Consider the following 144,179-nt stretch of genomic DNA (forward strand, 5'->3'; position numbering starts at 1 on the left):
GGAACATACATGGGACCAAAACACAGTATTTACATATTCACAAATACAACATGATGATAGGAAACAAACAGAATATCCTAATGGAGAGAATTTTAGTACATGTCACTAACACTGAACAGGATTTCCCACAAAAGCATGCACCATCTTCACGGAATTCTGTCCTCGAGTTGAAAAAACTGTTGCCTACCAAAACATGCCATCTAAATTCACCAATCAAACTTCCTGTTCTGCTTTACTGTAGGCAAAGACGATCTGGCTGTGCACTCTATTTCCTGATTCACTTTACAGTTGACAAAGATGATCTCACTATGCCTCCATATGACAAGTTCAGTGCATGGCCTCCAAAAGGAACATTGCCAAAACTTCACAGAGCAACCACAAAGAAACAATCGTCCTAGCCCAGAAGAAAAAACGCAAAACCCCCACAGCTGCTACAGCAAATGAATCCTTCGGCTATGCTGCAGACCAAAATAGAATCAAAAGCGGAAGGAATGGCATATTGAGACAGCTCTGTGTACACCCAGAAGATGTGCACAAGTTAACCAGCTGAACCAGGTGATCATCTAATTTGTAATCACAGAATTGAGCAGGAACATCGGTTATTCTGGGAATCCGCTTGTGGCTTTTCTGCATCCAAAGCAACATATACATTGGTATTCCTGCAATTCTTCCCATTGATTGAGATTGTTTGAAAGAAAACAAAAGAAAAGTTGAGCAGATATTATAACACTGAAACATACTATTCTCACACCACAAATATGCTCCGCTTCTTTAAAGATGCCTAATCTATTCTGGAAACATCTTTAAACAGGTTAGTAGAAAGACGAACAATCAGATGAATAGAATACGAGTTTTCCAAACATCAGAAAATGTTCAGTTTCTAACACTGCTCTCCATGTAACACATACATACTCTCTCTCTCTCTCTCTCTCTCTCTCTCTCTCTCTCTCTATATATATATATATATATATATATATATATATATAGAGAGAGAGAGAGAGAGAGAGAAGGGGGACCGTCCAACCAAAAGAAGGTCCAAAATCTATAACTAACGATGATTGGATGACTCCCCTTCTCCAATGCTTGAGCATCCCATCGATCAAACCTCATGTATTTGTTCTTTATAATTTATTTAGTAAGAAATATGATTTACGCGAAGACTTTCCGATATATAGGCATGTTTCTTGAAATGTGAAAAAACTTTACAATACAAAGTATTGTGGGCTGTTGATTTTTAGCGCTTTCAAAAACATATCTAAACATCGAAAATTCATAATTCAAAACATGTCGCTCACTAAATGAATGATAAAAATCCAATATGTAAAGTCTGATCAATGAAAAACTCGATTGTTAGAGAAGGAATGCCATCGCCTGTAGATTTTGGATCTTCCTTTGGTTGGACAGCCCCCCTTATATATATGGCACTTTACCACAAAAAAAAACGGTCCTAATGCCCTTAGACTTATATATACGGCTCTTAAATTCCATTCTTATGGAGAAGTTCACAAAAAACAGCAATATGCCGTATCCTCCAACTAAATCTATGTCACCTGGTCTATCCTCACTAATTGGGCATCTAATTGTAAGGTTTATTTTGCTGAAAATGTTTTCTACAGATATATTACTTTAAACGTTGAAAAATGCAACAGTCCCTTGCCATACATAACCAACATAATGTCATGCATGGTATGATCATTGACTGAATATAGAAAACATGGAAGTTCAATAATTAATGGATTCTTGTCCATATTACCGTTGTTTCTATCCAGTACAGGAGGCCTCACGACAACATGCATAGTGATGACACCACCAGGAAGCTCTCCAACAGGTACCCTAGATTCAGCAAGAGTTTTGTTGTTTTCCAGTATTTTGCCTGCATTGATGAGCTTAATGTCATCGGTTGATTTTGGAGCATTGCCCTTATCTATAAAAAAACAGATGTTTTTGAATTATTAAATTCATCATTAACTAGAGAAATTTTTTACCAACAATTTTACAAGAAAAATAATGATTCTAACAACCAAAACCATATCATAAACAATGATTTTATTTGAAAACAAATTACAACAGGAAAAAACAGGATATATCAAATGAAAGGTTGATCCACCTAAGAAAAAAAAGTTACTTGGTAAATGAGTTCAATGGAATATGTAGAATATAAGAAAATACTACTGATTTTTTTTACTTGATCTACGATGAAACTGTTGGTCATTGAGCAAGCCATTTGCACATCAATATATAGCAATTGCCATAGCTCCAGAAATCAAGTCCAGCAATTGAAAATCTTCCAAGATGGTGCATGAATCAGAACACTACAATACAAACTGAAAGATTGAGCTTGTTGAACTACTCTGCACTCGTGAATATAATGATTCTAAAAGGCACTTTAAGAATAAGATTATGAAATAGTTGCAAAAGGATTAAGGGACTGAATACTTTGCTGCAAGTTTTAATTCATCTTTAAAAGAGGTGTGGCATTGGAAAAAAGTATGGGACATTAGTATGTCACATGGATACAGATGCGGGAACATGACGCAATGCGGATATGCTTGATACAATAGAATAATTTTCAAAATTTAGGATTGGGGACATGGCTGTACACATGCATAGATATGGGTCTAGGCAGTAAGGCGCAGGGCCACCACCTAGGCTTACGGGTCTAGGCAGTAGGGTCCTGTTTTCTCACCTAGGCAGCGCCTAGGAACATCAATGTTATTTTTTTTTCTCCTTTCCTTTCTTTTTTCTTCTTCCTCCCGTCTCAAATACTTTCTTTTTTCTTCTCACCTTTTTTTTTACATTCTTATTTTTTTTTCTTCATCTTGTCTTCGTCCTTTCACCCCTACATCTTGTTTTCCTTTTCTTTCTTTTTTCTCTTTTTCCATCCTTTTTTTCCCTGTTCTTTTTTTTTTGTTCTTCTCTTTTCTTATTTTTCCTTTTTCCTTTCTTTTTTCCCTTTTCTCTATTCATGGAAAGAACAAAACATAAGGCCTTCTTCCTCTTCTCGCTTCTCCACTCTCTTCTTTTTCTTCCTCCCCAGCCCCCCCCCCCCCCCCCCCCAACACACACACACACACACACCATTTTCTTTTTTAGTTCTTTATTATTTTTGTTCTTTACTTGTATGCCTGTGTTTTTCACACACACACACACATATAATGTTTTATGTTTAATGTTATGAAATTTTGCTATATTAGGGTTTGGGATCCCTCATCCTTGAAGTGTGTGCACTCATGGAAGGTAACACCCTCTCTTCCCTCCTAGAATTTCTCGTTTTTGGCCTTCTTGCATTTCGATCTTCAATAAGAAACATGTATAGATTAGGTATTTTTGGTCTTCTTGCATTTCCAAGATCTTTGAAGATGGCCTAGGCTGAACATACTGATTGTGGGTGATCCCCATCGCAAGCTAAAGATGGGGGATATGGTGGAGCTAACACTATCGATACCAGATAAATCTTTGACAGAATACAGAGAAGAAATATGTCGCATGTTTGATAGGGATCTAACTTTTACCAGGAGGGTATTGACAAGAAGTTGATGATCAACCTTGTTACTTGTTTCATTATAGATTTGTTTTATTTTGTGTATAGTTCTTCGAGTATACATATGTATATGTATATGTTCAGATCGGATGGACACGAACAGGCTGGTCATGGGCTAGTTGAGCATCTTTGGGTAGTGAAGTGTTACACTTTTGTAGTTTGAGATTTTCTTTTCATGTATTGTTGAGCAAATTTCTTATATGAAATTATTTGGCTACTCTTGCCTGTCTTGAACATCAAGGACATAGGCGAACTTGTTATTATGTGATATCCTATACTCTTAGGTCATATTTTTCTAATATTAAGAACCCAATTGGGTATGCAAGGTTACTTAATCAAACAGTCTCCATTCACCACCATAAGAATCGATGGAAGGCTCATGTCTAATCTTGTTTGGCCTGTTGTTTCTGGCTCCCAAGGGTGAATAAAAGGAGTACTTTGGAAGTTTAAGTAAATATTCCGTCTATACATATGGGATTCAGATGCTTTTTATTGTGAACAAGAAATATCTTTTTCACTTTTCTAGGATGATATATCTATGAGTCCCAGCAGAGTTTTGGGTAAATTTGTTAGTTGTCTTTAATGGCACTTTAAGGAGTCAGTTTTATGTAATTGATAAGAGTTGATAATGGTTGTTGCATGTTGGACTTAATTGCCATAACAATTCCTTTCACTTGTCATCTAAACTTACACTCCTATTTGGTCTTTATTATACTCTTTTTAACTCTTATTCTTTTTTCCTCCATAGTTCTAATGTGTTGTTTTATCTTTTGTCTGGCTAAAAAGTACAAGATAAATCTATTTTTGAACTTATAAAAAAAATGATAAATATACCTTATTGATCAAGTGCACATGCAAGCCAATGAAGTATATCTAAAGTGTAAACAATGTTTACATTGCCATACAAGAAACTATAATATCTTGGTACTTCAAACTAGAGATTCTGGGTGATCAAACATGAAAGTTTAAAAAGGAAAGCACAAAAGCAAGGAAAGGCATAAGACTTGTGGAAGAAGTGTGCTATCTAGTCAATGAAAGGAGTTAGCAAGCAAGAAGCTTCTCATGTGCAGAGAACTTACCACGATGCCAAGCTCAAAAAATGTGTTTCATACTTTATGCCCTCATGAAATTTATCGTCGGTTAAGTAACATAGCCGAAGATATTTGTCATCAGCGACTTGGAAATATATGATTTTTAATATAAATATGATGATAATTATCGTCATCTATTATCTCTTGCTGATGATAAATAAAGGTTTGTATTCTCCCTTTGTTAAGGTACCTCCTTTGCCCTTGTATAAGATTCTTCCCTTCTATTCTCTATACTCTTTATCTTTATCTCGCCATTGCTATTGGATGCAGCTATGGCTTCAACTTTCTCTATACGAACAATGATGTTAGCAACAGCCTCAAAGTATAAGTCATTATGTCAAACTTTTTTACCACTAAGTCCCCCTCTCCCTCCTTGGATGCTTTCGGGGTGAGAGACATGAATGTAGTCACAAACTTGTCAACCTTTTTTGCAGATTCTGGTTCAGATTTGGGTCACAATGAAATTGTTAGTTATTTTTTGGCCTACATTGAAGGTGTTAGCTGTTTCTTATTTAAGCGCAGATTTCTGAATTTTTTATTAGTGAGGCTATATTTTTTTTGATAAATGTCGAACACCTAGGTTTTTTGGCCATTGAGCAAGCTCCTTCTCTACCCATGTGTCAAGCCTAATATGTATTTCATAGTATGAAGTACCACTCAATGCGCAAATTTTCTTCTTTGGCTTTTTTTGCTGTGTTCCAACACTAGCCGATGATGTGAGCATGGACCCCTTTGAGACAGTCATCTCAATTACTGCCCTTAGAAACAGGTCAGACCAGCCCTTCAGTGGGATGGGGTTGTTCGGTTTCAACAAAACCATTGAAAAAAATATAAATATATTTTGATAATCAGGTGTGTGAGTGTAGTTGTTCATTTTTTGATGTCCCGCTTGCCAAATGTTCATATTTGGATAGTTTCTACTTGCAATATCACATTTGGTTGCAAAATATATGATTTTGCAAGGTTGGTAGTTGAGTTTCTATGTTGGTCTTATTGAATTTCATGCTTCGTGGTTTTGCATGTCTATTGATGAACCACCTGTCCATTATTCATATTTGGTTGGTTCTCTCCTGGAAATATTTATTTGGTTGCGGAATATGATATTTTTTTGGTAGTGGTAGTTTTGATTTATTTTGATAGTAGTGTTGATTTTTTTATGCTTCATTGTTTGGCATCCTTCGCTGATGCTGGTCGTTTTAGGAGTAGGCATTCTTCAAGTGTTGTTTATGTTGTTATGGTTATTAATTTCAAGAGTAGTTGTTCTTTATTTGGTGGTAGAATAAATAATGGTTAGTTCTGCATCATCATTGTCATTGTTATTTTGTTATTTTAAGATGTTACAAAGTCATGTGGCTCATAAAGGGCAGGGTATAATTCGTGTATTCCTCTATTCAAAATTTAGTATGTAGTTGCATGCTATAGTTATTGTTTATGATGGTTGTTTTTATTACTTATAATGGTATTAGAGTGTTGGGGATGTCTCTAGTCAGGTGTGAGGGAAGTGTGGTAAGTTCCATTAATGAAATAAAGAACAACCCAGGGGAAATAGTCTTGTTTTAGATGGGCTACTCCCCTAAAATAGAAGCAGACTGGGATCAATCTGATCCCAGCTTGCCGATCTGACCTAGGTGACCAGCAAGGTGCACCCTTGTTGGTGCACCTCGGCTAGACTGCAGCAGGTTAGCCCCAAGCTTGCAACAACCCAACTACAGTCCCAACAAAAAAATAATAATATCATACACTTATGAAATTACTTGATTGTTATGAAGACTATGTATGATTGAAAAAGAAAAATATATATATTACATGATTGGCTATGTATGTCTTATTTGTTAAGCCCTATGCAAATCAGGAACCAATCACTACCTAATAAAATGTTTGTATCTCTCTCATCTCACGGAGTTTTTATGAAGGGTTTATAACATATGAAAGCTAATAAAAACATGCATTTTATGTATAAAAATGAGCTTTGGTCTTAGCTTGTGTATAGTTTGGCGATTATTGTAATAGTAGGGGTAAATTTTGCCTAAACGGGTCTTGAACCGAATACGGGCCGATTAAGTTATGTGAAATATGAACTCCTGATGTTAATGACATGCAATTATGACCTGAAATATTGTGTAAATGCATGTTTTAAATTCTTAATAAACATGACATCGGATGAATTATTATTACATGTCAATGAATGAATGAACACTACTACTGAATTGCATGTGCATTGTAGTGTGACATGTGATTATGTATGGATGCATGTTATTAATCATATTCAATGCCTATGAATGAATGCATGAATGAAAAGTGAATGTGTTACAATTTTCATGTGTGACATAAAAGCATTATTGACATTGAATCATCTATCAAGGTGCCCAAACTGAAGTCACAAATCTTAGTGATAGATTTATTATGTATATGCATGGAAAAATAATAGAGTTAATATAATTAAAGAAATGTGATGTTAACATTAATTTTATTGAGTCTTACAATGAGAGGGTACGTGGTACTCTAGCCTCTGTGAAACCAAGTTTTTGAGCACAGAAGGTTGTTCATCTTCAACCATGAAGATAAGAGAAGCCTCCATATTAGTTGTGGGGTAGTAGGTTAAGGAACTCATGAGTGAAGTCCAATGCATTAGGATGAAGGTATTGGGAGCTTTCTCTCGACTAGGTTGTCCCTTACCTAGGACTGGTGAGAGGTGTTCGGCTATGGTTAAGCCACAACTTGTTTGAATATACCCTTGTTGAGTCTTAGCCCTGATTCAGGTTAAGCCTGTGTAATACCCACAATGCTAAGAAGTAAAACCCTAAATATTTGTACAATTATATAGCCATGACATGCATCACGTAAAAAAAACTTAAATAAAGGCAATTAAAGTCACTCATGGATGAATGTTTTTCCGTTTTGCAATGGTATGCATGTTTATCTACTCATGCATAAAACATATATTGGCTTCTGAAATACAATCTTGTTATGCAATTGTTATAATATATATAGCTGAATTAGATATTTATTTGTTTTAATGGTTGAATGCACTGTAGTATGTTTTATGTATATTGGTTTTAGTTTACTTGTATTGGTATTCCCTACCATGCTTTCACAAGTTTGACTTATTTTATGGGTTTTCAGGTAAAGTACGATGTATAGCTGCAAAGCGGATACAGGATGATGAGATGGCATCGAGAGCCAGTCTTTTTCTTTCTCGAGAATAGTTTAAAAAAATATTTATTATAATTTTAGACTGAAAATACTCTGATATGAATTTTAAATTATTGGGACTGAATTAAATTTTAATAGTGAAGGTTATTCACACTTTAATTCAATTATGATGATTGTTCGTACTGTAACCCGCCCAAAATGTTTAACCCAAAAAACATATTGTTTTCATTGATTTAAAAAAAAGCATAAATTTTTTGCATTAAAATTTTTGGGTTTTATAATTGGTAATAAACAAATTTAAAATTTTCTATAATAACAAAACAAAAAATATAGGTAAACAGGCAAGCAACAAAGACATGATATAGGCTTTGAAAAAACATTACAAAAAATAAATAGAATAGCCTATTTACAATGTAAAAACTTGAATCATCAAGAAAACAATAAAAATAAATAAATATTGTTCTCTAATCGTGTTTATAATACAAGATACATAATATATAAACAACCAAACTGAAGGATAGAGGCATGTGAATCGTTAAAGAAATAAATTATTTAAGATAACTAGCTAGACAAATGAACACTCACACACAAATGATTTAATAAAAAAAACATAATGGGTTATTGAACATGTAAAGATTACTTAAAAACTATGAATTTTTTTCACAAAATAACTAACTCATTGTTATCATTGCAAAATTTTACTTTTGCAAGTCAAACTGACCTTTGAAAAAGTTTTTGAAAATAACTTGCCCCCGTTTTAAAATGTGGGATAATTTCGAAGAATGAGACTCGTTTGTCGGTACGAGGTTCAACGGTTCCTGACACTTTTATCAGGGGTAATTGAACCAAGGATCAATTTGGTGTTTTGCTTTGCTCAACTTGTCTAAATCGTGTTTTATTTCTTAAATGCACAAAGAATCAGCCATGTGCTATAAATTTCAGAAAATGCAGATTTAAAAACATGATGTCTACTTTGGAATAATTGGAAAATATTGGAAGAAAGACACCTTTGAAAATCGTGAATTGCATTTGGAAAACTTTTTTGAAGAAAAGGGAAATTGATTTCTGAGGAATTTGATTTATGAGAAAACTCAAAATAACTTAGAGAAAATTGATTTCTTTGAATTTGAACTTTGGAATTGGGAATGTAACTCGGAAAATCAATTTTTGAGCTTTGAAAAGCATTTGGAAATCCTTTGAAAAACCAAGGGTTTTGAGAAAAATCAAGGGAAATTTAAGGAAAATCATTTTTTCTGAGATGAAATTGAGAAATAAATCAAAAGAAGGGGCATGTGGCCCTACGAAATACTTTCATGATGCAATCTAAACCTAGCTGAATGAATGCAATTTTGAAGAAAATATTTTATGAAGAACTTTTGAAAAAATTATTTGAAAAATGAAGTTTATGTGCCTTATAGAACTTTAATGAAGTAAATTTGCCTCATATCCCTGACTATGGACACAAATATAGATTGAATATATCTCATTTGATTCTAAAAGAAGAAAAATATTTTTAAAAGGTTGAAATATGCAATGTTTTTTTGAAGATAGCTTAAGAGTGTAGGCTTATTGTGGCTTAAAAGAATATGATAAATTTGGATTTTGTTCATGTTCTGACTATGGTCATAAATACGAACTCAATCGAGTTTACCAACTCCCTAGAAGCTAGTGCACATGTCATTAGTGTAGATCATGGTGAAATTGAAATATTCATGAATCTTCATCCATCACACATTAGCATTTATATAAAGAAATAAATTATATGCATATGCAAACCCTAATCTAAACAAGAATTTAAATTCTTATTCCAAATTTACAATTAATTTACATCACTAATTAAATTTAAATAAAGGAAAGTATAAAAAAATATAGTCTTGAGTGTCCTTGCAAAACTAGAAAACTTGTTAGTGGCAAAAATGTTGGCTTTTCTGGATTTATCTAATAATATCTGAAAATTACTGGATTTATCTGGATATAAATCCTTTTCCATATTTTTCGAAGATAAACATAATAAAATATGATATAAAATTAAAGAAATAATAAAGATAAATAAATTTAAAATTCAGATTTTGGAGAAAAATGATAAAAATACCCCTGAAAACAAGACTATGGCCTTGAAATCAAGGTTTTCAGAAAAGATTTTTGTAAAAATTTGGATTTAGGGCTCAAATGGATTCAAATCAAAGCCAAATCGGGTATGAAGTATTCTAACATGATTATAAATATGATTAAAATAAAACTCTATAAAAAAATTGAAATATCACAAAAATGGTTATTTTTGCCAGTGTTTTACTCAAACCTGGACTCTGCGGGTACCCTGTTTTCATGATTTAATCAAACATATATCAAATGAACAAAAAAATTAACAAAAATTGACATGGATAGTTCTGATAACCCTAAAATTAAAAATATATGTTTTTGGTATTATTTTAATATGAAAATTAAATAAAATATTAAAATATATAATTTTGCTTGTGGGCACGTACCTGTCACAGTGTCAGACCCGAATCAGGGATCAAATCACCATAGAAATTCATAAAATTGTATAAAGAGGTACTAGACAAAAAAACAGAGATTTTCTTTTTTACAGATCAAAAAAATCATCTTCGGTTAGGGAGATCATTCTGGCAATATACGATCAATTATAACGAATATATAACAAGTTGAAATACATGCATCTGGTTTCAGGTACAGTAAAATATAGCAAATCATATTAAAAATTATAAAATTTTAGAAGTGAACAACAGATACACATAGGAAGATTTTCCTTTTTACGGATCATCGATCGGATCTCCAGTTAGGGGGATACAATCGACACAAGTTGATCTAGAGTTTAAACGAGGTATATCAGGCTCTGAAAAACTTATTCTACTTTTTGACAGAGGGAAAATAGCAAACAGATGTAGAAAAATATAAAAAATTTACAGTAAATACTATACATTAATACAAAACCACTACAACTTATAGAACGCCAATCGGATCTCTGACGAGGGAGATATCGCTTCTGCAAGTTGTTCCCGAATCTTAATAGTGATTTCACGGTTTAAAAAAATTAGGTTCGGTTTTCTATTTTTTGACAGGGTTTCCGAACCCAAAATAACCTGGTTTTTTTACAGGGAGTCACTGAAAAATCCGTGAACCAACCCTAAAAATAATTAGATTTTTCCAAAAAAGATTTAACCATGAAACAATACGATTTTCGAGTGCCCGGGTGTGAAACACATGGATATTCGATAAAATATCAAAAACCCTAATTTAAACATGAAAAATAATGAAAAAATATGTAAATAACACAACGAATCATGATTTGACATTTGAAAACATGAAATAAGCATTAACATGATAAAAAAAAAAACAGGGAAGCATGGTAGAACATTTGATGTAGCCATTAAAAGATGGATTCGACCCATTAAACAGGTGAATCTCATTCTTTTATCGGCTTAAATATAAAAAACATTAATATAAATGATTTTAATGGTTTGAAATCATGAAAAATGTCCATACACAGTCTTAGATCATCTTCTTGAATCGATTCCATGGTTCTTGAACGAAATCCAAGCTTGAATCCAACACACGAGGGGCGACAATGGCTTGAACATCAAATAAACATTAAAAAATTAATGAAAAATAATAAAAATTAAAACAAAGTTTACCTTGGATTGTTGCAACTTCAATGGAAAAAGGAGAGGATGTTGGGAGGAGAGAGAGGCCACAAAAATTGAGAGAGAAAAGCCTCCTCTTTGACCCTTCCCCTAGAGTCCCTATTTATAGGTTTTCAAGTTTTAATTAGGGAGAGTACTAATTGCTTTAAAAATTCTCAAGTTAATCAAAAAGGGGGGGATGGTTTTGGTGAAGATTCCTAACCTAAACTAACTCTAGCTAACTATCTAAATTGACCTAATGAAGTTCTAGATGATTTAAGAGACCCCAAATGTGGCGCCACTTGGTTTTTAAAAAAACCCTAATTTTTAAAACTTTAAAATCAAAGTTAAAGACTAAAGTAAAAATATAACTTTTTAAAATGTTTTCTATAATAAAACATTATGTCACCCAATGGACTTGAACCTGTGACCTCCACCCTATGAGTCCATAGTCCTGACCACTGCGCCAACTCCTCTTTAGTTGCTCTTTCTCGCAATTAAAATCCTCTTATCTACTTATGACCATCCGTCTAAATCCCTAGCATAGACGTTTTTCTTAGGCTTTTTTTTTCTTTCCGTCTCGAACCTAAGACGTCTCTTCCTCTTTTGCTTCTTAACTCTTTCCCCATTTAAGTATGATTGTTTTTCATAGTCCTCTCGTTCGAGTATGACTTAGTTATCTGAAAAAGTTGAACTAACACACTACCAATATGAACCCAACAATCCTTTATCATTATTTATTTATTGCAAAAAGACTCAAAATTTTTAGGGTTTTACATGCTGGACAGTTCATAGATGGACAATGTAGCTTAGTCTACTTTTATTTTCGTTTCGTTTCATTTAGTTGCTATTGCACTCTGAGTTTTCCCTTTATGTAGTTGTCTCGAGACTTAGTACTCATTATTTCAATAAAGGTTTGGTTTGGTATGGATGATAATTGTAAGCTCTGTTGTGGTTGGTTGTTTTATCCAATTGGGAGTGGAACTGTAAAGGCCTCGGGTTTTTGGAGAGATTTTCGCTATGGTAAAAAAAAATCTGCATTTTCAAGGGTTATGAATTGGGGTCGTTACAACATATATATAGTACGAAGTTTGTATTGGATCGTAAAGATCTTATTTAAGTAATTGATCATCAAGGAGATCAGAAAATAAGTGGTGATCTATGCATATAGTACATTACGAAGTTTCATGAAATTCGTATGCTCACTGAATTATATATAAAGTCATTTTTGTTCATTTTATTTTTAGAAAGAATCTTAACTTTTTTCTTCTAGAACCCTCAACATTTTTTATTTTTCTTCCTTCTTTTCGATGATTTTCGTAAAATATTTTTTTTGCATTTCAACGAGGTTGTGGTATCCTTCACATCGACGTCTCAGATTAGGTCGAAAGGTGAGTTCCATAGCCTCTTGCGTATTTGTATTATTTCATGCTGGACTTTTTATTTTGTTTGTAGATATGAGTATTTAATAGACCCTTGTGTCTTTGTGTTTTATTGTTGTTGTGGATAGCTTTTGTATGTCTTTTTGTATTTTATTTAATATTTATCATAAAAAATTATTGTTTAGTGTTCACTACGTTTAAGGTTTTTTACAGAACGTTAGATGCTTTGTAAAATGTATATTTGTTAAGAGTGGTTTAATGAATTATTTTTTTATTTTTTATATTTATCTAATATTTTTTAATGAATTGTCTCAATGTTTTATGTCTTATATGTAGATCTTAGGTAGTTCACGATGAATACTTATAAACATAAAGAAAAATGTGATAGCAAAAAGAGATTCAAACCCTCATCCTCACTCCAAAGCGAGGACCCAGTTGCGGTATCTAAGGTATAATTAATGTCACGAGTCTTGTGTGTATACAACTAATGGTATAATTTTATGTATGTATTTATATTAATTTTTAATTGATTACAAGAATAGGTTATTGACACAGAAAGCAAAGAGCAGAAGCCACTAAAACCGAAAAAGCATGAATTTTATGAAGAAACTTTGTTAGCAAATGACATAAGTATTAAGTTTGCACATTCAGCTGCCAATTCTTGATGTTGTTTTCTTTCAACACTTTCCATTACATGCTCCCTCAGATCCAACGCCGTCTCCTCTTGGGCTTGAGCTCTATTGGACCTTTCTTAACACCAGACGATAACTTGCATGGCGCCTGATTTTTTTTAAGCAACACTTACATTGCACATAATTTTTTCAGGTGACAACTTAGATGTGGTTCAACCAAGGCATCTAATTTTTTAGGTGACAAAAAGGTATAAAAGGGTAAAACAATAAAAAAAAAAACCACATGGCCATGTTTTGATATTTTTTTAATAATTGGTCATATTTGACATATTTCTCTAGTCTCAGTCAAAACAAGGAATGGTGCCAAGTAAGCACCAACTATGTTATTGTCGTTTATGTAGCGTAATTGGACTAACTAAGAGCCAGTTCCTATAAAACTAAGCATGTTAATCACATCTACATAATCAGACATAAAAAAGAAAAACCTGAAAATCAACATCCAGACAAAAGTTCACACTAATTCTGTCGTGAATTATGAGTTCATGATGTAAACTAAAAAACAAAACAAAACATATATAAAACAAACCAACTGCTGTCGCTTACAAAACCATGGACTTTTTTCCCACACACAAAAAATTAAAAGATGTGAAAAAAAAAAACAGTTTTATGTTGTCACAAGGACACACATTATTTTGGTGATACCAGTGGACATGCTCGGACATGGACACGGACACCAACATGCACTGCAATATTTTTAATAATAGTGAAACATTGTTAATGTTTTAAAGTTTTATTTCAATAAAAAATATTTTTTAATATTAAAAAATCAAAAAATGGTTTTAAAATTATTAAAATTTATAAAATGGTGTCCTCGCGTCCTCTTTTTTCAAAAAAAAAAAATTGAACCTTTGATTCGGACCCACGTCATGCCTCTTGTCCATGTGTGAAAGATTCAGCATATTTATTATTCTGATCCATATAAAATAACAGAACAACACTACAGTGGGTGAACATTATCAAGACATGCTCTTGCCACAACCCATAATGGAACGTGGTAACTTGGCGACCTTTTCCACCCCTTCTTCAAAAACCACACCCATTCCCAAGAACAAATCTGGCTCAAGATGACAGTGAAAGATCCAGACGCCTGGGTTATTTGCCCTAAACCTTATTGCTGCCCATCCATAAGAAAACACGGGAAGTGTGTTCTTCATTACTGGGTCCACCAGGTTTAGCTTGGATGAGTCCTTTGCGGGATCAAAGGCCCCAAGTCCATAACCCAAGACCCAGAAATCATGTCCATGCAAGTGCCATGGGTGCACCTCACTGGTGTTAGGAAACAAAGTGTTGGCATTTTGCAAGATCACATCTACCACGGATCCGAACTTCAGCCGATAAATCGAATTGCCGTATTTAGTATTTCGATTCCGAGGTGGCCGGAAGATGTCGTAATTTTCAGGGAAGTAAGTATCGGCCGGCGACGAAGGATCGAATGCATGTTTGACATGGCTCTTCTTTAGTGCTATGAGGTAAGGAGTCTGTGGTAGGGCAAGAGAGATGTTGTTCACAGACCAGCGAACGAAGCCATTGATCGTATTTTGAGTGATGACCCGGTCTGGTCGCCGAGGTGGTGGGTTGATGTAGTCCTTGTGTGTCTTAATGGCAAGACTCTGGGCTAGGGCAGCTGCAGTGTCATTCCATGGGGGGCCAGCTGGTGGCAAGGTGTGTGGGTGCCGCTGGGGCGGGTTCCATTCGTAATTCAGTATGGCGACACCAGTGGGAGTGTCTGACTCACGAAGCGCAACGTTGGTGCTGATCCAGTAGTTCCTTCTCGGATCTTGGTTGGCTTTGAGCAGCACAGAGTAAGTCTCTCCAGGGTAAATGTAGAGGCTCTTGACAACAAAGGGCACTACATATATAGTTGCCATCTGCTTCCACAATAGTCATGTCGTGTCCCTGTGATGGAATATTTTTATAGAGTTATCAAACTTGTTAGCACAGGTTCCACCAAGTACATGCCTTCAATAAGAAAAGACCATGATAATATTTAGACTTTATCTGTGGGGTTAGGCAAACCCTCACCAGTTACACAACTCTACCATTAGGATTTGAACTTGCAACGTCCCAACACAAGTTGACGTGGTAGATCACATATATGGGGTCAGATTTAATTAAAACAACTTGCAATGATGAGATTCTAAGGGCGGTATAATGAAAGGCTATGGGTTTAGGAAATGAGTGGATCCCAATCGTTTAAAGCAGCTGAGAGGCGGGAACATGACCAAGGCTGCTGGAAATGTGAGTCTGTGGGGGTTGTAGCTCCCCCACCTATTTGGGCTTCCAAGAGCCTCCTCTCATGGTTTATTCACGGGTTTTGGATCAGGTGAAATTTAGAATCACTGTTGGTTGTTGGTGATTTTCAATTGTTTTTGACTGGACGCCAAATTCTCAAAAATTATTTTGAATGGGAGATTTGGTATCTGGCCCTTGATCCACAAGGATGTGTGGTTCAATATCACCTGATCCCATCTCTCATTGAAGATGCAATGTGTTCGCAGCAGTATAGTGAATCGATATGGGATCCAATGAGCTCATGTCTCCTAGCTTGTCATAGGCCCAATCAAGTGCTTCCATTTTGAGTAGGACCCATAATCAGTTGTGGAATCCACACATCTCCACGTGTTTGGCTACGAGGATTCCAGTTATGAGACATGAGATTACTGGATTTGGATTTGCCAATGCATATACAAGCTATGAGACGCAATGTATACAGCGTCAGTATAACGCATCTCTTTACTCTCGTGAGCATATTTTGCACCAGTAAACATGATTCATTAATGACGTTGGATAGGAGGCACGCCAGTAAAGAAGTAATTTCTTGTAGTAATACTTACCTCGATTTGGACACTAAGAGGGGATGTGGAAGCGACACTGGCCATTCGCAACCTGCATGTCTTTCCAGGGCTAACAGTAACGATGTGAGGAGCACACTGAGGGTTTGCCATGTTGCAGGTGCTACCCATGGAATCCATTGAAGAGCAGTTGTACTTACCCTGTCCTTCGATCAAAAGAGACTGCGCCATGAAAAGGTTTCTACTGCTATCAACAAATTAACCGATGACAGTCTGACTACTATACAATTGCATGCACGATCCAAATTATAATTTAACGTACAAGCATATACATGTACAACAAGTCTAGTATATCACGTTGGAAAAGTTTTAATGTGAAGAAAGAGAAAACCAGGAAGTAGTGATTCTTAAGAGGGCCATTAGTGTTCGGTGCAATGATAAGGTGCTCAGGTTATCAGCTCAGAGACACGGGTTTAGTCCGGAGGAGAGTCACTTCTTGAATAAAAAGTAGAAGGTTAGGATCATAGTTATACCTAAAGCTTTTTGCTACATGGGGAAACTCATTCCCCCTTAAGCTCAATTCAGAAACGGGAAACTCGTTGCTTCTCCGAAGGAGGAAAAGCTTTGGGAAACTCGCTACTAAAATATGAGAAACCCAATTCTTTTTAGTGAAAAACTTGCTTCCTCTTAGTTTCCCAAATTGATTCCCTTTCACATTCTTAAAGTTTCTCTCTTGCTTATAGTCACTTCCCACTCAGTTCCTACATTTTACATATTAGAAAATTATAATTTTTGTATAGCAAGCCTTAATGTTGGTTTTATATTGTTTTATATTTGTGTTCACATTAAATCTTATTAGTTTTCACCTGCTTCATATTACTTTCTCTGTGTTTCCTTTTCATTTTTTCAGGCATTTGCATAATCGATTCACAACCGTATTCTGCTTCCTACCTCATACTACTTTTTAACACTCGCTTCTGCTTCACCCATTGCTTCTCGTATCCATTTTGTTTCTTGGTAACTATGGGTAGTACCAACTTCAGTACCATTCCTCAATGAGATCAGATTCAATGGTCCGGCCCCCAACAACATAGTGCCATGTAGTGGCTGCCTCCTTCCATTAAGAGGGGGCACATAAGGTTGGGTGGTAGTTGTGTCATTAACCAGAGTTTTATTTCACAAGGAAGCGGTGTTGGTGTTCATAGAAACCATAACTAAAATGTAAAAAATAAGAATACATACCAGTAGATGTCATAGATGAAATAACCATTAGCACAGGTGCACATTGTTCTCCTCAACCTATCAATGCCTAAACCATCAAGTCGATGGTGAGCAAGACCCTAAACTCAAATAAAAAAAGAAGACACCTTGGTTGTACTTATCAAGCAACCATGACTCAATTTATAGTGGGAGAAGAGTGTGGGGTTACATACATGGTATTCATGTATGTAAACCCTTCACATGCCATATTGAATGTGAACCCTTCACATTCACGTAACCCCCTCCCCACTACTTCTCCACTAAAGCCTTCATTAGTGTCTTGTGTTAAACCGGCTCACACTTAGGGTTGGATTCGATCTGAAATGTTCAACATTCTTTCACTTGACCCGTTGACACAGAAATGCACAAAATTGAGGTTCATACTGTTATCTTGACTTAATTTTTCATGTGGATTCACATGTTATCCGGTATCACAAGAATGAATCATATGAGTCATGAAGACGAACATTTCTTTATAAAATGTCATATTTTCATACACTACAATATAATTCATTTTTAGTGCTTTAACATGTTAAGATTACATTTATGAATAGGTTGGTCTCTAATCCATTCTATTGATCCTTTAATATTGTTATTCTGTTATTCTCTTTACCCAAATAAGAAATCCTTTATGCATAATCAACAATACACAAAGTCATTAAGAATCAATTTTAGTTTCACAAATAATATCACATATAACCATAATGTATTGTCATATATCAGAAGGAATCAAACAGACCCATCCCCTTTATATGTTGAGAATATAATCTCAATGATAGTAAGGGGATATGAAGTTATTTTCTTCGTACTGATTGTATCAATATACTCCAGATGATTCTCAGTTCTTTTTTAACAATAAAGTACTTTAACTCTATGTATCGACATGAGGTTGAGCTCTTGTTGTTATTCAAGAACACAGTAGCTTCATTATCACAAAAGATTTTTAGTAGTCTCTCAATAGAGTCCACAATTTCAAGACCCATAATAAAGTTTCTTATCCAAATTGTCTGAGATGAAGTCTCGTACAGAGCAGTGAATTCCGCCTCCATAGTATGAGCAGTAGTTGTAAACTGCTTTCTGTTTCTCCATGAGACAGCACCACCTGCTAGTACAAATATGTATCCAATAGTGGACTTTCTATTATCGAGACATTCTATCAAGTCCTCATCAGAGTATCCAATGACCTCTAGGTGGTCAACCTTTCAGTAGGTTAACATATAGTCTTTCGTTCCTTATAAATAGTGCATGACCTTCTTTGTTGCCTTTCAGTATGCAATGCCTAGATTTGACTGATATCTACTAAGCATTTCTACAGCAAATGTGGTATCTGGTCGTGTGCAGGTTTGTGAATACTACAAACTCCTAACCACTGAAGCATATACAACCGTTGTTATCTGAGCTTTCTCATTATTATTCTGAGGACAATCCTTTATGCTCAGTTTATGCCCTTTCACTATAGGTGCTCATTCAGGAGAACAATTCTTCATCTCATATCTTTTAAGAACCTTAAGGATATAGGATTTCTGAGAGAGGACATGGACACCCTTAGTTCTATCATGATGGATCTCAATTCCAAGGATATATGCGACCTCACCCATGTCCTTCATATCCTTCATGTCGAAATGAGAGAAAAAAATAGTGTCTCATATAGTATGCTCAAATCGTTAGTTGCAAGAAGAATATCATCAACATATAAAATCAAAATTATGAACTTACTCTTACTAGCCTTATGGTATATGCACTGATCAGCAATATTTTCAGTGAATACAAAGTTTAAAATTACCTGATAGAACTGTTTATACTACTGACGGGAGGCTTGTTTAAGTCCATAAATTGACTTCTTCAATTTGCAAACTAAATGATTCGAGTAATCTATACTGAAATCAAGAGGTTGTTATATGTATACCTTATTTTCTCGATCCCTATTCAGAAAAACAGTTTTCATATCCATTTGATGTAGCTTTAAATTAAAATGAGCTATAAGAGCCATGATTATCCTTAACGATTCCTTGGTTGAGATAAGAGAAAAAATCTTATTATAATCAATGCCATCTATCTGTGTGAAATCCTTTACAATGAGCCTAGTATTGTATCTCTCTACTTGCCCTTTGGAGTTTTTCATAGTCTTAAAGACCCACTTACAACCAATAAGTCTTACTCTATCAAGTCGAGGTACATGATTCTACACTAAATTCTTTGTCATAGAGTCAAACTTCTCTTTTATAGCATTGATCCAATGTGTTGATCTTTTACTTTCAATAGCTTCTGCAGAGGTGAAGGGATCATTATCAATGTCTATGAAATCATTGAGCTTTTGTAAATACACCACATAGTCTGGATAGATAGCATATTTTATGGTCCTCGTAGACATCCATACAGGTGCTACAGGTGATTCAAAATGAACCACTGCATCATGTTGTTGTTGTATATCCTCATCAACAACTTGTTCTATTTGGGATTGATGTTCATTGATAGGATTTTCCAGGGCATTATCTAAAGGAACAATAATAGGAAAAACAAGATTTTTTTCCTTCGCAAGTAAACATAAATCATGCATTTCCTCAAATTTAAAACTTTGAGATGCATTTATCCCAATAAAACCTATTTTCAAGAATTTTGCTTTATCTATTTCCATTATCTGTGGTGTATAAGATGGACAATAAAACCTAAAGCCCTTTAATCTTTCTTGATAACCAATGAAAAATCTACTAATCATTCTAGGATCAAAGGCTTTTATATGTGGGTTATATAATTTATCTTCAGCTGGACATCCTCATATGCACATATATGATAAAGAAGGTCTTATACCAGTCCATAACTCGTAAGGAGTCTTTTAGATGACCTTCATAAAACCTTATTCAAAATATATGTTGTTGTCCTTAAAGCTTCACCAAATAAGGTCAAGGGAAGGTTTGAGTGATTCAACATGGATCTACGAATTTCTTCTTTCATAAGTTTTTGGACTCTCACTTTCGAGATGTATCCTAACCTTTGATGCCAAGGCAAATATGATTGATCTCCATTTAGGCTTCGTTTATTGCCAATCATTGTGTTCTCAACAGAGTGAGATTTCTGAATTTGGAATTTGATTTTCAAATGATATAAACTATCACACATATATACAAAACATACAGAAATAGAATTGTTAACAATAATAAGGTTAGAGTTTTCAAATTTAAAAACAAAACCAAACTTATCAAGTTTTAAAATCAAAAGAAGAATCTGACTATAGGATGAAACATAAAATGTATCAACAAAATCCAAAATGAATTCTAACTCCAAAACAACTTTGTAGGTCCCAACGTTCTTGACATGCGAATGTATTTTATTTTCTAAGAAGATACTTCTTTCATGCTATATTGGTTTCCTTTTGTTCATAAATGCTTACAAAGAGTTTGCAATTTTCATCGTGGCACCAGAATCAAGTCATCAACTATGCAATGAAACATAGATCATATTGCACTCATGAAAAACAAATGACTTATTACTATTGTTCTCGAGTCATTTTTTAAGCTTCAGGCAGTTCATTTTCTTATGTCCCTTCTTCTTGCAGAAAAAACGCTTTATAGAAGAATCTCTTACCTGGGATTTGGTTTTCTTCTAAGAGTTTAAACTCTCCTCAGAGGTTTTCTTCTTAAAGAAACTTTTCTTTGCCCTCGGCCTATGTTTTTCTTGATGAGAGGCCATATGTGCACTCGACACTCTCTCATCTTTCAGTCTGACATCTTCTTCAACACACTTGGTCAAGAGGTCATTAAAAGATCACTCATCATTATGTATGTTATAAAAGATCTTGAAGGATCCATATTCAGTAGGCAATGAAGTCACAATCAGATGAATTAAAAAGGAGTCTAAAATGGTGAACTTCATGTCATTTAGTTAAGATGCAATATTTCTTATCTCCCAGATGTGTTGTTAGATGCGACTCTCACCAGAATATTTTATAAACACCAACTTAGACATCAGTGTACTAGCCCTAGCCTTATTAGAACCGACGAACTGAACCTCAATGGCTCTCAGGAATTCCTTCACTGTCCTGTAGTGAGGAATGGTGCTTTGAAAGTTCTTAGTCACTCTGGATTGCAAAAGCAACAAGCTAAGTCTATTCGAGTGCTCCCACTTCTCAGAGGTAGTCTTTTATTTGGTTATACTCTGCTCTATAAGAATAGGAGGTTCGTCAATCTTAAGGGTCAAATTTAGGTCCATGTAACTGAGAGTGAATAATACTAATTTTTTTAATATGAGAAATTTGATATGTCTAACATAAGGATGCTACTAGAACTATCAATGATGAAAGAACCTAGTACAACAAGAAACGAAAGGAAAAAACCTTATAATTGCTCAGACGAGACTCATGTTGAAAAGGTAAAAACTGAAACCCATTATTATTTATCTTTTTTGAGATAAGCATAATTGAGTCATTATCATTTCACTTTGGTAAAAATGATAATACTCATAGTTGTTTTGTCTTCTCAATTCACAAGGAATTGACTTAAATTGATGAAACTAGTAGATCATGTAACCAAAGGTAATTCAGCACTGTACATTTGGGTACGAACATGTTTTATGGGGTGATATACATATCTACTATTACACCCTATATGATTTTAGAATACAATGACCTACCTTTGGGTAAAATCATTATTTCATAAAGTTACACACAATCATAATACAAAATCTTAATACGGTCCAAAGAATTGACTTCAATTGATGAAACTAGTAGATCATGTAACCAAAGGTAATTCAGCACCGTACCTTTGGGTACGAACATGTTTTATGGGATGATATACATATCTACTATTACACCCTATATGATTTTAGAATACAATGACCTACCTTTGGGTAAAATCATTATTTCATAAAGTTATACACAATCATAATACCAAATCTTAATACGGTCCAAAGAATCCTCAATCAACACAACTTAGATCATTTTGGTGATTTCATGAGTGAGTTAATTGAGATCTTTTACTGCAAACATATTCTTATTATGGAGCATGCTCATGCATAGATGATAATGCATGTATATTCATAACAAAATATGTATTATATCATCAAAAAATATAAATTCATGCTTCAACTTATATGCATAATTAAATTTTGATAAAAACACATAACAAATGTCATAAATTTAATCATAATTCATATGTAAATATCATGAATAACTTAAATAACATCAAATACATGAAAAAAAGTCATGATTCCATGATAATAAACAGTTATAAAACATGAAAAAATAACAAAAATATGCTTTTATGGTAAAACCCAAGGTCCTCAAGCTGAAACCGATTTAAAAATGCTTTGAATCGGTCTGAAACTGCCCCGAACCGGTCAACAAAGGGCCAAAACCAATTTTTAAACAGTTGAATCAGTCTGAAACATGTACAAAAGCTCATAAACCCCTAAAACCAAATGAGAAAATCCTTGTTCCTTCATAGATTCATGAAAATGGGGTTTAAAATTAAGAATCAGTGAAAACCGATAAGAACCGATCAAAAATGCCTCTAAACTAGTCCTGGAATGCTCTGTATCAGTCACATAACCTGTTCAATTTTAAATGGGTTTAAATAGTATATGAACCTTATTTCAAACCTGATCTGATTCAATTCGGATCCAGAATGGATCTTGGATTGGATCCATTGATCTAGATCCAGACCTGTGTATGACCGGGTCCAGAGTTGGATCCCATGATCCAAACCCACCTCAGATCCAGTTCTAGTCCAAATAGGATCTGGTTCAGATCTGGATCCATAATATGATCCATATCCAGACCTAATCCAAATAAGATACGGGTTGGATCCAAGAACCTGACCCCATCCAGACCCAATCCATAAAAGATCTGGGTCAGATCCAGATCTGAATCCTGGATCGAGTTAGACCCAGTCCCAATATCTCAAATAGATTCGGGTCTGGTCCCATCCAATAGATTGTATCCTGACCTGATCCACTCGGTTTCATAATGGATCAGGTTCATGGATTGGGCCTGACCCGTGATGTGACACAGACCCGATCCACCCAAAATGGGTTTGGATCGAGTCTACCACCGGATCGAGATACCCGATCCGACCCGGATCTCTGACACCGAATAAGACCCGAAAGCCAAAGACAACCAAACTTTAACCCCCCCCCCTGTTTCAAATGATGGCCACTGGCATAGGCGAGTCCACTGGCGATGGCAACCACCTCCCCCCGCACGGCGACAGGACCCTCCGTCGTCGATGGCGCCAATGAAGGTAAGTCATATTTTTTTTATGTGTATGTCACCCCCATTTAACCGGCCACCATCATTGGTAGCCACCTTAGGCAGGCGGCCCCAGTCATTGTCGGCTACGGCCAGCTTCTGGTGGTTTGCCACTGCCGGCCTGGGCCGTTCGCCGGCGGGTGCAGCGGTGGAAAAGAATTGGGTAGGGATTGGCTTCCCCCTCTGTACTTTCATGTCGACAACGGCCACCCTCTTTCGAGAATGGCGATGGCCGACTGTTGTCGTAGGTAGCCATCCACCAGCAACAACAACTAGCTAAATAGTTGGTTGCGCTGACTGTGGTTGTTCACAACCACAGTAGCCGGATCGCTCCTGCGGCCACCATTGGCAGCTGGCCTCATGCTATCGTCGATGATGCTCGGCCACCAGAGCATGTGGCAACTCGGATCGAGAGCTCCTTGCGAAGGAGTTTCGAAAAAAAAATGGTAGAGACCTAATGTCCGGTGACCCTGCGACCACTGCCATCCTTCATGGGGAAACAAAAGGTACTTCTGTCAACCCACATGCGGTGAGTCGCCGGTCAATGCCGCTTCCATCACCGTCCAACTTGACAATATTAAAAGAGAGTATGATGAGGGAAAACAATGCCGACAAAAGTTTTGGTGAGCATCGCATGAACGTCGACGCACCCACATGCACAGCGAATGTGATGTGTGGGCCCATAACCCAATGTTGGCATCCGTAGAAACCAGAACCGCAATGTAAAAAACAAGAATACATACAAGTAGATGCCATGGATGAAATGATTGTTGGCTCAGGTGCACGATGTTCTGCTCAACCTACGATGTACCTAGGTCATCAAGTCGATGGTGAGCGGGACCCTGAACCCAAATGAGAAAAGAGAACACCTTGGTTGCACTCATCAAGCAACCATAACTCAATTTATAGTGGGAGAAGAGTGAGGGGTTACATACATGGCATTAATGTACGTGAACCCTTCACATGCTATATTGAATGCAAACCCTTCACATTCACCTAACCTCCTCCCCACTAAAGGTCCACTAAAGCCTGCATTAGTGTTTTGTGTCAAACTGAGTTACACTTAGGGTTGAACTCGATCTGAAATGTCCAACAACGGGTCCCATCATATAAAGAAAAAAAAAAAAGAAAGACTTTCTAAAAGGTTCTACTATCACCTTCTAGTAAAAGTTCTAACCTATGAGAGTAGGTGTGAGGGACTTTTATTGTTAAAAGAACAAGATGGAAGAAAAAACTAGAGCCTGCTTCTGTCAGCATGGCAGTTTCCTACTATAATGTTTGGATTTTTGTGCAAGCTCAGCCAGCATTTCATTCATGAAAACTTTATGAAACGATGGGCCCTTAGTGGAACAAAAGTTCAAGTTCATGAACTTAGATCGCACGTAGCCACCTTCTCAACATTTAAACAAAGATTTAGTTTTATGTTTAAACCCAGATAAATAATCTAGTCCAAGTCCCGGTCATGGTCGATCGACAAGTTTCTATTTCGATCTAAGAGTTCGATCCCTGATTAAAGGTTAAATTTCAGGTCCAGGAATGGGTCAAAATTGGTCAAAGAGTAGGGGGCCAATTGAATTAGATCTGAGACTGCACATGCATGGGTCTGGATTTGATGAGCCCAAATCTGGTCCACATTTTGTAAAATGTGAATCTGTTTTTTGGTGTACAAATATGCTGTTAGCTGAACCAAAATGATAGTTCAAGTTTGCATCAAAATCTGGTCTCAATCCAAGTATGAATTTAGACTCCTGCATATGGACTGATCATATCTGATACAACTTTAGACCCGATTCAGCTTCCAAAGCTGGACCTTGTCTTAGTTATCATTCCGTAGCCAGATACTGGCACCAGCTTCCGTAAAATTTGGATCCATATATAGCCTTATCCATCTACTAATCCAGATCGACATCCAGTTCCAATTGCCAACTAAGTTCACATGTGGGTCCATATATGGGAAATTAAGTCCAAAGGGGGGTCCAAATTTACATTAAAAAGTCGGCCAAGTTCTGCACAAGATTATGGGCCCAATGTTGACTTAATCAGTCCAATTTTTAGTCTGAGTCTGGATCCAGACTTGGTTGTGGGTATGTAACAGTGATGACACAATCTTGGACTTGATTATGCCAACAAATCAGTATCTGGAACCGCAACTCATTTCAGTGCCACCGCTGCCAAACTTTATGTCCGAAATCCATTCCATATATGGAACCAATTTTTATGTCCAATTTAATTTGGAAGCCCAATCTTGGATCCAGAAAATCAGAATAATTGGTCATAGACCCTTGAACTTGACTATACTGGGATTCAAATCATATTCTAGGCCTACGTATCTGATCTGAACTACAAAGCATGGACTGGAATCCAGATAAATTTTTTTATTTCCTGCTTTGATCTGCACTTAAAGCTCAAATACGTTCCAGTTAGAGAGGCCCTTAACTTGTGTTTGAATTGGTGGGTTTGGGTGGAATAAAAACCCAATACCATCAAAATTCTTCCATGAACCAGTGGTAAAAAAAAATGATGGGATTCGCTTCCAATTAATCTCAAGTCCATGTAAACCCAAACACATCCTTTCTGGATTTACCCACCAATTCCTAAAAAAAAATAAGATAAAGCTGAGAAATTGCATAGTCGTTTATAATGCAGTTTTTCTACATGTATTTAGCCCACATCCAAACACCCCATTAGTGAAATATAGAGTGTGCAGTATAAAGATAACATTGACGGCCCATTTGTTTCACGGGCCCTCTCGTTTTTCCCATGGGAAAACGGTTCCCCAGGGGTTTTCCCTAGGGAAGGGTTTTCATACGGCAACCCAAATGCCCTGCAAGGGAAATGTGGGGCCACCTATGTTTATTTCACCGTCCCGTGGGAAAAACGGTCATTTAATACGAAAATAGCCCGTCTTTCCCGTGAATCAAACAGGTCCCGAGGTGTCTCACAGCTTTTCCCAACATATGAAAAATGTAAACTTTTGAGGAAGTTAATTACCTGAGGCTCCCCACCCATTGCAGCCATCCCTCTCATGCCACCCATCTCACCCATTCCATCCATGCCATCCATTTCAAATCGAACGGCCAGCAAGTCAGTTGACATCTCATAAGTGCTTTTGTGATACCAATCACTCAGAAGGATACTGTGCTCTGCGTCGTACGAGAAGGGCTCTGTCACACCATCTGCAACGGCTACTTGGATTGAGCCGTACAACCCTGCAGTCCTTTGCATACCATAGTGAGAATGGTACATGTATGTGCCCGCCTGCATTTTTCATCATCTTCCTGTTAGAGACTTACGGGTGCCAAAGGGTCGGATCAGGTTGGAACCTTGGTAGGGATGTAAATGGTTTGTATTCTGGTTGGATCTAGGCATTACCAAGTCCCACTTAATCAGGTTTGGCTTAATTGGGTTCAAAGTCGTATTCAAATTCGGATGAAACCAAACCCGGATCCGACCCTGTATTTACATTTAACCGGGTTGGGTTTTTAGTCGAATTCGGGTTCAAGTTTGAATGCAAAACTTAATACCAAACCCAAATCCCATTATTAATTAAATCCAGATTTAGCTACCAAACCCGTTTAATGGACTCAGATTCAAGTCGGGTATCGTATCGGGTTGCACCCAAACCATTTACTTCCTTGTAGCGTGACGAATATAGGTGATGTTTTTTAAAATATCATGGAAAAACACTACATTTTAGCGGCTATTTTAAACAGCCAAAATATCACCATATTATCATTTTGATGAAATCATGATATTTGCATTTACATCAGCATATAATATATCATTATGATATAGGCTATTATAGCTATAAATTTGTTTATTTTTGCCACGATTTTGCCAATAAAGACATGGTAGAAACCACCAAAAAATAAAACAAATAAAATAAAATAAAATGTCACGATATTTTCATGGCCGATGCCGTCAACTTACCTTATCTACCATGAACTTGTAGACAAATGTTTCTCCTGGCAGAATTGGACACTGGGTAACTCCTGCAGTACCATCACTCCAAGGGGTTCCAATCTGTAAGTATTGAAAGTTAAGAAAAAGAAGAGTGATTTATGCAACCTCTAATTCTAAGATGAAAGAAAACACCAATAATATGCACCACAAGAGAGAGAAAGTTGGGTTTCAGATATTAAATTATTATTGTAATGATAAAATAAAAGGTAGAGCATAGTGAGTTAGAATTTATCCTTCAAAAACTGTACAGAAAAAACAGACTTGTTGGAATTTCTGCTGATGTCCACCAAGAAGATGTCAAGAATCGAAAATGGCTTGAAGGCGCAAACTATGATGCTCTCTTAAAAGAGACAGTTGATCCTTTGGGTAAAAACCAAGTGTTGAAAGGTAAATTGTAGCTTCGGTTTTGGGATACAATTGAGCCTGCACCTCTTGTATTTTTCTCAATCAGCTTTCGCACTAAGGCAACCGACAACCACAATGAGAAAGAGAAAACAACTTTGATTTAAGAGTGAAACGAAGAAGGAAGTCTACACCAGCCAAGATAAACTAAAGTCACTACACTGGATTAAAGGACCTTCAAAGGTATATATAGACCTGGGTTGGACAGTTGGTCAATAGGTCTTTAGAGGTCCATTGACCACATCATTTAGAATGCCTCGTAAGGGTTCTTAAAGCCATGTGCATTCATTAATGGCTCTTGAAGCCTTGCATGCACCCATTATGTCCAAAATGTTGGCTAGTCATTTGGGCTAGGTTGGTTAACCTCCTAAACCATTTTTGGTGTTAAATCTCTTTTAAATAGGTTTTATGATGTCCAAAATAATTCAAAAAGTAGTAATAAAAGATTGGTCAAAGTCAAGCCAAGACTAAGACCAAACTGGACAGAACATATCTGAATCTAAAGCCAAGGTCAAAGCCAAACCAAAACCAAATTCAAATCCAAGTCCAAGTTAAAAGTTTAAAGGTCATTTAACAAGTCCCTTAAAGGCCTTAACCTCTAAGTCAACTCTACACATTTTAAATCCAATGTGTTTCTAAAAAAAATGTTCAATATGAGAATAAACATATTTCATAAAGTGAATTTTTCATTCAAAACTCATTTCTCAAAGACTTAGGCAAAGAGAGGGTTATTTGGACAAAGAGCTTAGTTCAAAAAGCATGGTGACTTCTTAGAAGCAAAGGGTAAGCTCATGAAGTTTTACGTTGCCAAGACAATGACCGTAAGTATGATAGGCAAAGCCAGCAAGACTAAGTCTCTAATCCTCGGGATGGTTTCTTCGTGTAATTATAAAAAAAATTATAAATCTTGAGCCTAACAATAATAATTCCTCGCATTGATCAAATTTATAATAGAAAAAATATAAACTTACTTGTGAAAGTCATATGCATAAATGAATGTACCTTTTGAGTTTGAACCTTCACTTAGTGCATATGGGATAAAACTAAGTAGCTAAGCTTTGAACTTATTCCTCATTATAAACATCCTAAGCTCACACGTACATTCTTTTAGGTATTTATATGTGTCAGCAATATATCGAGGTTGTATATATTAAGGGTTCTATACAATATCTAATTTCATGAGTGCTCTAGAGACAACCTAGATTTCATAGAGGTGACTCATACCGCTACACTCATATAAGTGAATCTATCGAAAACGGAGACCTATTTGAACCACTTTAATCAAATTGGCCTATGAATCTCATTAAGAGTCTTATATCACAGGTTTCAAGCACTTATATCAGAATGAGACATGAAGATACCCTCTATCTTCATATGGTGTTTCATCCCATTACTTTAATGACTTGTTTTTCTTATTGAACCAACAACTCAAGCGACATGAGTCACATGGTTGGTTCCATCATACATAATTTCTTTAATAGATTTTATTAACATTTCCTTAGATGTATTTTGAATAATCTTTTCGCGAAAAGGCTTACGTACATGGTTATGCTTAGTTTTGTCATGATCTTTCATAATCAACAAAAATTACTCTTTCATTGAATAATGATTTACATAATTATGTTTTAGACTTTATAAGTCTATATTTCTCTAAGTTCATATTCTTCACATTTATATAGTTGATTGATTTATTTGATCTTTTATATAATATATGGCTTTCATATTTGCAAAGACTAGTATCATCAATTGTATTCATAGAATCAAGTGGGTTGTCACTATACGTTTAGATGTTCAAGATACTTTAATATCATAATTGTATTTTTAAGTACATCATGTCTCACAATCTTAAATTTTCAAGATTCTTGAGGGCATAAAATGAATAGTATTTATATAACTCATTTTCTGGATTATCAATTCTTTGGCTTATCTCACTAATGATATGATTGGTCTAGTTCCAACTCATAGCATAAATAAAAATTATCAATGATATCCATACATTAGGACCAATATTTTTTAGTGTAAAATAACACTATGATCATTTTGTATATCACGAATCAAATTTTCTCTAAAGTTTTTCAATATGAATAGATTATAATCCACTTGCATTGTAAAATAGCTATAACATCACACATTAAAATAATAAATCTCATAACATGAAAATTTAGTGAGAAAAATATTGCAATCAATTTTGTTACTCATAGCTAACTTATCACCCATATGAAATGTACTAAAATTATGAATAATATGTTAGGATCATAAAATATATTATCTATTATGTTTGTCTAATTAAGATATAAAAACTTATTTTAAAATGATATATAATTTCTCAATAGAAACCGCCCTCAAATTTATCACTATATAGATATAGTGGATATTTAATGGTTAAAAAATCCCTCTAGAGATCAAAAAAATAATAAATTACCTTCTTTGGATTTTAACAACTCATAAAATAATTTTCAAAATATTTCTCCTTTAAAAGAAAATATAAGCATTAAGTTCTCACTTTAATTTCAAATATAACAAATTAGAAAATTTATTTTCATATTTGATCAAATTAATTAATACCCCCATGAGTTAGAGTATAAGACAAAACTCATTAATAACCCAGTAAAAAATTAAATCAAATATAATTAAAATTTTATTTTATCACTTTGTCTATGATATATCACGCATGTAGGTTCATGCTTGATACTAATTCATGAAAATTCATTAGATATGCTTTTAAACATCTAAAGATCTCATATCAACAATTAACATATTTCACCATGTGAAGGCAGAATAACATCAACTTAATATTTGACATTAACCTTTAATAATTAGTTCGCTCAGAACATTAAGAGTAGGTTTGACCTACTAACCGTTCGTAATAGGTAGATAAGTAGATTCTTCGTAATGAATACATGATAAATATCTCAAAGGGTATGACATGTACTTAGGTGAGGTAGAACTTCACACTCATGTTGTCATCATTTGGCTCCACAAATAGTCTCTATAAAAGACTATATAGTCTACCCCCACGATTTAGTGTAATTTTATACAAGTAGGAATAAATCAAAGATCCAAATATATGTTTCACCCTTTATCCGAATTAACAAATATTTTTACCAATTTCTACCACTAGCAAGTCATCGAGTATGATTGTTTTAATGCCACGAGAATACAATATGAATTGGCAAACCCAAACAATACTACCCTGCTAACTAGAAAAAGAGAGCAAAACATGAAACATGAAAAGATATCACATTCTTGATACTTGATACAAATTGAAACTGGATCATGCATGATTAAACCATCTTATATTTCAATACATGCATATGCTATATGTGACTCTCAAATAATCTTATTTAATTCATGATATGCCAAAAAACTATCTTAGACAAATGAGAAACTTTCTAAGTTAAAGACAATTTGCAATACAAGAAATATCAAAATCAATATTCTCAAGACTAAGATAAAAGGTCAAGGTTAAAAACAAAATACTTGGATCAAGAATAGCTTTTCAAGAAAATAAATCATGAGAAAAAATAAATATATAAATATCATATTTTTCTTTGAATTTATACATAAGCATATGAGAGTCACATTTAAATCAATATAGGTATGTTAAAGAAGAAGTCATTGTATCATTCAAGAGAAACTTTAGATATCATATCAAAGAGCTCTTGAGATTCAAAATAAAGGTCTTTCTTTTCACAATACGATGAGAGCATCCATGTATCTATATCCAAATAAACCTTACATGACACTCATTTATTAATCAAGATACATGGTGATCAAAATTATTATAACGAATAGACATGTTGATCTAATTCACAAATATAGATCTGAAACCATACATGGATCCAAAAATTTAAACACATGTCAAGATTCAAAAACAACTAAATGAGGTCTAAACCATAAAAAAGGTCTGAACCTCCTCTAAAAAAGTAAAAATTAATAGCATATGCATATCACACTTTTAGGATCACCAACAACAATTTGATCTAGAGAAATGAATCCAATAGATATGGGTCTAGATCTAAACACATAACTTGACAAATATAAAATAGACTCAATTTCAACTATAACAACATTTAATCACATAAAATTAGTTTGCATGGTTATAGATCATTAATTTCAAATGTAACCAAAGCATGAAAGTGAATATAAGTATAGATCTAAAACCAATAACATATGAAACGTGATACTAATAAGATTGATCCATTAAAAATGTTTTTAAGTGAGCATAATATATTCAACTTTTATGGCCAATAAGTGCAAATAAATAAACATTAATTTTCAATGGATTCAAAACATGAAAATGGATATGGATCTAAAACACCAAGATCTTAAGAAACATGCTACATGTAGAAAAAAACTCAATACAAGACCTTGAGTGAACACTAGAATTTAGCTCGCAAGTATAAAATCACTAAATCGATCCAATTTAAAAACAAAAATCCTAAAGTGGATTAGGATAAGAAATTGGATTCTAGAGTGGATCCAAAAATCTAAATTTGAATCCAAAACAAGGCCCAAAAACAAAATCATGCATTTATCAATTTTTTACTTTCTAATAATGAAAAACACCAATATAATCCATCTATATAATAATGGTTTCAAGAGATTAAGGAAAACACAATAAAAATCTCATAGATCCTCCACAGTTAGGCTAAAGAATGCATGCAACCACCCAGTCTAAAAAGCATAGACTATAGCGTTTTGCCAAGAGGACGAAACAAAAAATTATATGTAGGACTAATTGTGTACTTTACTCCATTCATTTTTTTATGTTGATTAAACATCTCCTTGTATGGTCGTCATAGAGCATGATGTCACTTTTAAATTGTTAAAATTTTTGCATGATCCAGATGTCGACCATGAAGATGTTAAGAACTGAAATGACTTGAAGTCATATACTATGATGCTCTCTTAAAAATGATAGTTGCCCCTCTTGTTAAAACTAGGTGTAGAAAGGTGAACAGCCCCACACCTCTCGTGGTTTTCTCGATCACCTTTCACACTAAGGCAATTGACTATCATGGCATTGTTACCCTGAAAAGCCCCATGGAGAAAAAGAAAACTTTGATAAAAGAGTGAAAAGAAGAAGTGAATCAAAAACACTCATTGTACTAATGGACCTTCCAGAGTATATATAGACCTAGGTTGGATGGTTGGTCAATAGGTCCTCAAAAGTCCATTGACTAAAACATTTAGAATACCCTATAATGGCTCTTAAAGTTATACATGTACCCCACCAATAGCTCTTGAAGCCCTGCATGCACCCACTAATGGCTCTTAGAGCCTTGCACGCACCCACTAACATCTAAAACATTGGCCTAGTCGTATAGGCTAAGTGGCACACTCAGTTATGGTTCAGAATGACCCTTGACTGGTTGGCCAACTTCTCAAAATGTTTTTATTATTAAATCTTTTTTAAAGGGGTTTTATGAGGTCTAAAGAGGAGTGGTGAAAAGATTGGTCAAAGTCAAGACTAGACCGAATCTAAATCCAAAGTCAAACCAAATCTAAGTCCAAGTTCAAAGTTTAACCTCTAAGTCAACTCTAAGCATTTTAAATCCAATATGCAGGACTAAATATTTCATAAAGTAAACTTTTCCTCCAAAACTCACTTCTCAAAAACTTAGAAGAGAAAGGTTTATTTAGCCAAAGAACTTGGTTAAAAAGCAATAAATTTTGAACCTAACAACAACCAATCTGCCCCTACTAATTAATGTGAAAGCCTTTTTGAATCATTTAAAGAAAGTAGCATTTCTTCTTACTATGAAACAAGGATTTTTGGAGGTGTTTTCATTTATTTATTTTTAATGTCACCGTGCACATATGTTTTACATGCTTGATTTTGTAGGAGTCGGCTCTTGGATTGTCCCATTATGACATATGAACATGTTAAAGTTGCAAGTCCAGAATTTTATAAATATTCAAGTCTCAAACAAATTTTTTTATCAAAAAGTGCCATATGCGAATCGATTGTTAAAGTTGATAGAAAAGCTCAGTTTGTACATATAACCAGAGATGGGTGAGAGCTCAGGGGGGGTTTCGCCCCTAGGGTTTCTTCTTCTCTTTCTCTTTTGGAAGAGGAGAAAGAGGACCACGCTGGTGCTAGCTGTGGCTTCCGGCTTCATGCTTCTGGCATGGAGAGGAGAGCTAGCTCTGCTGATTGTGTGAAGAATGATGTCGCTCCAACTGGTAGTCAAGATGGTGTTGTTGAATGTGATTTCATAAGTTTTGATCATGTGGACATCATTCATAATATATAATGGTCAATCTTCTGGCGCACATGAGCATATTTCTGACGATATTGGCAAAGAAACTCATCGGTCTTGGGCACAGGTTGTGGAATGTACCCCACTTGCTGAACAGTGCGATAGACTTGCCTTCACTTGTTGAAGATGAAGGGAACTTGATCATCAATATTCCTTTTGGATTTTTTTTTAGAGGAGAAAGGAAAATTTTAGGTTTTCTATGGCTTGTAAGTGGGATAGCAAGGCAATGGAGCCTCGGTTTTAGGCTAAAGAACTTACAAATAAGTGAAGCTTTAAGGTACCACCTATTTTCTCTTCTTTGCCTAAGAGTGAGTTTGTGGTTACCTTTGCTTGTGCAAAGGATTTGCAGTATCTAAGGGTCCATGGATTCTGGTTGGTCGTACGTTGTTAAATGGAACCTGGGATGGATCAGGGATTCCAAAATTTCGTGGACAGAACTCTGTTCTGGTATGGACCAAGATCTTTGACCTGGTGCAAAGATGTCTTTTGGAGGATTGTTGAAGTAATTAAAGCAAAGCTGGTTGCAGTTGATAATAGAACATATCTTGGTGGAAACTGGCACTTTGATAGGGTTCTTCTTGAAGTGTCTATTAATCTTGAAATCAAGGATAAACTTTCAGGGAGAGCAGTAATTTGCTGGGGACATTCATATTATGTTTGAAGGTTCAACTAAGTTGTGCACTTTCTGTAGACCCAGAAATCATGGCTCAGATTCTTGCCCTAGCAAGTTTGCTAATTCTGGTTTGAATCGTACCTATTGATGCCCAGCAGAAGAGGAAGAAGGTGTTGTATGGGTGGACCCCAAGAAAAGACGTTCAATCAGGAAAAAATCATGTTCAAGGTAAGGGTACACCGGCTAATAGATTTTCATCTCTAATTAATTCAAAGTTTAACATTGAAGTTGAAGGACATGAACGGATTCAAGAGGAGCAAGAGGGCTTGTTGTTTAATAACAATTAATAGTCATAGATTAAATCATCTTATCAGTGACCAAAGCCTTCATTTTTTTCGACAGTTTAAATTTTTTTCTCGACAGAGACGAAAGCCTTCATTGCTTTATTGTTGTTGGTAATTCTAACTCTTTGGATTCAATTTTAGGATTGAATGTTAATAGTGAGATTTTAGATGTTAATTTGACATCTCAAGCTGAATTTGCTCAATTAGTCCAAGATATTGATTTAAATTCTTTGGAGAGAAACCAAGTGACTATTTAAAAAACTGTTTTCCTAACCCAGAACTAATCTAATCGGGATGGCATCTTAGGAAATTCTGTTCTGGGTCTCGGGTTAATTAATCTAAGATCCAGAACTATTTAAAAAACTGGATAACGAGTTTTTTTGTAGTATATGGCATGTATAGGTTTGGAATTGTTTCTTATTTATGTGTGGCAGTCATTCTTTGATATCCAATAAGGGTTTCTCTTATGAATCATGTGTATTCTTGGATTAGCTTCCTACTTAGGAAGATATATGTAATTTAGGTTATTTGATTAATGAACTGGTAGGGGTCTGCCTAACCCAGCTTGTTTATCCAAAAAAAAGAAAGTAATTATTTTGAATATGATATATCATTGATGTCTTTTTATTTTATCTTTAAATGATTTGTTGGTATAGGAATATTCTTTTTATATTTAGATTTTGGAATTATTTAGAATAGTTAATAAACTTCTCATTTGTTAGCTTATAATCTTCATAATAAATAGCTGATTCCATTCATTTGCATTTTTTATTGATGGGTAATTAGATCTAGAATACCAATCATATCAAGACGCGAGTAGAAATCTGAATCCGTTCAGACTTGAACAGGTCATACTACCCGTTAACCCATATGGGTATACTTTTCTCAGCCATGCTCAAACCGAAACTCGACCTGAATCAAAATGTGTCTATTAAATATCCAACCCGATTATACTCAATCCAGTGCATACCCGAACTTGTTAACCCATATGGGTAGCCATACCCGAACCCGAATTAGATTGAGTCAAGTTTGGGTCTTATTTTAGATCTGATTCAAAATCGGATATGATAAAACCTGACTCAATTCCACCCCCATAGAGATACCAAATAGGAAGACGTTACCATTAAAAAGGATTATATATATATATATATATATATATAAAGAGAGAGAGAGAGATAAAGAGAGAGAGAGAGTTTAAAAATTATAAGCGTGCCATGTAAGTCAATATACATGCCCAAACAAAATTTATAATTACACCCCTAAAATACATATAAAAAACGCCATTTTGTAAAGAATGAAATTTTTGGCATGAACTACTCATGATTCTGCTTTTATGACATTTAGGATATTCAATGATAGGATAGGATAGAAAAAAGAAATTGGTCAAATTTGAACCGAATTCAGAAGGCATAATGTGCCTTACCAACGCAAAACCTATGTATGCTCTTATAAGATCCAACCACGTCACAATTTTAAACCAAATGTTCTCCTACTTTTAGTTTATATCCAAGTGATTTGTGAAATTTATGTAAAAAGTTCAAGAGGATCATCGAATTGTCACATTTATTTTTTAGCTTATGGTAATTACGGATCGTGGCAAGATCCAAATGATAACTGGATTATATAGGTAGAATAATTAGGTATCATTGCATAACTTATTCTAAAACAAGTTATGCCATCATAGCTAATTCAAGGATAATTTACATAGCCTTAAAGCGCTATCCTAATGTAAGGCTGGGCCAATGGCTGGGCACTCACAGCTCCTATATTAACAACCAATGACAGAAGAAAAAGGAGAGCTAGAGAGAAGCTATATATAACTTCCTATTTTAATTAGAAGAAAAGCAAAGGATGGTAAAGGGTTTCACATGGTGTGCAAATTTTCTACGCTGTCCAATAAAGAGTAGCAGCCCTTCGAACAGATCAGATCAGGCGATATGCCAAAACATACATTTTTTTGTGTTTTAAAATCACTATTATTCGTACCCTTCGTATTGCATAGTGATAACATCAGTACTTTTTTGTGAGCCAATGCATGGTGGTGAAGAACGCTATATGGTTGGTGACGATTTCATATTACAAAAAAATTATGTTTTAGACCAACGGGGGCTCCGCTAGTCTGGTAGGAGCAGCTAGTGCACGTCACCTTGTGTTGGGACTTTGCAGGTTCAAAACCCAATGGTATACTTGTTTAACTGGTAGGGGTCTGCCTAACCCAAGCTTGCCTTTCAAAAAAAAAATTTATGTTTTGGCGTATCACCTGATCTGACCTCAACATGGAGGCAGATATATCAAGTTGGGATCTAAACATGTGAAATCTCATAAAGGAGTATCATAACACACAGCACAGCACATTGCTTTATTTGAGTGAAGTGCTGTGGAGCCCATGGAATTAGAGCTGGTAAACGGGCTGAACGAGAGGAGCTTGAAGTGTTCAAGCTTAGCTCATTTGTGGCAAGCCAAGCCGAGTTTCAACACGTAATCATCTCAAGTTAAATGAGCTGAGTTCGAGCTGTCTTGTTTAGAGAAAAGATACATTGTTCTAGAGCTGGAAGAAATATAATTATAAAAAACATATGTAAAATATATCAAAAAAAAATATTTCTTATTATCTAATGAGCTTAAAGGAGTTGAGCTGAGCTGAGTACCTACTGTTCATATTCAGGTTGCTGAGCCTATTTTATGAGTTTGAACGAGCTCTTTACGAGATGAACGTGAGCCGGGCTCAGCTTGTTTCCTTGTTCAAGAAGTGGTCTCAGGAAAGCATGCATGACACTCTGCTGTATGGCTCACCCTCAAGCAGTTAAAATCCTTGGGCCAACCCCCTTACCCAGCTGTGCAAAATCATCCTTAAATCACGACTAACTACCCCACTCATTACCCCTTCCTTCTAATGTCCACTTAAGATTGGCCATAAGATCTAACCTACCTAGCAGGTGTACATGCGGAGACCTTGTGAATTCTTTGTGCAGAAGTATCAAGATCAATGTTTTAATTTGTGCTAAAATTTCTCAAATCCCATCTTCAAATAATCTCAATCGAGTTCCAGCAATAGCTCAAGGATCTCAAATGCATCACGTTATGTTGGAAGGTTCCATTGGAGTCCTTGTGAACCTAATAAATCCATATTGCAATTCTATGGAGATGATTGATGCTTATAGATGAAAGAAGAAAATATTCCTACAGGTTTGGCCTTTGTTTTTTTTGTTAACTAATACCTAATATTGCATTAAATGTTTTGTATAACTTTTTTTTTATGGCGAATTTTGCCGCCAAAGCGGGTGATCTTCGGGTGGGGTCATCGACACCTAAGCTCTTATGGAACTCACCACTGAAAGGCACCCACACACCCAGTGGGAGTCGAACTTGGAATGAAAGGGTCTGCGCCTTCCCACCAAACCCTCTACTACTCCAGTGATTGATTTGTATATCTTACTCAAACACATGATCCTCTTGTTTTTCTTTTTCTTTTTCTAAACAAAAAACGTGTTATATTAATTAGGAGATTTTGATGTTTAGACGTATTTTTGGAGGAATCTAAGGGTGGAAAATGAATCAAAAATTTTGATAAACAATATATCTTTGGCAAAAAAAAAAAAAGAGTAAAGCAGAAAACCTGGCGGATTCCATGCCAATGGATGGCAAGGTTCTCGGTGAGCAAGCTGTTCTTGAGCTCAACGATGATGGTATCTCCCTGTTGAGCCCTGATTGCTGGGCCAGGCGATTGGCCATTGATGGTGATCACCAGTTTCTGGAAACAATCCGGTGACCGATACTCATACTTGACCTCCCATCTGTAGTGCTGGATTCTCCCTTCTGCACCATGGACGGCCAACAACCCCAGTACACCCACAAATACCCATCCAAGTTTAGCATCATAACCCATCTTCACAACCCACCAAACAGATGCACCCTAATCTTGGGAAAGCTGGTATCTATGGAGAGAGAGAGAGAGAGAGGGAGAGCTTTTACCCCACAGATATGGGGGGATATTCTCTTGAAGAGAAGGCAATACGGTTTACCATTTGACAAACGAAAGATCAAGGTGGCAAGATTTTGTTGGTCTCCGCAAACATAATATGTGATGATCTTTGTAGTATTTTAATGAAGAAAAAAATATATCTTAGATTCTACGTTCTACTAATTTTCTTTTATTTTCCTTCTGTCCATGGTTTCACATTTTTTCTAAAGTTTTTCATTAAGAGCCCGTTTGGTTCATTTCCCATGGAACGGAAAAGTCTTTCATGGGAAACGCTACAGATTTCTAAAAAGAGTCTTGCAAGATCAGCCTTAATATAAAAGTTTTTTCATATGAGAAAAGGTACAAAGGGATTTATATTTTATACATGAGAAGAGGAAAGTGGTGGTAAAAAACTGAGCCTGGTTACTGCCAGCATATCACTTTTCCACTGATACTTGGATGTTTGTGTCACCCATGGTGGGAAAGAGAGAGAAATCAAGGAATGTCAGCTCAATAATTTCTCATAAAAATTGCATGAATCAGACAGGCCATAAGCATTTGAATAATCAAACACTGAGCCAAAAAAATTCTTTCATATCAGGTTTTTATTATGCATTGTCGTCTTAGGGCATTGGAAAAAAAACTTGAAGCATTTGATTTACACAACTAGTTTTGTGTATGTTTTCAGTTTTGGGATTTAAAAGGATGTCAATTATAAGGATATAAAAAAAAAACATGAAAAAGATTAACATTATGTGGACCGCTTAGTGATTGATGATGTGTTGAGCCACTGGTGCTGGCCTTTTAATTTAATTTACAAAGATATCCAAGAGCACAGGTCCCCCGTGCTCGCGTGCCCACCATTGTAGTAAGATCAGGCATAAATTGTGCTCAATATCCACTAGTGATTATCCTCCAGCTTTTCTAGAGAGATAAATAATGATAATTATACATGAAAAAGATTAAATGAGTGAGAACACCAAGATAATGCATAGGTTTATGCAAGTTGGGTCTTAAATATATAATCCTTACCAGTGCAAGCAAGTCACCCAAAGACGCCCCTTTATAAAAAGAAAAAGAATAGCTAGGCATAGAATAATTTACAAAAAGGCACCTGTCTTTTGATGTATTTACAAAAACAGGCCTACCTTTTGGTTCTAAAATGCCCTTCTCCCCAACACCCAATGCCTCTAACCGGCTATCTACCAACCCCCTTAAACCCTGATTCAGTAGAAAACCTAACCATCACCAAAAAACCCTTTCCCCGTTGCTTGAAACTCCATCCCTACCTTCTCCACCATCGTCCTCCACTTCCTCCGGCACCTTCGCAATCAGCGCTATCACAGTTGAAGGTTGGGAAACAAAGAGCTGCCTTCTCTCCTCACAATCGGAAGGGCACCACCTTCGCCGTCTAAGAAATGGAGAGAGAGAGAGAGAGAGGGTGGTAGAAAAGGTTAACAGGGGTATCAAGGGCAAAATCGTCCTGTTTTCACACTAACCCACGTTTAACCTGGGTAAAGTAAACGGCGGTGGTGTGGAGCGGCTATCAGATATAGAGCTACAAAATGTAGACGGTTTTTTGTAATATTTCAAAGTATAGGCCCGTCTTTATAAATATTTTTAAAAGGTATCCACTTTTTGTAAATTGTTCCTAAGCATAATAGCAGCGAGGAAAAGTATCCAAAATTTTATGTAGGAATTGCCCAAGCGACGTCACCCCCACCCATATGCCACTTTACAAAAAGAATAGGCATAATAGCAGCAGCACTGATAGCCTTTTTTCTCATAAAGTTTCTCTCAAAAAAAAGAAAAAAAAATAGCAGCACTTTTTCTCAAAAAAGTTTCTCTCAAAAAAAGAAAAAAATAGCAGCACTGATGGCCTTTTCTCATAAAATTATTTAGGGTAATTTCTGATACAAACCCTTCTTTTACCTGAAATTCTATGTCATGCACTATCTTTTCTGAATTTCTTTATATGGACTAATGTTTTACCGATATTGGCCAAACAAAGACCTTGGTAACCTCTGTCACACGCAATAGTGGCGAACCTTTAAAAGTACTTTAAATTTTCTATTTTACCTTTCCTTTATTTATATCCATATGTGCTTCCCTAACTTCTTGTAGTATCCCTTGAACGTTCAAAAGTACCTTAAAATTCTTATTTTACCTTTTACGTGCCGGACTGAACGTTTAAAAGTACTGTAAATGATTAAAACTTATCACACTTCTATGGAAACCCATAATTTCAGTTTTAGGTAACACCTAAATTTGGGCCATACCAATGATATATATACGAGATGGCAGTGGTGCGGAGGACAAGGTCTCCACACCTGCCTCATCTCAAAAATTCTGCCCTCCATCCTTGTATGGGTTTTGATTTTAACCTTCATCCCCGCTTTCATCCCTGTTTTATTTCCTCCATCTCCCGTCCAAACGGGGTGAGGCAAAGCGGGGCCCCATTTTCCCTCGGTCCATTGCTATATCCTTAAAGAATGAGAGGAAGGTTTACTAACGGGGATGATCAAGGACGGGGAAGAAAGAAGGAAAGGGTGCCCTCATTCATGCAAGATTTTGATTTTCTCATTTCATGTCCTCCATCCCCGGTCCAAAGGGGGCAAGGCAGGGCCCCGTTTCTCCCCGCTCCACTGCCATCCCTATATATATATATATATATATATATATATATATATATATATATATATATATGATAAGTGAAATGTGTTTGCCAACCAAATAAGTTTATTGGTATGAAACAAGATTTTCATAGGTATTTTTATTTTTTCAAAAATTTCACGTTATGGATGTGACTCTTAGATCATCTAATTACTATGAATAAGAAAGATCTTTTAAGGATTGAAAATAAATGGTTTAAAATTTTTATAAATATTCAAACATAAAAAAATATATTTTTTGATCTGATTACGATGATCCAAGAGTCGATTCCTAGCAAATGGACCATGCCTAATGCATCACCAGGGTTAAATTTGCAACAAAAAAAACTATAAAAAGCTCGATGCATACCAGCAAACATATTTGATTGGTAAACATATTCTAGTTTTCTTATATATATATATATATATATATATATATATATATATATATATATATATATATATATATATATATATATATATATATATATATATATATATATTCGTTGGAACCAAATCAGCATTATAGCCAGTTTGAATAAAAAACAGGTAAGCCGGGTGCTTTTTTAACATGAAAATTGATATATGTAACTCATTTTAGTGGACCCAATAACATAGAGTCCAACCGGATTCAAAGCTCTATTATGAGACCTGACTTGGATATATGTCTAAACTAGAATCAATAGTCAAAAATCTAATTTCAAACTGGATCTGAACCATATTTTGTACTGAATAACATATATATGAATTTGTGTTATTTTTTACAAATATATTTGGACTTAAACGTTAGAACAAAAAATACATTAAATTCGGATTTAAGTCAAAATGCTGTTTAATGACACCCATTTTCCTACTTGAAGTTAACAGGTTTATCATAATATTTGAGCCAGATTCAGATCTAAAACTAAAACCCAAATTCAAAATCAGAGATATAACCCATATTTTTGTAATGGTCCTTACAAGCATGTGTCAGATCCATATAAATATGTTGATATGAATGAAAAAGAAAGGAGTATAAGTATATATTCGGCATTTCAAATTATGTAACTTTAGGTTAACTAGGTAAAAGTTAGTGGCAGGTTAGACCAGGTCCTTATTTGGCTATTGTCAGAAAAATATAAGTCTATATCAGGAATTTCAGAAAGAGTGATACCTGACATGAATTTCTGCCAAAAGGTAGGTCTACATCTGGAAATTACCTTCTTTTTTCTTTGACAGGCAAGCTAGATGTCGGATTCCAACTCGGGAACCCTCAATTATGATCGAGTGACCTAATCATCCACTTATCTCATTTGGCCCCACTTTTCCTCAAAAAGTTTGGCAAGGGAACTTTCAACAATTTTCCCTACCAAAGTATTCTTGACAGAAAAATGGGATAGTTTTGTCACAAGCATTGCCAATATATATGGAAATATCATATTTTATCACGTTATTTTCAGACACCGGCATCGTTCGAAAATTATCGTAATATTTTCAAATTGATGCCTATTTTCAAGATATCACAATATTAACCTATTTTTTTCCAATAAATCCACCTTTAAAATAATATATTTTAAAATTTTCATATTATATATATTTTCTGACATTCACTGAGATTTTTCTGAAACCAAAAAAAAAAGAAACACAAACTTAAAAAGATTTTATCGGGTAAGGACCAGGTTTGGTTGATGTAATCTTTTTCAGATCTAGGTATGGTTTTTTTATGAAAAATCCAATCAGATTCAGATCCCAATACAGCAAAATATACTTTTTAGTGGCAGACTTTTCCGTCACTAAAGGCACCAAGATCTGTCACTAAAAGCCACAAAAGCTGTCACTAAATGTTTTAATGAAGGTCAAACTGTCACTAAATACAATCTCTAGTGACAGTTACTTTCAGCACAAAGAGGGTACCTACAGCAATGGTTTTGGCTGTCACTATAAGTCTGCTTTGAAAAACAACACTTAATCAATAGTGATGGTTTCAGCCCTCACTAATAGTCTTTTTTGCAAAAAATAAAAATTGGATTTTATTTATATATTTTATATTTATTTTAAATCCATTTATAGTGCAAGATGAATGATCAATTAATGAGGACAGTAGCAGTGAAAATGAGATTACTAATGAACATGACCATGGAAGCATTCACAATGATGGCGTTGTTGATGATCATGTGATAATAAATAACAATGATAATGTGAACAGGTGATTGTGATGCTGAGAGTCGACAAAGAAGTTAACGAGAAGCAATATGAGCAAGTCCATAGGCGTCGAAGATGAGCCAACCTGCTAAAAACATAGGCGCCACTCATGCATGAGCAAACACATGCGCTGACACCAAAACACATGCTCCTAATACAACGAATACTTGAGTAATTACTCATCGAAAAAGAAATCTCTCTCTCTCTCTTTATATATATATATAAACTTGTGCAGCACTTGTATCAACACACATACACGCACACAAGGAGTGGGACACCTAAGCTCTGTTTTTATTTTTCATTTTTTTGGTTTTCTTGTTTTTGATTGACATCCAAGTGCATGAGTAAGTTTAGAAGTTCACATATGATGCTTTTGAAGAGCCACAACAGCTAACAGAAATGTCAGTTGAATTATTTCCCGAAGCATCAATTGGTGCCTGATTTAAGCATTCCAAAACCAAAAGCCTTCTATGTTGCAACTTCAGAGAGAATGTAGTAGAGTCCAAAACAGCAGGTGAAGTAACCAAAATAACCAAGCTAAATCACTCCAGATAGAACATATAGAACACTAATTTCCCATCTTGGCTATTAAGAAAACATAATACATCTTGGAGGGAAAAAAAAAGAACATCTGCTCATGGAAATCATTTCTAAAAGTAATGCAGAGCATCCTGAAGATCCGAATATTGAAGACGAATTGGATCCAAATCCAAATCACCAGACCCAATCCAGGATGTGACTCATTGCAGATCCAATTATGCACGACTATCTGAGTCTAATTGGATCTCCGAGAAACTACAAAATCTATTTGTTTATCATGTTTCAAGTTCTGAGATATTTTGCTTTTGGCCTTCTCAGAAATTGTATTTTGATGTTTGATTACATTTTGCATGTATGGAATCTAGACTTTTTTCCTGTATTTTATTTCTTTTATTATTTTTTTTAGGTGTCAGATTCTACGGATCTGGATAGTTCTAGTGCCCTGTAGGATCTTTTCGTGGTACTAGAGGGTGTATGGGGATTAGTGATAGTTTTTATTTTTATTTACATTTTATTTTAATGCATTGCCATGTGAGGGTCCAGTTCACAGCATGTTTGGGTCTTGCCCAAGATCCAAACCCCTATTTGACCATAGTTGGTGCCACCCTTGCGTGGACAAGTTTAGCCTTCATTTGAAAATTTTAATTTGACTTTGAAAGTCAAATTAGTTGTTGAAGCTAAGGTAAATGCTATATCAAACTCAGGGAGAGACTAAGTTTGGGTGGCTGCATTGGTAAGACTCTTCCCTTCATAATGAGACTCCTCTTTTGGAGTTTAAGAGCCCAAAGGGAAGGGGGGGCAGAGGGGGACTGCTATTCAACTTTTAGAAAACATTCTGAGAAAGGATTTGGAAAAAAATCGTGGATGAGTGTGGTTGATTCAAGGAAAACTCTAGTGCTCTTGAGGAAATGATTGTTTCAGCAAAGAAGAAGCTTGTTGGTGCTGCTAGAACTTCGATTGCTTGTGGCTGCAAGAGATACACACTTTCTTCTTTGCTCTTTGAGTTTTGATTTTGACTTATAAATGCTTGCAAAACTTGTGTTGAATCCTTGTGTTGGGTTTGATTGTGGATGAAACAATTGTTCTCGTTATTATTTTGTTCTGAAAGTAAAGTCTTGACTTGTTTTATGATCTGGTGGAGTTTCGTTTCATTCTTATATTGAGTTTTGATTTGTGTTTGTGTGTTTTCCTATTTGTCGGCATTCTGGACTGTCTGACACAGTCACAGAATCTGGACTGTATCTCCCAAGATATTTGTCCATTCTGTGTGTGCTTTGGCTCGTTGAAAAGTCAAGACACCAAGCTACAACTTTGGTGTTGGACGTTTGACCAGAATCCCCAACTTAGAGCGGTTAAAATTCCTAGTAATTTTTGTGATGTTGGGTCATGACCCAAGTCCTGCTTTGATAGTGAGATGTTTGGCAGTGTTTGGTGTTTTGTCATGTTCTCACAAACAGCTGACCAGAAAAATCTGAATATTAGCTTGTTGGAAAGCTAACATCCGGATCTCAATCTGTTATGTTTATCAGTTCCTTTGAATTTGTGTCTTTATTGAGTGAATCTTACTGTTAATATCTGCTTGTCGAAAGCTAGTTTGAATTTGGGTTGTCTGTTGTTTTTCTGACAGCATCTAGTATTTGTCGTGTAACTTGCTCATCTTAACTTTGTTTGTGGATCCATTTGATATTCTGGTTTAGTAACACCTAGATTTATATCTTTCATGTTTGGAAGATTTGCTGGTTTGATCTTCTGCTGCTTCGAATAGTTGTTTGTTCATTCTGCATGCTAAAACTTCTATTTGGATTTTTGAATAGTTTAGCTTAGAAACATATCAACGTATTTGAATCATATCTGCCTGAGTATAAATCAAAAAATTACAAATATAGGCATGTTGGAAAGGCGTGTCTCTCGCACATATTTCTCGTGTTTATCTTTTCTGTCAAAACTGAGTGCTCAAGCCTCGAATCACAGAGTGTTTGAGTCTTGTTCAGACTCATCTATTAATACTTTAGGCTTCCGCACGTGGAGATCTATTTGAATCTCGGATTGTGGATCGACTTCTTTGCCTGATCCTCATCATTTTTTGTATCAGAGCTTCCGTTGTCGCTACACCATTTTGGTATCAAAGCGAGGGTTGCCGTATTTCTTAATCCGACACGATGTCGTTGTTATCATTCCAATTTTTTGTTTTTAGGAATTATTCGCCATGGCTGGACAAATGGGAGGTCGAGGTCAGAATGAATACAAAATAGAAAACGAGAATCAAGATCTTAGGTATGAGAATTGCAACTTGCGAAATCAAGTCGTAGAGTTGAACCTAAAGATTTGTGATGCCTTGATAGAAAGGGAGCGTCGATCCAAGCATGGTATGCACTGATCCCGAAGATCATATAGGCAATATGACTCAGATCTTTGGTCTGATTTGCATCAATTTCCATATTCAGGTAGAAAGATGGATCTGCCCAAGAGATCCAATTGGGAGTCTCGAGTTCCAAAGCCGAAGTCGAGTTATATGAATCCTTTGCATAGGGGACCGAGGCAGAACACTTGTTCACCCTTTTCATCTTTCAGTACCCAACCTCACCTCATTTAGATCTGCAAATTATAGGTGTAGGATTGAAGATACCTCGTATGTGAGTTGCAAGGTCAAAGAAAATCCCATCTCATATGACTTAGAAACTCAGACAATCAAAAAGGTCATAGGAGAGAGCGAAGAGTTAGAATGTGTTTCAGATTTTGAGAAAGAGCCTCAGTGCGAAGAAATTAATCGCACTCTTGTTATCTTCACAAAGGATCCCCCAGAGGAGCCTTTTCGTGAAATTTTTGGTGACCCGATATTAGATGAAATTGATGAAAAGAAAACCACATCAGAATTGGAGGATGTTCCTATGTGTGAAATCCTGAATGAGCTTATCTTAGAAAAGATATTCGAAGAAATGGCTCAAATCCCTTCATTTTGTGCGATAGAACCTATAGAAGATGAGTCTTGTGTCAGTCTTGACGACCCGGTCTTCAAAAAAATCTATGAGCACATAGAAGAAACAATCTTTCCTAAAGATGCGACTGACTTTATTGTCAACAATTACTTTTCAAGTCTCATTAGTGAACCCATCTTCGAGGAAAATGTCCTGAAACATTTTAATGACTTTGTTGGAATAAGTGTTAATGAGTACCTAGACATTGAAAATTCTCTTAGTAAGCCGTTAAAATTTTTTGAGCCTCACATGAGCTTTGGATGTGAATCGAGTAGAGATGAAATGACGATCGTGAAATCCCCAAATTTCTTTTGGGACCATCAGGGTTTACTAGATCCTGTTGATTCTGAATCTTTGATAAATTCTGATAATAAGTTTACTCTATTATTATTTTGTGTTGCTTAGAAATTGTCTCGTGATTGCCAAATTTTTTTGTGAAATTTTTGATATATTGTATAGCATGATACATAGACAATTATTATATGTTGATGATCCAAAATTTGTTACAATCATTAGAGCTTTGATGCAAGGTAAAGTTGTTATATATAATGTCTTAGATGCTTTTGTGCTTCAATCACATTTTTCTTAATTGAAATTTGCAAGGAATATTAATTTGCATGAAGCAAATGTTAATGTATTGATTATTGATAGAGCTTTACAACAGTTGCCAAGCATACATAATTACTCTCTTATATATTTGATGATTGCATTGTATAATTCATTTTTTACTCTTTGGGACAGATACTGCACTGATTTTATTTTGAATTTTTTCAGGGATTATGGAGTTTTGCATGACAAAGACAAGGCTCCAAGGATGAAGCCTTTCGACCCAGGGGAGAATGATGCAGCGCATCCTGAATATCTAAACATTGAAGATGAATTGGATCCAAATCTGATTCACCAGACCTAATCCAGGATGTGACTCATTGTAGATCCAATCATGCAGGACTATCTGAGTCCAATTGGATCTCCGAGAAACTACAAAATCCATTTGCTTATCAAGTTTCAAGTTTTGAGATATTTTGCTTTTGGCCTTCTCAGAAATTGTATTTTGATGTTTGATTCCATTTTGCAAGTTTGGAATCATACTAGACTTTTTTTGTATTTTATTTCTTTTATTATTTTTTTTTAGGTACCGAATTTAATGGATCTTTTTGTGGTACTAGAGGGTGTACGGGGATTAAGGTAAGTTTTTATTTTTATTTGCATTTTATTTTAATGTATTGTCATGTGAGGGTCCAATTCACAACATGTTTGGATCTTGCCCAAGATCCAAACCCCTATTTGATCCTAGTTGGCACCACCCTTGTGTGGACAAGTTTAGCCTTCATTTGAAAATTCTAATTTGACTTTGAAAGTCAAATTAGTTGTTGAAGCTAAGGTAAATGCTTTCTCAAACTCAGCAATGGAGAGGCTAAGTTTGGGTGGCTGCATTGGTAAGGCCCTTCCCTTCACAATGAGACTCCTCTTTTGGAGTTTAAGAGCCCAAAGGGAGGGGGGGCAGAGGGGGACTGTAATGAGATATTGCGGAAATATAAAGAGTGCATACAAGCACTTACAACAATGAAAAAGAGACAATATCACAAGTCCACAAAGGGACAATACAAGCACAAGCCTTTAAGAAGGCAACAATATAAAAAGTCTCTTATTGAGAAGAGAGAAAGCTCTCAAGAATGAAAAATATACAAGGGGTTCACCCCTATTTATACAAGAGGGAGAGGAGAGAAGGAGAGGCCAAAGGCCTAAAAAGGAGAGCCCAAAAGGGGGCTCCCATAGAGTCGTTGGGAGCCCCCAACGGTCACATTTGTGACCGTTGGGGGCTCCGACGACTCTATAGTTGGAGCCCCTTTTGGTCCTCAAAAATAACAAAAAAAGAATTGAAAAAAAGAAAAAAGAAAAAATACATTTTATCAAAAATCGAAAATAGTTGTTTTCTAAACAACTATGTGAAATTACAAAAATACCCCTATCGGGTATTGATGTAATAATATATATATAAGAGATACATTTTAACTATAATAACCATAATTTTTAGGCATTTATTTAAATATATTATAATATATATTTCATAACAAAGTGATTTGGGTCTGGGATCCACATACTGGATCCATATACCTATATATATTTTAATAAATATATATATATATGTGTGTGTATAATCATAAATAAATAAAATTAATTTTTTGGGAATAATAATTAGTATAAAAACTAAGTATTTAAGGTTGGATCCGTGATTAGACCCAAATGGATCCAACATGTGGATCTAAGATCTATAAAGTGGTCTTTATATCCACATCTATAATAAAACTAATAATAAGAAGAAGAAGAAGAAATAAATAAAATTTTAATTTTTTTAAACTTATCCGAGGATCCACAGTTGGATCCATTCGGATCCAACTTGTGGATCCATATGGTTTGGAGTCGGGTTACGGGTCTCGGGTCCAGACCCGATCCCCACCATGTGTAACACCCTTTTTAAAAGATAAGGGTTGCCCGATAAAACCCTAACAGAATCAAGAAAGGGGGGGGGGGGCAAGAGGGGGGGGTTACGCAGGGCGTAACCGATCTCCCCCCCCCCCCATCTCGGCATGGAAGGGGGTGGGGGGGGTCTTGGCCGATAAAAGGGAGTGGAGAGGGAGCCCTCTTCACCCGTCTCTCTCTCTCTCGTCCCTCGTCTCTCTCTCTGTCTGTGTGCGTGCGCCGGAGGGTAGAAGATCGCCGGAAAAAACTGCGGCAACCCACATCCACCATCGTCGACCTCCAGCGAGCACCCTGTCACGGCAGTGAGAGGAGCATCACCAGCCGGCTCTGCTTTGCGTCCCCAGCCTCCGATCGCCGGAAAGATCGCCGGAAAAACTTTAAAAAGGTACGGGTTCCCCTCTTGATTCTAAATGAGAAAGAGGGTGCAGATTTGCTTTTCATGGAATATTTTAGGGAAATCGTTAGAGAGAGGCAGATTTGGGGGTTTGAGGTGTCAGAAACCCCAAATCGACAGTTTTGGGGATTTCGGACCGTTGATGGGTGGAGTTTCGGGTTGTTGAACTACGACTCTCTGACCTTAGGGAGGAAGGTATACACTGACAGGATCCTTTTGAATAAACAACTCTATTACCGAAACTTTAAAAATAAAATAAAATATAATAACCATTTCAGATAGAAATTTAAATTTTGAATTTAGCATCAACCAAGGAACGTCTAAATCTCATATAGATAGGAATTTTTGGTGGTGCAGCTATGCTATCAATTTGTTAGTCTCTCATCGTATAGGGGGGGCAGGAAGCTTAGATTTGATGAAAATGATGGTGAATATTGATTGTAGGCTTTATGTTACAATTTTAATGGTTAAGTAATTACAGCCACTTGTTATGTGTAAATGGTGTATTAAGTTTAATAACAGTTTGTGATCTCTATGTTAAGTGCATTGTCTGTTCGATTTCTTTTGAAGGATTCAGTGTTCATCTGTGTTTAGTGTTAAAACATATGTAATAATACCATAATACCCGATAGGGGTATTATGGTCATTTCACAAAGTACCCCATAGGGGTACTTATTTTGTTTCTCTTAATTTACTATTTTTTTTTATTTTTTTTTTTTAAATTTGTATTTTTTGGATACCGAAAAGGGGCCCCACAATGGAGTCGTTGGGGGCCCCCAACGGTCACATATGTGACCGTTGGGGGCTCCCAACGACTCTATTGGGAGCCCCTTTGGTCTCCTTTTCTTATAAATAGGAGGAACCCCCCATGTATGATGTATTGCTCTTGAGAGCTCCTCTTCAATAATACTGATATTATTTTTCATGTGTGTAGCCTTTTTATAAGGCCTTTCGTATATCCCTTAGTGGATTTTCTCTCTTATGCTTGTTGCATTTGTCCGTGTGGGACATAGTGAATGCTTTAGCATTTTTGGATTCTTCCGCATATTTCATTTCATGGTATCAGAGCCATACGATCCTCTAAGGTAAAATCGTGTATCTCTCTATCTTTTTTTTTTCTTTCTCTCTCACCTCCATTTTGTAGCAATGGAAGTCAAGATCGATCTATCATTCAAGCTCAATGGGAAAAATTACATGATGTGGGCATCCGCAATGGAGAATAATCTCAAAGGGAAGAAGCTTTGGGGTTATGTAATGGGGACCATTCCGGAACCCCAACTTAAGCTCACAAAGATGGAAGAAGATCAAGAGAAAGCACTTGAAGGCGATGCTCGTCTCAAGGCTATTGAAGACTATCATCATCAAATGGAAGATTGGGAGAGTAACCATGCAAAAATCCTAGCATGGTTTATGAATAATGTTGAACTTAAGGTATGTGCAAATATTGCTAAATTCCGCCGGGCAAATGAAGCTTGGTTTTTTATGAAGGGTATGTTTACCCAAAAGGATCTTGCAAGAGCTTATTTTTTGCAAGAAAAAGTGAGAACCACAAAACAAGGTGACATGAGCATACAAGACTATTATAGTGCTCTAAATCCCTTGTGGGATGAATTGGCTCTTTTAGAGCCTAAATGGGTATCTATGGAGGATGTGGTACTAAGACAAAAACAAATGGAACAAGATAGATTGTTTCAATTTTTATTTGGGCTTCGTCCCGAATTTGAACAAGTTAGATCCTCACTCCTCCATAGATCCACGTTTCCTCCCTTAGAAGAGGCTATTGCCGAGATTACTCAAGAAGAGACTAGACATAATATGGGTAAAAGTATTGATGAAGTTCTTGCCGTATCTAAACCCGGCAATCATGTCAAAACATACAAACCACCTCATTTTGGTAAGCAAGGGAGTGGTGGGAGAAAAATGATTATATGTCATCATTGTTATGAGCCGGGACATATTAAACCTGTTTGCCCAAAGCTAAATGGAGCATTCAAGCCAAAGGTGGCTTCCGTTGAAGAATCATCCACCAAAGAAGATGACGGCAAGAACAAGGATCTCAAAGATACTCTTGGACAAATCTCCTTGGCTCTCCAACAAATTCTAAAGGCTACTTCTTCCACCTCCGGTGCCGCAATTGCCTCATCATCACCTCCCGGTACGTACTCTTGGATTTTAGATTCCGGAGCTTCTTTTCACATGACCCCTCATGAAAATGCATTAACCAATGTGCACACCAATTCAAAAATGTCTTGTGTCTCTACGGCCGATGGAACCTTTCTCAAAATAAATGGTGTTGGAACTCTTGATTCTAAAAAATGTTCAAATTTTCCTTGTTCCAAAAGTTAGAATAGTTCCAAAATTAAATCTTAACCTCTTTTCCGTTTCTCAAATAGCCGACCATGGATGTGAAATATCTTTCTCATCCCAAGGGTGCTTTGTGCAGGATCTCCGGTCCGGGAAGCGGATTGGGCAAGGCCATAGGAAGGGAGACCTTTATTTTATGGATAATTTAATGCTTCCAAATACCTCATTTTGTACTTATGTCCAAGACAAAAATATTGAAACTTGGCATAAAAGGCTTGGACATCCAAGTTACTCTAAAATGTATCTTTTTCCTTTTGGACACAAGTTTTGTAAAGAAAAAGATATCAATTGCAAAGATTACATTTTTGGCAAAATGAAGTCTACTCCTTTTCCTATTAGATCCTTTGTGACAACAAGACCTTTTGAATTGGTGCATTCCGATGTTTGGGGGCCATCTCCGGTTCTATCTAAAGGTGGTTATTCATATTATGTTACTTTTATTGATGATTATACTAGATATGTATGAATTTATTTTCTTAACTTTAAATCGGAAGTTTTTAACTTCTTTAAAGAATTCCATGCAAAAATTCAAAATCAATTTCAAAGTCAAATATCCATTCTTAGATCCGATTCGGGTGGAGAGTACTTATCAAATGATTTTCAATCATATCTAAAACAACATGGCATTTGTCATCAAAAATCTTGCCCAAGAACTCCTCAACAAAACGGTCTAGCGGAAAGAAAACATAGACATATTTTGGAAACCACTAGATCCTTACTCATTTCTAAAAATATTCCTAAAAATTTTTGGGCCGAAGCCGTGTTAACCTCCACCTATTTAATCAATAGGATGCCATCTTCAAAATTGAATAATATCTCTCCTTATGAAAAACTTTTTAATATGACACCCGACTACAATCGTCTTCGGATTTTTGGGTGTAAATGCTTTGTTCTTTTACATAAAAGAGATAAATTGTCACCTAAAGCAATAGAATGTGTATTTTTAGGATATGGTGAAAATCAAAAAGGCTATAGATGCTTTGATCATAAAAAAAAATAAGTTATTTGTCTCTAAAGATGTAACCTTTTTAGAAGATGAAAATGGATTTGACATATTGGAAAAATCAAATGAAATTGATTATATATTTATCAATGATCTTTTAGAAGATTCAAATGATGACTCTTTGAGTCATCCAGAAGTTTTAGAAAATACTCATGATTCTCATGATAATGATGTATCACCAACTAATGGTGACAATCTCCAAGTTTACACTCGGCGTGAGGAAGCTCAACCTATTAGTGCTTTAGAAAAAATCTTGCGGCTTAATGAACCCCTAGAAGAAACCTCCCTTAGGCGTTCTTCTAGAGAATCAATCCCACCTAATAGGTTTGTCTCATATGAAACTCTTTCACCAAAATATAGAGCTTGTCTAATAGCCTTGCATTCTTACTATGAACCCTCCCATTATAATCAAGCAAAAAGTATACCTCATTGGGTTGAAGCAATGAAAGTTGAACTAGATGCTTTAAATAAAGCTAAAACTTGGGAAATAGTTCACCTTCCTCCAAATAAGAAAGCTATAGGATGTCGATGGGTCTACAAAGTCAAAACAAAAAGTGATGGTTCCCTAGAGCGTTATAAAGCTAGATTAGTTGCTAAGGGATACTCACAAGAATATGGCATCGATTATGAGGAGACTTTTGCTCCCGTGGCTCGCATGACAAGCGTTAGAACTTTAATTGCGGTAGCACCATCTAAGAAATGGCCTATATTCCAATTAGATGTTAAAAATGCCTTTCTTAATGGTCAGTTGAATGAAGAAGTATATATGGACCCTCCGCCGGGAATCAGTGTTAACCAAGGTCAAACCCTTCGGTTGTTAAAAGCCTTATATGGTCTTAAACAAGCCCCTAAGGCTTGGTATGATAGATTTAGTGCTATCATGTTACAATTGGGATTTCGCTCATGTTATACTGACACTGCTCTTTTTGTTAAACATGCAGGTAATAGTATCATCATCCTTCTGCTTTATGTTGATGATATGATCATCACTGGCAATGATGAAAGTGGTATTCTTAAAGTTAAAAATATGTTAAAACATAATTTTGATATGTCTGATTTGGGTTTTCTCAGGTACTTTCTTGGTATAGAAGTTGCATACTCTCCTCGAGGGTATATATTGTCATAGATGAAGCTTGCTGCAGACATATGTTCCAAATCTGGGATTTCAGATGATAAAAAGGTGGAGACTCCCGAGGTTATCAATGCTAAACTACGACTGGAGGATGGAGTTCTGCTGGATGATCCTACGCCCTACAGGCAACTCATAGGCTCCCTCACCTATCTGACTATCACCAGGCCCGATATTGCTCATGATGTGCACTCTGCAAGCCAATTTCAGCATGCTCCTACATCTGTGCATATGAGTGCTGTGCTCCGGATCATTCGATATATTAAAAATACTTTGACTAAAGGGCTATTCCTATCCTCAATCTCTTCCTTAGATTTACTAGCTTATACTGATGCTGACTGGGGAGGAAACCCAAATGATCGAATCTCAACTACTGGCTTTTGTGTGTTTCTAGGAGATTCACTAATTGCTTGGAGGTACAAGAAACAGCAAAAAGTCTCATTGTCTTCTACTGAAGCAGAATACAGGGCTATGGCAACCACTACAATGGAGCTTGTGTGGCTTCGAAGTCTTCTTCAAGATATGGGAGTCGAAATTACCGGTGCTTTGTCGCGACAACAAAAGTGCCATCTATATTGCCAGCAACCACACCTTTCATGAAAGGACTAAACATATTGAGATGGACTGTCATTATGTACGTGATGAATATCTTCGTGGGACAGTTACACTGCCATATGTCACTTCAGAATATCAACTTGCAGATTTCTTTACCAAAGCCCTGCCTGCTCCTCGCTTCTTGTTCCTTCTTGGCAAACTTTCGGTCATTCCCCCATAAAGTTTGAGGGGGGTGTTAAAACATATGTAATAATACCATAATACCCGATAGGGGTATTATGGTCATTTCACAAAGTACCCCATAGGGGTACTTATTTTGTTTCTTTTAATTTACTATTTTTTATTTTTATTTTTAAATTTGTATTTTTTGGATACTGAAAAGGGGCCCCACAATGGAGTCGTTGGGGCCCCCAACGGTCACATATGTGACCGTTGGGGGCTCCCAACGACTCTATTGGGAGCCCCTTTGGTCTCCTTTTCTTATAAATAGGGGGAACCCCCCATGTATGATGTATTGCTCTTGAGAGCTCCTCTTCAATAATATTGATATTATTTTTCATGTGTGTAGCCTTTTTATAAGGCCTTTCGTATATCCCTTAGTGGATTTTCTCTCTTATGCTTGTTGCATTTGTCCGTGTGGGACATAGTGAATGCTTTAGCATTCTTGGATTCTTCCGCATATTTCATTTCATTTAGTACATAACAGAATTTTTTTCGTTATGATTCAATTGCCAAACCCAAGACTCACGTGTGTACCTTGGGTATTTTCTTCTTACATACTGTTAAAATAGCAAAAGTATAGTAAGCAGCTTCTGTGTGAATCCAAGAATGAAAATCGACGACTATGGACTTTAGAAATTTTCAGGTTTAAGCAGGTTAAAACAAAAGTATACATGTATTTCCTATGGTGATCCTAACTGTGAATAAACCAAGTCTCTAATATAGTCTTCTGCACAAACCCTTGAAACCCAACCGTCGCCAACCCCGTTTGCTGGCTGTAGATAGGCAGTACACAAGAAAAAAAAAAGGGATTAATTAGTTTTGTGAGTGTTCGGTGGGCTGGCTGTCAGACCAGCTGAGTATTGATCGGTTGGCCAGGTCAGGCTGGGCCAGACCCGCCCTGAAGCCGGCTGGGCACCTGGCAGTCCAGCCGAGTGGTTCGGATGGACATGTCGGGTTCTGTCAGGCCCAGTCCAGCCCTCGGCTGGACTGGTGCAGGCCTTGACAGACCTGCCAAGTGGGATATATATATATATATATATATATATATATATATATATATATATATATATATATATATATATATATATGTTTCTTTGTGCGTTTAAAAGCTGCAGACTTTGCAAGGTGCATGTAATTCAATGCTTTTATTCACATGTGTTAACTTATATGATTTACTTTAGCATTTTATTATTTCAGGATTTGGGTTCAAATGCATGCGTAGCGAAAAAAAAAAATATAGGAATGTGTATTGTCATGGGATTAAATTTCCAGATTTCGTTAAGTTTGGTTGAAATATCTTTATGCATGCAACAGAATGAAATTTGCACATGCTTGCATTTAGTATGTAATGGGTTACCCGAACTGGTATTGCATAATTGAATTTTCATGTGCATGAAGATAATGAAATTGATATGCTATTACATGATCATAATGGCATGAGTGTTTGTATGGGTTGATGGGTTTACACTTGGTTTGATTCATGCCAGAGAATGACACTGCACACATGTCTAGGCTGTTTATAACATGCATGTTCATGGTAGTAATGTGTAGTCATTTTTTATGTATGTAAAGACCATAAACCATCATGCCTTGCATATAGTCAGTGACATGATTCATAAATAGAAGCATGCAATTAAACTGGATATATGTGAACTCGTGCATATGCTTATGAGTTTATTGTCTCACACCCATCTCGAAAGTTTGCATACACGAATATGCATTGGAAAGCATGTAAAAAAAAAAAAAGTAATGCATAGTGGCAGGTGATTGAGGATTTTGCTTATGAATGCAGTGATGATCAAATTGGATCATCAGGGGCTATGAGCCTCGAGAACCAGTTGTTCTCTGTTTTAGTTATTTTGATTCATTGCAACAAATCAAATGTGATATTATTGTTTTACCGCATTGTTCTATGTTGTCACGGGCGGTGGTCTCGTGAAAAAGCTTAGCATGCTGATGTGCAAGTTTATGTTATTAATTCTGCATGTTAATTTGCAAATGTAAAAGAGATGAATTAATAACAGATCAAAGAAAAAAAAAGGGTAAAGAACAGTGTAATTCATTTTCTCTTTGATATCCCTGTTTTAGCGTGGGAATCTTGGATGTTGCGGTTTGGGAAAAACCGTGAGGATACAAAAAACTTTGTGTGCGTTGTTGCCCCTGAACCCGATATTGAGGTTCTTCTCCTGGCCACGGTTTTAGGGAGAGTCCGCCACTTTTCCTGGGGGTGGTGTGTTTTGACACAACTATTGTTATTTTGGTATACTAATAAAGTGGCGCCAGTGGATGCTGTTTTCCATGGTGTCCCCGACTTTGGATGTTGTTTTCCAAGGTTCCGATGGATGGTGTTGTTTCCTGATATCGGTCGAGGGCTAAGTTTGGAACCCGGTAATAAGATACAAATTGTGTGTTAAGCTACCCCGAGAACCCTACTTGACCTCGGGGATTCTACCCGTTTGGTGTATCTGCGGACAATGGTAAATTAAAAAGAGGAATTTAAAGATTGTGTGCATTTAATAGGACATGCATATGGAAAGATGGGAGCTTAAATGAAAGATAATAAGGGTTCATGCATTACACATAAATCATGCATATTCTTGCTATGCATTAGTTCATGCATGTTTACCTGTTCACTTGTTGTTATATATCGATCATTGCATGATATTGATCTCTTTTGCATTTAATTGTCTTATTGATTAAATTGTTATCAATGTTACTTACTTCGTGTTCCCTCATGTTCAATGTTTAATTTTGCATGAATGGTTAATTGTCTTATGAATTGATTATAACCGTATTCCTCAAAATATTACATGGATCTTATTTATGCTGTTTTTCTTATTTGATTCATTAGGGAAACCTGTACGTAGAATTCTTCAGATTTCTGACCCTCTTCTTTTATTGGTTTTTCCTAGACACAGGTGATCAGTGAAATCGACTCGCTTCTGAGGGGATACGAGGGTCACATTTGTTTCAGACGGATTCACTTACGGACATAGTGGCTCTACTTTTGTTTTCTTTTAGTTCTTCTTATTTCCTGCAAGTTATTATTTCACGTTGGATATTGAGTATGAGACTCTTATTGATTCATTAATAAAAGAGTTTAGTTGGTTGGTTATGGATGATAAATGTAAGTTTGTTTGTGGTGTGTAGTTATCCAACTGAAATTGGAACTGTAAAGACCCCAGGTCTCTGGGAAGTTTTCCGCAACTCTTAGGAAAAAAAAATTTGCATTTTTCAAAGGTATGAGTTGGGGTCGTTACATTAACACCCCCCCTCAAACTTTACGGGGAAATGACAGAAAGTTTGCCAAGAAGAAACATGAAGCGAGGAGCCGGAAGAGCTTTAGTGAAGAAGTCTGCCAACTGATATTCTAAAGTGACATATGGTAGAGCAATAGTTCCTCGTAAGAATTCGTCACGAACATAGTGGCACTCCATTTCGATATGCTTTGTACGCTCATGGAAGGTATGATTGCTCGTAATGTAGATGGCACTCTTGTTGTCGCAACATAATTTTGAGGCTTCGGTAATATCAACCACCATGTCTGTAAGCAGACTACGAAGCCATACAAGTTCCATTGTCGTGGTTGTCATAGCCCGATACTCAGCTTCAGTGGATGATAGTAAAACTTTCTGTTGCTTCTTGCATCGCCAGGCAATCAAAGAGTCCCCTAAAAAGACACAAAAACCAGTAGTTGAGACTCGATCATTGGGATTACCTCCCCAATCGGCATCAGTATAAGCAAGAAGATTCAAGGAAGAAGAGGAGGATAGAAAAAGTCCTTTATTGATGGTATTCCGAATGTAGCGGATGATTCGGAGAACAACACTCATATGCACAGTTGTAGGAGCATGCTGAAATTGGCTAACTGAGTGAACCGCATGGGTGATATCTGGTCTGGTGATGGTTAAATAGGTAAGAGACCCAATGAGTTGTCTGTAAGGCGTGGGGTCTTCCAGAAGAACCCCATCCTCCAACCGTAATTTGGCATTAATAACCTCGGGAGTCTCTACTTTCTTGTCATCAGAAATCCCAGACTTATAACAGATATCTGCAGCAAGCTTCATCTATGACAAAATATATCCTCGAGAAGAATATGCAACTTCAATTCCAAGAAAATATCTAAGAAAACTTAAATCAGACATATCAAAATTATTTTTTAACATATTTTTAACATCAATAATACTATTTTGATCATTCCCAGTGATAATCATGTCATCAACATAAAGCAACAATATTACGATACTAGTACCTGCATTTTTAACAAAAAGAGCAGTGTCAATATAACAAGAATGAAATCCTAACTTTACCATGATATCACTTAAATGATCATACCAAGCCTTAGGAGCTTGTTTAAGACCATACAATGCCTTCAAAAGCCGAAGTGTTTGACCTTGCTTAATATTAATTCTCAGTGGTGGATCCATGTAAACTTCTTCGCTTAAACTTCCATTTAAAAAGGCATTTTTTACGTCAAGTTGATAAATAGGTCATTTTTTGGTTGATGCGACAGCTATTAAGGTCCTGACACTGGTCATTCGAGCTACGGGAGCGAATGTTTCTTCATAATCAATGTCATATTCTTGGGAGTATCCCTTAGCGACTAATCTAGCTTTATATTGTTCTAAAGAGCCATTGCTTTTAGTTTTAACTTTGAAGACCCAGCGACAACCAATAGGTTTTTTGTGTGAGGGTAGATTAACTATTTCCCAAGTATTGGCCTTTTTTAAAGCATTTAGTTCAACTTGCATTGCTTCAACCCAATGTGGTATACATTTAGCTTGATTATAGTGAGTCGGTTCAAAATAAGAGAGTAGGGTTATTAAGCACACCCGATAGTTGAGGGTTAAGGAATCATAGGATACAAACCTATTTGGGGGTATTGATATTCTAGAAGAATGTCTAACTTGTGGTTCCTCAGTGGATTTAGAAATTTGAGAGTATTTTTCGAGGGCACTAATAGGATTTTCTTGATTTCTTCTTGAGTAAACATTTATATTGGTATCACTATCATAAACATTTATATTTGAATCACTATCATTTGAGGGTGTTATGTCAAGATGGGATACCTCACGTGTATCATCTATGTTTTCAAGAAAATCTTCTTGTATGTCATCAAGAAGATCATATAAGAATATATAATCAGTTTCCTTTGTTTCTTCTATTTTATCAAAATCGTTCTCTTCTTCTAAAAATGTTACATCTTTTGAAACATATAGTTTATCATTCTTAAAATCATAACATCTATACCCTTTTTTATTTTCACCATATCCTAGAAAAACACATTCAATTGCTTTTGGAGATAACTTATCCCTTTTATGTAATAGGACAAAACATTTGCAACCAAAAATACGAAGACGATTGAAATCGGGTGAAAATTTAAAGAGTTTTTCATAGGGAGAAGCATTTTTTAACTTAGAAGAGGGCATTCTATTGATTAGATAAGTTGAGGTTAGAACGGCTTCGGCCCAAAACTTCTTTGGAATATTCCTAGAAACAAGTAATGTTCTAGCGGATTCTATAATGTGTCTATGTTTCCTTTCCGCTAGGTCATTTTGTTGGGGAGTCTTAGGACATGACTTTTGATGGCAAATGCCATTTTGGGTTAAATAGTTTTGGAATTTGTGAGATAAGTATTCGCCACCGGAATCGGATCTTAAAATAGATATGTTATTTTGAAATTGATTTTGAACATTTTTATGAAAATCTTTAAAGAAAGTAAATACTTCCGATTTATGACTAAGAAAATAAATCCAAACATACCGAGTAAAGTCATCAATAAACGTAACATAATATGAATAGCCCCCTTTAGACATAACCGGAGAAGGCCCCCAAACATCCGAATGCACCAATTCAAAAGGTCTTGATGAAAGAAAAGTTCTAGTTGGAAATGGAATAGACTTCATTTTTCCAAAAATGCAATCTTTGCAATTAATTTCTTTTTCCTTACAAAATTTGTTTCCAAAAGGAAAAAGATACATTTTGGAATAACTTGGATGACCAAGTCTTTTATGCCAAGTTTTCATGGTTTTTTCTTGGACATAAGAACAAAAATAATTTGTAGGGAGATCGAGATGGTCCATATAATAGAGGTCTCCCTTTCTATGGCTTTGCCCAATCCGCTTCCCGGACCGGAGATCCTGCACAAAGCAACCATTAGATGAGAAAGATATTTCACATCCATGGTCGGCAATTTAAGAAACCGAAAAGAGGTTTAAATTTAGTTTGGGAACAACTCTTACTTTTGGAACACAAAAATTTTAAGAATCTTTAAAAGAGCCAATACTTGAAATTTTTAAAAAGGTTTCATCGGCCGTAGATACACAAGAGTCCTTTGAATTGGTGTAAACATTAATAAGTGCATTTTCATGGGGGGTCATATGAAAAGAAGCTCCGGAGTCAAGGATCCAAGAATACGTACCGGGTGATGATGTCGAGGCAATAGCCGCACCCGATGTTGAGGAAGAAACTTTTAGTATTTGTTGGAGAGCCATAGATATTTGCCCAAGAGTTTCTTTGATGTCATTGTTCTTGCCTTCATCTTCTTTGGTGGTAGTTTCTTCAAGAGACGCCACCTTAGGCTTGAAGGTTCCAATAAGCTTTGGGCAAGCGGGTTTAATGTGACCCGGCTCATTGCAATAATGACAAACAATCATTTTTCTTCCTCCATTGTAGTTTCCTTGTTTCCCAAAATGAGGAGGTTTATAGGTTCTAACATTGTTACCCGATTTTGATATGGCAAGGACTTCATCAACATGTTTACTCATGCCAAGCCTTATCTCCTCTTGAGTGATTTCGGCAATAGCATCCTCAATAGGAGGAAAAATAGATCTATGGAGAAGTGAGGATCTCACTTGCTCAAATTCGGGACGTAGCCCAAAAAGGAATTGAAACAATCGCTCTTGTTCCATTTGTTTTTGTCTTAAATCAATATCTTCCATAGAAACCCATTTTGGCTCCAAAAGAGTCAATTCATCCCATAGTGGGTTTAGGGCACTATAATAGTCTTGAATGCTAGAATCACCTTGCTTGGTGGTTCTAATCTTTTCTTGCAAGAAGTATGCTCTCGCAAGATCCTTTTGGGTATACATACCCTTTATAAAGGACCAAGCCTCATTGGCTCTACGAAATTTAGCCATATTAGCACATACCTTAAGCTCAACATTGTTCATAAACCACGCAAGGATTTTTGCGTGATTGTTTTCCCAATCTTCTACTTATTTTTGATGATTTTCAATGGCCTTGAGGCGAGCATTTCCTTCAAGAACCTTTTCTTGACCTTCTTCGTCCTTTGTGAGCATAAGCTTGGGTTCCGGAACGGTACCCATGACAAAACCCCAAAGCTTCTTCCCTTTGAGATTATTTTCCATTGCCGATGCCCACATCATATAATTCTTTCCATTGAGCTTGAAAGATAGGTCAATCTTTGCCTCCATGATGTTGCCAAGAAGTGAGAAGATATCCACTAAATATGAGATACACGAACTACACCTTTCCTTCAAGAAACGAGTGGCTCTGATACCATGTAATGAGATATTGCGGAAATATAAAGAGTGCATACAAGCACTTACAACAATGAAAAAGAGACAATATCACAAGTCCACAAAGGGACAATACAAGCACAAGCCTTTAAGAAGGTAACAATATAAAAAGCCTCTTATTGAGAAGAAAGAAAGTTCTCAAGAATGAAAAATATACAAGGGGTTCACCCCTATTTATACAAGAGGGAGAGGAGAGAAGGAGAGGCCAAAGGCCTAAAAAGGGGGCTCCCATAGAGTCGTTGGGAGCCCCCAACGGTCACATTTGTGACCGTTGGGGGCTCCAACAACTCTATAGTTGGAGCCCCTTTTGGTCCTCAAAAATAACAAAAAAAGAATTAAAAAAAATAAAAAAGAAAAAATACATTTTATCAAAAATCGAAAATAGTTGTTTTCAAAACAACGGTGAAATTACAAAAATACCCCTATCGGGTATATATACATATATATATAAGAGATACATTTTAACAGGGACTACTATTCAACTTTTGGGAAATATTCTGAGAAAGGATTTGGAAAAAAATCGTGGATGAGTGTGGCTGATTCAAGGAGAAGAACTCTAGCGCTCTTAAGGAAACAATTGTTTTAGCAAGGAAGAAGCTTGTTGATGCTGCTCGAACTTTGATTGCTTGTGGCTGCAAGCGATACACAATTTATTCTTTGCTCTTTGAGTTTTGATTTCGACTTATAAATGCTTGCTAAACTTGTGTTGGGTAGACGAAACAATTGTTCTCGTTATTATTTCATTCTGAAAGTAAAGTCTTGACTTGTTTTATGATCTGGTGGAGTTTCCTTTTATTCTCATATTGAGTTTCGATTTGCGTTTGTGTGTTTTCCTGTTTGTCAGCATTTTGGACTGTCTGACACAGTCACAAAGTTTGGACCGTATCTCCCAAGATAATGTCTGTTTTGTGCGTGCTTTGGATCATTGGAAAGTCAAGACACCAAGCTACAACTTTGGTGTTGGATATTTGACCGGAATCCGCACCTGAGAGCAGTTAAAATTTTTAGTAATTTTTCTGATGTTGGGTCGTGTCGTGACCCAAGTCCTATTTTGACAGTGAGTTGTCTGACAGTGTTCGGTGTTTTGCCGTGTTCTCACAAACGGCTGAGCAAAAAAATCCGAATATTAGCTTGTTGGAAAGCTAACATCCGGATCTCAATCTGTTATGTTTATCAGTTCCTTTGAATCTGCATCTTTATTGAGTGAATCTTACTGTCAATCTCTGCTTGCCGAAAGCTAGTTTGAATCTGGCTCATTGGGAAGGCGTGTCTATCGCACATATTTCTCGTGTTTATCTTTTTTGTCGAAACTGAGTGCTCAGGCCTCGAATCACAGAGTGTTTGAGTCCTATTCAGACTCGACTGTTAATACTTTAGGCTTTCGCGTGTGGAGATCCATTTGGATCTCGGGTCAGCTTCTTCGCCGAATCCTCATCAAAAAGCCAATACATGCTTTTGGTGATGCAAAGAACATGGCAGAACATACAACAGCGAATCTATATAATAAAAAAGAGAACTTGGAAAATGCACTTTCTTTGGGAAGCCTTTGAAGAATATAAAGGAGAATCAACTGGCAATCATCATAAGAGCGTGAAAGTTCTAATATGCAGAGATCCACATTAAGGAAGCAAGCTTGCTATCCATTAATGAGGCTTAATACATACACATGCAAACTTTCCCAGTGGATATGGTTTCTACAACCGAATGGGTTAAATGACAGAAAACACATTATGGAAAGCAAAAAGAAAAAAGGAAATTCATTGATGAAATTTATGCATACCTGACTATTAACCCAGCATACTTTATGCACACATAGAAGGCCAACCATTTCATTATAATCAGTTAGCAGTCTTGATAACTCCTTGTCCTCACCTGCATGTCAGAAAGACCTTTCATATTCAGCATACAAATAAATGGTAATTTAACCTGGGATACAGAAACTCAAGTTCAATCCATCCTTAAAAGAGCCACATGGAGCCGGATGGATTGCTTGAGCTTCCTGTGGTCATGGTCACACCTGAACTAATCTAAATTCCAAATTAGCTCCAGTATGATTTAGAATTGAAATTATATATGTACTTAATTTCTCATACCAGGAAGTGCTTTAACAGAGAGCAGAGTATCAACCAAATGTTGCCATCCTGTACAAAAGGAGGACGAAAGAACAGGGGGCAGGAAACTGATCACGCAAACTGCATTTGAAGATCGTAACATGCTTCTTAGAGAATTGATGAAGGAAAGCATATTCTAATCCTGTATTAAATAAGCTGACAAAATCTTTTTATGCAACAAAAATAATCAAACCATTCTGATAAAAATCTCAAATACACACAAAAAAAGTGTTTGCTTAGAAATGACCAAACATAATGCATTTTGTACTTCCAGATATTTTCTTCTTAAACATTCAGGGTCTTCCATTTATGTCTTCAGTGTCAATATTACCAGCGAAGTCCAAAAACAGCAGAAAATGAAAAAAGGCATATCACCTAAGGATCCAAGTTCCTGAATAGCCATTAAAGCAAATGCATAGAGCAAGCTTCAAGTAAAAGAGGACAGTGTGATCCTAGATCTAAGTTAAGTGCAAGCCTAACTTATCTAATAGATATGAGTTAAAAGTACACACAGACATCATGTTAATATCTGACAATCTGCAAGAGGGTAACAGACATTTGTCGAAAGAAAACCATAGAGTAAAATGAGACAGTTAGGTGAAAGCTCTAATCAAGAAGTCTGCAAGATAAACTTAATTCTAGAACATGGAACCAAAAACCAGCAAAGCACAGTAGCAATTAGTCATAGAGTTACCTCTCTTAAGGTGCAAATTGTATCCAGGATATGGATAGATCCCATCAGTTCCATTTCAAATAAGAAGTTTTGAGGGTAACAACAATATATCAACAAAGTAAACTCAAAAAGCTAATTTGCCAAAGGAACAAAAAAAAGAATACAAATAATTAAAAGTTTAACTGAAGGCAGAAGAAGCAAGAAATGGTGTAGCAAAATATCAACAATATGTTGGAAGGAAAGAAGAAACACCCAGAAACTTACATCATATTCTTATCGTGAACTCTTGGCATACAATGAAATCCAGCTAGGAGGGCTATGTGACCAGAAGACCACTCTGGGGATGGCAAAGCTTTCTTTTCGTAAGCTCCCTTCATCCAAAAGTTCCAATAATGACTTAACTGTCAATGAGTCCACTGTAATCATGGAAGACATCAATTGTATGAACAAAAAATCAAAGAGTTTCTTTATCTCAAGACAAGCAGTAACTAAAAGAAAAGGCAGGTATCTGATGTTTGTTCATGGGCAAAGAGTCCCTGATATACAGATATTGATTCAAACACTAGCAATTTAAGAAAAAGTATAACATACCTTCAAATTTTGGAAAAGTAAACTAGTTATATACGCTGTAATGATTTTTCATGAGAGACACCAACAAGAGAAAGAATTGCTTCAGCTATATGCCTGGAGGCATCAGGTAGTGCTAATCTCAAGGCCTTCTCAGACATCTCTGCCATGGGATTTTATTTACATTTAGAACTTTCTACAAACATTGGACCAGTTAATGCAATGGTCTTGAGTAGTGAGAAGATACGCCCATGACACATGAACATGTGGTTGTCAAACTGTTACCAAATTGAGACCAAAAGAAGATTGCATAGAATTGGTTCTTTGAATAGGTGAGTTTGAAAAGAAATACAAAAACAAAATTTTAATGCCCAAAATTAAAAACTAATGGGCATAGAAATTCAAAGATGTCATTATAATTTGGCCAAAATTGAGCTGGATCAAGAAACTGCAAATTTATAATTTCAGAAGAATGTGCTTTTTCACTGAAGAAATTTAAAAAGATTCAGGAAAATATTAAGATTTTTGTTTTTCATTAACTCCAGCTCCACATAATACATGGTGAAATGTGAAGCACACAGAAGGATTATTGTTAATACATGTAAACCATGGTAGTGCAGTTTCAGGTCCAAGTCAAAAGAAAGACCTGTACAATATTAAAATATATACGATAGTTGGTTCAGAAAAAGTAACTTATTCAAGGATAACCATGCAAAGAAAAATCCCTCAGAACCATGCATTGATGAGATTGCAAAAACATAGATTAGAAACAGATAGCCTCACTGGCCACATTGAGCTCGAATCTGCAATTTGATTTGGATAAATGTTATCTCCATGGCCAAATCTTGAGAAAAGGACCATGAATATTTTGAAATATTTGAGTTAATATAGATTCATACAATTTAAGAACATGTTATTTATATATAGCGTATTTATGTTTATAGTTTTATTTGATTTGGTTTCCTAATACAGTGTTTCCATTTCAACTATTTGCAAGGTATCTCAGTATGTATTCCAAGCTTCCAAAGCAGGTTGGGCTGGATGTGATAGCTAGACTATCAGAGTGGCACCATCATTCATGGAGTGGTCTTGAGTTTGAACCCCACCTCGAAAAAGATAGACAACACTATGAGTATGATACACCCATGAATTATCAACCCTTCTGAAATACTTGAGGGGGAAAATGAGGCAGGTCAGGGTTGCAATAAGCAAACTTTGTTAGTTATTATTCAATAATTTGAACTATCAATAATCGATTATTCATGGTGACAAGATTGTGACATTTGAAAGGAAATCACTTACGATCTACAAGTGACTCAAGCCCAGTACCATTATATTGAAAGTCTATGTAATATAATGTAGTACAGCTATGTGTAATGTAACCTTATTAGGTATTTATGTACATACCCTACTAAGAGGAGGGTATACTGGACTTTTTAATTTTCCTTTTGTTGTACTCTAAAGGAGTCAACCCTTTTATGTAGGGATGGCAGTGGGGCGGGGCGGGGGACAAGGTCTCCACCCCCGCCCCGCCTCCCTGGTGGGGATGGATTTTATCCTCCACCCCCGCCTTCATCCCCGTTTCATGTCCTCCATCCCCGGTTCAAACGGGGATGAGGCGGGGCGGGGCGGGGATATTGCGGGGAAAAGTGGTCGGGGCGGGGATGAGGCGGGGATGAGGCGGGGATCGTGGCGGGGAAAAGTGCACGTCCATCCCCGCCTCCACCCCCGGACGGGGATGGATTTTAACCTTCGTCCCCGCCTCCATCCCCGTTTCATACCCTTCATCCCCGGTCCAAACGGGGCGAGGCGGGGCGGGGCCCCGCTTTCCCCCGGTCCACTGCCATCCCTACTTTTATGTTAGAGAGACCCCTCTTCACGATATTGTATTGAATGAACATTTGTTTTTCTCCCTTTCCCTCTCTTTTCTCATAGTCCCGAACATGGTATCAAAGCTAGAGGGTGCAGGGAAGAGGAGCAGTTGAATCTGGAAGGAGGAGAAGAAAGAGGACTCGGTTCAGGCCTGACATCAGCTGGTGTTACATTGGGAGAAACGACTGGTCTATTCAGACCAGTTTTAGTTAGTTTGACTCCACTTGCTAGGGTTTGATTTTAGAAGTTCTACAAATCAAACCTCATTAGATTTGGAGTTGTTTTGGATTTTTGGTGATTTTTTCAAGATTTTCTGGGTTTCTTGAAAAGCTCATTCTAGATTTGAGAAAAACAATGAATCTGTTTTAGTTTTTAGCTTTTGGAGGTCCAAATCAGTTCTATTCAGGTTGTTTTTGCTATAGAAGGTTGGAAAAACTGTTTGGGTCAGCTGTTTTGGGGCTTTATAGGAGATTTGAGCAAGTTTCGGGGTATCCATAGCTTGCGGTAAGCTATTTTTAAGGCTTTCAAGCTGTCGATTGCCCTTATTTGTTAAGTTTGTAGTGTTTGTGTTGATTCAGCATTTCTTATGCAAAAAAAGTGTATTGTGATTTTCGTTTGTGCCTTGTGACTTCCATTTGATTTTGGAGTGCCTTTGTTGGAAGTGTGGTGAGCTTAATTCCTTCTATTTTTTATAATATTGACTGTTGGTGGTGTCATGGAGAAGAAAGGGATTTCAATTATCCCAGTTAAGTTAAATGAGACAAATTATACATATTGGGATGATTTCTTGAAAGCAATGGTTGTTGGGAAATGTTGGGGAGGCTATTTAGATGGTTCAAAAGCAAAACCCAAGGTTTCTGATGCAAGTTTTGATAAATTTACATAGGAATGGATCATAAACAATGTAAGAGTAAAGGCTTGGATTCTTGGGTCTATGAAACCGAGAATTTCCATGAATATTTCAAAATTTTATGAGGCAAAAGAAGCTTAGACGTACCCAAGGCAGGTCTATAGACAAGAGAACTTAGCAAGGCATTATCAACTCACTCAAGAGTTGAGAAGTATGTGGCAATGAAGCAAATCCATTGAAGAATTTTTCGTCTACCAAAAATTTTGAAGGGGTGCGCCAACCTTAGAGATCGACTACACCCTTTGAAAGCATCCTCTCGAATTCTTACCCATGGAACTAGGCAATTCTCAAGGGGGAGGGGATGATGCGAACCCAATTATGGATTTCTCATATTCAATTGTTAAAGACCCAAATATGAATCTCTCATTTCAAGTGGTAGAACTTGTGGGGCCCACCCATTGGATGCTACATCCTAAATATGGCATTGAAGATAAAGTGTGGCTCACTCATGGGATGCCCCCTCCTATTTTTGAACATGAAGACTCAGTGGGACCCACCCAAGGGCACCCCACTTAATTCTGAAGAGCAAGGAAGGGCGTGAACAGGGTCTTAAGTACCCCTCTAAAGATAGCAAATGGAAGTCAAAGGAGAGGACTATTTCTGGAGATGAAGAATCTATCTTTGGCTTGGTCCAAGTATGCTTATCCAAGAATAGCCTAGCCTATTTGGGTTTAACTATAATTAGCTTTAGCATATTTTATGTTTTATCTAGATTTAGGTTTTTATTAAGTGTTTACTTTGCTATTTGTTTATGGCTTTATGAAGCTCCTTTGGCCTATATATAGGCTCTTGTATTTGGCTTGAATATTATGGAAAAGAAATCATAATTGGAATTGTTTCATATCTTTCTCTCTCTCAAATTTGTCCCCCTCTCTCTAAAGATGACTCTCTCTAGCTTGAGTCCCTACCCCCTCACTTATCTGTCTCTCTCTCTCTAGGGCTAGTCCCTACCCTCATTTGGTGTGTTGATCCCTAGTAGGTATGCTCACTACAGTGGACCAAGGTTGCTTGCCAAAGCCCACCTCAACATGGCGTGCTCAACTTCGAGTTTTTGGCGTTCCCAGCTTTCCCAAGCCAAGTCATGGTGTCGATGACCTTCCTCAACTGAACCAACTTCTGTAGCAGACCACAACTCAATCATCCTAAATCCAATAAGTCGTCTAAGCTCATTCCCTTAATCCAAACCTAATTTAGAACCCCCGAACTCATTCAATGTAAACCTAAATTCTGATGAACCCTAAATCTTGTCTGACATCAAAAAATCGCCATGCCCAAACCGTAAGGTGTCTAAGTATGAAATTTGAACCCAATACACTTTAGAGTGTCTAGTGTCTACCCTCTAAATCCCATGATTTATTGAGATCTCTGCAAAGAGAACTCGATTTTACAAGTTGGTTTGTCCGTCCCAAAAACTCAATTTACCCTTGTCTTGTTATGTTTGTTTAGCCTCTTCTAAAAATCATATCTCCATATTCCCATGTCACCTTCCCCTCAATTTGGAACCATGCCTATTCCAAGGTGTCCAGAATCATCTCTCCAAATTTAGGATTTTTTTGTTTTGTCGTTTGGGAGTTCTGATTTTTCTCCCAAACTCTGTCAGAAAACTTATGTCTTGTTTACCTGAGTTGACCTTCTGACCTTGAACTAACCCAGCCGAACCCCTGCCCAAATTTTTTAACCCAGACCCAAGAACGCATCAAGTGGTATCAGAGTGAATGTTCCTGCATGCTTCGATAATGAATTCAAATTCATCAATAAAGTTGTCAAAAAGAATGATACCAAAAGCGATGTAGTTGGAAATTGCGTAGCCAGTTTCATGAATGACCTTCAAAACATCGTGAACTTGTTGCAGTAAATTCGAGTGAGTGTCCAAGACAAAGTGTTGAAACTTGTGGGGCTGACCTATGGGGCACCACCTCCTAAATATGGCATTAAAGACAAAGTGGGGCCCACTCATGCGACGCTCCCTCCTATTTCTGAACAATGAAGACTTAGTGGGACCCACCCTAGGGGCGTTCCACCTAATTCTGGAGAGCAAGGAAGGGCATGAATAGGGTCTAAAGTACTCTAAAGATGGCAAATGAAAGTCAAAGGAAAAGACTATTCTGGAGAAGAAGAATCTATTTTTGGCTTGGTCCAAAGAGGCTTAACCAAGAATAGCCTAGCCTATTTGCGTTTAACTACAATTAGTCTTAGCATATTTTAGGTTTTATCTAGATTTAGGTTTTTATTAAGTGTTTGCTTTGCAACTTGTGTATGGCTTTATGAAGCTCCCTTGGCTTATATATAGGTCCTTGTATTTGGCTTAAAGATTATAGAAAAGTAATCAAAATTGGAATTGTTTCTTATCTCTCTCTCAAATTTGTCCCCCCCCCCCCTCTCTAAGGATGACACTCTCTAGCTGGAGTCCCTACCCCTTGACTCGTCTCTCTCTCTAGAGCTAATCCCTACCCTCATTTGGTGTGTTGATCCCTAGTGGATCTACTTAATACAATAGACCAAGGCTGCTGCCAAGGCCCACCTCAATTTGGTGTGTTGAACTCTGAGTCTCCGGTGCTTTCAGCTTCCCCAAGTCAAGTTGTGGTGTCTCTGAACTTCTTTAGCATAACCAACCTTTGTAGCAGACCCCAACCTAGTCATCTAAAGTCCAATAAGTCGTCTAAGATCATTCTCCTAACCCAAACCTAGTTTAGAACCCCCTGGACCCATTCAATCTACTGAATTCTGACGAACCCTAAATCTCGTCAGACTTCAAAAAATTGACCAACCCAAACTGTAAGGTGTCTAAGCCTAAAATTTGGACCTAATATACTTTAGAGTGTCTAGTGTCTATCCTCAAAATCCCATGATTTATTGGGCTCTTTGCAAAGGAAACTCGATTTTACAAATTGACATGTATGTCCCGAAAACCCAATCTATCCCTTGTCCTATCCTGTTTGTCCAACCTCTTATAAAAATTGTATCTACCTGTTCCCGTGTCACTTGTCCCTCAAATTTTAACCATACCTAGTCCAAGGTGTCCAAAATCATTCCTCCATATTTGTGATTTTTCTATAGTACCATTTGGGATTTCTAAATTTTCTCCTGAACTCTACCAGAAAACCTACATTCAATTTACCCGAGTTGACCTTATGACCTTGACCTAACCCAGCCTAACTCCTGCCCAAAAATTTCTAACCCAGGCCCAAGAACGCATCACAAGGTTTGTTCTCCTTGCACAGGAGCCAAAGCCACTTTATGAGGTATTGCATATTAAATTTCCTAAAGTCCTTCAAACCCAAGCCACCCCTATCAAGAGGCAAAGACATAATGTCCCAAGAACAGGATGAGAACATTTAGATTGCTCATTACTACTACAGGTAAACTTTTTAAATTTGTTGAGCAATCTTTTCTCAACATGGCGAGGCATTTCAAAAACCCTGCATTAAATGATGGGGGATTACCATTAGCACATGACTTACCATGATATGTCCTGCAGCAGATAATGTTTGATGTGAGAGGTTGTCGAGCTTCTTATTCAAACAGTTTTCAACTTTTGCTCTATGTGCATCACGAAGACCTCAAAATGCAATGGGAGGCCCAGGTATTGGATCCGTAAGGAGCCCAAAGAACATCCAAAAATGAGACGAGTCGCCCTTGTGGCCATTTGATCAGCATTTAATAAGATTACTTAACTCTTTTGTTCATTAATTTTGAGACCTGAAATGGCCAAGAAGAGTTGTACCAGCACCATAAAGACCACATATTCTGCAAATTTGCTTCACTAATGGTACGTTCAGTTTGTTCCCACAGAATCGCTTTCTCGGGGGAACCTGAGCCTGAAATCGCATGTTCTTCCGAACATGAGATTTCAGGAAGCCTGTGATTTCGAATCATTCTGATTCGAAATCAGGGCAACCCACTGGGGAATGGAATCAGAATGATTTGAAATCATTCTGATTCCAAATCCCATGCGAGTTGCGCCACCCGAACGTACCCTAAATATGAGAACATCACCAGCACATAGTAAAAAACTGAATGTCAGGTCCAGGAAGTGTAACGCTCTTAAAAGCTCCTTTTTGTGAAACAGCCTCCAGCATGGACGTGAGACCTTGCATAGCTACTTAGCTATGTCAAAAAGGAGTGGTGAAATGGGATATCCTTTGTTCAGACCCCACTCCAATCTGTAAATGCACCTCTTTTCCCATTTACACACACTGCAGCTGATAAGGATGCAACCAGGCACCTAATCCAATCAATCCATCCTCACCCAAATCCCATTATGTGTAAGCAGAAGAATTAGTCCCAAGAAACCTAATCAAAAACTTTTTCTAAATCAACCTTTAGAAGAAACACAACATGCTTGGATTGATGAATGGAGTGAAGGGCTTCCTCCGCAATCAAATCACATTCGCGCATCCTTCTCTAAAGGCGTAGCTAGGGGGGGCAGGACTGGGCTGTAGCCCAGTCCTGCCTCACAAAACAGTTAAAAAAAAAAATTTTAAAGCCTAGTCCTAGCCCAGCCCTGATTCCATATGAAATAGATTTTTATCCATTTTTGTAGCTCAGCCCAGCCCTCACTGCAGCAAATAGTTTGATTTGTCCATATGAAATAGATTTTTATTAATAATTGTAGCCATTTTTTATTTTATCTCAAAAAAAAAAACCCAACTAACACACAAATATATTTTTTTTGCTACACCCCTATTTGCCCCCCCCCCTCACATGAATCCTAGCTACGCCACTGTCTCTGGTTATAAATGTGTATTGAGAAGGTGAGATAATTTTGTGAATAATAGGCTTCAATCTCCCTGCTATTGCCTTCCAAATTATTTTTTAGACACTCCCTAACAAAGAAATCGGTCACAAGTGACCAATATCATCATCACCTCCTTCCTTAAGTATAAGAATGAAAACTGATTTGCACACAACGACAGACAACTTAGCATGCAGAGAAAACTCAATTAGCATTTGAAAAAAATCATCCTCATAAACATCCCGAAATGCCCTAAAGACCTCAATGGGGAACCCGTCAAGGCCCGTGGCCTTTCCGGAGGGCAGAGACGGAACCACCGTCATAAACTCATCCCTTGTGAAGGGCCTTTTAAGGTTGTGCCCATCCTCAACAGATAAGAGGGTAATAACATACCGAACAAATGCTTCACGGGCTGTGAACATTTCAAAAATTTCAGATTAAAGAATGATGTTACCTTATGCAGCAGAGCTGGTCCTTCTACTCTAACACCTTGAATAGATAGGGCTGATCATTAGTAGACGCGTCTTCTTGCCTATGCATATGTGTGGAAGTAACGGGTATTCGTGTCCCCATGTTAAGCCACTGAACGTGTGTTCTTTGCTTCCACCGAATTTCTTCACGAAGCCTCAATTCCTTTATTTTATTTGTTAACTCTTCTTGTTTGCACTTCAATTTCTACTGCATGTCTCCTTCAATGACCACACTGATTTCCGCTTGAATATGCTGTAATTCGCTCTCCCATGATGGTAGCAAAGAGAAATGAGAAACACCTTGCTGCCTTGACCATTCAATAAGCTTGCTTCTCAAATATGCCAACTTCTTTACAATACGAATAGCGGCTCACCTCTCGTGTTGGTGCTTACTCCACTAGAGCTTCAGCTGGTCAGAAAAGCCTTTATACCTAAACCACCAAAACTCGAATTGGAAGTCGGTTGTACGTGACGGCCATCCGTCACCCTATTGCAGAGAAATAGAGGCATGATCAGAGGTCGTTCTCAATTCCATGCTCGCATGAAGATCATGGTGCCCTTGCAAAAACAAGGGCGACAGCAAAAATCTATTTAATTTCCTTAAACATGGAGGCGTTGTTGTTCCGACCTTGTGATAAAATGGATTTCAGAAAAGCTATCTCAAGCCTAGAGGCACGTTTTAAAGATGGTTATCTTTAGAACTTCAATCGCCCCGCTCCAAGATTTTAGGTTTTGTTACGACTGAGTTCTCTGGATACAACTAGGCTTAAAGTCACTTCTTCGCAAGAACAGATGACCTCTCCCACACATGAACTCTGCAAGCCAAACCGGAAGAAAGAAAGAAAAAAAAACTGGAGAGTCAGAAATTCTGATGATTCAAAAGACGAAAAATGAAGAGATTTATAAACTAGTCATGCTAAAAACGTTTTGAGATAAATGAGATTAATGGTCATAATCCTGACGGTTTGAAAATAGAACGAAAAGGTCCTTGAACAGTCACCCACCTTTGACTGTCAATCAAAGGCTTTCAAAACCGTCCAATAGTCACAAAGCGCCATGAACTCAATATAAATGCTATTAAAACCTTTCAAACAAACAAGTAGATATCTCAAAACCGAAAAGCCAAAACGGACGTTTGCGCCTTATATGCACCTCGCAACGCAAAGTGCAAATTGCAAGTGCACACACGCGCGCGTGAACAACACGTTTATTGTTGCATGATGCGCAGCAACGTCCGCAAACTACCTAAAGACACAAGGCTTACCAAAGTAAAGAATAGATAACATACTCTCTATTTAAACCTCTTGAAAAACTTTTCTCTCTTAGATATGGGACTAAACTTTTTCAAAGTACTTTTGGTAGTAAACAAAATCACCAAGATTTTAATTTTAAAACTTTTCTAACAGGCGTACCGTATGCTTGTCGAACCAAGTAAAATAAAAACACCCCCGCTGAAAGGAACGTTAGTCAATTCCCATTTGTCCAAAAAGGATACAAATCTACAAATACCCCTGTTAATGGTAGTTACATTGTTGGCATCCTTCAAATTCATGATCGCGTTGAAGTCCTGACCTATACACCACGGAAAAGAGACAACCTCCTCCAATGAGTAATTCTTGCCAAAAGCTTCTCTTTAAATAGTTGGTGACAAGCTCATAAACCGTTACACAAAAAGGAGTGGATATGGAAGAGGGTTGTTGCAGGATACTGTAATCTAAAATTGACCCAATATGACATTTGATCCGGCAATGCAGTCTTTCCTAGCACCAACAGTCCACCTGCTCTTCCTCTAGACGGCAAGAAGGGAAAAGTTAGCACCACTCCAAATCCTATTGACCAAATTGCAATCAATTAATTCAACTTAGTTTTAAAGACGCAAATATATGAAACTTCTCCTGCTAATATAATTTGCTGGAAAAATCTTTGTTTGTGGACCCTAGGGATGGCAGTGGACCGGGGGAAAGGGGGGCCCGCCTCGCCCCGTTTGGACCGGGGATGAAGGGTATGAAACAGGGATGGAGGCGGGGACAAAGGTTAAAATTCATCCCCGTCCGGGGGGTGGAGATGGGTCATCCCCGTCCGAGGTGGAGGCGGGCATGGACGTGCACTTTTCCTCGCCCCGTCCCTGCCTCATCCCCGCCCCGACTACTTTTCCCCGCAATATCTCCTCCCCGCCTCATCCCCGTTTGAACCAGGGATGGAGGACATGAAACAAGGATGAAGGATAAAATCCATCCCCACCCGGGATGGAGGCAGGGGTAGAGGATAAAATCTTGAGGCGGGGCGGGGGTGGAGATCTTGACCCCCGCCTCGCCCCACTGCCATCCCTAGTGGACCCCAAGCCTCTAATGTTCCAGTTCCACATTCCAATCTTCATAGCCACAACAACTGCAACATATTAACCCCAGTTGGCACCAGCTTTACCTGTGAAGCGCACTTGATGGTAAAGGTTTATGCCTGAGACGGATGCCACTTTAAGAAAGTGGTCCAGCGATGTCGGATGGCCTATGACCAAATCATCTAGCAGAGGATACGTATTGGGTTCACGGACCAAACTGACCTCTTGCAGTAAATCCAAATCAACCCGCAATGTACGGATTTGGAGGCTCCATTATCAGCAGCACCGTTCTTAGCTAAACTTGATGAATTTAAGCCCTTTTGAGGTTCCATATCCGACCACTGGCTGTTGGAGTAAATTATATTGGAAACTATGTCGAACTGATTGTTAGGAGGAGACATAATGCATATGGGTAACAAAACTGAAAAGAGAGTCTGGCCCCGCACCAAGCTCTCGGTGTACATGGGTCTGTTTAGGGATGGCAGTGGACTGGGTGAAAACCGGGCCCAGCTCCCCCTGGTCTGAGGTTGGAGGACATAAAACGGGGATGGAGGCATGAATGGAGGTTAAAATCAAAATCCGTGTGAGGATGGACTTATGTATTCCTCCGTTCTGCCATGCCATGCCCCGCTCCGTCCGTAATTGTCGTTAGTAAAATAACTAAAATACCTTTAAGGATGGCAGTGGACGGAAAAGAAACGGGGTATGTCCTGCCTCGTTCCGTTTGGAACGAGGATGGAAGACATGAAAGGAGGATGGAAGCGGGGATGAAAGTTAAAATCAAAACCTGTACTGTACGGAGATGAAGGCGGGGATGGATGGCAGAATTTTGAAATGGGCGGTGGTGGAGACCTTGCGCGGCCTTCCCATGAGGCCAATTAGATGAAGCAGCTTTAACGACTCCAATGATTGCCATGACAGGATTCGCTGATAAACGTACCCGCCACTCAGGGCGACCTTTTTGTTTTCCGGCTAGCATCAATGCCTGAACTTGATGATTCTGGTCACTGGAAAACCACAGTGAAGGTCTGCAGCTTACCATTGTCTTCCCTTCTCTTCTCACAAGACTCACAAGCTTACTAGGGGGGGGCACAATTTTTCACAAATACATTTTTGAAAGGAATGTATTTATATAAAAGTATGATTTTTTATAGAAAAAAGTTCTACACCTAGTGCGGTGGATGAATTTTTCCTATCAAAACTTCTTTTTTATTAGAGCAAATATTTACCCACAACACACCTCATCCCATGGACTGCCACAAAATGAGCTTCCTTCGTCTTCATCTTCCTCCGACCCACAGCCATTTTCAAGTCTCTCTCATTTTTTTCACATTTTCTATTTTATATTTTAATGTTAAACAAGTGAAAAAAAAAACATTTAGAAAAGTTAACACTGTTGGGATTAACCACCACGTTGGTGGTGGTTACCCACGATGTGGGTAACGCTCCCCATGAGTGTGCTCTCTTCCGTTAAATCTGCATTGAAATCAGAGGGAACAATTATTCAACTGTTCCCATTTTGTGCCTTATAAAAGGGTTTCATGAGCGACCCCTTAGGTAAGCGCAATACAGAAATTTCAGAGGGAAAAAGGTCGACTCACCGGTAGCATTCGGAGGCTTGCGCTCTTGGTGGCTGCATACCGGCTGAGTTGAAGATCGACCCTCTCCGACAAGCAAAGCAGCTCCATCAATGGCGGCATCAGGTACGTGCGCTCTGCTTTTCTGTTTTGTTTTTTCAGGGCCACCGCCATACAGGGATGCCGATTGAGGCCTCGCCGGAAAAAACCTAGCCAACCTCAACATTGGGTTATGGGCCCACACCCTGCTTCTGTTTCTGGGTGTGCTCTCGGTCAACCAGCAAAGCAGGTCACCGTGGGGTGCTGCTGCTGGTCACCGGCGCCTATCGCTGACATCGGTGACTGTCATCGTTGGGCGACACACTGATTAAAAAAAACTATCTTACCTCTGTTTTTGGGAGTTTTCTGTCGACGAGGACACCACCGGTGGTTCCTTCTCCATCCGCCATTAAAAAAGCTGCAAGAACCGTCGCCGACGACTATTGAGTCACCAATTTTTTTTTAAATGTTTATGCGTTTTTGGCCAACAGATGGCTGCTTTCGCCGGAGAAGAGGCGCCATCAAGCGGCAGCATTGGTTGCTGGCAGGCGGCGGCGTTGGACGTTGCCAGACAGCGGCGTTGGTCGCCGGCAGGCGACGGCGGTGAGTGAAACTGCGAAATAGGGTTTTGAAAACCCTATTTCTTATTTCATGTTCGTTTTTAACGGGATCCATTTTTCAGATCCGGTATGTACCGGGTCCGACCCGGATAAAGGAACCCCGGGTCAGACCCGGATCCGGTTAATACCGGATCCAGTTTGTATCGGGTCCGGCCCGGATCCGGTTTGTACCGGGTCCGACCCGGATCCTGTTTGTACCGGGTCTGACCTGGATCCAGGTATTAACCGGGTTTAACCCGGATCCAGGTCTTTATAGGGTCTTACCCGGATCCAGATAACCCCAGGTCTGACCCGGATCCAGATAACCCCGGGTCCGACCCGGATCCGGCCAGTACCGGGTCCGACCTGGATCCAGTCATCATCGGGTCTGACCCAGATCCGTCGTGTACCGGGTCCAGATAATTCCGGGTCTGACCCAGATTCGGTTACAGTTGGGTCTGACCCGGATCCAGAATGGTCGAGGCACTATTTGGCCTGAACCGGATCAGGGACTGACTCAGCCCCTTTCCGGGACCGGTTCAGAGTCATTTTTGGTCGGTTCTTTCCAGTTTCTCACCTGTTCTGAGATGCTAAGACCCTGTTTTCTTAAATATAAGAAAATACAGGGATTTTGGCATACGTTTATAGGTTTTTATGAACTTTTGTTCATACTTGACCCGGTTCATAAGGTTCAGACTCTTTGATGACCGGTTCGGGGCTGTTTCAGACCGTTTCAGAGTGCTTTAAGACTGGTTTGTGAAACATATGGCAGGCTCATTTAGTTTTGGAACCATTTCAAAGGTCATATGTCTGGTTCATTTGGTTTACGAATTATTTTACGATATTATTTTATATATAATATTGGCATTAAGGATAGTCAGATAACTTAGTGTATTCATGTCACCAAAGTGACTGAATACATGTATGTTGTCAAAATGTTGTACTATCATATGGTTTTAGTCAATATTAATGTTGTACTTATATTAATAAAACGATAAACGACCCAAAGGTAGTTTTATTGTGTTTGGAATTTAAGTAGGGTAGAATAAGGTAAATGTGTCGAGATACATCAGACATGAGTATCCAAAAGTACCTTGTGTTGATGGTCTAACTTCACAAGAACCTTAGTTTTACCGAATATGGTCGGTAGGCGAAGTGGTTTCGCATGTCAGAGCTCTTATCAAAGTAGGACTCCGATGACCCCCTTAACTCGCCTGAAAAGAAGCATATCAAGGGTCTTTATTATTTTGTTTTTTCCACTAAAGTTTTAGTCTCGTATGAATGCTTTCTGATACGTGTCTTTTGTCATGCAGTTTCAAGTTCTGTGATTTTAGATGGCTCTAGCTCTATACATTTTCTAGATGGATCTAATTTTAGTGATTGAAAAGAAACTGTTCTTTTTTGCATTAGGGTATATGGATGTAGATCTGGCCCTAAGGATAGATGAACCTGCTGTCCTCACTGATCAGAGTACTGCTGATCAAAAGATTGCTTTTGAGAAGTGAGAGCGCTCGAATAGGCTTAGCCTATTGCTTTTGCAATCTAAAGTGGCTAAGAACATTCGCAGTGCCATCCCACAATGCAGAACAGTGAGGGAATACATGAATGCCATTGAGGCACAGTTTGTGAGTTCAAACAAGGCCAAAGCGAGTACCTTGATGTCAAAACTGATATCTATGAAATATACTGGAGAGGGAAACATTCGCCAGCACATTTTGGAGATGAGAAACATAACATCTCAGCTGAATGACATGAAGCTCACCATCTCTGATTCTTTCCTAGTGCATTTAGTCCTAACATCCTTACCCTTGGAATACGGACCTTTCAAAATCTCGTACAACACACATAATGATGAATGGACATTTAATGAACTTATGTCCAAGTGTGTTGAAGAAGAAGAGAGGATGAAAGGTGAGAAGGTGCAGAGTGCACATATGGCTTCTCATACGTTCAAGGTAGGACCAAGGAAGAATGCATTTAAGAGAAATGCTAGGAAGAAGCCAACTGGGGACAAGTCATCCCAAGATAAGCAATCCAACTCTGCTCTCATAAAGTGCTTCTTTTGCAAGAAGAAGGGACACATGAAGGCAAATTGCATAAAGTATAAGAAGTTGTTAGAAAAGAGAGGTAATTTGTCATTAGTTTCTCATGAATGTAATTTATTAGATATTTCTGAAAATAGCTAGTGGATTGATTCTGGTGCTACCGTTCATATTTTCAACTGTCTACAGCTGTTCCTGAGCAGAATGAAACCAACAATGCATGAGAAAAGCATTTATTCAGGAAACAAGATGTGTTTACATGTGAAGGGTGTTGGAACCTGCAGGATTACTCTGGATACGGGCGTAGTTTTAGATCTTTATGATGTCTTTTATATTCCATCGTATAGTAGAAACTTAATTTCAATTTCAAAGTTGGATAAATTTGGATATTGTTTTAAGTTTGAAAAATCCAAATTGTTCATGTTCAGAAATTCAATTGAAATTGGTTCTGCATCAATTTATGATGGTTTATATAGATTGAATGTGAAGATCCAAACTCAGGAGTCTTTGACTTCTGAATACGCATTAGTTGAAAATAAACGTAGCATGGCGAATAATAAATCTTACATGCTTTGGCATCGAAGTTTGGGTCACATATCTGAAAAGAGAATAAAGAGACTAGTAAATGAAGGGATCTTGCAATCTCTAGATTTTATTGACAATGACTCATGTGTTGATTACATAAAGGCTAAGCATACAAACACATATAAAGAGGGTGTCAAACACAGTAGTGAGATATTAGAAATAGTCCATACGGATGTATGTGAACCGTTTTCTCCCTGTTACACAGGCGAAAAATATTTCACCATATTTATTGATGACTATTCTCGGTATATGTACCTCTACTTGATTTTCGAAAAATCTGATGTTTTTCAGATGTTTAAAGAATTCAAGAAAGAAGTAGAGAAACAAACTGATAACGTTATTAAAATAGTCATGTCTGATAGAGGTGACAAATATTATGGTAGGTTTACTGAGATGGGGCAAAGGGAAGGACCATTAACGCGATTTCTTAAAGAGAAAGGCATTGTGTCTCAATATACCATGCCTGGTAGTGCCTATCAGAATGGTGTAGCTGAAAGAAGAAATCGTACGCTTAAAGAAATGGTCAGGGTCATGTTGAATTATTCAACACTTCCCATAAAGTTGTGGGGTGAAGCCTTAAGAACTGCTGTGTATATTTTGAATAAGGTTCCTACGAAATTTGTGCCTAAAACTCCTTACGAGCTGTGGACAGGTAGAAAACCATCACTGTCTTATATGCACATATGGGGATGTGCTACAGAGGCTAAACTATATAACCCCCATATTAAAGCCTTTGATCCAAGAACAACCAGTGGATATTTCATTGGTTATCCAGAAAGATCAAAAGAATACAGGTTTTATTGCCCATCTCACTCACCACAGATTGTTGAAACGGATAAGGCTAAATTCCTAGAAGATGGTTCAGTAGGATTAAGTGCACTTCAAAGCTTTGGTTTTGAGGAAGTACAGGATCCAGTTTCGTCACCTATTAAGGAAAACATCGAAAGATACCACATTGTTATTTCTAATGATGGTGTGGTTGATCATTCGATTGTTAATGCACAAATCCAAAGTGAACCTATTGTGGACAATTCGGAAGAGCATGAACAGGATGATCAGGTTCAATCTGAGCCTGATGAACGACCTGTTTGAAGACCCACAAGGATTAGGATATCTGCAATACATCTTGATTATGTGGTATACCTTCAAGAGCCTGGTGATTTCATAGATATGAATGATGACCCATTGACTTTTATGGAAGCTGTTGAAAGCAAACAATCTTCCCACTGGATAGAAGCCATGAAACAAAAGTTAGACTCTATGGCTAAAAATCAAGTGTGGGATATTGTCACGTTACCTAAAAGAGTAAAACTCGTAAGGTGTAAATAGGTCTTTAAGACCAAGAAAGACTCCAAAGGTAACATAGAGAGACATAAAGCAAGATTGGTTGCTAAAGGATTCACCCAGATGGAGGGCATTGACTATAATGAGACATTCTCTTCTGTCTCAACTAAAGAGTCAATGAGGATTATTCTGGCCCTCGTAGCTCATTATGACTTAGAGCTACATCAGATGGATGTGAAAACAACGTTCCTCAACGAGGATCTGAATGAAGAGGTATACATGGAACAACCTCTTGGTTTCTCTAAAAATGATTGTTTGGTTTGTAAGCTTAACAAATCAATATATGGACTTAGACAGGCTTCCCGACAGTGGTATATTAAATTTTCCCAAGTCATCGTGACTTTCGGGTTTACATAAAACATTATTGATCAATGTATATACCTTAAGGAAAGTGAAAGTAAGTTCATTATATTGATGTTGTATGTTGATGGCATCTTACTTACAACCAACGATATAAAGTTACTTTCAGAGACAAAACAGTTTCTTGCATCACATTTTGATATGAAAGATATGGGTGAGGGTGCATATGTTCTTGGCATTGAGATTCGTCAAGACAGAGCAAAAGGCGTTCTAGGCCTCTCTCAGAGATCCTATATAGAAAAGGTGTTAAAGCGATATGGGATGAAAAATTGTTCTCCTACTTCTACACCCATATAAAAAGGTGACAAGTTGAGCCTAAAGGATTGTCCACATAATGATATTGACAAAGCACATATGAGTGCTTATCCATATGCATCAGTTGTTGGCAGCTTGCAGTACGCACAAACATGTTCTCGACCAGATATTTCTTTTGCAGTAGGGGTACTTGGCAGATTTCAGTCTAATCCAGGTTTACCCCATTGGAAGGCTGCCAAGAAAGTCTTGCGGTATTTGCAAGGGACAAAAGACTATATGTTAGCGTATCATAAAGTTGATCACCTCGAGGTCATTGGCTACTCATATGCGAATTTAGAAGGATGCCTTGATAGTAGAAAGTCTACTACTGGGTACGTCTTCTTACTTGCTGGGGGCGTGATCTCTTGGAGGAGTGGAAAGCAGACGACCACTGTTGCCCACACCATGGAGGCAGAATTCATAGCATTGTACGAGACTACTTCGCAGGCTATATGGTTAAAGAAGTTCATATCACAGTTAAAGGTATTCGATTCCATTGGGAAGCCACTGAAGGTCTACTGTGATAATGAAGCTGTGGTGTCCTTTTCGAACAACGACAAAAGTACTACGTCATGCAAGCATATGGAATTTAAGTATTTTGTTGTTAAAGAAAAGACGAAGAATCATTTAGTGCATATTGTCAATATTGGTATAAAAGAGATGATCGCTGATCCTCTTACTAAAGGGCTAGCACCGGGATTATATTCTGAACATGTAATGAGGATGAGATTGTTAAACTCTTTTTGACATATGCATATAAATAAAGTGCCCACCCCCCTCTTCTTGGTCACAACCCTTCAACTGAACATATTTTGACATGAGTGTGTAGCAGCCAACAATGGGATGCTATTATTTGGTATTAGAGCAGGTTCACCTCGAACCCAAAAGACGCACTCTACACAAAAACAAACTTTTACTACAAGGGCCTAAGCCCTTCACGGTTTTGAATACCAAATTTCACTGCATAAAGGTTCTTCGTAGCAATAGTGATCTATATCAGATCCCTCCCCAAAGTATTCTAAGGCTAAAGTTTGACTCTTTGCCCCCTTCTGGGATCCCCTACACTCGCCTGGGAAAAGGCAGTTTGTTATAGACACAATCTCTATATCCGAAGGCATCGACTAAGTGCTAATCCAGTTTCGGTATGACACCTCACGAATTATGACCCACCATGAACTACATAGATCGTGTCTATGTTTGCAAACCTGAGACTCGAGTTTACACGTCATAAACTTTAAATTCATCTTTTGAATCGCTCGAATCCGGTCTCTGGTGACCCCGATCCAACCTTTGAAAGACAAGTTGCATTCTATATGTATTTCAGGAAAGAACGACACATGCTTGTATCTTAGCCCGACCTTCAAAAATTCATCACAATCGTATGATGGTCCTAAAAATCCCTAGAAAATCACTCTAACTAGCCCTTCTTGTCCTAGTATGAACCTAATTTATGTATCAGAAAAATCAGATCCTGATCCGTAGGTATTATTGCTTTACCGAAACCTGTCAGATCTAGCATTTGGATCCTAACTGCTTAACATTTTTAAACTTCAAAAAAATTTCTAGGCCTGATCCTAAGCCCTAAAATCATGACATTTTCACCATAGTTAACCACATTCATTAGCTTTCAGACCCAACCTACAGAGCTTAAAATTTTGTCTAGATAGGTGAGATCTAGTCCAATCTTTGAACTTTGTCCAAGCCCAGAAAATCGATTGAACATGTAACGTCCTAACCCAACCTTGAAATAAATTAATCTTGACCATATAAAAACCCTAAAAAATTCCCCAAAAAATAATTTTTCATACAGAAGACCAAACCTAAAGTCAGCCTTAAACCCTAGCCTACCCATCTACATGATTTGAACACAACATTGTTCTTATGATGTGCATGTCACACACCAATTATTCGATGCACATACTGTATGCCACCTGTGACAACAACTCTTGTGGGTGCCTCTCCCTACAGTGTTGAGTGCGTTCACTTGTACACACGAGGGCGAGCAGCACACATCAACTGCATGTTACAGCTGACGCAAACAAAAGCGGTGTCACATCACCAATTGCACACATGGTCATAGGTCCTAGGATCGACCAAATAAAAAGACCGGTTTACACTGCAAATCCCATATTTCCATGTGTTTTAGTACACTTTTTAGTATGATGTGGATTGTTGTATATGAAGCCTGTGTGCAACTTTCTTGTCCTATTTGGGCTTGCACGCCTGACCTTTATGCTTGTAACCTAGCCTAGTGCTACCCAAACCCCACCATAAAAGCCTCATGGTTTGGTGTTCAAGGTGTTCCATTATGCTGGAACCCTCCTCTTGCTCACCTGGTGTGCTACCTTCTTCGTGTGCGCAAGCTAAAGCCCATGTTTAGTAGCCCTTTTGCCATGGTGATTTGTTCTGATGCCATGTGCTCTTAAGGATGCACCACTACTCCTTTGTATGTGCATCCTAATCTGATACATGCCTATAAAGGCTCTTCCAAGAAGAAAAGTAGCACCCAAATATTGAAAGAGATGATAGGTAGATTAGAGAGCATCCAAAAGGATATCAAGGCATGGAAGAAAGCGCCAACACCTTGGTTACTTTTGGCAACCTTGAGGGAATCTTCATCCCCTACACCCATATCTAAGAGGGTTGAGAGAATCAATCCTTGGCCAACAACCTCTACAAGCCAAGCAGGAAGCAAAAGATCAAGAGACAATGTTTGGCCACAAGAGAGGCCCCAAATCCCTATCCTTTGGGGGTGAACGCATAAATGAATGGCTTGAGATTGTGGATGGTTACTTTGCTTATTACAAGGTCCCAAGAGAGAAATAGGTAGAGGTGGTGAAGGAAAAGTACTTTGCTTATTACATGGTCCCAAGAGAGAAATAGGTAGAGGTGGTGAAGGAAAAGCTTAGTGGAAGCGTGTTGCAATGGTACACTTGGTTATAGCTCATGAAAGGCAAGCTTGATTGGCCTATTTTTTATGAGAGGCTAATTGAGAGATTTGGGTATACCACTATGAGCAAAAAAGAGGTTGTACATCTCATAATTTTTTTATGGTTTTTAAAGTCTAAAATATAATTTTTAAATTATATTTTTATATTTAATTCATAAAATCATGGGGAAATAATTAAATAAGAGGTGATGTCAGTTAGGTCTGGTTGTGGCCCAAAACCCATTGACAAGCGCTAATTAAGTTAATTATAATTTAAGAATTTTTTTATTTTAACCTTTAAATTCAAGCAAAATTTGAAGGAAATCCAGGTTAAATTCATGCAAAATTTGAAAGCAAAATTGAGTTTAAACAACCATTAGATCCGCCTTAAAACGTAGATCTCATAGGAGATATGTTTTTCTAAAATCGGATTACGGTTAGCCCAAAAAATACATTTTAAAAAAATGATCGACCTCTATTTTTGAGCTTTTTTTGGTTTAGATCAGACTGGATCCACTTTATTTGATCCATGATAATATGGATCTAGACTCTGTATAGGATCCATATTGACTAGGATCTAGTCCAGGTTGGGATCGATTTGGATTTGGATCTTAGATTTAGTATGGATATGAAATCCATTCATGACAATTTTAAAATCAAAATGAATTTAAAGTTTTAAAAACAACTTTAAAATAGAGCAAGGATGACGTAGAGTTCTACCTATAGTAGAACTCTACCCCATGGGAATCTTCCAAAAGGGGGCATCCCCCCCTTGAAATATTCTTTAAGAATATTAATTAAAGAAAATAACAAAAATAATAAAAATATATTCTAGAAGATAAGGAGGTAGAGTTCTACATTTAGTAGAACTCTACCCAAATAGGGGCTTCTAGAAAGGACGTCACCTCCTATCTAGAGGCCTAAAGAAAATAATATAAAAGAGGGTCTAGAGAGCTCTCTCTCTAGAACTCGTGTTCTAGAGAGAGAAAGTGAGAAATTGTGTGGTTTGGAAAAAGAAAGAAAAGGGGAAAAGAGTAGAAGAAGAAAAATGCAGCATCTATAAAATTTTCTTTAGTTTTTCGATCTTCGATTCAAGGTATGCACTTCTCTTTCAATTTGCACAGGAAGGAAATTGATTTGGGCATGGGTTTAAAAGGGAAAAAAGAAATTTGATTTTAAAGCTATATATATATATATTGTTGATTATATATATAATGCTTTTCATAATTATCAATTTTCCTTATTTATCCAATTTGAATATATATGTATATGTATTTCATGATTGCCGATTTCCTTTGTTCATGCAATCTGAATATATATATATGTATAAATATTTCAGGTTTGTCGATTTTCCATGTTCATGCATTTGATTATATATAGAGAGATATATATACTTCATATTTATTGATTTTTTATGCTTATGCATCTGAAAATATGCATGTCAATTTTATAAAGGATGCATCTGAAAGTAGATATTTAGTTCAGTTCTCTCTATTGTATTAAACATGCATTTGAAATTAGATAGGCAGTTCGATTTGATCAATTTTTCTTGTTCATTCATATTGAATATATATGTATATATATATATTCAGATTTGCCATTGTTCACATATCTGAATATATATATATATATATATATATATATATATATATATATATATATATATATATATTCAGTTATGTCGATGATATGATCATGCAATTGAAATAAATATATATGTATTCCTGATTTGTTGATTTCATGATCATGCATATATAGATCTAAATCTGATTATCAACTTTATTACTCATGCATATGAAAATATTTAGATATCTCAGTTCTGCCGATTACCTGATCATGTTATATGTTTTTTTTAGCAGTTGAATGCTCAAGTCTATCTAACCCATGTACATGATTCTGATCAAGTACATAAATCAGACTAGCTATTAACAACTTTACTCAGGTCTCGCCGACCCATATACATGAATCTGATCATCTACATGGATCAGACCAGCATGTTGACATGGTTGTTTTTGCAGGTTGATCCATGTACATGAATTAGATCATGTACATAGATCAAGCCAACTGTTGATATGAGAATTTATGTTGGTTGATCCATGTACATGCACTTGTTCTTGTACATGAATCAGCCCAACTGAATTTAATTCATGTTTGGCTAATTGTTTACTTATTTTTCTGCCTAGCTGAATTTAATGTATGACCGATCGACCCATGTACATGATTTTGATCATGTACATGGATCAATCAACTATTGATATGATTATATATGACTGGTTGACCCATGTACATGATTCTTCTAATGTACATTGATCAGCCAACTATTAATATGATCATTTATAACTGGCCAACCTATGTACATGAGTATGATCATGCACATGGATCAGCCCAGCTGTGAATATGATAACTTAAGTTTGGTTGACCAATGTACATGAATTTGACCATGTACATGGATCAGACCAGCTACTGTTAATACATGTCTAGCCGATCAATATAGATGAACTTGTTCATATACATGAATCAGATCATCAGATGATAATTGTGACTAGTCGATATATGTACATGATTATGATCATGTACATGAACTCGATCAACTGTGAATCTTTTTCTGTTTAGTCGATACATGTACATGAATCTGACCCGTATTTGATATTTTATAATGGGTTGATGCATGTACATGAATCTGATCATGTACATAAATCTGACCAGCATATTAAATTTGTTGCATAGTCGAATTGAGTACATAAAATTGATCATGTGCATGAATCTGATCGGCACTTGAAAATTTCTGCATACCCGATTTAAGTATATGAAGATAGCCATATACTTAAATTTGATCAAAAAAATGTATTTTCTGATTTTATATACGAATCTGATCTTAAACTGATCAATTTGCAATTATGCATATCATACGCATGAATCTGGATGTAATTAAATGTTTGCATGAATGTGATCATATGCATGTTTAGTTGATCATATGCATAAAAATTTGATCATGAATGGTGTGGTCTGCAAGCTCTTTATTTGCATGTGTATATGCTTGGCTAAATGTGCATTCTTTTTGTGTTTTGAATGTGCATTATGAATATGTTTGGAAACTGTGTGTATTCATGTTTACTAAAAAATTTGCAATTTGCATAAATTACTTATTGAGATATGTTGGTGGTTATGTGTGAACCATTGAGAGCCTGTGAAGGCCAATAGCATGTGTTGCTCTCATAATGTTGATTTTGTTTATGCATTACAAAATAATTTTTGAAAATTATTGGCTTTTAAAATTTAATTACACTGTTAAATTGTGAGGGCTAGGGCCCGAAATGATTTTCGCATGTTGATTTGCAAAATGGTTTTTGTATAAAGAACTTGAAATTTATTTGAAATGGTAAAAGAGACCAAAATAGTGCAATTAATCTCTTCCTTGATGTCTTTTTCACATTGTAAAAATCTTGGTTGGCAGTCATGGGGGACTGTGAGGATACTAAAACTTAATGTGTGATTGTGCCCCATAACCTGATGTGTGGTTTACTTCTTGACTATGATTTTAGAGAGCTTTCAACCACTTTGCTTGGGGTGTTGTTGTTGATTCAAATATAGTTATTGGTATACCAAGAAAGTGACATGAGCGGATATTAATTTTTTTGATGTCCCGATATTAGATATTGATTTCTAATGTTCTGATTGATGATGTTGATTCCTGATATCGATTGAGAAACAAATGCGTAATAGAGTAAATAAAATACAAATTGTGTGTTAAGCTATGACTCAAGACCTAACTTGAACTTCGTGAATTGTACCCGTTTTGAGTAACTGCGAGTTTAAGAAAAAGTGAAAATTAAATTTTGTGTGCATTTAATAGGGACACACATGCAAAAGTAACTCTGATAAATAACTTAATAAATTATTCATGCATGTGCATTGAATCATATATATTTTACTATTCAACATTAGTTCATGCATCTTTACATATTTGATTATGCATGATATTTGGTTGAATGCTTGAATGGTAAGATAATTGTGGTAAGTTATTGCTTGTGGTTTTCCTCTAAAATTTATGCATGAATTAATTTATGTTATTTCCTTTACTGTTCGAATTTTAAAGGAATTTATAAGAGAACTTTGGTTCTTACCCATTTTCTTAAAATTGTTTTACAGACATAGATGTTTAGTGATGTCTTGGATTGGCTAGTTGGAGGATACGAGACTTGTGATGGTGTTTGGGTTATGACTAGATGAGTTGATTTTAACATAGTCAATTTTGATATTCTCAGACTTTTAAACTGATTGATTAATGATATGAAGTTTATTTTAGTACTTCAAGTTGATTCAATGTATGGAATGGTTCATGGTTTGGTAATATTAAATTTGTGATGTATCGCGGGTCCTTGGGAGGTTTTTCATAGTTATTTAAAAAAAAATCTACTATTTTTCAAGAGTCAGTTGGGGTCGTTACATAGTTGGTATTAGAGTCATGCATAGAATTACTTGAGATTTGTTAGATTTGTCAGAACCACCACCAGAAAAGTTATACACTCGTACTTCATAAGCGGTCTCTACATCACTGGTAAGAGCTATCTTGTGAAATTTTATTTTCTTACTATCTTGAAATTTGCAAATTTTTATATTTTGATTATAAGGATAAATATATTTAAATCAATGTGTTGTGATTTAAATTTTGTGCTTGATATGATTGTGCTTGTTGTTCTTGATCAATCCTAAGGGGGTGGCTTGATAAAGGGTATGAGATTTACTAATAAATCTAGGATGAATTTGTATTATAGATGTATGTTCATACTCATGCTTCCTCTAGTGCTCCAGCAGACTGGCAGGAGCAAAGGGCCTTCCTAACGAATGTCCTCAACAGTTTGGTTGTGACGGTTACTATGCTTGTTCAAGCACATATGGCTCATCCTATGACGTGTGTCCATCCTGCATTGGTTGATATCTAGAACACTGGTGCGGTCATGTATAAGAAGTTCTTAGAGTTGGACCCGCCAACTTTTTCAAGGAAGGCCGACCTAGAGGCTATCGAGAGCTAGGTCGAGGAGACCGAGCGGACATTCTGTGTTCTACCTATGCCTAATGACAGACAGATAAATTTTGGCACATATTATCTGAAAGGCGATTCCAAAAAGTGATGGGACAACCTGAACCGAGTGAAGTTTACATGCATCAAGACCATCCTCTGGGAGACTTTGAGAGGAGAGTTTCTGGAGGCATACTTTTCTTCCTTTACCAGAGAGTGTATACAACAGTAATTACTCGAGCTTATGCAGAGGAACATGAGTTTGGTGGAATACACCACCAAATTCAAGAGCCTGAAGAGGTACTACTCAAACCTTTTTGCTGATGTTAAGGTGAGGACAGCGGGGTACGTGCGCGGGCTGAAGGGCAGACTTCAGGTTCATGTTATGACAAGTCAACTGACTACTTTCACTAATGCCATCGAGTCTGCGTCTATCCTGAATGAGGAGTAAGAGCGGTTCATGGGTAGACAACCAAAGAAGGGAGGCAATGAGAATGATTGTGCGCAGAAGAACCCACCTACAGGCGACAAGACATAGGGGGCAAGAGCAAGAAGTATAAAACCCAGCAGAGGAACCAGTAGAGTTGACACCAGCAGAGGCAACAAAAAGGGAAGGCTTTGTCGACTTGTAAGCAATGCAACAAGAGTCATCCTCAGAGTTCTTATCTGCTCTTAAAGGAAGTCTGCTACCAATATCAGTAGTCAAGACACATTGCCTCATACTGCCTGAACAAACCAGCTGCTCAGGGCAGTCAGCAGCAACAACCACAATAGCAATAAAGTCCTCAACAACAACAAGCATGAAGAAAGACGAATGAACGAGTCTATGCTACCACAACCACCGAGCAGAGCGATCAAGCCGACTTGATCGAACGTATTATCGTTATCACTGACCATCTTGCTTGTGTTATGTTTGATTCAAGGGCAACCCATTCTTTTATATCCTTGTCTTTTGTTGGACTGCTTGACCCAGTACTGTCTAGCTTAGAGAAGACTCTTGATGTGATGACTCTAATAGGTGTGTCCACTCGATATAGAAACTACCTTCCTGCAGTTCAAGTAGTTATCGATGGATACGAGTTGTCTGTTGACCTAGTCATACTCAATATGACATTCTACGATAATATTCTATGTATGGATTGGTTGTTTAGACATAATGTGACTCTTTAGTGTTTGGGTAAGAAAGTTTGCTTGGAACACCCCAACTTGTCTGCATTGGTGTTTCATGTGACTAAGCTTCTGAGTGAGGTGAAGATCGTCTAAGCTATGAAGATCTTGAAGTACTACAAGCAGAGTTATGCAGTGTTCTTTACCAGTGTGTCCACCATAGACTGTCAGGAGACACCCTTGGAGCAGTTGGATGTGGTCCTTGAGTTTTTAGACGTCTTTCCTGAAGACTTACCGGGTTTGCTACCTTATAAGGAAATCAAGTTTTCGATCGAGTTAGCGTTTGATATGGCACCAGTGTCGCATGCGTTATATCACATGACACTTGCAGAGCTTGTTGAGTTGAAGAAACAGTTGCAAGAACTTCTTGACGAGGGTTTCATCAGGTTGAGTGTGTCACCCTGGGGTGCACCAGTTCTATTTGTCAAGAAGAATGATGGATCCATGCGGCTGTACATATTTCACCGCATGTTGAACCAGGTCACTATGAAGAACAAGTGCCATTTACCTATGTTTGACGATTTGTTTGACCAGTTGCGCACAACAAAAGTGTTTTCCAATATCGATCTTCATTTAGGGTACCATCAGTTGCAGATTAAGGCAGAGGATATCCCGAAGATGATGTTCAGGTCTAGATACAGGCATTACGAGTTCTTGATGATGTCTTTTGGACTCACCAATGCCCCTACAACATTTATGGACTTGATGAATCGAGTCTTCGGGTTATGGCTAGTTCACTTTGTCATCGTGTTCATTGATGACATCCTGATATATTTTGAGAGCATGCAGGAGCACATAGAGAACTTGAGGATCATGTTTCAGACACTAAGGGAACATAAGTTGTATGCTAAGTCCTCTAAGTATGAGTTTTGGCTCGACAGGGTGATGTTCCTCAGATATGTCATATCAGAAAATTGCATAAAGATGGATCCAACCAAAGTAGAGGCAATGAATATTGTCGTTAATGTGTTTTACCAACAATATTTAACAATGAAGAATCTCGTCGGTATACATGTCTTTAACGATGAAATATCTCATTATTATAGAATAAAAACCTATAACGATGAGATTCAACTCTCACCATTATTGATCTATAATGGTGAAATCTGCTCATTAAATATAGTCATTAAAGTGTTTTAATGAACAGCTAGTCTCGTTGTTATAAACATATCATTAATAGTGACATCGAGATGTTGTCGTTATAGATATGTCTTTAACAACGAGATCTCTTACTCGGACAAGGTATTCAAAGTCCCGTCTAACTCATTGTTAGTGATGAAGTAATAACAACGAGATTTATAATCGTAATATAATAATAATGACACAATAATTATGTCGTCGCTATTACCTATCAATTAGTGAGGACAAAATTGCTGCTCTTATTGCTTGATCAATAGCGGCGAGTTATTGTCTCATTGTTAAAGAGTCGCTATTAACCCTCATCCTTTTAGTAATGTCTCGGCTTAATGTTTTAGACATCAATATTACCTACTATTTGGGAAGATTGTATGTTCACCAAAGGACCTAGCTCAATTGTTGGTGTTTGATATAAATGCACATTCGCCATAGGATTGCCATCATTTCAATCATCAACTACTTCTTTTACATCATTTAAATCTATGAAATAAATAACTGTTTGTTTAACTTTGCAAATAACTAAGTAAATATCATAACTAAATAAGATCGATTTTACATCATCATTTATAAAACATCTATTCGTATATATTGGTGATCTACCTTAATGAAAGAATTATACTAAAAGATCAATGATTGTTCTACATATATGATTTTATGAGACATCAAAGCCATAAATTCATTATAACTACAGTTTTTGGATACCACTATAGATATTCAAGTAGGGTGATAAGTGCTATGATAGTATACTTTAACCATTTTAGAGACTATCATTAACTGCCTACACGAACCACACGACATATCATTCATCTGATGAAAATAACATGAGAGAAAAGGTTATTCATTCAATTAACAAAATTACCTACAATAACTACTATGAAAACCAACTACCTACAATAACCATACCCCCCTATTTAATGATTGCGAAGAGTAAACCCAACCCCATCATACTAATTAAATGCTTGTGTGTAGTGAATCTTAACCATATTATCCCAAGACAAAATCACTTAATATTAAATAAAGTACACACAAACAAATATAAATCATATACAACACCAACAATATATATATATATATATATATATATATAAGACTCTAAACATAGTAAACGCTAAATGCTAAATCCTATGTCAAATATTAAATAAAACACAAGAACAATCAAACATACATAAGAATATCTATAATAACAACCAAACACAAATATTACAAGGCCATCAAACGCAATATCTACAAAAAAACTTTATAATATATATATATATATATATATATATATATATATATGTATGCATATTATTTTTATGAAACTCACATTTCGACCTAACCAGGAAAGTCGATAAAAAAAATACCGCAACCTCATCGGAATGCTACAAAAAGATTTCATGAGAATCACTTCAAAGATTGAGACAAAACGGTTAGGATTCTAATTAGAAAAAACAAAAAAACAAAAAAAAGAACTGCAACGACTTTATATATATGAATCAACAAGCATGCGAATGTGTAGACATTCACAAAAAAATTTTGCACAAGTCAACACACATTTGAGAAACTCATTGAAAATATTTTATCAAAGTAGATTCACAGGATTCTTCTACGTGAAGGTCGTATCATAGTGGGAACGTCGTAGACATTCACAATATGTATATGCGAATGCGAATGTTACCACGTATTGGCGGACCTCCTTGAAGATCAATTACTTATTACTTAAAGGAGCTTCACAAAGTAGCTCACAAATGCGATAGTATATATGCAAATATTGTAAGGTATTTGCAAATATCCTTCAGATGAAAACTATATTAGTTCTCAAATTTGGTTATGTGAAATTAGTGAGGTCTGCAAAATTATCCTGCAAATCTACTTTTTAGTGAAAGTTTGCCAGCTTACTGTAACATACCAATATATAGCACAAACCTCAAGAGTTTTGCCATGTGAAGGGTAAAAATATTTTAAAAAAGTCAGGTATCCACGATTGTGGGTATGGGGTGGATTTTGCAAAATCAAGGGGGGCATTTAAGAAAACATGTCATCTTTCAAGGACAATACGATCATATTTGTTTTAATATTTTAAAAAGATAAAATTACTGATTGAGCTTGATTTGGTTCTACTACAATTGGTCAATTCCCTTAATTGTTTTGAAAATCAAATAAGTCCCTCTGACCGATATTATCAACATTGGAGTGCACATCGTAGACGAAGGATGTGAGAGGGTTTCAAAGAGCGGAAAGGACGAGGGAAGCGAAAGGGTTTCAAAATAGAGAAAAGGTTAGGGTTTCAAGTCAAAAGTCACGTGAAAGGGGGAAAACTGGAAAAGGTAAGAAAGGGTGGGGTCCACATGTGCCAGTGTGGACTTTTCCCTGTCCATTGCAGCACAGTTTGTTTCGTCCCGCTAGCTCCAAATTCTCCTAGGAAAAATGCCAAGAAACAAACGGCCTGTTACGTTCGGGGCCATTTTAGGTAGGAAGCCGTGTGTATTGGCCTCCGTTGGATGTAAGATCCAAAGGCCACGAAACGCCTCCTGCAAAAACTTTCTCGTCCCGGTAACACCAAACGGTAGACGCGGCAACTCAAGATATCCCCATTTTCCACAGTACCAAACGACGAACTTCAAACCATATAAGATGAGAGAACGACGGAGAGAGAGAAGCAACGAACGAAGAAGAGGAGGACTAATCCCCGTAAAGGAGAGGCGACAGGCTCCGTCTTTGTCTCTGTAAAACATTTCCTGCGGAGATCGAGGAGCTGTGATCTTCGAGCGACGAATTAGGGTTTTCTGCTTTGCTTCTACCACCATCCTCCAAGAATTGTCGAAGCGCATCGGTTGCGTTTCCCCCGAAATGACCACCGTTTCTGGGGTTCGGAGGCCCCTGCGATGCTAAAGCCCCACGAGGTCGGAGTCCTTCCCTCGGTTCCGGTCGCCCTAGTATCGTTCGCCATGGCGGACGCCTTCTCCCTCATTCCCACGTCGGTTATCAGAAACCTCTCTGATAAGCTCTATGAGAAGAGGAAGAATGCCGCGCTCGAGGTACGCCGTCGTTTTTCTTCCTATTTCTTTGCTTTGGACGAGAGATTTTGTAGATGGAGTGGACTCGTCGATCGGCTTTCTGCTTCCTGAACGGAGCTCTAGTCATTTTCCCATTGATGTTTGGTTTGTAGGTTGAGGGAATTGTCAAGCAATTGGCCAGTGGTGGAGATCATGATAGAATAACGGCCGTGATCAATTTGTTGATCACTGAGTTCACTCGCTCGCCGCAAGCAAACCATCGTAAGGTCTGTTGCAACAAGAAAATGAACTTGTTTTTCCCTCCTGCCATTTTTTGTGAAGTAAAATTCGGGGCTTGTTTCGATTTTCGGTATGCAGGCTTTCGTGTAGGAATTAGAATCAAATTGTGATTGCTGTTGGTTCTTGTTTGCTTTCTCTAGGGCGGGTTGATAGGTCTTGCTGCCGTAACAGTAGGCTTGACATCAGAAGCAGCTCAGCATCTCGAGGCAAGGATCATCGAATTTAATCCATTTTTGGTTAATTTTTTATTCATGGCTGATCTTTTTTATTGATATTATTGGCTCAATACATGTAAGAGTGGTCTGTCTGCAATTGTACTAGGAGGAGGAGTCAACCTTGCAAACCCAGGGGTCGACGCTCAGGCCAAACCACCAAGCCAAACAAGGACGTGTCGATTCCCAACCTCAACTGAGTCAACTCTCAGGTGCCCAATGCACCTGACTCACGGACTCATGCTGTGTCTACCAACGATCATTAATATACTTGTGTTACGTGGCTCAACAACTTTCACAAGCTTAACCACAGTGCATCTTGTCACAACCCAATGTGCCCTCATGGTACCCACATTCAACCAACATATAACCTAACCCACTAGGTACTAACATCAAGCTAAAATATAACATACCATCACAACTTTGGTGTAAAGTCAAACTCCAATAGAGCCAAAACACAACGTACCATCACGGTACCGACATAAAGCCAACTTACAACGCACCAATATGGCACCGACACAAGGCCAACACACACACTATTCCTTTAAGGTAGTTGCCTAAATGCAACACTCAATGTACCATCACAACAGCGGCATAAAACCAAACCACCTCGTACCCTTATGATACCGGCATAGAGCGAAGTCATATACACGTCAACACTGTTCTAAATCTAGGCTATTCATCTTCAAGCATCGATCAATCCAAATTACAGATTGTCATACTAGCAATATTCATCACTAAATTAGCTTCACACATTCAACATACACACCATTCAACATGTTCATGTGCAAAGAGTGCTCTCATGCACAAACTCGGTTTTCTTGGACCACCACAGCTTAAATCTGTGCATTACCCCACAAAATCTAAGTTACAACAATATCAATTGTTCCTAGGCTGGTTCCATTAGATCTCCGACTTAATAGCCCTTACCCGAACCAAAACCACCATGGAAAACCCACTCAGGAGTTGACCCTTCTGAGCTCGGGGGTCGACTCACTCCCTGCAGAGTTAACACAAATTTTACAAGAGTCGACCCTGACATAACAGGAGTCTACCCAGCCTGACAGGGGTCGACCCAACCTTAGCAGGAGTCGACCTCCAGAATATAGGGGTCGACCCTCGGGTCCACCAGAAGCAAAATATTACACACAGGAGTCGACTCCCTGAATTCAGGAGTCGATCCTCAGCCCGAGGAGAGTCGACCCCCCAGCTCTCAGGGTCGACCTTCGAGTTCTAAAAAATGAACCCATAAAACAAAGAGTTGACCCCTAACACCCAACCGTTCATTCTTGGGATAAAAAACCTAGAAAAACCTGGGGCTACACGCACCCAACACACAACGAAACATCCATCCAAATCACCTTGAGAGTACTACAACATCCAACAAGGAATTTTCCCAAACCTTTATACAATCTTTTATGGATTTAAACATCATTCAACCAAAACAACATAGGAGCACATCCTATATATGGGACAAATTTAAATCATCCAAAAAATACATGCATTTCACAGGCTAGAACAACAATTTCAACTCTTCAAAACATGGATTATACTTCAGTAATCACAACATTGTCTTAGCATGATTTTTCCTCAAAATACAAGATTCATTTGATCTAAACCATAAACATGTTCACAAAACACAAGCTTTATATATTTCATACATTATCACGTATCATTGCCTTCGTTGCCTTGCAGATCGTGGACCAATTCTGGAATATCAAAATGCCATACAACTCTGGCATGCATTGCCATTCTTGCGAGTCAATCTTTGGAACATTCAAACTATCACCGTATCTCTGACTTGCTTTATTCACCCTAGCCATACCAACATTGAACTACTTGTGCATCCTCTCATGCACTACAAATCAATCAACCATACTCATGTGCTAATGGTATGCTTTCGTATCAACTGGATCCCCTTCGAAGAAAGCACAACTCCAAATGTGCCTCACACACCAACTAAGTCCCTATTGGGCAACTCCAAGTTCAAATCCAAGCTACGATATATAGCTAAGTTTGGTCCCTTATACCAAACACGAGCAAGGTAGGGTCACATAGACCCACTCCACACTAACATCGGGTTGGATCCTTCAGATCCCAAGCCTAAAAGCATTAACCTGCACCCAAGCTACCAAAAGAAACCCTCTCACAAGCACTGGAGTTGACCCAAACCACTCAGGGATCGACTTAGGCATTGCAGGGGTTTACCCATCACCTACAGGGGTTGACCTTGGCAACCACATGGGTCGACCCTAGGGGCCAACCAAAACAAAACAAACAACTGTGTCGACTCTTGAACTGCACGAGTTGACCCCTGACAACACTGTATTCGGTTTCTTCATATCGAAACCAAAAAACCCAGGGCTCTGCTCACCCAAATAATCCGAAATCCTTCCCCAACATTCCTAGGGGTGTCTCAAAACGATTCAACACAGTTTCCCCATAATTTTCACAAGATTGTAAAATCCATAAAATCAAACATCACTTGGAATCACATCCCACACAAGGACACAACAAAAACCACACGAATAACGAGTGTAATAAGGCTAAAATCATAACATAAAAGCCTTGAATCATAACTCATCCTACTGTAATCACAAAATCAATATGCTAACATGGATATTCCTAAAGAATTGCGATTCAAGAAACTCTAAAACAAGTAGGACAATCATATTATCACACATCAATGGCATCATGCTAAAACTCATGAAATAAAGCCTGACAATCATGATTAATCATGCTATTCTTCCCCAGTAACGCATCCTAAACATGAATCCCCAAATCTTCATGCATAGATCTACGCACATGTACAAAATACAGAAATCATGAAGCCAATACTCCAACTAACCAGAAATTCGTGAAATTCACCTGATACATGCAATTCTCCCAAAATCAAATCAAAACACCTATGATTTCCCCAAAATTTCATGCATAATTCTACTCACATGCTGCATGCTAGCAAGCAAATCGTGGAGTTGTGGACCATACGTCGAAATCGCCCAAAAACAATGAACAATCCACGAGATTATAGTTCAGGCACCGTCCAAACAATGCCTCAAACTTCAGGTGCATCAAATTAATATATATGTTGATTTGTGAAAAAAAAATCTTTATAATGGGTATCTCCAACAACAACAACAACAACAACAACAACAACAACAACAACTACGCCTTCATCCCAAAACAATTGGGGTCGGCGATATGAACCAATAAAGAAAATCATTCTGGGTCTTCCACATGAATCCTTCTCCTCCAATCATTTCTATCCAATGCCATGTCCTCGATGAGGTTCAAAGCATTCATATCCTTTCCTATCATCTCCATCCAAGTCTTCCTAGGCCTACCCCGACCTCTTTTAACTAATATATTTTCCCATTTCTCCATCCTTTTAACTGGAGCATCATTAGGCCTTCGCCGAATATGTCCAAACCACCGTAAACGATTCTCTCTCATCTTATTTTCAATGGGTGCAACGCCTACCTTCTTACGTATCTCCTTGTTCTGAATCTTATAATGGGTATCTCCATGTGCATCAAATTAATATGATGCATTTCAGAGAATGACCATTACTCTGTAGGCAGGAAGACAATGATTTAACCACCAATAAGGGATTCACATGTCTTAAGAGGATTAGGAGATGTATACGAGAATTTTTGTTCAACCTTTTTCTGCTGTAAGCTTTGCTCTATGTCTGCCTTGCAATGGCATTTTCTTATGATGTGTTATTATTACTAAGTTGTCATTGATTTGCAGCCTCCAGGTTCTTGGTTAACATCATAAATTTATATAATATGAGTATAGATCCATCATTTAATTTCTCTCTATGGAATTAATCCTTTTTTCTTTTCAAGTGCATTTCCTTTTTGGCAATGTACTTTTCTTTTTTAGGTTGTTTTAATATTGCTATTATCTGTGAATGAACAGCAAATAGTGCCACCTGTTCTTGATTCCTTTTCCGATCAAGATAGCAGGGTCCGTTATTATGCTTGTGAGGCTTTGTACAACATAGCAAAGGTGGGACTCTATCAGCTTATCTGGAGCTTAGTGTGGAATATCTATTTCATGGGGATAATCTACTTACACAGTGCAATGATGCAGGTCGTAAGGGGAGACTTCATAGTGTACTTTAATCAGATATTTGATGCACTCTGTAAGCTCTCGGCAGATTCAGATGCAGATGTGCAGAGTGCTGCACATCTGCTAGATCGACTGGTAAAGGTAAACTCATAGCAAAGTAGCATCTTATGTTTCTAATTTTGGTTAAATCATGATATTTTTTTGTTAATGTATAAAAATAGACAAATTTGCTTTCCAAGGAGATTAAGAAACGTGTTGGGGACATGCTATCTAATGTAGATAGTGGTATATATATTGGCCAACCTATTCTCTAGGGAATTCTTCTCCCTAAAGTGCTTGAGAAAACATTCTGATAAGTCATTTTCTTCCTCCCTATTCCATTGTTGACCATCAAATAACCTAATTGTAATTGTCTGTGTTGTCACCTGCTGGTGTTTAGGCTTCGCCTTCAACTTTTTTTGATCCCAAGCATATATTTTAGGTTATGTTTAACACCAAACTAGCTTCCTCAAAAACATGATCTCTCTCTCTCTCTCTCTCTCTATATATATATATATATATATATATATATATATATATATATATATATATATATATATATATATATATATATATATAGAGAGAGAGAGAGAGAGAGAGAGAGAGAGAGAGAGAGAGAGAGAGAGAGAGAGAGAGAGAGAGAGATGTTGTATGTATGTATTTATTCCTACAAGTTTGTATGTACAGTCTAGTTGGGATCTCATGATACAAGTCATAACATCGTAGCTGTGTTCAGCATGGTTGATTTGTTAGAAATTGACCTTTGGATCATGTTTGTTTAAAAAAATATGTTTTTATAGCTTGAGAATTTGAAGCATTTGTGGTTGTTAATTTTTGGATTGCTGGAAAGAACCAACTAACACATCAGAATCTGGCATTCTGAATGTAGATACTCGCAAAACAGAGCATGTAGATCATTTCTACAGGGTCAGATTTACCAAGAAGAGAAACAATAAAAAAAGAAGGATTTGCTAGGTTGTTTGTACATATAAATTATTGTAGCAAATCTTTTCCTGTACACGTACACACAGACACACTCTTGGAAAAAAGATTAACTCGTACTTGCAGGTTTATAAATTTTACAAGCTTGAGCATCCTGAATTTGTAGACTTGTCTCTTCCCTTGTATCATATAAATCAACTAATAGATGTGCTACCTTCGTGTGTTAAAGCTTCATCATTTGCTATGCTGATCTTCATGAAAATTTGTCACCCTCCTCTCTACTGTCTCTTTACTATCTTAATATTACTTAATCGTTGTTGACTCGTGTCATCATAGAGGCTGGTGCCAAGGAGGAGCCTCTGCTCAAACCTTCCCTTCAAAACATTATATATCGCTTGCCTGGATAATTTAGTTATCTTTTGGAATTGGTGTTTCTATTTTCTTTTCTTTTTTGAATGTGGTTTTTGTTATTGAATAATGCTGAAAATTGCTTTGGTTTCAATTGAATGGCCAGGACATTGTGACTGAAAGTGACCAGTTCAGGTGCATTATTTACTTTCCATAAATTGGTTTCAGTTATGGTGGTTATTTACTTGCCCGGCAACAAATTACTGACCATCTCTATCTGATTTAATGAAATCTTCAGCATAGAAGAGTTTATTCCCCTACTTAGAGAGCGGATGAATGTTCTGAGCCCCTACGTTCGGCAATTTTTGGTGGGATGGATAACCGTTTTAGATAGTGTTCCTGACATAGACATGTTGGGTTTTCTGCCAGATTTTCTTGATGGTATGTTGAGATTATAGTTAATTTCAGATTAGCCATGTTCTTCCCCCACCCCCCCAAACTACAAACTAAATGTTCTCAATGTGTAATTTTTTAGGTTTATTTAACATGTTAAGTGATTCAAGCCATGAAATACGACAGCAAGCTGATTCTGCTCTTTCTGAGTTTCTGCAAGAGATAAAAAACTCCCCAGTAAGATTCTCATTCTCTTGGTAATGTAATATTTTAACTTTTAAGTTATTAAGAAACTCATGTTCAGTGATATCATATTGTATCGTACGATACAGTACGATGTATCACAGTATCGTTGATCCATGCGATACAATATACCCCCCCTGAATCTTTAATGCGATACGATACAATATTCAGTTATTTTAAATTTTATTTATTTTTATATTATGTGATTATTATAATTCATTACTTTGTTACTGAAAACTTTTTTCTTTACTTAATTATCTAATGTGACTCTAATAGTAAACCTTTTGTTTTTGGTTATGATATCGCTTCACATGTTTAAAATTGTTCATAATGCTTAAATTTGATTTCTTTTTTATTTTATTCTATGATTTTTTTATTTTTGGAATTTTTCTGTTTTTTGTGTTTTTTATTTTATTTTTGTGTTTTTTAAAATAGGAATTTTCTGTATCTTATGATACGGTATGATACATACATATCGCCAGCTCTTCTGATACAGGTTCCGATACAATAATTACAACATTGTTAATGTTGGTCTTTGAACTTAACATAATGGATTAGTTGCAATTCTAGGCATATCTTCTCTTTTGAATTTTTTGAGAAATGTACAGAATATATGATTACTTCTTAGGAATGATTACTGAAGAATCTACATTCATATAGTGTTTTTTTAGTCACATAATGTAGGGGACATACTTATAAATTACCCTGACCCTTAACTTTCTTCTCAAGTCTGTAGACTATGGACGAATGGCTGAAATATTGGTTCAGAGAGCAGGTTCTCCTGATGAATTTACACGATTGACTGCTATTACATGGGTAATGAAATTTTAGTATTTTCCTATTACGCTGTATGGATGTTAGGATTAATAATGTAGCTTTCGATAATTTCTCCCATGTTTTGTTGGTTTCATGATCTGAATACTTGGTTGAGCAGATTAATGAATTTGTGAAACTTGGCGGAGATCAACTTGTCCCATATTATGCTGATATTTTAGGAGCTATTTTGCCCTGCATATCTGATAAGGAGGAGAAAATTAGAGTGGTAAGTTCAGCATTTTGGTTCTGCATCGCCATAAATTTATTTCTGTAGAGCTTGTTAAGGTTTGTATTTAGTTTTTTATTTTATCTGTACGCAGGTTGCTCGTGAAACCAATGAAGAGCTTCGTTCAATTAAGGCTCATCCAGCTGAGGGATTTGATATAGAAGCCATCCTTACTATTGCAAGGAGGTGCAGTTTTTGTCATCTGGGAAACCAGCTAGGTTAAAGGTTACTGGTGATTTATAATTTGTGATATATACCTGTTGTGTTGTTATAACTTATAAGAACAACAGGTTAATGCTTCATTGACAATGAAGTAATAAGTTCAACTGTGTTTCTTTCCATGTTCCTTTTCTTTTCCCTTTGGTCATTGGGTCTAATTTTGCAATCTGTATTGTGCACCCCAGACAATTGACAAGTGAATGGGAAGCTACTCGAATTGAAGCCTTGCATTGGATTTCAGCGCTTTTGATTAGACACCGTAATGAGGTCATAATGCTAATATCTGAACGACTTGATGTTGACATGTTTGATCATTTCAATTCTTTTTTGGTCGTGCCAAAAATGCATTTGATAACTTCCTTGTGTGCCATCAGGCTTTGTCCCATTGACATAATGCTGACCTTGCTGATCCTACTTGATTGCTCCTAGTTTAAATCTGTTTTCTCCCTCCAAGTTTCAAAAGTGCTAGGTAGCCCATAGATGAGTGCCTAGGCATTTGCTGGGAGACCCCCTTCCCCCCCCCCCCCCCCCCCCCCCCCCCCCCCCCAAAAAAAAAAAAAAAGTATAATTTGTTTAGAATAAAATCTAAAAAATTATAAAAAAGAAAAAATATGAAAAACTTAAATATTTCATAAATGTCCAACCCAAACAACCTAGTTGATCCCTACCTAGGTGCTCACATAGGCACCAGCTCCAAGGTGCTAGGCTTGCGCCTAGGAACCTAGATGAGATGAGCACCTAGGCACTATTTTAACTTCTAAGACTGCAACATATACAGTGTTGCATTTCATAACAGTGTTATTTCATGTTCTCATGTAGCATGACTGACATCTGGAAAACACTCTTTAGTTTAGCTTTTGTAATACTTACGTAATACAGACATTTCTTAATTCTATCATTCTTGGTTACTTCAAGCAGCTTATTATATGTGCAGCGCAATTTTTGTGCACTCTATTTCATTTTGCTTGTTTAGTACATGATACAGCTTTATTCATTTGTGACTACTACGTTGTCTGTTGAAGGCAACCACTCTATGCTAAAGCCTAAATTTTTAAGTACACTCTTGACATCTTAACCATAAACTCTTTTAAAGGTTCTCATTTATCTTCTGAATAAGCATCCATTTCGTATATCATGCTTCGTTCTCTTTTTTTCTTCTCATCATCATCATCATGATATCCAAGCTGGGATGGTCTATGGGGGATTAGGACCCCCCCTTGCTAATGTTGTTTGACTCTATCCAGTCCACCTACCTTATTCACGAGTGTTCAGGCAGCACTCTTTAGGCACTGACCTCTAAATCTCTTTCTTATAAGGCTTGGCCTATCCAGTCCAACTGTCTTATTTAGCCCAAGGATTTGACTATTTAGGAAGCCTTGTTTAAGGCAACTGACTTCTAAATCTCTTTTATCTACTGTTCTGCTCCATATGAATGATGTAGATGGGCAAAGGTGGGACATCCACAACCTAAGAATATAATCGAGGGGGATGCCTTGACATGATGGAAGTCTTCTGTTCAAGCGTAATTATTCCTAAATGAAATGCAAACTTTCCTATTTTGACTTGCTTCCCTGCCTTGATCGAATGAGATAAGATGCTATTGATTCTTGTGTTGCTTCTCTAATCTGAACCGATACCATGTAAGAATTGCGTCTTTGTAAATGATGCTACTTCATCTTTTAACCAACAAAAATACATAGTTAGACCATCTCCTTTGTGAAGACCATATCTAATTGGTAATACTCGAAGTCTTTCCATGTTTATTTCCACCGTTGGTTCGTACGTACATTGGAATGTATTCCTTGTATAACTCCAGGATGCCCATTTCAGATACTTTACATTCAGTTGATGATTGCCTCAAGACAAGTTTTTTAAGATAAAAATCATGTGCAAATTATTTTCATCTAATCTTTTCAACAAGTTATCTATGTATGCATTTTCTAAGCCTCCTCCCCCAAAGACATGCACAAACACACACAACCACATACTCACATGCTTACTTGTCAAAGGCGGCCTAGGCGCAGCCCCACTGCCTGGGCGACGAGGTCTGGGCAGTGGGGCCCTATTTTGCCGCCTAGGATGTCACTGCCTAACCTTTTTTTTTGAAGATTTTTTTTTGAAGACATATCATTTGTTTTCTTCTTTGAGGAGGAGAAGAAGAAAGAGAAGACATGCTATTTGTTTATTGCTTGTATTATGTCTATTGTTGAGAAGAATAAGAAGAAGACATATTATTTGTCTATTGTTGTTAATTTTTTTGTATACATGATTTTATTTTTTGTGTGTTGTTCATTCACATTGTTAGTTGTATGGTTTGTTTATTCAATTGTTAATTTATTCTTAATTTGTTTGAGACGGTTAAGGTTATGTAATATAATTGTTTTACATTGTTCAATGACATATTATCTGTCTATTGCTTATTATTGATTGATTTTATGTTGTATACATGTTTCTTATTATGCTTTTTTTTTTAATTTTTTTTTATTTTGGATACCGCCTAGGCCTTTTTAGGGTCTCACCGCCTAGCGTCTATGATAACTAAGTTCACATGCACATTTATAATTTTTAACATAACTCATAGATCGTCTTAACCACAAGAACTATCCATTCTATCATATTGTATCCTTCTATACACATTAACTGATGGATACTGTTGGATGATTTATCCAAAACTTCTAGGAAACTTAGAGTTATCTTCCCTCCTAGACCTGACATTCTTTAAATCTCAAGATTACTTTTGGAAAATCTGACACCTTATCTTCTCATTAGCCTGCAGAGTATAACCAGGTTTCTTTAACATTAATTCTGTGAACCATGAACACAAGTAATGGGCAATCTACTTTTTCTTAGTGTTGATTTTTCTGTATGTGAAAGAAATCTGCACTGTGAACTAAGAGAAAAGGAGATATGATAGTCCTCTCTCTCTCTCTCTCTATATATATATATTTCTCTGTGTTTGCGTGTTTGTGTGCTACAGAGAATGCCTATGGGGCATATAAACAAATAAAATATTGATTTTACTTGTATTACATATCTTCCAATAGTTGTTTATACAGGTGCTTGTGTCTGTAACAGGTGATAGCTTCCTTGGGATCCATCTTTGACCCTCTTCTTGAAGCACTCTCAGATCCTTCTGATGATGTAATTTCTTTAGCTATGCTATATGTTTGTAGTTCATCTTGATATTGTTTCTTTGTAATTTATAAAGTGAACATGATCTTTGTTTTGTTTTCATTTAAATATTTACCAAATGGCCTATTAATATCTTAATAGTGTTACTTCTCTTCAGCCCTACCTAAGTATGAAAACCTATATGACTGTAACTATTTATAGAACATGTATCGAGAATATAATTGTTCCTAGGCTCCTAGAAGAGTAACAAAAAAGATGTTTAGAAATGCTTTGAAGTTTGTGACTGTTGTTAGTTCCCACTAGTAGTTTAATGCTGGCCTTGATGGATTTTTTCCATATAGTTAGCTCATGTAATTCATAGGGTATGACTAAGTTTTTATGCTGGCTGTCACTGGCCTACCGCAACCCTCCTCCTTTATCCGGGCTTGGGACCGCAGTGTATAACATCTGTGCAACTGGATAAAGGTTGGTGGAGAAATTGATGGAGATGTAAATCATAGGATAAAGGTTGGGTGGATGAAATGGAAAAGTGCAACTGGAGTGTTGTGCGATCGTAGAATGCCATTGCGGTTGAAGGGAAAGTTTTATAGGACGACTATTAGGCCCGCTTTACTATATGGTACAGAATGTTGGGCTGTCAAGAGACATCATATTCAAAAAATGAGTGTAGCTGAGATGCATATGCTTAGATGGATGTGTCGAAATACAATAAAAGATAAGATTCAGAACGAGGAGATACGTAAGAAGGTAGGCGTTGCACCAATTGAAAATAAGATGAGAGATAATCGTTTACGGTGGTTTGGACATATTCGGCGAAGGCCTAATGATGCTCCAGTTAGAAGGATGGAGAAATGAAAAAAATATATTAGTTAAAAGAGGTTGGGGTAGGCCTAGGAAGACATGGATGGAGATGATAGGAAAGGATATGAATGCTTTGAACCTCACCGAGGACGTGGCATTTGATAGAAATGATTGGAGGAGAAGGATTCATGTGGAAGACCCAGAATGATTTTCTTTTTTGGCTCATATCGCCGACCCCAATTGTTTTGGGATGAAGGCGTTGTTGTTGTTGTTGTTAGCTCATGTAATTACATGTTTACTTGACCGTGAACAAATTACCACTTTCACAGTTGGTCATAAATTGTAGAACTTTTCAGAAAGAGGTTCTGGATCAGTTGTTTTTTCTTGGTTCCAGTTCCCTTCTCCCCCTTCTGATGTCATTTCTAGAGATCTCATGTTCACGTGTCTTCTTTTTATTATGTACTTAGTTTCGTTTAAAATTTTGTCACATTTTTTTGTAAAAGAGCAAAAAATAAGTTATTTTCCATCGAAGAGCCAGGGGAAATGTTACACTTTTTTAGTTTCCTAGGTAGAAGCAGAAAACATTTGTTATATGGGCGTGTTGCTCCTGCTTTAAAATTATTGCAACTGAGTGCATGTCATGATTTTTTATTAAAGTCAGTGAATAACAAAAGGCTAGAATTTTTCTCCCCTATTCTAACATAAGATATCTAATAGTCAGTTGCGGGGCTAACTATGGATTGCTGAAGTGGTATTGGCTATGTAACACAAACTCTTCTAAGAGGGCACCTCACCTGTACCCGCACCCATGTGGGTGCAACACTTGGACACAACTTCCTTTGTGTCAGTTGAAGTCAAGTCAACCACACTGAAGTCCATTTTTGTCCAAAAGTAGATTCAGTTTACCCTAACCTAGTGTGTATATATATATATATATATATATATATATATATATATATATATATGCACCAGTGTGGTGTTATTTTTTATTGATGAGGAACAACAATTGTAGATTGTTAATTTGATTTATTGCATGAATTTATGCATGATGAATTGATGATATGATAATTGTTTTTATTTCATTAGTGTTAACTTAAAACTGTTAAAAATTATATATATACCCTCCCCGCACCCCCTCACCCAAGTTTTTTTAAAGTGCTGCATCCGCACCCGCACCCGCACCTATGTGACATAGGGTATTGGTGATGTTGAATATGACTCAAGCAAAAAAGAACAGCTTTCTTCATGCTCTTATATCTTTTTCCATCTAACCACGGGATGTGGAGCCATGATGGAGGCTTTAATGCTAAACTCATATAAAAACAAGATATTTTGCATATTAATGATTCACCTAGCCTAGAAAAGAAAAAGGTTTCATACCTTTTCTTGATCTTCCTTGGATCCAAATCTCCTATTGACTTCCTTTTATTCTAGGTTTCTCTCTCTCTCTGCTCCCATTTAAACAAAACTTTTTGAGATGTAGTCCAGTCAAAGGGGGATAGTTCTACATTGCTCTAACATGCCTTTTGCTTGGGCTTATCATAGGATTAAAATAGGACACTTTTACGGGAACTCTAAGTGATGTGGTTATCCATATTTTGGTTTAACCCCCAAGTAAATGATAATTTGAAATAGCCCTTCCATATAACATGATTTTCAGAAAGCTCCTTCCAGAAATAAAATGTCTCATGTAGACCGTTGGACTATGTCACCTGGGTATGGGTGCGGGTACGGGTACTGGTACGAGTATGGAGGGTAAGACACGACAATTCCAAAAAATGTTAGTATGGGGACACGGCTATATATATATATAAATCTAAATATATATGCTATATCTAAAATATATATTATATACTGAAAATATAAAGTTATAAACTGAAAATATAATTATACATTATAAATTGAATACAAACTTATATGTACTGATGGTAAAATGGAATATCCAGGTGTTGACGTGTGTCGACGCGTGGACACGGGTGTCGACACAGGTACAAAGGAAAAAATGGAGTGTCTGTGTGACATAGCCATTGGAGAATCATAGAATTACTGTCAAACACATGGCCTATGTGTTATTATCTGTTGATGATCCAAAATCGCTAATTAGGTCTGTGGAACTTTCCATCAAAATTTTGATCAAAATTTTAATAAAACATTTACAAATTACTTATCATATCACCAAAGTCAGGTTTTGCATTTTTATCTGAGACATTTTCCCACATTGCTTGTTATTCTCCAAATTGATTTTGGATCTCTTGTTGGTGGCTTGTAATTAACTAATCATCCCACTTACATCATTTTAATATATTTAGCATAAACTATTTAGGTATAATACAATTAAATCATTTACTTAATATAAAGGAGTTCCTCATGTCCAAGGGTGATTAGGAAATCTTTTGTATGAGAAAACTATCTACACAGTCCATTTGCAATTAAGCATTCTTCTTTCGTTTGTTGATGCAAAGTCATTTCGATGACTTGAGAATCAGTCATTCCACGTGCACTATGAATATCATACACTATGGCAGCCTTAAAATTGACTTTTCCATCCTGATTGATGGTATGGTTATTTCAGGTACAAAGAATATGACCTGTTGTCCCTAATGATATCTCATATCCTATTTTCATTTCATGCACAATTTTAGTTAGTATACCTATAAACTTAATGTTTAACTTTAACTATGTCACATTGAAAGAAAAATGCTTCAAACACATCACAGATCAAATCTTATTGGCTTTTCGAAGGCATGCAAATCATTGAAGAGGAAAGCTCCATGCCATGAATGAGATACTACAAGATGAAGTTTTGTAGTTACAATGATCTAGGTTAAAATATAGTGATAATTAGATAACCAGATCCCTAATCCAAGGAAAGGTGGCTTTGGTATTGAAGGACCCCAAGACATAAGCTATGCGGTGTTGGCTAAGCAAGCAAAGGCTTATTCTACCTCTTTGGACCTAGATTCATGGTGGGTAACTTTAGCTTGTTAAGTGCTAATGTCTTGGTTCTTCAAATGAGTGAGCTTGTTTAAGGGTATGGTTGTTAGTGGTGCAGGTGCAAGATTGGAAATGACGACTAATTGATTTTCAGTATGATTTATCGATAGTCCATTGCAGTACTATTTTATCTTCTCACTAAATTTGGCCATGGTATTACTCTTGGACTTGAGCTCTCTGCAGCTTTGTCATATATTTCCAGTTTTTTATTTGTAATGGAAGCTTTCACATGGTATCCACTTCTAAAAAAAGCTTTTGGAGGCATTTTATTTGACTGACTGGCTTAATTAGGGATATGAGAAATGTAAACTAGATAGATAAAAAAAGAAAAGGTTGGGCATTTTGCTGACACTTATATATTTGTTTTTAGGTCATTCTCCTCATTTGGTTCTTAACTTGTTATGAGTCCCTATTTATGTTAGATTTTTTAGCTCAATTTATTATTGTGTTTTGGCTATTATATGGTGAGGAGGGTACCCTTGTCCTTATCTGATGAAGAATTGGCTGGCTAGGATTTGGTTGCACATGTACTGAATCATCTTTTACCCTTGCATGGCTGAAAGGAAAATTTTCTTGTACTTACCAGATTATTTGGTAAACAAAAGTTAATTCCAATTCTGCTTGGGGAGAATTGCAAGGCTGTTCAGGTTATAATTTGGAAGATTTGGAAATTTAGTACTGCCATCACTATTGGCAATATAATTCTAGTTGAAAGCTTGACGGATCCATAACTTGGGCCTTGATATTCTTGATTGGTTGCACTTCTGAATATGTCCTTTTTTTCAATTGTTTGTGTGTTTAGAGCTTGGATCCCTGATGGCTGGGTTTGCATAAGCCATTCTAAACCAAGTGAAATATTGGTTGTGGTTTGCCATTAGGACTTAGAAGGCTAACGTAGCTGACTTTCATTATTCATACTATCCCCAGGAGAGTATGCCCCATCCTAGCCTCCAAAGGAAAAGAGGAAATGTTCTAGTGCGGAAAAATGATGCCAGAGATGTGTGTTATGTCTAAATGGAAAAGAGATATATGACAAACCAGAATACTCTATCTAACCTTTTATTTTGTAGTGGCTACTTTTGACCCTTTGCATGTGTTTGCGTGAAATTGGTCCCTTTAAAATGGTGTGATAAGCATGTCTAGTTTATGTAATTGAATTTTGTTGTAAGGCCTAGATTTTGTGAAGGAGGTGGCAAATGGAGCAATTTTTTAAAATCCAATTATTTGTGACTTGTCCCAGCATGGTTGTCTCATGACTTGGCTGGGTTATGAGAACTTTGTATTTTATATGTAAATATGTGTATAATATGCTTGTTATATATTATGTTACTAATGTATTATTAATAATTAGTTATAATTTATATATGTATACAAAGTGGTGCTCTTATAACTATTAACCTTTTATATGTGATACAAGAGTGGGAGTTTATATATGTATGACTCTCATACCAAGACTCGCCTTACTCAACTGAGTCAACCAATGACTTGTTCAAGTCTTGTGTGAATTCTGTGTCATTCACTAGGTTGATCCAGTAAATGACCCATCCAGGTTGAGTGGGCGAGACACCAAGTCAATCCAACAAGTTTTTAACACTAAATATTATTTCCTCTAAGTTTTTGGTTGAACTTATGCAGGAATTTAGATAAAATTTAGCCGTTTTTGGGTTCTTGGAGATACTTTGCCATTCAAAGCTTTTGTAGATATAAGGACCACCCTTAGAATTATTTTGTCACTTGATATCCTTTCCAGATGAAATTTGGAAGGTGTTTTAGTTCATCTAAAAAAAAGGAGAAGGCTTTAACTAGATCAGATGAAACACTGTGATGAGAAGTCAAAGAAAGAGAGTGAAAATGAAAAGGAATTAAGAGACACATCATTGAATAACCCAATTCTAGGTGATTCAATCCATGTAATGTCTAAGCCTGATCATTTGTTAATGGCACATAATCAAATGCTATTCTTAATTAAGGTGAATTGTCCTTGTCCACTCCATGTTGGATACCTTCAAAATATCTCGATTTCCTCTCCTAAACATTCAAAACACTAGTTTCTCTCCAGCCAAGTGAGCCACCCAGCATGAAACAGTGAGCAGTGCCAGATCTAGTACCATCTCTTTCTTGTTCTTGCCCAAGGAGCTAAGGTAAGTGGCCTGATAGAAATGTTAAGAGGGCATGCATGCACGAGAGTTTGACTAAGCTGAAACTAGAAGTAATTGAAATTAGATATCCTGTTCTTCCATCAAATATCCTGTTCCATCCTGGACAATCAGGTTCAAATCCCTCTGGAATTGCTGTTGGGTGGTGATCATCCTCTTCAGCATCTTAATAGGACAAGTGTCACTTAGGTATGGGTGCAAGTACATAGTATGATGAAGGTTCAAGCAGTATGCCATGGCTAGTATCCATAAAAAAACGGCAAGGGTGCTGCTAGGTTGTGTATAGCTGCACACGCCCATACATTCACTTATATATATATGTGTGAATGGAGAACTCCATAAAATATAAAGGAAAAAAATAAGGAAAGTATAAAAGTTTCATAGAAATATATAGTATCCTACATACTACATGCTATATACTAGTCTATTTGTGGCAGCATCCAAAAGCACCTAGATTGACATGGGTATACTATGCATTTTGAAGTACTCATGTTGTGTAAGAAAACATTAACTAACCAATGAGAACCCCCTCAATTTCAGGTTGGATTAGTGATGTGAAAAGCGTTGAGGTGTAGCGAGGCACTACAACCCCAAAAAGTGAGACATAAGCTTTGAACCTCCCTGAAGCAATAAAGCTAAGCTTCACAAATAAATGTGAAACATAAAACAATTTTTAAAAACTCAAATAGATAGAAACAAATGCATTTTTGTGAACCGACAAAAACTAACAAATAAAGAACCAAAAATAAATTCCAAAACCAACTTCAAGCAACAAGTACAATAAATAATTTCAATTATCTAACAAATAAGATATGATCATTCAACTAAAGAAAACTGAAATCACTAATATTAATTCAACATAAAATAGTTATTTGCTATAACGTATCAATAAAGTTATTAAATGTAATACTGCATGCACTTGTCCAACTTGGGAGTAGCGTAAATTTCACAAGTTTAAGATTACTGGAGCCATAGAGGTAATATCTTTATAAAACAACCTGATGAAAAACTCGAATGACGATTGCCTATGGCCCTGTACTATAGACTAGGATGCATTAGACTCACCCATTGTCTTATCATCATCAATCTCCAAACTATCATGTAGTTCTCATCTGACTCATTGGTATAAGCTGTTTTTCCTAGTCTTTGTCCTCCATTTCTTCATCATCTACACTTGCCTCCTCAATAAACACTTCCTTTTTCGTTTAGCAACAAATCATGCTTTAAATTATTAATCATATACTAATTAAGAATTTTTTTAATGTATATATACCAAGGCAAAATGTGATATAAGTTCACCGCTAAAATATGATAATGATATAGTCTTGCCTTTCATAGGCATAATTTTGTGAACCTTGATGTAGAGTGAGGCTTTCTGACATGAGTTCTCCAAGCAATTGTGATTTTTAGGAAACACTGATTCTTCCTTTGTAGTTATACACTGCCGGTCCCAAGCCCGGATAAAGGAGGAGGGTTGCGGTAGGCCTGTGACAGCCAACATAAAAACTTTGTCATATCCTATGAAAATGAACCAATATGAGAATTTCGTTGGGGCGTTCCCTACTGAGCGACGCGCTGTACTCTCTAGGCCCGGAGGCAGTGATAAATGTGCAAGGGTTGCTAGGTCGTCGCCCAGAAGCGACGCGTCACACCGGCGCCCGGGTGTGGTGTCAAATAGGCAAGGGTTCCCTCACTTTGTTGGACGGGTGGGGGTAAAGAAGTTAGTCCAAGACCATAAAATTAGGTTAGCCACTTGGAACATAGGGTCTTTAACTGGTAAGTTGGTAGAGTTAGTAGATGTTATGTGTAGGAGAAAGATTGATATTTTATGTCTTCAAGAGACCAAATGGGTAGGTGAGAAAGCTAAAGTGATAGAACCTTGGGGATATAAGATTTGGTATACAGGAATAAATAGGAATAGGAATGGAGTAGGGATTGTTATGAGTCGTCAGTTTATAGATAATGTAGTTGAGGTCCGTAGGAAGGGTGATAGAATTTTACTTATTAAATTAGTATTAGGTACGGATATTATTAATATTATTAGTGTTTATGCACCTCAAGTAGGTTTAGATGATTCCATTAAGCATCAATTTTGGGAAGATTTAGATGGAGTAGTACAAGAGACATCTTATGGAGAAAAGCTTTTCATCGGCGGTGACCTTAATGGACATGTAGGCATTAGTAGGGAGGGATTTGAGAATATCCATGGAGGATATGGTATAGGAGAAAGAAATGAAAGTGGAGAAAGGATTTTAGATTTTTGTTTGTCCTATGATATGATCTTAGCAAACACTTGGTTTAGGAAGAGGGAGTCTCACCTAGTAACATTTAAAAGTGGGGTTAATACGAGTCAGATAGATTTTTTCCTACTTAGAAAGAGAGATAGGGGTTGTTGCATCGATTGTAAGGTTATACCAGGAGAAAGTGTAGCTACACAACATAGAGTCTTAATTTTAGATCTTAGAATTAGACAATGCCGCAAAAGGGATAGACATAGGATAGATCCTAGAATTAAGTGGTGGGCACTGAAAGGAGCTAAACAAGGAATGTTTGTAGAGCAGGTAGTTAAGGAAGTTGATTGGTGTCTCGAGGAGGATTCAGAATCAATGTGGAATAAGATAGCGGGTGGTATGAGAAAAGTAGCTAAGGAGGTATTGGGTGAGTCTAAAGGCGGTGCACCACTAGGTAAGGATACATCATGGTTGAACGAGGATGTCAAATTAGCTATTAAGGTTAAAAGAGAGTGTTATAGAAATCTAAGTAAGAGTCGTGATAATGAGAATTTGGAGAAGTATATGATAGCAAAGAAGGAAGCTAAAAAAGTTGTTCGAAACGCGAGGGCTAAGGTATATAAGGAGGTTTATGACAAGTTGGATACCAAAGAAGGCGAGAAGGATATTTATAGGCTTGCAAAGATGAGAGATAGGAAATCGAAGGATTTGGGTATGGTTAGATGTATCAAAGATGAAACGCAAAGGGTTTTAGTCAAAGATGAGGAGATTAAGGAGAGATGGAAAGATTATTTTGATAAGCTATTTAATGATAGTCATGCTCAAGATCTTGGAGACTTCTCCATTCCTTTTCATGAGATAAATCGTGACTTCATGCGCAAGATTCAAAAGAAAGAAATTGCAGAGGCTTTGAAGAAAATGAAATCAAGAAGGGCAGTTGGCCCAGATGGTATACCTATCGAGGCTTGGAAATGCTTGGGAGAGAAAGGTTTAGAATGGTTGACAAATCTTTTTAACTTGATTTGGCGAACAAATAAGATGCCTAATGAGTGGAGGAAGAGTACTTTGGTGCCTTTATATAAGAATAAGGGTGATATACAAGATTGCACAAACTATCGTGGTATAAAACTCATGAGTCATACTATGAAACTTTGGGAGAGGGTGATTGAGTCTAGGTTGAGGAAGGTTGTCATGATATCGGAGAATCAATTTGGTTTTATGCCTGGAAGATCAACTATGGAAGCTATACATCTTCTTAGACAACTTATTGAAAGATATAGAGAGAGGAACAAAGATTTGCATATGGTTTTTATTGATTTAGAGAAGGCATACGATAGAGTACCTAGGGACGTTCTCTGGTGGACAATGATGAAGAAAGGTGTTTCTCTCAAGTACATTAGTATAATTAAAGATATGTATGAAGGAGTAGTAACCAATGTCCGCACTTGTGGAGGGGTGACAACCAATTTTCCGATAACGGTTGGGTTACATCAAGGATCTGCTTTAAGCCCTTTCCTATTTGCGATAGTGATGGATGAGCTTACGAGATCAATTCAAGAAAATGTACCGTGGTGTATGTTGTTTGCTGATGATATTGTTTTGATTGATGAGTCTAGAGCTGGGGTTAATGCTAAGTTAGAATTATGGAGACAGACATTGGAAGCTAGAGGTTTTAAGTTGAGTAAGAGTAAGACTGAATATATGGAATGTCGGTTTAGTAAGCAACGAAGTAGGGATGGGAGTGTAGTGAAGCTTGGTGAGCAAGATATACCGGTGAATGATTATTTCAAATATTTGGGATCCATCATTCAAAAGTATGGAGAAATTGATGGAGATGTAAATCATAGGATAAAGGTTGGGTGGATGAAATGGAAAAGTGCTACTGGAGTGCTGTGCGATCGTAGAATGCCATTGCGGTTGAAGGGAAAGTTTTATAGGACGACTATTAGACCCGCTTTACTATATGGTACGGAATGTTGGGCTGCCAAGAGACATCATATTCAAAAAATGAGTGTAGCTGAGATGCGGATGCTTAGATGGATGTGTGGAAATACAATAAAAGATAAGATTCGGAACGAAGAGATACGTAAGAAGGTAGGTGTTGCACCCATTGAAAATAAGATGCGAGAGAATCGTTTACGGTGGTTTGGACATATTCGGCGAAGGCCTAATGATGCTCCAGTTAGAAGGTTGGAGAAATGGGAAAATATATTAGTTAAAAGAGGTCGGGGTAGGCCTAGGAAGACTTGGATGGAGATGATAGGAAAGGATATGAATGCTTTGAACCTCACCGAGGACATGGCGTTGGATAGAAATGATTGGAGGAAAATGATTCATGTGGAAGACCCAAAATGAATTTCTTTTTTGGTTCATATCGCTGACCCCAATTGTTTTGGGATGAAGGCGTAGTTGTAGTTGTTGTACTGATTCTTCCTTTTCAACTATCTATTTGTTATCCGGGTCAACTTCATAGCATTTCTCTTCATATGCCTCTCTCTTAACTTCGTGCTATAGATTACAATGACTAAATGTATTCATCTTTTTCTTGCTCAAGGCTTCCAAGTAAAAGTAGCTGAGTTAGCTTACAGCCCTATTTCCTGGACTGAAAGAAGAAGCTGAGCTCCAGCTGCTTATTTGAAACTTAGCTTTTTTGTGAATCCTATTTTATAATGTGAAGCATCTTGAATTTAGTTGTAGGCCTTTCTTTGGGATGCAAATATTATTTCAGTATTTTGTTATTAGAATGAGTTGTATAAATGACAATGAAGATATGTCTCTCTTTGTTGTTCTTGATCACTGTAGCGCATTTTCTTTTGTAAATCGTACGTCATTTGGTTCTTACATTGTTCAGTCTGTAGCTTGCTAAATTTATCCAGGCTTTCTTCTTGCATATGTATTAGCTCTTCCATTTGGTTCTGCCTGCACAGGTCATTCTATCAATGGACGGATGTGTAGCTAATAAAACTATTCTGGAGTAAATGACCGAACAGAAGTTGGATGCTTTTGTGTATTTTGTTTGTTTATATAAATTTTTATTGCTTCATTATTGAAGATGCTTTCTTCTCCCATCTCCCAAAGAAAAATACTATTTTATGTGACTCATTGTGGCCGAAATAGATCTTAAATTTAAATTATTTTTCCCATTTTTGCTGCAATTCTTGTTTCGTGATTTAACTGCTTGCAGTGGTAGCATGGCTGTGAACCTGCTGCCTATTTATTGTGCTTCTCAGTAATAGGCATCATGAGTCCAGTTCTCTTCACAATTCCGTATATTGACAACTATCCTGAATTTCAATGTCTTGGATAATAGTGTCCAGTGTGTTTTCTAGCTGCCTTGGTTACAGATTCTAAGATTTGAGAAATATGCCCAATATTTACTGATAAAGTGAATATGGCTGCACATCTAATAGATGCTAATATTCATGAATGGATGGATATTTGATTCATATGGCTTTGTTGACAGGTGGTGTCATTAGTTTTAGAGGTGCATGCATGCATCGCAACAGATGCAATGCACTTTCGGCATCTTCTTGTTTTTCTTGTGCATAAATTTCGTGTAGAGCAGTCACTTCTGGAGAAGTGAGTATATTCGTTGAGATCAATCACCAGCTGGTTTCTGCATTTTAGGCTATGCAAGTGTGTTGCTTCTAACTCCTTGTTTCTCCTCTTTTTATCAGGAGGGGTGCATTAATAGTCCGGAAGTTATGCGTTCTTTTGGATGCTGAGAGGGTTTATAGAGAATTTTCTACAATCTTGGAGGGTGAAACTGACTTGGACTTTGCTTCCATCATGATTCAGGTCTACCTACTTTTATGGAGTATCATCATATTGCCATGTGCATATCTTTCTGGTTTGATTTCATCATTCGTGCATATAATTCAATTTATGTTCATGTTGCAGGCGCTGAACTTGATTTTGCTAACCTCATCCGAGCTGGCTGAACTTCGAGCACTTCTGAAGCAATCTTTGATGAATACTGCTGGTAGAGACTTATTCATTGCTTTATATTCATCTTGGTGTCACTCACCTATGGCAACAATAAGTCTCTGCTTTCTTGCCCAGGTAGGTACATTAGTGGTCATATTGACGTGCCTTTTTGACAACTATTGGATTTAATTGATTTATGTTCTCTTTCCTTCTGCACAGGCATATCAGCATGCCAGTTCCGCTATTCAGTCTCTGGTGGAGGAAGACATAAATGTGAAATTCTTGGTTCAGGTCGACAAATTGATTCGTCTGCTGGAGACTCCAATTTTTGCTTACTTAAGATTGCAGGTGGCTGTATTCTTCTTTATTTACAGCAATAACTCAAATGTGCAAAATGAATCTGACATAGTTATTCTTGATGGAATTCCATGTTTGCTCTAGATCAAGGATTGAAAGCTGATTCTGAAAGTTGGTCAGAAACTTGAAACATGCATTTGGGCCCTGTTCCTTTGGAAAATCTTTTGGATGGATTTAACCCTCTCCTCTTCATCAGTTAGATGAAAGAGTAACACTGGGAAAACAAGATACAAAAACCAGGCTATACAAATTTTGATTTAGGGTATGGAGTTGACAATTGAAAATTCAAAAAAGGAAAAAGTCGTCTGTGGGACATCTTCTACGATATTTGACCTGAATACCATATACTTCACCCTATGAATTGACTTCATATTTTTGAGTTTTGAAACTAACTGGAATGTTTGCATTATAGCCATGATGCTTTATCTGTCTTTTAAGTTAACTGCTCTTTATCTATAAAATGTAAAGATTGTGACAAATATCCCAACTATTTCCAGCTTATATTCTGAAATTCTCTTTTATTCCTTTGAAATTCAATTCTTAGGTATGATTACTTAGACCTCGTGCATGACAGTTTGTCAGATGTTTGAAGGGAATTTATTAAATAAATATAGAGCTTTTATTTGTAGATTTTCTAGATGCTGTATTTGTTCTGTTGACAACAATCTAAAACACGGGTTAAAATGATGAATGTAATGAAGTAGCTGTTAAATATATATTGTTTTGCTTTGTATTACATATATGTTTATATATATACATATGTATATATTATTTTTCTTTTTAGAATGTATTTTATTTTTTCTTTTTTTTTTGTATTTTATATGTATATTATGTAATATACATATATTGTGTATTATATAGTCTATATATATATTTTTCTTTTTGATCTAGCTGTTGAGATCTAGCTGTTCGGTATGCCTAATGGCTAGTCTAACAGCTAGTTAGACTATAATGAAATCAAAAGATACAAGTAGGTGCCTCTTATGGGCTTACAAGAACACAAGAACACAACCAATCAAAGACCACTTATGGGTCAATACAAGCACACATGCACAAGGGCCTCTTAGAGGCCAAGAACACAAGTAAAAAATATAAATATATTTGAGATAAAATGCTTGAGAAAGCATTGTATTTACAAGAGGGGGGACACCCCTATTTATACACAACAAAAACATATAATTTTTCATTTTTAGAATAAAAACACCTATAACCTTTTTGGTTGTCTTCTTATTGAATAAAGGCACAAGGAATAGTTCTAGGAGAAAGCTTGTCATTTTTGTTAGTTAAGACAAAACACTTGCATCCAAAGACTCTTAATTTGGAATAATCAGGAGTAATTTTGAAAAGTTTTTCAAGAGGGCATATGTTTTGTAATAATGGGGATGACATTTTGTTTATAAGATACACAATGGTTAAAGCGGCTTCAACCTAAAAAACTTTAGGAACATGACACAATAAGAAAGTTCTCGTGGTTTCCATAATATGCCTATATTTTCTTTCAACCAAAACATTTTGTTGTGATGTGTGTGGGCAATATCTTTGATGTGTAATGACATGCAAATTAAGATAATCTTTTAACTCTTTTGGCAAAAGCTCTCCCCTTAAATCAATGTGAAAGATAGAAATGTCATTATCAAACCTATTTTTGACCAAGTTATGAAAAAATTGGAAATGCAAAAAGATTTCTGGCCTATGTCACAGGGATTCAACCAGACAGGTGCCGCACCCGCGTCGACGCGATGCGACGCGGGTGTGCGTGCGGCACCCGATGCGGTCAACCTGATCTTGGGTGCGGTTAACGCACCTAGGGTCATTTTGGTCCATTTTTTGGATTTAAAAAAAAAATCTGCCTGATGAAATGGGCTGCGGAATTTAAAAAAAAAATTCTTGGGGGACCCGCGTCGGGGGGAACCCCCGGACCCCCCTTCTATATATATATATTTTGCTGCACCCCCGCACCCAAGGTTTTTGAAAGTGTCGCACCCCCGCACCCACACCCGTACCCGCACTCGCACCCATGTGACATAGCTGCTGGCTTATGCCTAAGTAAATCCAAGTATATATAGAAAAATCATCCACAAATGTCACATAATATGCATATTCACCTTTTGATACAATCGGTTTTGACCCCAAACATCCGAATGAACTAACTCAAGTGGTCTAGTTGGAACAAAAGTCCTTTCTTGGAATGATAATTTCTTCATTTTATAAAGAATACAACCATTACAAGTAAATTTGTCAATGTTACAAATTTTTTCCAAATTTAGAAAATATGGAATTTTGAATACATTTGGATGTCCTAATCTTTTGTGCCACAAATCCAAATCTAATTTTTGAATATTACAACAAAACATATTCTTTGGTGTTTTAAAAAAGTGTATGTACTAGAGGACTCTTCTATGGCCTTCCCAAATCAACTTCCTTCACTAACAATCTTGTATCCAATAACCATTTAATGAAGAGACATTGATCTTGCACTCAACAACCATTTGATGAGAATGAGACATTACATTCATGGTCTGATATTTGAGAGACCGACAAAAGATAATTTAATTTAAGAATATATTTAATTTTTAGAATTGAAAAAACTTTAGAGTTTTGAAAATTTCTTATTTCTTTGATTTCAAGAGATGTACCATCGATAGTGAAGACATTAGACATGCTTGAATTAGTACGACATTTGGATAAAATATCAAGGTTGGGAGTCATATGAAATGATGCATTGGAATCAAGAAGCCAAAAGAGACTTACTAGGATCGGAGTAGGATGAGACCATGACTCTAGTTGAGGAAGTTGATCCTCTAAGAAGAGGTTGAAGCGCTTCCACCAATTGGGATAAGGACATGCTTCCAACGAATGTTTCTTATGGGTTGCTCATGTCCTTGGTCTCTTGAGGTGGACCAACCAAAACCACTTTTTTTTCTTCCTTTTTCTCAACTTATAACAGAAGGGTTCATGACAATAATGACAAGTGATTCTCCTTTTGTTGTCATACTCATTGCCTTGTTTCCCGAAGTGAGGTGGCTTGTATGTGCAAGTATAAGTTTCTAGCCTAGATACGGTCAAGACGGATTCATCATCATTCTTAAGAGTGTTTTCAACCTATTTTCCTCCATAGCTCTTCAGTCATATCAATAATAGAGGAATTTTTTTTTCTATGAAGAAAAGTCGATTTGGTGGCTTTGAACTAGAGTCGAAACCCATTTATGAAATGATAGAAGTGCTCCACATTTATTTGTTTTTTGTCGGAGCCCAATGTTCAAAGGGCAATGTCACTTTGGTTCAAGAAGAGCTAATTCTTCTCAAAGTTCGGTTAAAACATTATAGTATTCTCTAATGTTCATATTCTCTTGAGTCATGATTCTAATCTTATCTTGTAAATTGCATTCATGTGCAATATCTTTAAGAGAATACATATTTTTGAGGTAGTTCCACACATCATTGGAATGCTGAAACTTTTCTAGGCTAGAACATTTCTCAATGTCTATGCTATTGATAAGCCAAGACATTATTTTAGCATATCCTATTCTCAACTCTTTCCATTTCTTTTCATAATCGGTTATGACCTTGGTTCTCTCATCATCTTGAAGTGCAACATCCTTTCTGTTCTATACTTTGGTTTGGAGAAGTTTAGGTTTCGATTCGGATCCATCCACTAATCCCTACAACCTCTTGCCCCAAATATAGTGCTTCATGATTCAAGACCACATTAAATAGTTAGTATTATTAGTTTGATGAGAACAACGATGATATTCTCCTTGTCCTCCATAATTACAAAGAAAAGAGAGAGGTTGAGGTAGAAAAGGAGCACACCTACTTGCCACCACATACATTGCACCATGAACCCTTGAGGAGCGTTCCACGAGCACACGGACAAAGAGGTTGCCAACTTCAAAGATCAAGAGCACTATGGCTTTGATACCATGTAAAGATAATGAAGCCTTCAAACAAGAATGAATGTTCCACCAAAAAAGCCAAATGGATAAGCACAAAGAGCCGCTGTGGGCACACTCACAAAGGCCACTAAGGGTACACAGTGAAAAAAGCTCATAATATAAAAAATAATATTTTTATTAATTCACAAAAGTATGCAAGAGGCATACCAAACAATGAGGGGATCACCCCTATATATGCACAAGATGGGAGAGAAGTGAGAGGGCTTGTAGCCATTAGACTAGCTCTAATGGCTAGCCAGCATGAGTTGACCAAAAATAAAAACCTAAAAATATTGTTTACAAATAAGAAATAAAAAATAAATAAATAATACATATACATACATACATACACACACAAGGTATACATTTTAACGTGTATATGTATTAATATACATATATATATATATATATTTGTACATTTTTTTATTTGTATTGTATTTCTTTTATTTTTTGCATTTTTTGTATTTTAGAGTAAGGATTCTATCCGTTAGGACTAGTCTAACCGCTGATTGGGGCTTTCTTTGGTGTATATAATGGAGACTCTTCCCCCTTGCATGTTATGCATTCTTTGTGCATTTCACCCATTAATAAAATATTATTTTTTATCATGTGTGTGCTCCCTTGGTGTGTGCCCTTAGTAGCTATTTGTGAGTGTGCCCTTACTGACCCTTGTGTTTGCGCCCTTAGTTGGCTGATTTGGTGGATTATTATGTTCATCGGATTTGTGGTGTTGGTGCTTTTGGATCTTCGTTGTGGGCGTTCACTTCATTTCAGTATTGCAACAACAAAAGTGCTATTTACATTGTTAGCAACTACACCTTTCACGAGTGCACAAAGCATATTGAGATGGATTGTCACTACGTTCGAGAGGAATTCATTAAAGGAACTATAGAATTTTCACATGTAGCATCAAAGTTCTAACTTGTCGACTTCTTCTCCAAAGCGTTGCCTTTAGCACATTTTTCTTTTCTCGGCAAACTTTCGGTCATTCCACCATCAGTTTGAGGGGGAGGTGTTAAATATATATTGATTTTCTTTGTATTATATATATATATATATACATTCATATGTATATATATATATGTCTTGATTCTATTACAGTAGCTACTTCTAGCTGTTGGTCAAACACGGCCTTGCAGTCATTTGCTATCATGCATGAGTTGGGCTTCCTAAATTCAGACCAAGGTAAAATCACTAAATGTCCAATCTTTAAGGAGTTGAAAAACCTAGAATGCAAATTGGTTTTCTCCTTTTCCGCCCTGAAATTTCTACATCTAACCACTTCGTATGTGAATTTAAACCCCAAATGTTAGATTAGAGGAACGCTGATAAATTGAGTTTCCTAAGAGTTGGATAAAAGTGAAGTTGCAAGAAACCCTAACTTTTAAGGTTTGAAAGACCATATAATGGAAAATGAAAGGGATCTCTAGGATTTTGGCATAAACATGTGGCCAATATGTGTGCCAGATACATTTTCATATCCTCCTCATGTTAGAAACAGACCCTCCTGCTGTGAATTTTATTAAATAGTATGGACCTCGTATATTTCTGCCCAAATGGGGGATTAATGAAGGTTTTGAAAGAACTAGGTTATGATTAGATATGGAGCAATTCCTTTTTTTTCTGTTTTTTGTCATAGTCACAAATATTTGTGGTATTTTGAAAATATTATGATTTATCACAATGTTTTCAGAATCTGATGAAATCTTGAAAATTGCAATATCACAAATGTTAACCCTTTTTTAATTTTATTTGAATTTTATATTCATAATTTTTAGATATTCTATGTGCTGTTGTTTTTCTGAGATTGTCACAAAACAGGAATTTTTAATTTAACGCAACATTTCCCTTATCAAGAAAACACCATTACTGAGATTTGTGACATTGGCCTCTGTACCTGTAGCTGACTGTTATGTCACTGATTCTTTATTTCTTGCCCTCTTCCTTTGGATTTTTATTTGTTTCATTTTAGTTTGTGCTTCATATCACTAGTATTGTTTTTTTTCCTTTTCTGCTAAATGGTTTCATTGTTTGTGAATTAGCCATTTGTGAAATTTGACCGGCATGCTCATTCTTTTATAGTTGTGAATAAACCAATCTTTCATTTTTATCATGTAGTAGACAGAAGTAAAGAACATTTCTGCCTAAATTATATAAATTTTCTTTTTATTATTATGTTTTTAGTGAGTGTACTGAAACATTTTCATTTATTCTTGAAGCTTTTGGAACCTGGAAGATATATTTGGCTGTTGAAGTCCTTGTATGGCCTTCTTATGTTGCTTCCACAGGTTTGTTATAACTTGTCATGTGAGACGTGAAAACTCTTATCTGATTTTTATTGCTATGCCATTTTTGCTAGCCAAACAAATGTGCTAGGAGTGACTTTAGGTGATGCTTGCCTTATCTACTAATAAAGATGGAATTCCATAAATTATTCTCATACTATACAGATCTAAAATAGCCATAGCACATAAAATTATATAATATCATGAATACAATTTCCAGGATTTCTCAGTTTAGAGGTGGATGATAATACATGTAAGCCTGTTCATGCATAAGACAAGTTATTAAAGAAAAAAGTTATGCTTCACAGATTAGTAGACATGAATGCAAATACATGTAACTTATATACACATAGGCTTATGCCGATGAACATATACATATAGCACAACTTCTCTGTTGACTCAATAGCTAAATTTACTTGCACAGGGACTAATATCAGAAGATCTTCCTCATTGAATGTTTGATCTAAGTCTGTCAAACAGTATACACAATCACATGCTTGTAATTGAAATTTTCAACCATCTATCCATATAGAATAACAGAGAAAAATGTTCCACCATGTATTCTAACCTTATTTAGGAAATCACTTCATCACTTCCGAGTGTGATTTCCCTTGCTTGCACTAACAGCTCATTTGGTGAGCCAGGCACGGCCTTGCCTGCTGGAGAACAGTTGCTTGCATAACTTGATTAGGATAGTATGCACATTGACTTTTTTGTTACCTAATCTAGCCTGGTTTGATGCGGCCAGATCTGACCTAGCAAGCAAGTTGCAACTTGCTGGTTGCAATTTTGCTTAGTGGATTCATGGAGGGCTGGCTAATGTAAACTGCTGCACCTATGCCCAACAGGTTGAGTCAACTTAGCCTGGTTCTAATCTATGTCACATAGGTGTGGATGCGGGTGCAAATATGGGCGCGGGTGCGGTGCTTTAAAAAAACTTGGGTGCGGAGGTGTGGAGAGGGTATATATATAATTTTTAACAATTTTAAGTTAACACTAATGAAATAAAAATAATTATCATATCATCAATTCATCATGCAATAAATTAAATTAACAATCTACAATTGCTATTCCTTATAAAAAAAATAACACCACAACTAAACTTAGGCCTAAGTTCACCAGAGCCGAACATAGTTGGTGTGGGTTCGTCTCCTGGGTTCGGTTCTGCTGAACCCAGGCATAACCGAACCTAGGAGCCGAACCAACAACCTTGGGGTCGATTTTGTTGAGCCTCTGCCTGGGTTTAGCAGAACTGAACCTGGCGGCCCTGGGTTTAGGTTTTGCTGAACCCAGCAGGGCTGGGTTCAGCCCTTGCGCCAACGAGGGGAGGAGGATAAAGGGGGAGAATGAAGAAGAAGAAAGAGAGGAGGAGGAGGAGGAGGAGGAGGAGGAGGAGGAGGAGGAGGAGAAAGAGAGAAGAAAAAAATAGAAAGAGACGAGGTGGAGGTAGAAGAGGAATAAAGATCTAGAGAGATGTACCTGGGTTCGTCGCCACCGTAGAGAAGGAGGAGGGGGAGTCAGGGAGGAGTGGCCGGGGGGGGGGGGGGGTGGGATTGTGCCCTAAATGCCCCCCAACCCCTGAAAAACCCATTTTTTAAAAAAGGACCAAAATAGACTCGATCAACATTGACCGAGTCTATTTTGGTCAAATTTAACCTTGTGTGCGGAACCCACATCCAGGCTCATTTGACCGCATCCGGTGTGGCAAATTTTAATTACTGCTGCATTAGGTGCTGCACCAGCACCCACGTTGCGTCGATGCGGGTGCGGCGACCCTTTAGAAGAGTCCCTGACATAGGTTCTAATTTGACCAGTTTGGAACAAGGGTCAGATATGGGTCCAAATTATAGACTAGGCACTATTGACTTTTACAGATAAGCTTAACAAAAGAATTGATATTTTACATGCTTAAAAAGAGGAAAAGGGCAATGTAATCCTTTTGTTTTTATTTGTTTAGAGACAGCCATTTGCCATCTCAACCAATCTTGAAGAGCCTATTTTTCTGAATTATTTTTCATTAAGGAAAAGCTTTTTTCTGATTTATTCAATACCCATTAATTTTGGTGCATTTTACCTATTTATACCCAAATTCAAAGGGACTGTGAAATCTGATGCACTTTTCAAAAGTTTTGATTGGATTTGTTAAATTGGACTGAGTTTATCTAATTTGTACAAGATTCTGCTAAAGAATACAAATAGTTAAAACAGTAATCTAAAACTCGACTAACCATTTCCATTCTAGTCTTTGGTAGAAGGTAATGCAGCTAATTGGAATGAAGACAGACTGCTAGTTGATGAGGCATTCCTTAATATTCAGGGAACTTCACCTGAAGAGTGTTCCATGACTCTATTCTAGGGTACTAATTGTTTTGCCAAGTTTCTTTGTGCCTTGCTGTTCTACCTTAATTTATTGCAAAATCACTAAAAAGTATCTGCGGATGTCTTTGGTTGGAAATAACCAAGACAGGTATGTGGAAAGAAGGTTATAAAACTTCCCCTCTATATTGCTAAATAGCCTTAACTGCTTTATATCAGGGTGGAAAGGATGATTCCACCCCCCCTTCACTTTTCTTTTCTATGTTACACTCAAGGCATTAAAGGGGAAAGTATGAAGTTTAGCCCGTAGTCACCTGGTTCACTGGTTGTGGTTCATTGGTTGCAAGGCCTAAAGTCCTTGGTACACTAGAGTGGAATCACTTGGATCAAAAGGGTTTGATTACCTTTTTTTTTTCCTGCACTTTGCTACCCAAAGTACAGAATCCTGTAACCATGGGTACTTGTCCTTTTCATTAGTTGGTTTAGAGTAGCCTAGAAAAGGATGCATCAATTTTCTTTGATTTTATTGTCACAAGATTGTTCTTGTAGCCTTTGATATTATTGTCTCATAATAAGTTGGTCAGTAGTTCCTAGGGATGTAAACAGTTCAGATTTGGATCAGATGTGGCCAATACCATATTAGACTAATCAGATGTTGGCTAAATGTATTCAAACTTGGATGGTGAAGAGCTCATACTGGATCCTTTTTTTTTTACATCAAACCGATTTGGATATTTTTCAGGATTTGGTAGCAAACAATCAAAACCATATCCGCATCTGATTATAATTGGATATGTTTTTTGGCTTAATGAATACAACTAAATGGAATTGAATTCGGTCAGATATCGAATGAAATCTGATTCATTGACATCCCTGGTAGTTTCTTTTATTTTCCCCTCTTTCTCATGTAGAAATCCTTTTGCCTCTGTGAATCCATGCTTCTGGTTTTGGTGTTGATTGAATATTCTGTTCAGTCATTATTAATGCATACTGTTTGAGGTTATTAGCTTACAATGGAGTTTTATAATGAAAAGTTACAAATTACGTAAAAAAAAAAATGGACATATCCACTGTTTGCAGTCTTTCAAACTTAGCATGGCAGCTGTTATGGCCTTGCAAAGAAGCATGTTGTAACCTATGCCACACGGACTCGGCTAAGGAGGCGCCGCACCCGAGCCGATACGCCCCGACACGGGTGCGGCTTTGGACTCGGTCAACGCCGAGTCGGACTCGATCAACGAGTCGAGGCCGAGTCTGTCCACTTTTTGGACTCGGTCAACTTTGACCGAGTCTATTTTTGTCCATTTTTTAGGACAAAAAATGTATAAAAACTAAAAAAATTATCTTTTATATATTTTTTTAAAAATATATATACTTTTAGAATCCAGACTGTGCTCTGCACAGTCTTTACCAAAGACTGTGCTCAGCACAGTCTTTACCAAGACTGTGTCTTTACCATACTGTGCTCTGCAAAGTCTTTACCAAGACTGTGCTTAGTACAGTCTTGGTCTTAGATATATTTTTTTAAAATATATATATAGATATATTTTTTTAAATATATATATATATATATATATATATATACATATAACTCCGCCTGTGTATAACTGTTTAGTTATACATTGCCGGTCCCAATTGTTTTGGGATGAAGGCGTAGTTGTTGTTGTTGTTGTATATATATATATATATATATATATATATATATATATATATATATATATATATATATATATATATATATATATATATATATACATATACCCGTGTCCCCGTGTCCAAATTTTTTGAAATTGAGCCGCACCCGTGTTGCACCTGCACCCGCACCCGCACCCATGTGACATAGGTTGTAACCATAGTCACTATATCTAACGACCCAGTTGACCCTTGTAAAAATAGTGATATTTTTATTTTTTTTAAGACAATTGTGGAAACTCACCCAAGGATTCGGGGCATCACAAATTTAATATACCAAACCACAAACCATACTGTGCATTGAATCAATTGAAGAAATAAATCAAGTTTTATTTATTTATCAAAAAGTCAAATATATAAGACAAAAGAAATTATCTATATCAATGGAGCTATCCTGTCAGAACCCAGAAACCAGTCACAACTCTCACAGTCTCCAGCTAGTCGATCTGATACATCAGTGAACATTTTAACCTGTAAAACAATTTTAAGAAAACGGGTAAGAACCGAAGTCCTCATACGAATTCTTTTAAAAATCCAAACAATAAATAAAATAACATAAATAAATTCATGCATAAATTTTAAAAGAATATCACAAGCAATTGACTTACTACAACTACTTTACCATTCAAGCATTCAACTAAATATCATGCAGAATAAAGTATTATGCAAAACCAAATATGCATAAATGATTGAACTAATACTGAACAGTAAAATATCATGATTCATTGCACATGCATGAATAACTTATTAAGTTATTTAGCAGAGTTGTTTTTGCATGCATGTCCCTATTAAATGCACACAAGTTTAATTTTTACTTTTCCTTAAACCAGCAGATACTCAAAACGGGCATAAATTCTCGAAGTTTAAGTTAGGTTATCAATTGTAGCTTAACACACAATTTGTATTTTATAACTGGGTTCTAGACTTCAAGAATCTTCGCCTTCCATTGAAACATTAGATATCCTTACCTAATACCGGGACATCAATGAAAATCCTCAACCATTGACGCCACTTTCTTAGTATACCGATAAATACAGTTTTGTCAACACCCCCCTAGGTAAAATGAGTGAAATCTCCCTAAAATCGTGGTCGGGAGGTGAACCATCATATCGAGTTCAAGGACACAATCACACATGAAGTTTTAGTATCCTCACGGTCTCCCATGACCACCATCCAAGATTCTCACATTGTGGAAGGAACATCACAGAAGAGATTAATTACACTGTTTGGTCTCTTTTACCATTTTAAAACAATTTCATGTTCTTTACGCAAGAACCGTTTTGCAAATCCACATGCAAAACACACAAATTCGGGCCTTAGCCCTCACAGTTTAACAATGTAATTAATTTTGAAAAACCAATAAATTTTCAGAAGTAAATTTTGCAATGCATAAATAAAATCAACATCGGAGCAACACATGCTTCTGGCCTATACTGCCCGCAGTGGTTCACATTTGACCACCAACACATCCCAAAAGTGATTTGTACAAACTTGCAAAATTTGAGTAAACATCTAACACATACATGGTTTCCAAACATATTCACATTGCACATTCAAAACACACAAAATATAAATGCACATTAAGCCAATTACGCATGCAAATAGATGCTTGCAGAACACACCATTCATGATCAATTTTATGCATAAACAACCAAATATTCATATGATCACGGTTATGCAAACATCAATTTATTTTCAAATTTATGCGTATAATATGCACAATTGCAAACTGATCAAATCAAGACTAGGTTTATGTATTAATTCAGAAAATACATAATCCAATCACAATCATGTACGCGTATCTGTCATCACAAAACCATACACAGCTGGTCCGATAATCAGACCAATGGCTGGGGCTGATCCATGTACATGATCAAAATCATGCACAGGGGTCGGCTAAGCTGAAACTACATACTTTCCACATGTTGGCTGATCTATGTACATGATCATAATCATGTACATGGGTCGGCCAGACCTGAAACAATGCGTATTCAACATGTTGGCTGATCCATGCACATGATCATAATCATGTATCTAGACCTGAAAATAACCATGTACCAGTCCGTCGGCTGATCCATGTGCATGTTCACAAACATGTACAAGGGTCGGCTAGACCAAAAGCACACATAAACCAGCATGTACATGTCCATGTACATGATCAGCATGCTGGCTGATCCATGTACATGATTGTAATCATGCACATGGGACGGCCAAACCTATACCACATGGGCAGCATGCTGGCTGCACATATACGTTAGTACAAAGCTCGATAAAAACTGAAATATGCAAATATATTCAGGTGCATGCGCATGTAACTTGATAAATCTGAATCAAGATAAAATATTCTTATGCAAAAACATGCAACTTGACAGATCTGAACCAAAACAATATGTATATTCAGATGCATAACCATGCAACTAAACAGATCTGAATCAAAACGATATGAGCACGTACTCGACAGATCTGATCCAAATCAGTGTATATATATACTCGACAGATCTGAACCAAATCAGCATGAGCATATACTCGGCAGATCTGATCCAAAAAAGTATGAGTATATACTCGACAGATCTGATCCAAATCAGCATGAGCATATACTCGACAGATCTGATCCAAATCAGTATGATTATATACTCGGCATATCTGAACCATAAAAATATATTCGGCTGCATGATTATGAAATTTGATATGCATATTTTTCGATGCATGTATATGTACATAACTTGGCAAATCTGAATCAAAGATTCAGATGCGTGGTTATGTCCAAATCAGTATGATTATATACATTCAGATGTCTGTATTTGTAAATTTGAATCAACAAATATGTTCAGGTGCGTGGATAATAAAAAATCAATCATAAAGCTACATTCAGAAGCATAAATAAAAAGGTCAACATACCTGAATATATATATATATATATATATATATATATATATATATATATATATATATATATATATTCGACATAAGAAAATCGACAATGTGAATTCAGATTTATGAGTATTTAGAAATTGACAAATCTGAAAACAACTATTACATAATCGGATGCATGAATATTAAAATCGAAAGGCCTGAAACTATATGAATATCTTTAGATGCTGGGCCAAGAAAATCAATATATATGTATTTGACATGATATCTTCAAATTTAAATGCACAAGGGAAAATTGACAATCATCAAAGAATAAACCTATATATATATATATATATTTCTTTTTTAAAGGCAAATTTTCCCTTTTTTTCTCTAATATTTATGCATAAATCAATTTATTCATGTTCCTTCCCGTGCGAATTGAGAGAGAAACTTGTACCTTGAATCGAAGTATAAAGAACTCAGAAAAATCGATGGATGTATGAAAAAAGATATATATTTTTTCTTCTTCTTTCTTTTCTTCTTTTCTCGCTTTTTTTTTCTTTCTTTAAGCCTCACACGATTTTTGGTTCTTGTTTTTCTCTATCTCACTCTCTCTTTACCTCTCTCTCTCTCTAGAATGCGAGTTCTAGAGAGAGGGAGATCCTAGCCTCTTTTATATACTTTGAATAAGTCTAGAAGGGGGGTGATGTTCCCTCTAGATCTATCTTAAGAACTCTACTCTTATCTTCTAGATTTATTTTTATTTTTATTAATTAATTTTTATTAATTAATTTATTATCCCAAAAGAATATTCTAGAGGGTGTCACACCCCTCTAGAAAGCTCTATGGAGTTGTAACGACCCCAAACCATACCCCTTAAAAATGCTATTTTTTTTAAACCATTGCGGAAATCTTCCCAAAGCGGGCCTTTACAGTTCCACTCATAATTGGATAACCAAACAAACTACCAAGAATTTTACATTTATCATCCAAACCATAGCAAGCCAAATTTTTATTAATGAAGTAATAATGGTTTCGAGACAATTGTATAAGAAAAATAAGAGTGCATTAACAATTTAATGTAAAGGAAAATGAAAAGGAAAGCAGAGCCACGCTGTCCATCTGTAAAGTTGTCTAGCAAACATGTAGCACTCGTAGCTCTCCTAAAAGCGAGTCACTTCACTGATTCCTTAAGGCTGAGGAAAATAATAGAAGTAGAGTGTCAGAAATCTGAGGAATTCTGCGTACAAATCCTTCTAATGAAATGGACAAGTAAAAAGAACATAAATAAGATTCATGCAATATTTTAGAGGGATGCAGTTATGACAACTTCATAAAATAATCATTTAAGCAGTAGGGATCAATTGCTAAACAAGATGGAACAATTATCATCAATATGGAACAATTATCATTAATATGAAACATCAATTATGCAATAAAGACAAGTATCATGCAATAAAGAACAATTATTGATCATGGGAGAACATTTAATAATTGACAGAGATCACAATTTAAGCAATAAAAACATTTAACATGCATTAGGAAACAAACATCATGCATTCATCAATATATCACAATTAAGAAAATAAGTAAATATGCATGATCTAATGCATAGCAGAAATATGCATGATTTTAGTGCAATGCATGATTTCAGTGCAATACATAAATAATTTATTATCTTAAATCAAGTTCTCTTTTATATGCATGTCCCTATTAGGATGCAACACATTTAAGTTCCACTTTTTATTATTATCATTGCCTGCGGATACTCAAATCGGGTAAGAATTTTCGAGGTCAAGTAGGGTTCCTAGAGTAACTTAGCACACAAGTTGTATTTTATTACTGGGTTCCAAACTTAGCCCTCGATCAATATCAGAAAACAACACCATCCATCGAAACATTAGAAATCAGTATCTAATATCGGAACACTAGGGACATCAACATCCACAAGTGCCACTTTCTTGGTATACCAAAACAACAGTTGTGTCTACACATCACCCCCAAGCAAAGTGACAGACTCTCTCTAAAACCGTGGTCAGGAGAAAAACCTCAATATCGGGTTCAGGAGCAACAATAACGCACACAGAATTTTAGTATCCTCACGATTTCTCCAAAACTGCAATATCCAAGATTCCCACACTAAATAAAAGACATCAAAAAAACATAAATTACATTGTTCTTTGTTTTCTTTTATCTTGTTATTAATTTATCTCTTTTACATTTGCAAATCAATATGCAAAATTAATAACATAAGCTTGCAAATTAACATGCCAAGCTATTCATGGGATCACAGCCCATGGCATGATGAAACAATGCAATAAAAACAATAATATCACATTTGATTTTTGCAATGCATAAATCAACTAAACAAAGGGCAACACATGCCTAAGGCTCACACAACCTACAATGATTCATTTTGATCATCGATGCATTCTTATGCAAAACTCATCAATCACATGCCACTATGCATTCCTTTCACATGCTTCCCAATGCACATTCATACAAACAATTTTTGAGATGTACATGAAATAAAAAAATTCATAAGCATATGCATGAGTACACGTGTATCTCGGTTAAGTGCATGCTTCCAAATCGATACACATAGTCATGTCCAATGCATGAATTCATTTAATACATGTATTTAGGTCAAATGCATGCTTTCGCTCATGAATCTCTTCACTTGAGACATGTGAATGCTTACGCGGATATGCAACATAATTCAAATTTTAGGAATTGCTTATACCCACAAATGCACATGTAACCAGCATTACATTTGCACATTGATCATGTGAAGTAAATCAATCATAAGCATGCGAACACTCATGCAATTATGTACATACATCAACATATCAATTTCACGTATACTCATGCATAAAAAAAACCACCTTACATTAACACTTAACATAGAATGTTCAGTTTAAGCATGTGAACATTCATGCGAAGTCTTACATGCAAAACACATCAATCGCAAGAGTACTTGTGCACATAAGAATAATTGTGTATTAACACTTCTATTAAGCATGATATACAAGTGTACAAGCATGTAAATTTTTTTCTTTTATATGCATGCAGCAAAATCGAATGCACATAACCCATCTGGAAATTAACATGCAAATCCTGCGTTTCCATTTATGCTCAATCAAGCATAAGAAATATGCATAAACTAAAGGAATTTATCATGTATCAACTCTATATATGTCTAGTAAAAAAAATTTAAACATGTAATAATACTTAAATGTAGCATGCAAATTTTAACTCTGTAAACAAAGGATTCTCAAAAAGAGTCAACTGCACCCAGCCGACCCAGTCGGCTGGGGTTCGGTTCAGGCCTAGCTGAACCCAATCAGCTGGGTCTGACTTGGGCAGACCTGGCAGGAGGCTGCCAGGTCATGTATCAGTCCAGCCAAAGTCTGGACTGGGCAGACAAGGGCATGACATGCCCAGTCGAGCCACTCGGCTGGGCTGCCAGGTGCACAGCCAGCACAAGGCTGGGTCTGGTCCGGTCCGACCAGACCCCAGCCATGACAGGCAAGGCCTGACACGTCAGGCCTGGCTCGACTGGCCTGACAGTCAGCCCAATAGGAAACCCAACAAAAACATCTTTATTGTCTTTTTTTGTAGTGCAACAGTCGACTGCACCCAGCCGACCGGCCGAGCCTACTCGGCCGGGCTCGATGGCTTGGCAGGCCTGGCAGTTCTGTCAATGCCTGGCAAATCTGCCAGTGCTGACCAGCCTAACGTCAACTAAAAAATGATACCCTCTTCGTGACTGGGCACTCAAAAGACATAAAAAGACATTCATATTCAAACCAATAAAATAAATTCACATATAAGCATGAATAACTATGGTTTCAAGCCAAAAAAAAAACCCAACTATACAGATATACTATGAGAGCATATCACAGACTATATACGTGGAATCAAATAGGCTATTTAGATATGCACAGGTTAGGTTTAAATAAGTATACATATGCATATTATCATTTTGGTAAATCTGTATAGCATAACAGCTACGAAAATGCACACTTATGCTAACTCTCTTCCATTAGATGTACTTAGAACCATCTCATTTTATTTTTGCCATGAACCGTACAGCTAGGCATCCTCTCTTGTTTGAAGGCTTTACATATACCAAATCTAAGCATGGCAAATCTGTCCCGATTTACAGATTCACGGCAACACATAAACCAAGGTAAATATTGATATGCATGTTTGCTCCAAAACCAACACCCCGAAAGATAACGCAACGCCCATATTTGAGTAAATATTAAAATTTACTCTATTCCCATGGGTATTCACTAAAATCTCGCATGAAAATCCCATTCATGCTCTTTTTCCCCATTCGTATCAAGAGAGAAACCCGTACCATGAGAAGAAGATGATGGTAGGACATGGATGGATGGCTGGAGATGACGAGAGACGACGGGATCTCCTCATCTTCTTCCTCTCTTTTCTCTCCTTTTCCTTCTTTTTCTTTTTTTTTCTTTTTCTCTCTCTTCCTCTCTTTTTTCTTTTTCTCTTTCTTCTTTTCTTTCTTTTTGATCTATTTATAGAGCTCTAGATGGGCTGGAGAAGAGAGTGCAGCCCCAGCTAAAACTCTCACTTCTCTCATCCACTTTCCCGAATTTTTCGAAACTCTTCAAGTGTTGACTTTTCAAAGTTAAGTGTTTTAAAAGTCTTTCTTAAAGCTTCTAAGGCATGAACGAAGGCTCTATAAGGAGTCTTAAACATTCTTAAAATAAATCTCGAAATTAATTAAAATTAATTAATTAATTAATTATTATTTATTAATAAATAAATACCTAGAAGCTTCCAAAAAATTATATTATTGAACTAGAACACTTCTAAAGTGATTTTATATGGGTTTAAGGGCTCTACTTAGAGTCCTAAGCAAACCTTAAAATAAAATTTCAGAATTCCATTAAATTAATTAATTAATTATTTAATGTTAAATATTAAATAAATTTCCAAAAGCTTTCAAAAATTACCAAATTAACTTGGGAGGCTTCTTAACATTAATTAACTCCAATTTAAAGGTTTCTGATGAATTTAAAGTTGGAAAAATCGCTGGGCATGGATTTGGATCCGGATCCGGATCCGGATCCAAGATCCAAATCCATCTAAAAAATCTAAATGGGTCTTGGGCTGGATCAAATCCAAATTAATATGGATCTTGAATCGAGCCCAAATCCATATTAATTTAGACCAAATCCATCAGATCCGGCCTGATCCAAGTCTGGATCTAATCGCCAAACTCCTAAATTTTTGAAAAAAATACGATTTTTGGGCCAACCGTAGCTCAAATCGAAGAAAGTAAAATATTGTTACGCTCAGAATTTCGAGACGCATCTAACGATATATAACTTGAATGTCGCTTCTGAAATTTGCCCGAAAATAACCCGAATTTCGCTTGAATTTAAAGGTCGAAAATAAAACTTTCTCATGTTTTGATTGGCTTGTTTAGACCCATAAAATGAGACTTGGGTCAAATCCGGAGTCAAAAGCATCGGTCTAAAATAGAGGCTCAAACGATTTTTATCCAAAACTTAGCCAAATTTTTGAGAAATCTCAAATTTAGCTAAGTGTGAAAATATGCTACATTACATGGTAGAGTTCTACCCCTCATCCTATCTCTAATTTAAATGTTGATTTTAAAGTTTTAAAATGACTACAAATGGATTTCAAATCCAGATTTGGATCCAAGATTCAAATCCATATCCAAATCCAAATCCATATTTTTCATACCTAGACCAGAGCCTAGTCAATATGGATCCTGGATTGGGTTCAGATCCATATTAACTTGGACCAAATAGAGCGGATCCAATCACGAAAAATGTCAAAAATAGAGGTTGGTCATTTTTGAAAAATGCATTTTAGGGCCAATCATAATCCGAATTCGGAAAATCAGGTCGCCAACGCGATCTACATTTCGAGGCGGATCCAACAGTGGTCATACTTGAATTTTGTCTGAATTTCACTCGATTTTCATTCGAATTTAAAGGTTAAAAATGAAAAATTTCTCAAATTATAATTAGCTCAACTAGGTCATGTCAGTGGGCTTTGGGCCATACCCAGATCCTACTGATGTCACCTTTAAATTAACTATTTTGTCTCAATTTTATCAATTTTAAATAAATCTATAATTTAAAAAATTATATTTTTCGTTCTTAAAATCTTGAAAAATACACGATATTACACTATATGTATATTATGATGAGAAAACCTCGCCGAAGCAAGGAAAACCTCAGGTGGGGTCCCACAACCACCCTGCCTTACATGACCTACGTCTGAAAGCTACAGACACCCGTGCTCCCGCGGGGTTTGATCCGGCATCTTCATCTCAATGCCCTCACAACCACCCCACAAATATTATTTTGGGCAATTTTTTAATGAGGCTTTTCTTGGGAGTTTCTTTCAAAATGTGGTTTTCATGGGAAAATCCTGATGCTTTAAAAAATTTAAAATGTAAAAACATTAAAAAGAATAAGAAATAATAGGTTTTAGCAGTAATTTTGATGAAAACATAAAGAAACAGTTTGAAAAAGTTTTAAAAATAAAAATAAACAAAAAATCAGGAAAATATATACTAAGAAAATATAAAGTAAGATTTTAAACATTGTGATACTATCTTAATAATATCACAATATTTATGTTATAGTGAATATTTTGAAAATATTGTTATATTTTCCATTTAATATGGTCTAGGGGGTTTTACTCATAAATATCATGATATTTTCATAATTTTCAATGATATTTGTGGCAATGTTTGTAACTCTTGTGCAAGTTTCTATCTGCTGAATATTTTGTTGATTTTCGGTCTCTGCACTAGACATGGAGACTGCCAAAGATATTGAGACTGCCTTTAATCAAAAGTATTCATAGCTGTCATTCCTTTGTTACCACTTGGCCTTGGATTTAATCCATCTCAATATTCTTTTTCCTTTTTTTTTGAAATATATTCAGCAAAGTGCTGCCTTCAAGATACTAAGAACACGATTAAAAACTGTTCCGGCCTACACTTTCAATGGTGAGTCTGCTGGTGGTGGAATTCGTAAGACATTATCAGGAAACTCTTATTCCCAGATTCTGTTACATCATATTCCTAGCATCTCACAAAATTCTGAGGATGGTGATTTGAACCAAGACTCGGGGAATGTTCATACTGGGATCAACTTCGCATCCAGGCTCCAACAGTTCGAGCGTATGCAGTATCAGCACCGGATCCATGCTAAAAAACAACTCCAGGATATGATGCAATCCCGCAGGTCTATCTCCTCTAATATTCAGCAGGTTTGTACTATCTGCTTGTTAGCCATATCATGGAGTTATGTTGTCTTTGCAATGCCTGTGAATGAGCAAGTCATCTAGTGCTTTCTGGTTTGAGAAAACTTCACTTCAAATTGAAGTATTAGTGTATTTTTATTTTTATGGCATACAGTTTTGAATTTATAACCCGAAGAAACTGCACCTGGCACGAAGACCTGGTCGTGCTGGCTCAACCTGCCATACCTACGGTCGTCGTACTGGCAGCGTAAAACTCCGAGGCTAGGACCCCTGCCCCCAGGGCCTATAATACGCATTGGCTTGCTCAGAGGGGTGACACCCATGGGAATCAAACCTTTACTGCCCGTCTAGCAGCCAAGGCTCCACCCCACTACGCCAACCCCCCTCGGCTATTATGGCTTACTTAGATGCATGAATCATGTATTCAAAATGCAATCGTGGAGTTATCTGTGTATGCAGAAAATGTGGATATTGCTTTATGTGATGTCATATAATATTGGTCTATCTATATTTCTGTCACAAAATTTCAATATACATGCTTTTTATATGTAGCCTCACTGCAAAGTTCCATGAATTACAGAATGAGAGAGAGGTGCTATTTTTCTATTTTGTTGCAGAAAAAATCGTATTAGCATAATAATTGTGCATGAATCCATAGGTTGGTGCAAATCAAGTTTTTCTACTTGAAGTGGACAGTAAAGAGTTTTTGTTGTGGTTCTCCTACTTACATGCATTCCACACCCACATGAATTTTTTTATGGTTTTTCATTTTGCAAAGTCAACAATTCAGCATGCTCTGTGTGCCATTCAAGGCCATGCTCGCTGCTATAGTCTACAATTTATTCTAATCATGGGAACAAGGGTTAAACTCTTTTAGTAGGATACTCTCACACTTGCCTTTTGATGTGGTTGATGAAATGATTAGAAGACTAGCTTCGACAAGGTCAGGCACGATTAGTATCCTATTGGAACATTTACATAGAGGGGTCTACTCATGTTTTTAGGATGAGAGGAACATCATATTTGGACAAGCAAAAGATCACGAGTCATTTGGATTCCCCATGAGCCTCAAGGTAACGGGAAAAGAATTTTAGTGGGGGCTTGTTAGTTGAATGAAGAAGAGAGAATCTACCTTAATCATGCTACCGGCTGAGGTCCAAGCAGCCTTTAGATGAACCATGTTAGAATATAGATCTGTGAAAGACCAGAAATCAGTTTACACAAGAAACAGAATAATGAGATGAGATAACTCTGATTTAGATCTGCCAATGATAGTTATCTTTATTTGCTGCAAATTATTATTTTTGATGTGAAGAAAACAGCAGTGAACGTGATGAGATATCACGGGTTACAGTAGGGGTGTAACAGGCTTGGTTTGTTTCGGGTTTGGGTAGGGTTTTTTAGACCCGTTTTTGAATCTGGTCTAAAAAATAGACCTTTTTAGATCCAAGCCTGAACCAATTTAATTCGGGTTGGGGTTTGGATATTTCTAAAATTGAAGACCCGTGTGGGTCAACAGGTTCAGGTGCAAATCGGTTTGGATCTAAACGGTATGGGTCTCAAGTAGATCCATGTTTTAATTGGCTCTAACAAATAGACCCAAACCTGATTCAGTTTGATTCAGGTCCGGGTTTGGGTTTGGATATGTCTGTAAATTGTGGAGCCATATGGGTTAGCATGTTTAGGTAAAAAGTGGGACAGTTCCGAATTTGTTGTCTTAACTTGATTCATGTTCAGGTTGCGTCTATATATTACTAAGATTATAGATTTATATGGGTTAATTAGTTCAAGTATAAATGGGTGGGTTTAATATTAATAAAAGTTTACTAAGTTTTTTAGCTTTTTAGAGTTAGAAAGTTGTTTTGAAAAAGGAATCATATTTGATGAATGATAATTATATTTCTATTAATGATAATTATGTTTAAATTTTTCATAATTGATATACATTATGTTGGGTTTAGGATCGGTTTGAGTGTCGGTCCAAGATGGGTTTGGGTATGAAACACTTTTTTGGGTACACACCGCATTTTGGTTCAGGTCAGTGCTGAAGAGGATGCTAATATTGTCCATAGTTGTTGACTATCATGGGTTGTCTTTTATCCCTTTAAAGTCTTTTGTACTTCTTGAAATCATGTGAGGGCTTTTTTGTCCTAACTCAAAAGTTTCCATAAACTCAACAAAAGGATTAGAGGAGTTGAGTGGTGGGGCTCACTTCTCCCTTTCTTCGTCTCTCACTCTCTTCCTCACTTCTCTCTTTCTCTCTCTTATCTATCTTCTCCATTCTTCATCTGTCCAGCAATTGCCGGAGCTTGAGGCTGATCTGGGTGCTGAACATGGTATCAGAGCAACACCCAGGTCGCTGCCATGCTAACATCAGCATGTGATGTCACGCCTGACCTACCTGGGAAGGGTCCAAGCCAGATTTATTAGGGCTTTTGTAGATCAGCATTTTTGCAGGTTTTTGAATATTTTTTCAAGATTTATGGTGTTCATTTGGTGAGTGTTTCAATTTCTCCAAGTTTTTTCTTGCCACGTACCTTGAATCTGGTTTGGGAGTGGTTTGCTGTGATCTCATCCCATTTGCAGCTGGTAGATGGTTGGAGCAGGTGTGCTTTGGTCCTAGAAATATTGTTGTACATGTGAATGTGAATGTGGTTGCTGAGTGGATTTGGAGATGTGGTGTTGAAGATTCGAGTGTGACAAGGGGGACTGCTTGGGTATGCTGTAAAAAGGAGTGTAGAACAGCACATAGTGAACCCTATGTGTGCATCAGGGTAACCAAGCTGTTTGATGGCTTGTATATGCATCAAGAGTAGGACCAGCTGTGACTTCCGAGGGTTTGAAGGATAAAGGGAGTACTCCCTTGGAGGATTCTTCATCTAAACTGAAAGTCTAGTGGTGGAGCATCCGGTGTGAATGAAGGATCAATATTCCAAATTACCAACGTGAAATTTGATGGCAAAAATTATCAAGAGTGGTCTCCATTTGTGAAATTTTTGATCGGAGCAAAGAAGAAGCTTGGGTATGTAAATGGAGGAGTGAGAAAACCTGAGGAAGGGGATCCTACATTCCCGAATTAGGAAGGTGACAATTACTTAGTAATAGTGTGGTTACTTCAATCCATGGAGCCATCCATAGGGAGGACCTTCATGAATTTTGAAACGGCTAAATAAGTGTGGGATGCCGTTTGTGGGGCATATTCAAGAAAAACCAATGTGGCACAAAAGTGTGATCTCATGGAAAAGATACACAAGTGCAAGCAAGGAAGTCGCTCACTAA

General features: G+C 36.8%; 1 protein-coding gene, 1 long non-coding RNA gene and 1 pseudogene across 7 annotated transcripts in view; 1 reads left to right on the plus strand and 2 right to left on the minus strand.

Annotated features, from left to right (window-relative positions):
* Positions 1-14,456: 14,456 nt before the first annotated feature.
* On the minus strand, positions 14,457-44,321 carry LOC149846975 (L-ascorbate oxidase-like; annotated as a pseudogene).
* A 20,620-nt stretch (positions 44,322-64,941) lies between these two features.
* LOC149846976 (uncharacterized) lies at positions 64,942-75,298 on the minus strand. The gene is made up of 4 exons (XR_016430579.1): positions 74,701-75,298; positions 66,427-66,578; positions 65,472-65,570; positions 64,942-65,250 (listed from the first exon to the last, which is right to left on the minus strand). It is a non-coding gene; the product is annotated as an uncharacterized LOC149846976 (long non-coding RNA).
* A 21,462-nt stretch (positions 75,299-96,760) lies between these two features.
* LOC149846977 (protein VAC14 homolog) overlaps positions 96,761-144,179 on the plus strand; it is a 64,726-nt gene continuing 17,307 nt past the window's right edge. For 2 of the 6 annotated variants that reach the window (XM_089996715.1, XM_089996716.1), the window contains exons 1-19: positions 96,761-97,164; positions 97,296-97,409; positions 97,563-97,628; positions 101,559-101,648; positions 101,733-101,852; positions 103,207-103,235; positions 103,339-103,481; positions 103,576-103,670; positions 104,406-104,492; positions 104,611-104,718; positions 104,813-104,904; positions 105,123-105,204; positions 108,013-108,078; positions 119,715-119,830; positions 119,929-120,049; positions 120,152-120,313; positions 120,398-120,526; positions 126,690-126,758; positions 140,580-140,906. In XM_089996715.1, coding sequence (XP_089852841.1) covers positions 97,012-97,164; positions 97,296-97,409; positions 97,563-97,628; positions 101,559-101,648; positions 101,733-101,852; positions 103,207-103,235; positions 103,339-103,481; positions 103,576-103,670; positions 104,406-104,492; positions 104,611-104,718; positions 104,813-104,904; positions 105,123-105,204; positions 108,013-108,078; positions 119,715-119,830; positions 119,929-120,049; positions 120,152-120,313; positions 120,398-120,526; positions 126,690-126,758; positions 140,580-140,906 — 2,169 coding nt within the window. In that variant the 5' untranslated portion in view covers positions 96,761-97,011. Of the gene's footprint in view, positions 97,165-97,295; positions 97,410-97,562; positions 97,629-101,558; positions 101,649-101,732; positions 101,853-103,206; positions 103,236-103,338; positions 103,482-103,575; positions 103,671-104,405; positions 104,493-104,610; positions 104,719-104,812; positions 104,905-105,122; positions 105,205-108,012; positions 108,079-119,714; positions 119,831-119,928; positions 120,050-120,151; positions 120,314-120,397; positions 120,527-120,619; positions 120,763-126,689; positions 126,759-140,579; positions 140,907-144,179 lie in introns of those variants that run through there. The other 4 variants (XR_016430330.1, XM_089996718.1, XM_089996717.1 and 1 more) reach the window with 4 other exon arrangements.

The sequence above is a fragment of the Nuphar pumila genome, chromosome 2 (assembly GCF_984573655.1).
Source record: "Nuphar pumila chromosome 2, dmNupPumi1.hap1.1, whole genome shotgun sequence".
Taxonomy (NCBI): domain Eukaryota; kingdom Viridiplantae; phylum Streptophyta; class Magnoliopsida; order Nymphaeales; family Nymphaeaceae; genus Nuphar; species Nuphar pumila.